General features: G+C 35.6%; 6 protein-coding genes and 1 long non-coding RNA gene across 8 annotated transcripts; 3 read left to right on the top strand and 4 right to left on the bottom strand.

Annotated features, from left to right (window-relative positions):
- The first annotated feature begins 6,174 nt into the window (after positions 1-6,174).
- Positions 6,175-13,965, top strand: LOC128244870 (uncharacterized). Its single transcript, XM_052962974.1, has 5 exons — positions 6,175-6,257; positions 8,057-8,290; positions 9,139-9,254; positions 10,107-10,264; positions 11,409-13,965. The coding sequence occupies exons 2-5, from the start codon at positions 8,069-8,071 to the stop codon at positions 13,211-13,213; spliced, it is 2,301 nt and encodes a 766-aa protein (XP_052818934.1). The 5' UTR covers positions 6,175-6,257; positions 8,057-8,068; the 3' UTR covers positions 13,214-13,965.
- A 1,183-nt stretch (positions 13,966-15,148) lies between these two features.
- On the bottom strand, positions 15,149-36,268 carry LOC128243378 (uncharacterized). The gene is made up of 12 exons (XM_052961131.1): positions 36,144-36,268; positions 32,705-34,878; positions 31,079-31,239; positions 29,032-29,207; positions 28,388-28,556; positions 27,958-28,084; positions 26,773-26,913; positions 25,174-25,285; positions 24,532-24,663; positions 24,111-24,215; positions 22,450-22,629; positions 15,149-22,103 (listed from the first exon to the last, which is right to left on the bottom strand). Exons 2-12 carry the CDS (start codon positions 34,841-34,843, stop codon positions 21,910-21,912), a joined length of 3,636 nt encoding a protein of 1,211 aa, XP_052817091.1. The 5' UTR covers positions 34,844-34,878; positions 36,144-36,268; the 3' UTR covers positions 15,149-21,909.
- Positions 36,269-43,984: 7,716 nt separating this feature from the next.
- Positions 43,985-52,677, bottom strand: LOC128242351 (cytochrome c1, heme protein, mitochondrial-like). 2 transcript variants are annotated; one of them, XM_052959467.1, is made up of 8 exons: positions 52,568-52,673; positions 52,106-52,150; positions 51,111-51,259; positions 50,597-50,723; positions 49,350-49,520; positions 48,449-48,596; positions 45,818-45,918; positions 43,985-44,574 (listed from the first exon to the last, which is right to left on the bottom strand). In XM_052959467.1, exons 1-8 carry the CDS (start codon positions 52,637-52,639, stop codon positions 44,470-44,472), a joined length of 918 nt encoding a protein of 305 aa, XP_052815427.1. In that variant the 5' UTR covers positions 52,640-52,673; the 3' UTR covers positions 43,985-44,469. The 2 variants fall into 2 exon arrangements, with proteins under 2 accessions (XP_052815427.1, XP_052815428.1); XM_052959468.1 differs by lacking the exon at positions 43,985-44,574 and adding an exon at positions 44,671-44,754 and having other exon boundaries at positions 52,568-52,677.
- A 960-nt stretch (positions 52,678-53,637) lies between these two features.
- On the top strand, positions 53,638-56,718 carry LOC128244216 (zinc finger MYM-type protein 1-like). Its single transcript, XM_052962232.1, has 2 exons — positions 53,638-53,915; positions 54,660-56,718. Exons 1-2 carry the CDS (start codon positions 53,638-53,640, stop codon positions 56,716-56,718), a joined length of 2,337 nt encoding a protein of 778 aa, XP_052818192.1.
- A 12,045-nt stretch (positions 56,719-68,763) lies between these two features.
- LOC128242075 (uncharacterized) lies at positions 68,764-71,084 on the bottom strand. The gene is made up of 3 exons (XR_008262537.1): positions 70,983-71,084; positions 70,277-70,347; positions 68,764-69,616 (listed from the first exon to the last, which is right to left on the bottom strand). It is a non-coding gene; the product is annotated as an uncharacterized LOC128242075 (long non-coding RNA).
- A 3,238-nt stretch (positions 71,085-74,322) lies between these two features.
- Positions 74,323-96,570, top strand: LOC128244215 (glycosylphosphatidylinositol anchor attachment 1 protein-like). Its single transcript, XM_052962231.1, has 13 exons — positions 74,323-74,379; positions 74,660-74,862; positions 76,669-76,753; positions 77,624-77,729; positions 82,553-82,712; positions 84,384-84,485; positions 85,345-85,541; positions 86,423-86,625; positions 87,158-87,348; positions 88,728-88,933; positions 89,977-90,173; positions 91,084-91,257; positions 91,552-96,570. The coding sequence occupies exons 2-13, from the start codon at positions 74,691-74,693 to the stop codon at positions 91,817-91,819; spliced, it is 2,061 nt and encodes a 686-aa protein (XP_052818191.1). The 5' UTR covers positions 74,323-74,379; positions 74,660-74,690; the 3' UTR covers positions 91,820-96,570.
- A 9,297-nt stretch (positions 96,571-105,867) lies between these two features.
- On the bottom strand, positions 105,868-123,405 carry LOC128244214 (protocadherin Fat 1-like). The gene is made up of 16 exons (XM_052962230.1): positions 123,372-123,405; positions 122,036-122,314; positions 121,630-121,707; positions 118,356-118,535; positions 117,887-117,968; positions 113,241-113,407; positions 112,807-112,974; positions 111,790-111,902; positions 110,912-111,089; positions 110,278-110,439; positions 109,843-109,971; positions 109,044-109,166; positions 107,570-107,749; positions 106,717-106,901; positions 106,147-106,456; positions 105,868-105,896 (listed from the first exon to the last, which is right to left on the bottom strand). Exons 1-16 carry the CDS (start codon positions 123,403-123,405, stop codon positions 105,868-105,870), a joined length of 2,397 nt encoding a protein of 798 aa, XP_052818190.1.
- Between the last annotated feature and the right edge of the window lie 20,774 nt (positions 123,406-144,179).

Here is a 144,179-nt window from a genome sequence, read left to right as displayed (position 1 = left end):
CTCTTGTTAATAAGCTCTCTTACTCTCAAATAAGATGTACCACAATTAATACATTTTTTATATATACTGTAAAGGACAAATACATGTCAAAAACAATAGTTTTTATGAAGGATACACAGTTGTAATTGTAAGGAAAAGTGCTGAGAACTTGATTATACATTTAAGTGGATAGTAGATTACAATCTTTTAGCACTCACCAGTAATTCAATATTTTTGCTTTTTAAGCTATTAATACATTGTACATGGTTATAATCATGCTATCAGTAGTTTAAAGTTTCCATAAATGTAATTGTGTAGTATATAGTAGTTAATCACTCAAAGTTTACATATGTTATTCATGTGTATGAATTGAATTTGAATAAGAGTGTCACTTTAAAGTAATTTCTGTTTACTTTTAATGTCTGCCTGAATCATCAATTTGAAATCCAATGTTTGACCAGGTTTATAAGAAGGCTGAACTGCAATGTCAAAACAAAACATGTAATATATATTTGAATGTGTATTTAGTTTTGTCATGGTAACATTTCAGTTGTAAAATCTTTGTAAAATAGGTACATAACAAAAGAACACAGTTTATTATAAGCTTTCCTATAGTTGATAGAGATTTATCAGTGAAATTAAATTACCATCTTTATCATATAATTAATTTGATTTTCTATATTTGTCTTTAAAATGGTTGAAATTTGAGAAGTGACTAATTGGGAAAGGTGTTAAGTGTATTGTTATTTAACTAAGTTTGTTAAGTTTTTAGCTTGACTATTCGAACAATAAGGAGGGCTATATTACTCGCCCCAGCATCGGCGTCGACGTCTGGTTAAAGTTTTAGGGCAAGTTGGGATTTTCACTTATAAGTCCAATACCCTTCATTCAATTGACTTAATACTTCACACAGTTGTTCATGGCCATCACATGATGAGGTTCAATAACTCCATATTATCTTTTTTACAAATTATGGCCCCTGATTGACTATGGAACTTAAGTTTAAGTTTTAGGGCAGCTTTGGATATTTATTAATAACTTCTATACCCTTCATTCAATTGACTTAATATTTCACTAATTGTACAGGACCATCACCCAATGAGGTTACATAACTCCATATTATCCTTAATACAAGTTATGGCCCCTGATTGACTTAGGTTAAAGTTTTAGAAAATTCAAAATTATTTAAGACCATCTTACAACAAGAAACATAACTCCATTTAAACCCTAAATACAAATTATGGCCCTTGATTTTTTTATTTTTTTATTTTAATTTCTTTAGAAAGGCACATTTTTATATTCTTAACCACATTTTCATAAAGGGAAAACACGTTACTTGAACGACTTGCATCAATGTTCGGGTGGGCTGGTTTTTAGGGCATTATCAAAGTCAACTTATGTTTCAAATGATTTAAGTTAGGTTTGACATAAAGAGCCCAAACTTAGTAATATTACATCGTTATTGTATTCACTTCTAAGTCAAAGTGGCGTAGTCGATCGCACTGTCTTACAACAGCTCTTGTTTTATTTATATTGTGTATAATGAGTATACCTACAAAATGCATAAATACCAGAATAAACTTGTTAATTGTATTACTATTTCTGAATCTTTTGAATGTAGTTTTTTTGTACAACAAAATTCACTCAGGACAAAATTGAACACATGTCTAAACATAACGTTTATCACAAAAATAAAGTTTGTGCGTGTTATTGAAGTTTATGTCACATGATGTATGGTCAGTCGAGGAGAATGGCGGGAATATGCACAGGCTTTAATTGTATCGGTCATTTCTACGCTAGACCGAAGTGGTTTACTAGATTTTATTCAAATTTGAGTCGTTTAATGTTGGCACAAAGATGTTTTATGCATTTTTAGCTGGATTTTTATTAAAAATTACGGGTTATAGAATGGCGGAAATCGGGCGGGCAGGCGGGTGTTAACATTTCTGTATTAAAGTTTTCATTTTATGTAATAAAATCAAGAGTTTTTATCCAATAGTTATCAAACTTGGTCAGACTATTTGTTGGCATGTTATCTTGTATATATATGAATATGGGTCATCTCGGGTCAAAAACTAGGTCACTTGGTAAAATATTTAGAAGAAATAGTTTACGGTAATAAATTCAACAATTTTTATCAAATCTTGATGAAACATGGTCAAGATGCTTGTCTGCATTATATCTTGCATATTTTTTAAAATGGGAAATCTTTTCACGTCATAAATTCAACATTTTTTGTCAAATCTTTATGAAACTGAATATTTGTCTGCATAATATCTTGAAAGTTCTTTAAAATGGGTCATCCCCAGTCAAAGTCTAGGTCACAAAGTCCAATCCTAGGAGAAAGAATTCCACGGCCATAAAAAATCATTAGGTTTTGTCAAATCTTTATGAAACATAGTAACAATATTTGTCTACATGTTGTCTTAAACAGTTGTGAATATGGGTCACCTCAGATAAAAAAAACTAGGTCACTAGGTCAAATCTTAGGAAATCTATTGCCAATGTCATAAAAAAAAAATCTCAAATTTTCTTAAAACTTTTTTACACAATTAAAAAACAATTTTTTTTTCCAGGATGTCTTAGTCACATTTAAGTATAATAGAATTTTAGCAAAAATTACAGTTTTTTTTCCTTCACCTCCATGTGAAACTACAGACTGGCACTCTGGCTTGGACCATATAAATGTCTCAGATATTCCTCACAAAACAAATGTCATGGAAATCTTTTGGACCGACCTCAAAGCTGTCTGGATTGCCTTTTACGTGTTTACCATCATTTATGGTTAACCATTTCATATAATCATGCCTACACAATGCTTACTAAACCTATCAATATCAGTCAACAACTAATTTTAATTGCTATTTTATAAACACACATCCCAATCATGAATTTCATATCTACCCAAATTTTTCAATTTTTTTAATTGTAATTAACTTTAAAAATATTTGTGTACATGAACTCTTAGATGATAAAGTGTGTCATCTAGGGTCAAAAACTAGGTCTCTAGGACAGATCTTATTGGAAAAGCTGATGTATTTATAAAATTCCTCACACAAATGGAATAGTTTCTGTTGATCAGGTTATTTGTATGAACAATATCTCCGATAAGTATAAATATGGGTCTTTTTGGTTAAAAATACTAGGTCACTAGCTCAAATCATACGTTTGCAAAATTGCATCATCAAATAAAAAAAATGCCTTAATGTGGCATTGCTGCATTGGCGTCCTGTTTATAATTATGACTTTATATAATAAGTTGAAAATGACATTTCAATGAATTAACTATTGTCATTTACACTTTTGTTGGTGAATTGTTGTTTGTAGAGCATATGTTTGTGGCAAATTTGAAAAGAAATGAGTAGATTGGCATAATCACATGTAACCATAGCAACGGAATGTTGTTTCCATATTTTTTGTACATTATAATGAACAATGTGTACTTGTTGTTTCAATGAAGTAGTTTATGTGTAAGCAATTACAGATAGTTAAGTTAGTATTTAGACATGGATGCTGCATTTAAAGCTGCACTCTCACAGATTGAACGTTTTGACAACTATTTTTATTTTTTGTCCTGGAACAAGCCAATTTTTGCGAAAATCAATCGAAACCAGTGATAAAAGACTGCTGACAAAAATAAGATCGCAGATTTTTATATTTAAGTTCAAAAATTGATGTTTTATGCATTTTTCTTAAACTGTCAGTAACAGTTTAAGCCATAAAACATTATTTTTTCTCGCTTTTTTCCATTTGTAATGTATGTAAACTAGTAAATATAAGTTAAATATTTAAATATCTGGACATGGATATTGCATTCAAAATAAAAACAGTTTTGTTCCAATTGTGTTTTTAATAGCCCTTTGTTACAAAATGTTTCTTTTTCTTTCAACTTTTGTGAAATTTGACATGAAACTTAAGATTTTATTTCTGAAAATAGTTGGTATCTTGAAAATGTCAATAACTTTAAAAAACAGTTTTATTAAGATCATTCTTTTTGATGCAGACTTTCAAAAATGATTGGAAGTAGCATTTTCATAAGTTACCATAGCAACTGAATTTTGCTTTGACCTTTGTTGTCAATTTCTATGTCATTATGGACATTAGCAAAGCGTACTTGTTATTTTCTTTTTGTAGTTTATGAGATATTAATAGTAAAAATCAGTTTTATATTTTAATATTTTGACATTTATACTTCATTCAAAATAAAAACAGATTTAGTGAACATTTAGTTCAAATTGTGTTTTTGCCCTCTGTTACAAAATGTCCTTATCAAATGGGTAATTTTATAAGAATTTGACTTGCAACTTCATATTTTATTTCTGCAATTGTTTGATATCAAAAAAATGTCAAGAAGTTAAAACACAACTTATGAATAACATTATTTTGCGAGAAACATGCATGAAATGAGTAAAAATGGCATTATCAATAGTTACCATAGCAACCAAATGCAGTTATGAGCTTTTCGTTAATGTTTTGTAATCAAACGTTGAATGCTTATATTTTTTTATTCTAAAACTGATGAATAACTTGTAAATAACTCTTGACATAGTACTAATCTTGTCATGGATATTTCTTTCTAAATAAACACATTTGACCAGACATTTTGTTCATTTTGATTTTGACTTGAAACTTTGGATTTCTGTTCTAGAAATACTTGGCATCACAAAGGTTACAATATCTCAAAATGTCATTTTTGGGCCAGAATGATCATATTCCCATTCCCATCGCTTGGCTCGAATTCCTCGTTGGCTCAAACTAATTGTAAAGACTGATTCTTTATACTGAACGTAAACAATCCCACTTGGCTTTTTCTGAGGCTCGAGGTATTTTCGCCGGTCCCTGGGAGTTTGAGCCAACGGTGTTCGACTGAACAGACCACTAGAAATGCCATAAATTATACTGATTATATCCCTAAATCTGGTCCGTAGTGTCCCTAAATCTGGTCCGTAATGTCTGGTCCGTAATGTCCATGGTTCGTAGTGTCCGTAATTCGAACGAACGACCGAACGAACGAATGAATGAGAACGAATGAACGAATGCAAAAAGAAACCCTTTCAGAAAAAAATCTTGATTTGTTTTGAAATGTTAGCAATGTTCGATTTCCTAATCAGGCCCATGTTAAGCACAACTGCAATGAAGGCCTTCATCTCAGTACATGTGGCAGGAACCCAGGCCCGAACACGCAAGAAGCTTTACCACTGCCGCCCTTATTACTGACCTAGCGTTCCTAAATTTCAAATCATCATGAAAATCAACAGCAGCAGCAGCATTTGTAATGACAACAACGGCACTCATAACATCTCAATCAACACAAATAATTAATAAAGCTGCCGTATTGATTAGATGTCTCATCATTTAATTGTATTTATTGGATTAATTTATTGTTAACATTGCCCTGGTATACTTTTCTTTGTATAATCTTTTATACGGGACTGAAATAAGTTAAGTAATAACAACATTTGGAGAAAGTACTGTTCATCTTACTGTTTCTTACAAATTTATCAACACAAACATAAAGTTATCCTAGAGTCCGTTTCAAGGGTAGAAACCATGATCTAGTGTCCATTTTCAGAAGGTACCTCTGGTAGGGATCAAACACACAGCCTCTTGGGTGAGAGGCGGACAACTATATGAAGACTTTTAATATGTTTTTGATTGATTCTTAAAGCAAAGACAAACACAATCTTTTAGTGAAATGTTCAATTGCTGTGTTAAATAATTGTGATGATATTGAAAGAAAACCAATTACTTTGAATTATTCAACACCTCTTATGCCCAAAAGAAAGCTTATAGCATTATGCTAAAAAATAGGTCACCTTTATTCTGGTCAAAATGGGATCTTTCTGTATGGTCACACACGCTATATGTTATGTATAAGTATTTTAGCATCAATTTGACAATCATTTGAAATGTTTATTTTGAAAACTCACTTAAATTTAATCAATATAAGCCCTTCAGCATTTTTTTTACAGTAATGTGACAGGTTTTATTGGATAGATATAATAAGGAAATTTGTGTATTGCTTGAGGGATTATGAGTTAAATTGTTAGATAACGTAAAATCTTACATATAATTAATATTTCATTTATTAGGGACCGTGTTTGAAAAATATATTTTAAATTAATTAAAGCTAAATAAAAAAAATCATATAACGAAAACTCAATAATAACTTAATGTTAGGAGTATTAATAAAATGTAAATATGTGGAAAACAACTTAATGAAAACTAGCTACGATATGACAGTGTTTTAAGTTTTTTGTGAAATAGAACGGAATACAGTAAGTACGGATTTATTTCACTAGTTTTGTATAGTTTAATTTGGTATGTCATTGAAGAAGAAGGAAATAAGTATAAAAGGCGCACAATTAAAAAATCAATGCATTATGTTTAACTCATTGACGTTTAAGCTGCACTCTCACAGATTGAACGTTTTGACAATTTTTATTTATTTTTTTTTATCTTGGAACGAGCCAATTTTTGCGAAAATCTATGGAAACCAGTTATATAAGACTGCTAACAAAAAAATAACTCACAGATTTTTATATTTAAATTAAAAAATGATGTTTTGGGCATTTTTCTTAAACCGTTAGTAACGATTTAAGCCATAAAACATTAATTTTATAACGGAAATATGAAAATCTGTGACCTGTTCTTTTATCAGCAATCTTTTATCATTGGTTTGCAGATATTTATGCACGAATTTGCTCTTTCCAAGACAATAAATAAAAAAAGTTGTAAAAATGGTATATCTGTAAAAGTGCAGCTTTAATGATCGAAACAAAAATATGCATATGATTTTGGAAGAGAATCTTCCTGATGTTTAGGCGCTTTTTTAACTGGGGACTTTGTGGCCATGCAACATGTCGGCTATTAATTAAAATATATATCATTTATAAAGGCTACTATTATTTTTATCTGTTCTTAAATCATAAGTCAAATATTAAAGACGAACATGGTAATGCATTAAAATTGAAAAAATTTTTTTTTGCATCCACCTTTATTGTGCACCTGTGACTTAAAAAAATAAACATTTTTCCGGGTTACTCTACCCACAATATAAGAAGTGGAAAGGATGGCATGTGTTTTTAATAAAAAAAAAATGACATTAAGGGTGGCAATGTTATTTCGGGTAGAACAGTTTTGTGAGGGTGGCCTTGCAGAAGTTATTGTAGCTACTTGTAAGTGCTACAGATAAGAATAAATGTTATGACAGGGGTGTACCTATAGGCATTCTCCAGTATAAATAACTTTGGTTCCCGAGATCAGGAATAAAAAAAGAAGTTCAAGGGTTGTATATACAAGTAGGTTGTCATAATTCCACTGCATATTGACTTTTATAATGCTTAAAACTGGTTATTTCATGTCTGTATTCTTAATTCTCTCTCTCTCTATCTCTCTCTCTCTCTCTCTCTCTCTCTCTCTCTCCCTCTCTCTCTCTCTGGTTCAATAGTATTACAAACTTTTTATGGATATATAAAACTTGACATTTAATTTCATTTAATTTGCAGTCTTTTTCTGTTTGTTTTTTTCTCAGACATATGATTTTCTGTTATAAGTTCCGCTATCCAATTGTATTAAACTAGTTCATTATGAGGTTGGGTCAAAGTTGACCGCAAAGTTTTTGATTGGTCAATATTTATTCAAAAATTAATACTAACCAATCAAATCATTGAAATATGCAAACTAGCATAATTATAACCTGTTGAAAACTTATCCAAATTAAAGTTGACATTATTTTAGTGTCACATTTTTGCTATTTTGCTACATTTTGGAGTGCATTGAACTTTTGCCAGTATTGAAAATAAACACAAGTTGAGGGAAGAAAACAAATCAGTGTGTCGCCATTGGAAATATTTATACAGATTTAAGGTTATTGAAGCTATGATTAAAATTCTTAAATAAAAGCCCCCCCCCCCCCCTCCCTGGCTATTTATGAGTTATTGCATTATTTGTTATATGAATTACAGTTTCTTCTAATTTGTAGTTATTAACTCAGATTTTTATTAAAAGCATGACATATTTTGTCATTAAACGTATGTAGTATAGTTGGCTTAAAATACAGTTTTGTTTTATTCAGCCTCATCCAGTCATGGTTACCCCACTGTTGCTATGGCTACCAATGTTGCTGGTCAACACGGTAACAGCACTGGAGGTCGGGGAGAACTATCCGATGACCACGCAGGACCAGGAATGGCTCGACTCCCTGTTCTATATTCCCACTGAACCACGGGTGCGGGTCGAATACCGCATGCTCTCTGATGAACAGAGGAAACAGTTCCATGATGCTTTCCTGGCTATGAAGAATGATACAGTAAATATTGGCTAAATTTTAACAGTGCTCCAGCCAGGATTTGGAAGGGACAGGATGCTAGGTCAGGGAGGGCACTTTCGATGCTAATTGAATGAGCCTTATTTAAATGGGGAATTTGTAATGGGCAATGTTCAATTCTTATTGTGTATGTGTTCTAAACACTTTCAATACGTATAGTTTGTTATAAATACCATAGCTGTTTCCTTTAAATTAGTGTCAAAATTACGTATATTAATTATTTTCATAATTAGTTCTGAAAAATGACTCTGTTAAACAGAAGGCACAGCAGGGTGCTGGAAAGGGGCAGCGGGTGCCCTACCCTGCTATTAGGCCTAGCTGGAGCACTGTTGGGCCTTCCTGGTAATGTTAATAAATAAAATATTTTCTTCGTAATTTAAAACAAAAATATACAACATTGACTATGAATAAAACGAAAATAGTGAAATTACTTTCCTTATCTGTATGCGTCAATTTCAAAGATTCCAGGGACCAGTTGCTCAAAACCTCTGTTAAATTTAACGACTTATCAAACTTGTAACTGTCCGTTAGATATAGACACAATGTTATAGCAGTCAAGTATGGATGATTTAATTGATGATTATGCACCAGTCAATTGTAACCACGGCCTCTCATCCCCCTCCCCAGTGCCGAATGAATGCGGTGGTTTTGTTTTCATGCTTACCTAGGTATCCCGGGCCTGGAGGGGGGGGGGGGGTTACAACTGACTGGTGCATTAATGTAACTTGCTTTTAAATTTACCTCAGACAATCCAAATTTGGTGATATATATCTTTAAAGGCAAACTTGAAATGCTGTTGAATTAAAACTATTCCATCTTTTAATTGTCAGTCGGTCACACCTAACAAGTTCCGGCTGTTGGCGTCCCTACATCACCGACGTGTCACGCGTTCTAGTGCTCACCGTGGAACAGGCTTCCTTGGCTGGCATCGTGTATTTACACTGCTGTATGTAGCATTTATATATTTAGTCACTGATCAGAACCAGGGGCGGATCCAGGATTTGCCATTAGAGGGGATGTAACTTGGGTGCGTAACCTTTTGACCTCCGCCCCTCCCTCAGAACCAGAACCCTGCAGTATGTAACATTTATATTTACAGTTATTCATAAAAAAACTACATATGCGCATAATTTAGTTAGAGGACGTAACATGCTTCATAGGCTGGCACCATGCACTAGCGAATTTGGAGGGGGATTCACCCGGCGCGCGCCCCATCTAACAGTATCCAAGTTTAATATCGATAATGGAGAAAAAATGTGCTACGCTCAGAATGCACCATTTCCGGATATGAATTGTTACAATTTTCTTGAGGGAGTAAACAAGGATCCCCAGTTTATGCCATATGCTTTCGGTTCTGAGGGAGGGGCATATGTTAGAAGGTTTCGCCCCTAATTTATGCCCCCTTTAACGTCGATTCCTCGAGACACCCCTGCCATGTCTTTTAACGGCTGTTTGGAAAATTTATATACTTCATAGGTCAGAGCATCAAGATGTCTATCTATTATCCCCTTAATAATTATTAAATTTCCTCAAAATTTGTTAAATATAGTTCTCATATTGTCTTGCTTTTTTATTCTAAAATTTTGTCACAATAGTCAAAGATTTTTGGATTCTCCTTACCAAATATCTATTCATTTAAAGGCTGTTGGTCAGAGTTGGTTTGTAAGAAGTTAGAGTCTATTAATACCATTATTGTACTCAAGTGATGAGTAAAAGTTTAAAGAAATCGAAAGAAATGATGTTAACAACTTTTGACCTTTAATGAATAAACAGGAATAAACAAGATATTTTATTCAAGGTTTGAGAATGCCTTGCGTGAGCAGCAGCCCAATTTGACGATGCCTTACTGGGACTGCAGCCTGGAGGCTGCCCTGGACATACCCAGATTTTCCAGCCTCTTCAGTGAGGATTTCCTGGGGAATGGAGACGGATATGTTGTCAATGGACCATTCAAAGGTATGGGATGGGAATTTGAGCATTCAACGAAAATGGAGTACATTAAATTAAATGAGGAAAGGAGGTATTGAAAGGTATGTGAAGGGATAGTGGTCATTTAAATGTATGTAATTGCTAGATAGGGCATTCACTGGAATAAGGAAATGGGGATTTAAAGGTATATTATTGGTAATTGAGAGAACTGAATGAGGAAGGTGGTTTAAAGGCATGATATCTGGAAATGGGGCATTGAAAGGTATATGAGGGTAAAATTGGGCATGGAACGGTATGTACATGGGAAAGGGGCATTTAAATGTATGTAATGGGGAACTGGGCATTTAAAGGTACATTGCAAAGTGGCATTGGAGGGCATGTGAAGGGGAGAGGGGAGTTGAAAGGCATGTGAAGGGGAGCGGGGCAATGGAATGTATGTCATGGGGCACTGAAAGGTACGTGATGTGGGAAAGAAACATTGAAAGGTTATCATGGGGCATTGAAAGGTATGTGAAGGGGAAAGGGGCATTGGAAAGTATGTAATGGGGAACGGGGCATTGAAAGGTATGTGAAGGGGAAAGAGGCATTGGAAAGTATGTAATGGGGAACGGGGCATTGAAATGTTTGTGGAGGGAAAAGGGCATTGAAAAGTATGTAATTGAGGCATTGAAAGGTATGTGAAGGGGAAAGGGGCATTGGAAAGTATGCAATGGGAAACAGAGCATTGAAAGGTATGTGAAGGGGAAAGGGGCATTGAAAAGTATGTAATGGGGAACAGGGCATTGAAAGGTATGTTATGGGTAAAGGGGCATTGAAAGGTACATCGTGGGGCATTGAAAGGTATGTGAAGGAGAAAGAGGCATTGAAATTAAGGTACATGTATGTGAAGGGCAAATGAGGGCACTCAACAGTATTAAAAGAGACCTAGGAACAGGTAAGTTTGACTGATCATGTGTTCTTGATGAAGTAAAAAAGTTTTGATATTTTGATTATTTTTATGTTATGATTCTATTGTCAGACAACTTCCTTAAATTAAAGTGAGGCTTAAAACAAGTTTAGGATTTGGCATATCCAACATACAAAATGTAACATCAGTATCTTTTTGACATATTTACTATACATACAAAATTATACTGTGTTAAACGGTGAAATATCTCAATGCATTTTTTAGCATGGGAGGTGCAAACTGGCACACTGTACAGAACTGTGGGTATCACTAACAGTCCATTGAACGACCGTAACATCACATATATGATGGAGCAGTCCTACATCGCTAATATCAGCTACCCTGCTGCCGGGAAGGACATGGAACTCATCTTCGAGTTTATACACAACCGAGTCCACCACTGGGTGGGTGGGGAGATGAAATCAATTGAGACTGCAGCTGACGACCCAATTTTCTATCCCTATCATTCGTTCGTGAGTCTTGTGTGGGCGGAATTTCGTGCTCTTCAGAGGGAGAAAGGTATAGACCCTGAGATTGACTGGGACGAGTTTTATGGGCAGTCGAGGCATAATATTTACGCTCCTATGGGGTTGGGGAGTCTTATGGCTGTGGACGGGAGTAGCGATATATTTGAAGAGAATATTATATTCGCTGACAGGCCACAATGTTCAAGATTGGAGCCAGATTCCTGTGGAACGCCAAACCTGTTTTGTAATGTGACAATTGAGAAGTGCTCTCCTTGGACCATTAATGAATACACTTATATCAAGATAAATGCTGAAGAAGCAGGAACATCCATTCAAGATGTAATTGGTTCGTACAAGGAAAGTAAGCTGAAGAAAGGGTATGAGGAATTAAAAGAGCAGTTTGGTACTGATGTGGAATGGGCGGTTAATGCCGCACCATATCTTAGTGACAACATTGAAGATCTTTTCGCTAACATGGTGATTACTACGACCCCTTGGCCTGAAATAAAGGAGCGAAATATTCTTGATGTATTAAATGGGCTTAACTACAAGGAAACAGCCGCATATGAGCAGATATATGGCAATGACCATGATGGCATTCACGTTCATGAGTCGGGTGAACATGATCATGATCACAATGATCATGATTATGATGATCATGATCATGATTATGATGAGCATCATCATGATCATATCATCAAAGAAGGAGCTGTTGTTCAAAGTTCACAGAGAGTGAGGCACAGGCAACTACATGTATCAGAGTTTGAAAAGTTTATGGAAAAGTACTCATTACTGATTCTTGGTGGACTAACGATAGTGCGGATTGTATTAGCGGTGTTAACAAAGTGTGTTTCTGTTCACACAACAGGCTGGGCATGCTCGTCAAAAAAGCAGAAGTATTGCATGGACGGAATTGTTAATGTGAATTTTGATGAGGATGACAATCATAGAAAAGCAAACAGCGAGAATAGGTCCGACAATATTTACACTGTGACTGTAGCTTCCACTGATACCGACTCGCCTGCTTTGTACATACGATTTGCAAAGTTTGAGAATGGAGGGACAACGGTCACAAGCAGTTCAACCTCCAACACTCAGCCCACTGTAGAAGCACAGAAACCGAGTCATGGAAATTATCTTGATATGACGTACAAGAGTCAAGTCAGCCAGGACAGTTCAAGAAATGTTTCTGATATATTCGAAGCTGATGACAATGAGGAAGTTACAGAGATTGATAAAATGAGTGAGGAGTTTGATAGGAGCTATAACTCAATTGAAAATGAAAACTTTGACTACATCCGCTCGGCCATACAGGCATCGGAAGAATTGAGGGACCAAGTGAGCAGTGAGGTCTTTGATGATTATGATAACCACCTGATGTTTGTGCGAGAGTCAGGGGGTGGACTGGAGAACCCAGGGAGCCCTGTTCCCCCTCCAAGATCAAAGGTAAAGTCCCAGAAAGTTGGGAATGGGATGACCTCTCCCTCAGGAGAGCCTGCTGTATGTTCACAGACGTCTGAAAATGGTGGATACGTAAAGCACTTTCCAGTCACTCATATGTAATAAAATAGACGCGTGTGACTGGTATAAGCAATGTGAATCTAAAATTTGGAATTTAGATGTAATCCTAGTCATAGAAAACTGAACGATACAGTTGGTTAGAATGCATTTTGAACTAGTATAGTTGTTAGATGGAACCTTTATTTTTCTTAAAAGGTTCTCGCTCATGTTTTTATGTAAAATGCATGTTTTTGTATGACGAAATAGTGTGGCATATCATTAGGAGTGTTACAACGAAGACACCACAAGCTTAAACCCTTCAGCAAATGTTGATTGTTGCTTAAAATTATTGTCTTTGAAGATTACAAATGTGCAATAGCATTAACAACGCTAATCACTTAATTACATATTTGTTGCTGCGTTATTGGTGGATTGACATTGTCACGTGATGTCATCAATGTATTGTTAAGATGACAAAATATCAACCTTTGGGTTAAGATGTGTGTTTTCTTTCTTTTTTCTTCACTTCATCGGCATGGATTTGCACCCCACTTCAACCAAAATACTTTTTAGTCCTTTTTCTGCAATTTCGATATCATAGAGTGAAATAATAAGTGTTTTCAGATGCATTTCCATGAAATTTGTATTCCAAAAACATGAGCGAGTACCTTTAACATTAACATGAAGTGACTGACTGATGCTACTTTCCTTCTTTTAATTGTATAAATTTATGTCTGCATTTGTATGGATGAATTATGAAAGATGTGTTTTATTTTGTATGTACACTCAAAATGTAGCTGCTAATAAACAATATAAATGGGCATTTTGCTTTATGTTATTACTAACTAAAGTTTTGCTCAACAGCGTCTAGAGGCCCATCCATGGTCCATAAACTTGACAATAATATTGAAAGAAATGTCGTTAATAAGACTTGATCAATATGAATTGATGACGAAATCTTCTCCATATTATTAAAATTCTACTTTACTAGAGTGGTTTACAAAGTACATATAATACAAAGAATTCATTTAAATAATTACCAACTTCATTGATTATTTTTATTTACATTCGCTGTTCTGAGTAAATAAAACTTGATGTTCATATTGCATAACACGCCAAGTCAAAAGAAAACAAAGCATGATTTGTGTACAAATAAAAAATAGCCTTTATAAATGGGGTTCAGCTATTCAAGTTATAGCTATGTGGCCGCAAATACCCCAGTTAAAAAGTGTCAAAATATCACTAATATTTTTTTCTTATCTGTACACAAATTATAATGCTCTTTTGTTATGATCATTTAAGTCAAATGAGGTAATCCATCAATGCGTTTGTAAGTTATAGCCTGAACACTAAGTGTTATGGACAGACAGACAGACCGACAGACGGATGAAGTGCATTCCTATAGTCCCCTACACACTCCGTGGGGGGGGATTAAGGTATATATTGCATCTATCATTGTGTAACTTATATTCTACTCCTAAAAGCTGCACTCTCACAGATTGAACGTTTTGACAAATTTTATTATTTTTTGTCTTGAAAGGAGCCAATTTTTTGCGAAAAAACCATGCAAACCAGTTATATAAGACTGCTGACAAACAATTAGATCACAGATTTCTATATTTAAGTTCAAAAATTGATGTTTCATGCATTTTTCTTAAGCTGTTGGTTATGGTGTAAGCCATAGAACATTAATTTTCGAACGGAAATATGAAAATCTACGATCTGATCCTTTGTCAGCAATCTTTTATCATTGGTTTGCAGATATTTACGCAAAAATTTGCTCTTTCCAAGACAAAAAAAAAAGTTGTAAAAATGGTATATCTGTGAGAGTGCAGCTTTAAAATGTACCATGAACCTTAACAAATGATACAAAGGACGTTGCCATTCTATTTTAGTTACAGGAAATTATGAGGTCATACTTCCCAATTATATGTCATATTAACTCTAAGGCATATATCTGGCTGTCATGGTACAATTGTTAATAAAAACAACAAAATGTAAGGGTTTATACTGGTTTATTCTATTAATAAAAACAATCACAGCTTAACTTAACAGATGCCTATAAGTAAATATATACATTAACAACAAATTATGCTACATGCAAAAAGAAACAATACATACAAGTGCATTGACAATTATACACAGGCGAAAATATTCATTACAAGCACTTATCTTTAATACATATTCAGAAAATGGTAACAATAACCTTTCGAAATGTTCATTGTGTTTCAGACAATTGCTTTTAACATTATACTATAAATAAACTAAAAACGAAAGCGCCAGGGAGCAACCACCAACGTTTATTAGTTGTTTTTTTTCTGTAAAATAAGGGGCATAAAATTATTAAAGCCAGAGAGAGTTGTGGCCCTTGCTATATATAAGGATTTTTTCTCTGGCAAAATGCGAACAAAGTTTCATTTGAATATCTTTAATAGTTTTAAGGTATGGTCAAGGTTATTGATATTGTACAACGCCACCAAGGCTTTGAAAAACGAACAAGCTATAAGCAAGAGACATTTTGCCTTAATGGAAATACCTAAACAATATAGTTTTCTAAGTAGCAATCTCAATCGAGCAAAGATATCATTCCTTGGTCAAACTGTTTCAAATTTAAATGCAGTTAACAACGTTGTTAACGTTGTTGTTAATGTTAACATATATGTGATCCGAAGCAATTCTTATCAACTTTGAGGCAACTGTATCGGCTGGGCTTGTTTTATTTAAACATATCAGTACATGATAAAATAATTCATAATTAAGTTAACAAAAATGTTGTTAACAAAGAAGTTAACTTTTACAAAGTTTTAAGCAATCGGCCCCTTGACAGACAAAATAATATCAAGTTTAAGTTTCATCAATAAAATAATTCATCATTAAAGGTTAACAAGAATGTTGTTAACTAAGTAGTTAACTTTAACAAAGCTTTAAACGATCGGCCCCTTGACAGACAATAATAAGTTTAAGGTACATCAATGTTCTCTTTCTAATTTAAATATAAAATGAAGTAAAAATATTGATTTGGTGTTTTTCTGAATAACTTCCGCATACATTAGATGTGACATGATGAATTGTGGTTTCTAACTGACTTGTTTACTTTCAGCTATTTCCTTATAATTTTAGTAACATTCAGTATTCATAAAAACTTTAATAAGTATACATTGTGGATTGAAATTTGTATCAAAACCATGATCAATGTTTTGATCAGTCATCGATTTCATAATATAAAATAAATCATGTACAAGAAGGATCAGTTGCCAAAATTTGTTTCTAGCCAATATCTATAAATAAATCCATCAAGAAATCTATAATGGGTTAAAAGACTGAAAATCATAACCCATTTATGATCACATTTTCGGGAGCTAACAAATGACTTTCGACAACACTTAATCATAGTTTTATCTCCTGCATTACAATAAGACAATGGTTTAGAATAATTAATATCGATATATGATTGCACAAGAAAAGATTTTCAGTTGATATAAGGATGCAAAATATAATAACTTGGTTCAAAATAAACTTCTAATAGGTATAAGATAAACTGTAGTGGAAATTGATGTATGAATATTTCAAGGTAGTTTTACAGATAGTAAATTCTATCATTATTAATATCATTATCATCATTATTATCATCATTACTATTATCATTATCATTTTCATCTTTATAATCATCATTATCATTATAATTATTATCATCATTACTATTATCATTATTATTATCGTTATCATTATTATTATCATTATTGTTATTATTAGAATTATTGTTATTTATAATAAGACATCTCTGAGCTGATATGAATGGCCCTTTAGTCCATTTTCTAGGTAAAAACCAGCATTTATTGTCCTTTTTGAGAGGCAAAGAGAATGGGCCTTACCTCATGGCTGCTAGGCCAACAACTATAACACTTGACCACTTTCACATAATCTGTTATTGTCGAAGACCCCGATACACTACTGTGCTATGCTTTGTTTTGTACCATGGGCGATTTGGCTAAAAAAATCTCGTAATCATAAATTATTAATGAGGCAGTTTCACTTGTTCCACAAAGAAAACATGCATAGATACTCATGCTAATGTTTTCCTAAAAAAAAAAGTATTCTGGCAAAATCTCAAGTTGAACTTCCTCCACTAAATCACTACAAATTTTAAAACAGGCACTTAGACCACTCGCCTATGGAGACAACAGACAATATAGCATTATTGAATAGTATTTTATTGTAGCATAAGTTTTCAGTGGAAGAACAGTTGTCTCCCCTGCCTCGTGCAAATTCATTAAAACGAGATTTTGTCGGTCAATTTTCCCATGGTATGCATTGAGTGTAATGGAAGAGAGTAAAATCAGTTACCAACAATGACTATCAGAACTTTTGAATGATGTCAAATGTCATGATAAACATTCCTTGAAGCAAAATAAAATTTAAACATTTCTAACAAAGCTACGGGTAAATGAATAACTTTGAGGTGAATAATTTTGCTCTATACAAAGCCAACATTTAAAATTATTATAAAATCATTTTATAATTTAAATAAGATGCAGGGTCTAGTTTCACAAACAAAACTTACATACATAAAAAATACTAACCAAGGACTTTTTTTGCTACCTGATTGGATTGCTAATATTACTATCCAATGGGATTAGAGGATTTTAGACATGAACAAAAAGTTGTCTTAAGATTTTTTGTGTGAAAACAGACCCAAGATTTATAATTTAAAATAAGGAAAGCCTTACATCGATATAAACTAATAATTAAGAACTTTCAATATAAGCTACATGTAAATGTACAACTACTTATAAGTAAATAATATACAGAATATACAGAATGTACAAAACACATGTTACACATTATGAAATATTGAAAGACAGGGGTATATATACAATGCATTGTATTCCAAAATTATCAAGCATATTTTGTTTCAACAAAATACCCTTTATTAATGCTTAAGCGTACAATCATACAGCTAATGTTGTCATGACTTTCTGATAGTGCTTCTGACAACAACTATTAAGAAGGGAAAATAGCATGAGTGCCAAGTAACAAACCCCAACATCTGTCTCTTGTTAGTGTTTTCTGTGAAAAAAAAGGGGCATAGCTGACAATTATTAAAGCTGCACTCTCACAGATTGACCGTTTTGACAACTTTTTTTATTTTTATGTCTTTGAATGAGTCAGTTTTTGCGTAAATGTCTGTACAATTGTGAAACAAGACTGCTGACAAAAGATCACTTCTCAGTTTTTCATCTTTACGTTCGAAAATTGATGTTTTATGGCCAAAAGCTTTACTAACGCTTTAAAAAAATAAGTTTTAAGGCAGTTTTCCAAACAATTGAGATCTAGTGTATTGCGAGTTACCTTATAAGTCTCAATTGAGGCATTGATGCCAAAATCTGCTGATTCTGAGACAAAAATAAAAGTCAAAACTGTCAATCTGTGAGAGTGCAGCTTTAAAGGTAGAGTTATGGGCCTTGTTTTTCATGTGTGTAATATCTTTGCCAACATGTGTACCAAGTTTAATTTGAATATCTTGAAACAATTTTTGAGACATGGCCATGGTTAAATATTTTGCATACCCCTGTTGAGAATGACTCGAGGCTATGACAATAACTCAAAAAAAGTTCTTTGAAAAACAGACAGCCTAAAAATCATTTTTTTTATTTTCAGTTCAAAATAAACAACCTAACTATTCAAACAATAAAAAACGAGTCATGGTTTTAAATGCTAATTCATTTACAAAACGAATATGATATTATATGATTTTTTTGAGAATGTTTTTATGTAAAAGTAAAAATTGCAGGCTTAGCGCAAGACGTTTGAAAATAGTGTAGTGTCAGCTGTATAGGGTACTAGCTGTTTAGCTAGCTTTTAAAGCGACTAAGTTGTGGTGTTGACTCGGGATGAAAGGTTCGGGGTTCAAACTCTAGTTTTGCATACACATCTTTTTTTCACGTATGATGTCAGAAATAATTAAGTAGCCCTTACTTACAGGAGCCGGTACGGAACCTGTATTGGTCAGTACATCCAGGTCGAGGGGTTTCTGGTCCCGTCCCCCAAAGGTAAAAGAGGGAGGAGTGTAGTGTCAGCCATATAGGGCACATCCAACAGTTTTGCTGTTCAGCTAGCTTTTATAGCGACACCGTAATGGTGTTGACTGCAGGTTGAAATGTATGTGGTTCAAACCCCTGTTTAGGCATACACATTTTCTGTTACTTTTATATAAATTAAAGGCGTTCCAACCGTCTAGTTCTAAGCCCTCAATATGTCTTACCAAATTACATGTGTATGTTCAACAATTAAAGACATTTTTCTTTCGATTAAACAAATGATGCTATAAGAAAACTTAAAGCTAAAATCTTCAGAAAATACAGAAAGGATCATTTCACTCGGGTCAACTTGTGAACAGTCAACAAAACATTATTCAAATGATTTCAATGATATGATGACTTTTGTTAAAGCTTAATTTACTCCATAAAAATGACAGATGAAAAATTTAATCATGTGACAATATTCAAAAAATACAGAAAGGATCATTTCACTCAGGTCAACTTGTGAAGTTAATAAAACATGATTCAAATGATTTCAATGATATGATGACTTTTGTTAAAGCTTAATTTACTCCATAAAAATGACAGATGAAAAATTTAATCATGTGACGATTTTCAAAAAATACAGAAAGGATCATTTCACTCGGGTCAACTTGTGAAGTTAATAAAACATGATTCAAATGATTTCAATCATATGATGACTTTTGTTAAAGCAAATTTACTTCATAAAAACGACAGATGACGAAATTTTAACTTGTGATATTTTTCCTACAATAGATTTATTTCAATCCTTACAGGGTTTTTTTATTTCTTTTATGGCCATATAATTCCAAATGTTGAATCAATTTATTATTTGTTTTTGTTTTATTTTATTCAATTTTAATAGTTCTGTTAAAAAAACTGTACTTCAAATAAATGGTAAAAAGAGTAATTTGAGAATATTAAACTAACTTGTGTTTTTCAAAAAATTCCAATTCTGTGTACTGGTAAATCAACATGAAATTCAGAAAGGCGAAGGTCATATTCCCAAACGAATGGGGGAAGAACATTCCTTATTACTTACATGCACAATCAAAAGCTGAATAGCGAATATACGAGGGCTGCTTAAATTTTGAAAACTCAATCGGTCCGGACCCATGGACAACACAAACTGTTAGGTTCGTCTAAAAGTGTCTGCAGATTTACCATTTCTACAACTTTTTTATTTTTTGTCTTGAGCAAATTTTTGTGTAAATATCTGCAAACCAATGATATAAGATTGCTGACAAAAAATCAGATCGTAGATTTTCATGTTTCTGTTTAAAAATTAATGTTTTAAGGCCTAAACCATTACTAAACCGTTACTAACGGTTTAAGAAAAATGCATAAAACATCAATTTTTGAACTTATATATAAAAATCTGAGGTCTAATTTTTTTTATCACCAGTCTTATTTCACTGGTTTCAATGGATTTTCCCAAAAATTGGCTCGTTCCAAGACAAAAAAAAAAAAGTTGCCAAACGTTCAATCTGTGAGAGTGCAGCTTTAAAGCCTATCTGGAAACGCTCCCTTAAAGAGACTTTTTCCTTTCTTGTTTGCAGCGAGAATGCTGAATTCAGCTTAATTTGACTAAAGGAAGTCATAGAGACTAAATGCGGCCCTAGCACACAAAAGAAATGGGGCCGTTATTTCCTTACACTGACTCTTTGATGGGTAACTCTTGAGCATCCAACAGATTTTGAAACAGATCTGAAGACACGCTAATAAAGAGAATTTGACGCAGCAGAAATGCTGATGTTATAAATTTACTAAGAAGTCTTAAACAGGTGCATCTTGAAGCATTTCAGAAGACGCGCTCATTGATAGACTTATTCCTGCTTTGTACACGACGGGAATGCTGGTGAGGCTGATGTTATATCTTTAATATATCTTAGGTAATTGAAGCTCATCTGTAAGCATTCAAAGCATATCTAAAGATGCCCTCCATGAAGACACTAGCTTTGCACACGGCAGAAATCTAGATGTTATAACTTCACTTTGACTCCTTAACAGGTACTTCAAGCACATCTGTAAGTTCTTAAAGCATTTCTAAACATGCTCTCATGAAGAGGTTAATGCCAGCTTTGTACACGGCAGATATCTAGATGTTATAACTTCATTTGGACTCCTTGACAGGTACTTCAAACACATCTGTAAGTTCCTAAAGCATTTCTAAAAATGCTCTCACGAAGAGATTAATGCCAGCTTTGTACACGGCAGGAATGCATATCATAATTCATTTGGAATCTTGCTTGGTAATTCAGGTGTTTTTAAAGCAGATCTGTATACCTTGTATGCAGCAGGAATGCAGATCAATGCATTTGGAATCATGCTTGGTAATTTAGGTGTTTCTGTAAGTTCTTAAAGCATATCTGAAGCAACCCTCCTATTGAGATTATTGTGGGCCTTGTACACAGCAGGAATGCTGATGATGGCGAATGTTATATCTTTCTTGAACTCCTTCACAAGTAATTCAAGCGCATCTTTAAGTTCTTTGAAGAAACCCTGATGAAGAAACTAATGCTGGCCTTGTTTGTGGCGGGAATATTGATGAGGCAGATGTTATATCTAAACTTGGACTCCTTAACTGTTAACTCAGGCATATCCGTAAACTCTTGAAGCTTATTTGTAGGAGCACCCATGAAGAGATTTCTACCAGCCTTTTACACGGCAGGAATGCTGATGACAGCTGATGGTATATCTTTACTTGGACTCTTTAACTGGTAATTCAGGCGTCTCCATGAGTTCTTGAAGTTTATCTGAAGAAGCCCTCATGAAGAGACTAATGCCGGCCTTGTACGCGGCAGGAATGCTGACATGGGAGGTCAGCTGACCCTTCATAGTGACCAGCTGGTCCAGGGGCAGGCACTGCTCGCGTAACATGTGCACAACCTGACCTGTAAACACAGAAAGTAGTGTTGGGAATCGGTTCCAATTTTACTATCAACAAGAGATGATTGTCAAACAGTATGCCCCCTGAGCGCCATGTTGTCAGGATTATTTTGGACAATTGAATGAAATATGCATGGACCGAAAAGACAGCAGACTTGTCATTGACATTGGATGCCTTTGAGGCAGTTTTAAGATTAAGACCATTCAAAATGTGAGGATAGTAGGTCCATCAACCAGTTAAACATGTTTCAGCACACCTAATCAACTTAGTTGAACATATGAACAATTCTGAGCTCAGCACTGTGCAACAATGAAACAGATAGCCATTATGTTAACATCAAAATGACTTACCAAGCACATTCATGGTCCTCCAACGAGGGTCCTTTTGTCGAATTATTTCGTTGAGCGGACACCAGTCTCGGAAGCGGCCCACCACATCCTGTCTCCTCACGAGTAACACAGAGTCGCTTGTCAGCTGTTCCTGTATCACACTCACTGGCACGATCTCCAGTGGGTTGGTCAGGTACACGCCTAGAATAAAACAAGAGCAGGTTGGTCAGGTACACGCCTAGAATGAAACAAGAGCAGGTTGGTCAGGTACACGCCTAGAATGAAACAAGAGCGGGTTGGTCAGGTACACTCCTAGAATGAAACAAGATTGGGTTGGTCAGGTACACGCCTAGAATGAAACAAGAGCGAGTTGGTCAGGTACACGCCTAGAATGAAACAAGAGCGGGTTTGTCAGGTACACGCCTAGAATCAAACAAAATGTGTGGGTGTTACTAATTGGTTGAAATTTTTCAGCTTTTAAATGTCATTTTGAACATTTCTGGCAGTGAATGTGGGGTATAGAACTTCTAATTACCAATGTTGGCCCTAACTAGAAAACCATAACATATATTTAAATACAACTTGCTACACCTGATAATGATGACTATACAACAAATTTATTGTGGAAACGACCCTCTGACTTGGTAGTTGTACAAACTGTGAACAACTTTCAAGTTGTAATGTTCTGATATGATGGGCATGAATATAAGAAGGTAGCTGTCTAAAAGAAAAGGCTGGAGAAAAATGGACTTATATACATGTAACACCAATATAGAAATAACAAGAGCCGTCGTAAGACAGCGCGTTCGACTACGCCGCTTTGACTTAGAAGTGAATACAATAACAATGTAATATTACCATGTTTGGTCTCTTTATGTCAAACCTAATTAAAATTATTTGATACATAAGGTGACTTTGATGCTGCCCTCCCACCAGCCCGCCCAAACAACGACGCAAGTGATTCAAATAACTTGATTTCCCATTATGAAAATGTGTTTAAGAATATACAAATGCCTTTCAAAAGAAATTAACAAAAAAAAAAAAAAAAAAAATTAAAAAATTCAAGGGCCATAATTTGTATTTAGGGTTAAAATTATTTTGAATTTTATTAAGTGCAATGAATGAACTGTATAGAAGTTTTTTTTTATTAAAATCCCAACTTGCCCTTAACTTTTACTTGCCTAAAAGTTTAACCTAAGTCAATCAGGGGCCATAACTTATATTATATTAAGAATATGGAGTTATGTAACCTCATTGTGTGATGAGCCTGAACAACTGTGTGAAGTATTAAGTCAATTGAACAAAGGGTATAGAAGTTATTAATAAATATCCCAACCTGCCCTAAAACTTTAACCTAAGTTCCATAGTCAATCAGGGGCCAAAATATGTGTAAAGAATAATATGGAGTTATCTAACCTCATCATGTGATGGCCCTAAACAACTGTGTGAAATATTAAGTCAATTGAATGAAGGGTATTGGACTTATAAGTGAAAATCCCAACTTGCCCTAGAACTTGAACCGGACGCCGACGCCGGGGCGAGTAGTAAAGCCCACCTTTTCTTCGAATAGTCGAGCTAAACTAGTTTGACTATGCCTGTGTCAATGTTATCCTGACCTTGACCCGACCCTGACCGTGGACAAATTTTACATAAATCAACTTCTTTACGAGATGACCGTTTACCTTTGTTGCTGACACCATAGACCATCTGGTGATGCCATGCGTCTGGGATTGTCCAGCCAGGTTTCACTCCACGCTGCAGGTTCAGCGTAGCCACGGGTACTGCTCCTGTGTTATTACAGGTTTGAAAAATTAAAATATGTGAAGTTGAAAATTTGAGGTGCTGCACAAAGGTAATAATTCAGTTGAATTAAATTATTAATCGACCTTGCAATACCCTCTAAACAGTAGGAAAAAGATTAATCAAAGAAATTAAGAAAAATAAACATTTCATTTGACAATCTTGAATCTTTTTTGAGATGTAGCAATGGCTCAAGATTTTGTATGACAATTCTGCTGAAACAGACACCACAGCTATGCCAAAAACTTCACTTTTCTTCTTGCAATAAAACAAGGTGCCGATAAGAATGAATATAATTTCTACCTCTTTGCATCCAGTATCCGAGCCATTTGAGCAGGTTAACGTCCCTATAGGGATGGAAATGGAAGAATCGGCCTCTTATAGCGCCCCTCGTTACCTTGGTAACACCCTCTACAAGGTCATCAGCTGTCGTTCCTACAGGAGTAACAATAGTATTGGCAGATAGATACTAACCTTAGGAAGGGAAATACAATTTAATAAAAATAGTGCCAATCATAGATTTGTAAAAGTATTGGGATTAATCAGAAAGGAAGAAATTGTCTTAGCCTTATTACCTTCTACCTGCTATTTTACAGATTGTTTCCACCGCCTTTGATCTCAGGTTCAAAATGTCTCTTTTTGCCTGTTTTCCAAATAAGTTACAAGGCTAAAAATTCCCAAGTTAAAATAGCACAAAAAAATCGCGACTTATATTATCTTAACCAAAATCATATGCATTTTTTGTATTTACCATTAAAGCCAAGCGTGTTAAACACAAAATGCATTAACATTTATCAACTTTTTTTGCTTCAACCTATACTGTGCGCTTTGACAATACCTTTAATTGTTTCTTCAAACAACAATAACTTAAGGCTTAATCAATAAATTCTCTTTTTTCTTCCAGCAAAAGTAAGGTTAACCTGCTAATGTCTGACTCCTATATACCTGCGTTGTATCTTGAGAAGAGGTAGTAGGGAATGGGGGCAGCCTCCATACGCAGATTGGAGCGGATCAAATCCACAACCTCATCCTTGTCCAATTGGAAATCAAATGCTTTCTGCAAGATGAGCAATGAACAATAACTACAAGCTTTTCTTTAAGTTGTATTTTCTGCAGTTGTGTCTGTTTAAAAGGGGCTTTACTCTATATGATGAAATAGCGAAAAAAAAAGAAAGAAAATTGTCGAAAACTGACATAAACTTGGTATCAATGTGTACAATGCATTGAAACTTACTACCTTAAGTACCACATAGTTTACAATTAATTTGTTTTCGCAATTTTTTCCCTATTTTTCAATCAAAAAAGATTACTAGGTATTTCTACCGAGTAGAATTCATTCCTTATGCGTGAATGGCTAGTCAATATTATCAAGTGATATGACCATGTTAGGTATATAGCTTAAATATTCCAACTGCTTAGGGTAAGCCTTCGTAGGCTAGTGGATACAACACTGGACTGCAAATTTGGCAACACCTGTTCGAAGCCGGTCTCCGACTCAATTTTGTTTTTACATTTTGGTATGGGTTTTTTACAATTATGATATCAAAGAGTAAAACATTTTATTGAATAATTTTCCTGAGATTCGTTACAGAAAAAAACTTTTTTTGGTGCCAGTCTGGTGTACAGTCCCTTTATTATTAAAATCCAAGTGTTTTAATTTGAATGTAAAAATAACTTAACAATTCACTTGGAATCACTAAGGTGCTCATCAGGTGATACAAACATTAAATTAAATGACATCAATGTATTTTCTTCCTGGCATTGTATCTCGTATGTGTTATGTTACTATTTTAACAATGAAACTGGTAAAATCTGAGAAAAAAGAGTAATTATATCTTGAGAAACTTATCGAGATATAACCCGCTTTATATCAATAAACAACCGGAAAGCATGAAATGAATGCTTCTAATTCTGGATTTAAACTCTTCTCTGCACATATTTTTTCTGCAGATAATTTCTCACATATATAATAATGTTACAGTGGTGGTAATACAAGTGTTATACTATATGGAGTAATAAATGCCCAAGGGTTCTCAATAAGATGTGGTTGAACTGGCCCTAATAAAAAAAAAAAAAAGGCCATCTAGGGACCCCACAACCCCCTACCCCTTTTTTATGTTGAGCTCATTTATTTCAAGCATTCTGTCAGTATTTTAAACTGCAATTTTTAAACCAGCCAAATCCTTCCATTTCAGCCGGCGGTGTGTTCTCATTGAGAACTCTGGGCCCCATTTCATAAGATATCTTAATTGTAAATCTTACACTGCTTAAGAGTGCTTGGATTCAATCGCTAAGTTATGGGCAGAATTTATGAGGTAAATATCCTTACAATATTTTTATTGAATTGCAACTTATGCCAAAAATGGAAAAATGCCTAGAAAGTAACGATCTTACATGTGTAAGCCTTAGGATCTTTATTGAAATGGGGCCCAGCTGCTCCTATCATAAATCTTAGATAAGAGGCCTTAAGTTCCATCCCAAGCTTGAACACTCCAGTATCATATTCCTACAGGAAAACCTACTAGAGTTAGTATATCTACTCACCAGGACATTGAGCACAGCGGTGGGTCCACAGGCCGAGGTGCCGATCTGCTTCACCTGAATGAGGTAAGCCTCATACTCCTTCCAGATCATCACCTTCTCTACATCATTCTCCGGACTTCGGGCTCGACGCTTCCGTCGTAACTGGGGACAGATTGAAAAATATAAGACTGGGATATTAACAACTGCTATATTTATCACTGAGAGGAATTATGCACTCTGCCGGAATTTATTTTGATGCCCTGGTGATTTGACATGGGTTGGGCAAAGTTTTCACCAAATTGGGTTGGTCTTGCAAAGTTTTCACATCATGGAATGTATCTGGCAAAGTTTTGAAAATACTGCAAAGCTTTCACAACATGGCATGGGCCTGACAAAGCTTTCACAATATGGCATGGGTCTGACAAAGTTTTCCCAATATGGCATGGGTCTGACAAATTTTTCACAATACTGCATGGGTCTGGCAAAGCTTTCACAATATGGTACGTGTCTGGCAAAAAATTTCACAATACTGCATAGGTCTGGCAAAGTTTTCACAATATGGCATTGGTCTGGCAAAGTTGTTTTTTTCAGTATGGCATGGGTCTGGCAATGCTTTCACAATATGGCATGAGTCTGGCAATGCTTTCACAATATGGCATGGGTCTGGCAATGCTTTCACAATATGGCATGGGTCTGGCCATGCTTTCACAATATGGCATGGGTCTGGCAATGCTTTCACAATATGGCATGGGTCTGGCAAAGTTTTCACCAAATGGTGTTGGTCTGGCAAAGCTTTCATTATATGGTATCAGTCTGGCAAATTTTCACAATATTGTATGGGTCTGGCAAAGTTTTTACAATATGGCATGGTTCTGGACAAGTTTTCACAATATTGTATGGGTCTTGCAAAGGTTTTACGTTTTCCCCACAGAGCATGAATCTCACATAGTTTTCAACTTACCATTTGGGTCTCATAATGTTTGCACCACATGGCATTGATCTGGTAAAGCTTTCTTCTTATGGCATCAGTTTGGCAGTTTTCACAATATTACATGGACATGGCAAATATTAAAAATGTCTTTCAAAGTATTCACAATATGGCATGGGTCTGACAAAGTTTTTACCATAGAATATGGGATGGGTCTGGCATAGTTTTCAGATAGCTCATCTTAGCACCTAAGATCACATTAGTAATGTGTAACCTACCTTTGAGATGGCATGACAGATAGGCTGTGTGGCCAGCCCTTCCCCAGGCTCCTGGTCAGTACAGGACTCCTCCAGTAATAGACCCAGCTGGTCAATGTCCTCGTAGATTGGCTCACTCTCTTCATATCTACATGGTAAACACACATGTATACAGTTATTATGGCTTTAATTGAATTCAGAAATAATTGATTTTCATCACATTCAGAGATCAGTATGACATATTATCTGTCATACTTAATTGCAATAGATATTTACATCCCAAGTATTGATATTTTAAAAGAGAAAAGAAACTAATTTTTAATAATTTCCTCATTCGCAGGTTTTTTAAAGTAGATTTTCCCAATTTAGGCATATTCGCGATGCAAATTTTCCCAAAATGTCAAGGGTCTTTTTCCTAAAATGGGCAGAAAAGGCCTGCTTCAAGCTTTACCTCATTTTGTGCTGCCTGGATTGTTTGTCAGTGCCACAATATTCATGGTAACTATCCTCTGACATGAGGTTCATGTTGGACACCCTGTCGGACACCCGGCATACCTGCCCTGCCCGACATTCGCTGTTATCCGACACAGCTATGGGCATACGCTCATTCTCCTCCTCATCTGAAATATAGATTTTAACCTCATAATAATTATGAATAATAGGTTCTCACTGAGTCGGAAATTAAGATTTCTTCTTTGTTACATCTAGATTACCAAAAAATACATTTTATCATGAGTTATTCCAAATAAAGATCTTTATTTAAGAATTTATTTATTTACTTCATCTGAACAAAGGTTTTTTTTCCAGATGAAAAAAAAACTGACTAAAAGTGAGGTCCTTTTTTAACTATGTGAAATATAGGTCTTTATTTCAAAATGAGAATTTTTTAACCACATCTGAAATGTGACATTTTGCTTCAAATGAAATACAGTTTAATTTTAGATCACATTTTTATTACTTTAATCCCCATTACATGAGATACTACATCCTCACATGGTTGGTGAAAGGGGCTGTCCCCTAAGGTTCAGGGAAGGGCGGCACTGTATGCTTCCTTTCCATACACTTACACACTAGTACTAGTCTCACCCTTCTTACCTGAGCTACTGCATCCGCGTATGGTTGGTGAAAGGGGCCGTCCCCTGTGGTTTTGGGGAGGGGTCACACTGTATGCTTCCTTCACGAACACTTTTTCACGAGTGTTACTCTCATCCTCCTGAAAGTTGGAGCTCGCTACGGCGCCAGCAATATTGGGTACCTCACTTTCTCCTGACCTATTATGCATGAAATAGAAATAAAGTCATATACTGGTCAATAGCATAAAGTAATATACTGGTTAATAGCATAAAGTCTTATACTGGTTAATAGAATAAAGTCATATACTGGTTAATAGCATAAAGTCATATACTGGTTAATATCATAAAGTCATATACTGGTTAATATCATAAAGTCATATACTAGTTAATAGCATTAAGTCATATACTGGTTAATAGCATAAAGTTATACTGGTTAATAGCATAAACTCATATACTTGTTAATAGCATAAAGTTATATATACTGGTTAATAGCATAAAGTCATACACTGGTTGATAGCATAAAATCATATACTCTTTTATAGAATAAAGTCATATACTGGATAATAGCATGAAGTCATATACTAGTTAAGAGCATGAATTAATATACTGGTAAATTGCATACAGACATATACTAGTTAATAGCATAAAGTTATATACAAGTTAATATCATAAAGTCATATACTAGTTAATAGCATTAAGTCATATACTGGTTAATAGCATAAAGTTATACTGGTTAATAGCATAAACTCATATACTTGTTAATAGCATAAAGTTATATATACTGGTTAATAGCATAAAGTCATACACTGGTTGATAGCATAAAATCATATACTCTTTTATAGAATAAAGTCATATACTGGATAATAGCATGAAGTCATATACTAGTTAAGAGCATGAATTAATATACTGGTAAATTGCATACAGACATATACTAGTTAATAGCATAAAGTCATATACTAGTTAATAGCATAAAGTCATATACTGGTTAATAATATAAAGTCATATACTGGTAAATAGCATAAAGTCATATACTAGTTAATAGCATTAAGTCATATATACTAGTTAATAGCATAAAGTTATATATACTGGTTAATAGCATAAAGTCATATACTGGTTAAATAGCATGAAGTCATATACTGGTTTATAGCATAAAGTCATATACTGGTTAATAGCATGAAGTCATATACTAGTAAATAGCATAAAGTTATATACTGGTAAATAGCATAAAGTCATATACTGGTTAATAGCATGAAGTCATATACTAGTAAATAGCATAAAGTTATATACTAGTTAATAGCATAAAGTCATATACAGATTAAGAGCATGGTCATATACTGGTAAATGACATAAAGTCTAATGTCTGTGTGATAGTAAATCAGAAACCCTGGATTTGTTACATTAGACCTTAAGGGAATAAGGCTATTACTGTATGTACATTGGTACAGTATGGATTTAACTCAGAGACGTTCATGTTACATTTCGCAGACATTATAATAGCCAATCAAGAGCACCTTATGTGGATGTCACACTATTCTGTTGTTGTTCTGTTGTTGAAAGGGACACATATCTCCAGTATTTTTATAGTACTTTGAAACACATGTCAGAGCAAAATTTCTGCACCTTTCTATCATATTAAACATGGTATCCTTCATAAGAACCATTGTTTTCGATATTTATTCATCCTGAATAAATAAAAACAATTGTACTAATTGTGGTACTGCTTATTTGGGATTAAGAGTGCATCTTTAATAATGTTAAATACAATTCTTTACAAATTCCGGTAATAAATAGTATTAAAGCATACATGTATACCTGTTAAACTTGATTCTTGTTAGAGAATAGTTATCCCTTCTAGTTTCACTATTAAAAGTAAAAAGAAAAAAATCGGAAGTTAAGACCAGTGATATTTCATCATCATTACCAGAAACAAGCCCAAATTCTTAAGCTTTTTTGGAAACAATTTTTTTAAACAAGCCTTGGTATATAAAATCCAAAATATGAGTAAGCCAGGAAAGCCTTTTACCAGTGCAGGGCTTGTGGGCTTTTTGTGATTTCGACCACCGCATTACCTGTTGTCTGATGCATTATCCCCGAGGCCAAACTCCTGGTCGAGGCTGCGGGAGCGACGTGTGTAGTAAGGGCATTGTGAGACGTCTTCTGGGCTCGTAAAGTCCAGTGATACAGACATACGATTGAGACGCTGGCCATCTGACTGATTCTCTGAACCACTCTGTAGTTAAACAAGGCCACAAAAATTGTTACATTGTTTTTTCCATCTATTTGTGAATGGGGGCAGGGCTGTTAGAAATGTGAAAATAGTGACAAAATGCCTTGAAACTGCACTGCCACTCTCACAGATTGACAGTTAAGACAGCTTTTTTTAGTTTTTTTTCTTGGAATGAGCCAAAATTGGGTAGTTGTCTGGAAACCAGTACCGTACATGACTGGGTATTAGACGCAGTTTTTCCCTCAGAATACGATGTAAAAAATGCCTGCATATAATACCCAGTAACAATTTTTTGAACTTTTTTTCTGAGGTCGATTTCAAGCCGAGAGTTTGCTTAGATTTATGTAGAAAGGGATGTAACTCGCGTCATATTGATCGAGTATATACGGGTTAAAACGGCAGTTGAAGATCGGGATACGGTATATCGTTAGACGTTAATAATTTAAACAAAAATATTTTTCGATTAAAGTTATTCAATATTATTTTGAATAATAAATTGAATTCAACAACAATTAAACATGCATATAAAAAGCAAAGTTTCACACTGTCAAAATATATCAGTTGTACGATAAGGTGTGAAAAACTCGCACTGCCTTTAGTTCTGTTTAACATAACAATACTACAAATTGATGCGATAATGGTCTTATTTTTTGGCACATTTACGCGAAGTTTATTCTTTTCTGTAGGTGTTGACATTTTGAGAACAAACCCGTACAATATAAGGTTGATGCATAACTTAACTTTTACGTTTACGATACTATCAAAAAGAAATCTTACAATATAATAATATATACTGCGGACCAAATATGAGATTGCAGTTTTTCATACTTACATTCGAAAAACGGCGTTTTATTACTAAAAACATTACTAACGTTTTAAGAAAATCTAGTTTTATTGGTAGATTTTCAAATAACTGAGATCTGTTTTATTGTGAGTTATCTTTTGACTCAATTGAAGAAATTGATGCCAAAATCAGCTGATTCTGAGACAAACATTCAAAGAGCAGAGAAAACTGTCAATCTGTGATAGTGCAGCTTTAAAGTGTGAATTTACTATACATGTACTACATTTTAATTTTATATAAGTCTATTTCAAACAAAGTATAAATGTACCCCCTTTGAGATCAAGGATTTAAAGAATTTTATGTGAACAAGACAGCATTTCAACATAAATCAGTACTTGTTTTACATGTTAAGTTTAGAGAACATTTATTTTTAATTGTAAATTTTGAGTCTATTATTGTGAAAAGACTTAACTTTTTAAGATTTTGAGAAAAACACATCTAAGAATAATAATGAAAAAAATACTAACTATTAAGTGAATGCTACATGTTATGTTAGTGTTTTAGAAATCCTTTGTTTCATATTTTGAAATTATTAGACTCTGTCAGACAAACTAAATTATCATCAGGAGTCTTACGGGCTTCAGCCTTAAACACAAATTGAAAGCTCAAACTAAAGAGACGTACATTTCTATATTGCACATTGCCATCTGAAGTAGGTATGTTCGAGGGTTGGAACACTGGGTCCAGCCTGCTATCCGCATCTGGGGACTGAACGTCCGAAGAGTCTGACACAAATACCCGATCATATGGGTCACTGTCGCTACTGCTAAACCGGGCATAACATGAAGAAGAATTGTTGCTGACCTTGTCAGAATTGTTATTTAGAGGGGCAAGTAAATTGCCACCATTTCTAAGTAAGAAATTAGAAGCACTAGAGGGATGTGACCTTCTACGGTTTCCATACAAGTTTTCAGTCCATCTTTTTTGCTCTATGTTGTGTTCTCTAAAACATTTATCACAGACATCAACTCCCATTTCTTTCTGTCTTTCAGAGTCCACTTCCATTGGCCGATCACAACAAGCACATAAGTGATCTCCCTTTAGTCCAGCACTATTTCTATCTCCATATGAAGAGTTTCTGCTATGACCTTGAACAGAACAACTGGAACACTCTATCGCCCTATTATCCTGTGAATCGACAGAATCCATGAAAAAGTCATCATCAAAGTCTACATCATTTTCTTCAGTGCTTTTATCACAAGAAATATTGCATGCATAAGCTTCACCTAGCTCTCCTCTTGAATCACCTTCTCTACTTGACAGAAAATTACTTAAATGACCATGAGAACCAGCACAAGCATCTTTTTCATCACAAGTCACATTTAATCCACTTGCTCTTCCCATATAATGTTCAGACCTATCAGTTGGATCAATAGTTTCATTGTCTGACACAATGTCTTCGTCATTAGCTACCACAACTTCGTCTCCACAGCCCTCATCTTCATCTGAGGTTGAATCTCGCGAGAAAAATGCCAGTCTTTCAACATTTGGAGGTAGATCTGCTTCAATAAAATCTCCAATGTCGTCAATGTCATCATTGTTATCATTATCATCCTCTGTTTGCTCTTCAACAATCACATTTTCTTGCAACCCTTCCTCCACATTTTCTTCGACATTATTTTCGACACTATTCTCATCATTCATATCGGAGATTTCAGAGAAGACACTATGTTCACTTTCGTTTCCTTCATCTATTTCACTTTGGTCAGATACAGGGTTGTTTCTGATGTTTAAATTTTCTATCCCATCCGGATTACTTTCTAAATCATTACCTTCTGCTAAAATATCTTCATGACACTGATTTGTATGGTTCAAATGTAAGCTTCCTTCACGTTCATCTTTAACATTATCTGAACTGTGTTCTTCATCTGATGAAAATGCATCTCCATTACTGTCACAAGGTTTTTGGGTGTCTGAATTATTCCCCATTCCATTGACACATGAATAACAAACAACATCATTATTAGCTTTCCTTAACCTACTTAAAATTCCACGTCCAACATCGGCATCATCGTCAGAAAGACTTTCCGGTTCGGCAAGAGGGGCATGTAGTCCTTCATCATTGACGGTTCCATCAGAAATATTGCTGTTGCCACTAAAAGCATTATCTTCACACAAACTTACTCTTGGTGCATTGTTCTGAACAATATCTCCATTGTTTAATCCAGTCAGATCATTTGTTCCATTCCGAGCAGAACTTTGTCTCTCTGCCTCAACACCAGAAATGCCAATACTGTGCTCTGAAGTCGATGACGACACAACAACAAGATCATTTTCATGGTGTGTTCCACCTCTAGTTCTACCAAAAATTAAATCATTCTCATGTCTATATGTATTACAAACATTTCTAGAATGGCCAGAGTGATTTACATTTAAGCCATTAACATTTGGCGTACCATTTAGTTTTTTTCCAGCCTCACCAAGACTATTAGAATGCTTAGTACCATTCTTACAAAAATGTTTATGCTTTCTTTTAATGGCATGCTGTACAGAATAATTATTCAGTTCTGCTTCATCACTTAAGTTTCCATTTAAACAACCAAACTCGTCACAATTAATATCATCATCTCCTTCCAAGTCTGTGCCAGAGGCATTTGGTGTAAGTGTTCTGGCATCTTCAGTTGCAACAGCTTCAGAAACAGGTCTGTCATGGACATGCCCATTGCAATTCTCTACTGTCAACTTTGGACAAGTTTCATCTGACCTTTGTGCAGGGTTGCCTATGTATGATGCATTAGCTAGAGCTGGAGTCTGACCTTCCATTGTTCATGGCATTCTTATTTGTCCAGAGGTGAAGTCTGAAAAAAGAACACACATAATTTTATAAATTAAACTAAAAAACAACCGAAATATTTTTTTAATTGCACATGTTTCTTCCATAATCCACAGCACAGTGACATAATCATACTAATTTTGGAAAGAACAGCTTAAAAACTGAACTTGCACAAAACCTTTTTAACTAGTTCCAATAAAAAAATAAAATAAAAAGGCGTTTTTCTTCCTTTATTTATGCGGTAACCTTTTCTTTTCCAGCTTCACCTCTTCTACAAAGACCGACCTTCATATTTTAATTATGCATGTTTGTGTACATCTTCAATTGTAAAGTCAAAAAGTTGCTTAGATAGCGAAATAAATCAAATGAATATGTTAGTAGGACCAAAATGTAATGTCTATACGAATAACTGACATCAATTGTAAACAACTATGTCAACAATTTTAGTGACAGCTTCATGAATAATATAGTCGAACGAAAGAAATCGACAAACATTTTGTTTATTTCCAACATTTTTTTACTTGCACGATCAGCAGGCAGGCTAATAAAATTTTAATTTGTCCACCAGTCTTTTTAATTTGTCCTGGGCTTCGGGCTTTATGCAAGAGGGTTATTTCGAAGACTGTAAAATACAATAAAAATCAATACTATTATTTATTATATACAGTACTCACATTTGTTGAGCACTTTCATTTATTCCAGTATGAGTAGGTAAATCATTAAATTGTTAACTTTTTTGTATTCTGCAGCTATGATTAACGGGAAATTCTGTCTTTATAGAAAGTGTGCACACAATGTCAGACTCAAACCTACAACCACCATATCAGGCAGCATGTAGATTAATCAACTTATCAAACTGGGTTACAGAACTCACCGTGGCTTGCACCCTGGCCCTGTGTCACAGAACCACTCTCTTACACTAATATACCTTTGTCAGCTGATTCAGCTACTCCTCCCTTTTACTAATGAAACAAGGGAATTAAACCTTGGAAGAAAAAAATGCTTCCATGTCAAGATACCAGTTGGTGCCCTAAGTCAGCAAAGAGTTATTGACAGAATAGCCCCTGGAACACATGGATGGTCTCTTTAACAACAGAGCCAATCAGACAGCTGGTCTAACCCACGCACACTACAACCATACGAGCGTATGTTAGTTTATCTTGCCTTTAGAATGCTATAAACCAATGTCAGAAATGAAAACAAAAAGTTGACATTTTCTATTTGATGACTTCATTGAAAAAAATGTAATGACAAGTTTCGGAATCGAAGTAACAACAAACAAAAACATACGTTTTAAATCATGAACATTGAGTGTTTTCTCTATCGCTGTGTACAGTTTGTAATTACAAAGATTACAGCTGGTTAAGTCATTACTATTTCCATCACTTGCCAGAATTGACATTATCCTCCATTTTGTTCGTTGCATACATTTTTCCCGAATTGAAAAATCGTTATCAGAACATTTGAAAACGAATCTTTGCAGCGTATACAGCATAATTATTAATTATAGTTCTTTCCGATTTTGATGATAATGATGATCATATCAGAGGATGATTATATTGATGATGATGATGATGATGATGATGATGATGATGATGATGATGATGATGATGATGATGATCGACATTTTTCTCAAGGATATACCACCTGTGCAAGATTACCGCATAGTATTCTTGTTTCTAAATATGTTCATACGATTTTTTTATGAGCTATGATGATCTTTATGAACTAGGATCCACGCGACTGAACTGCTATGATCACGACCATAGATAAAAAAATCTCTGTTCTATACTATGTCATGATTCTGTTTGCTATATATAAAAAACCGCATGCAATTGTCATTGATGAAGCCACGAGCATATAAAGGCCATAGGTCCGTGGTGACGCTTAAAAACGTAATTTATAACGCAGCGCAAACTTGTTGACGTGCACCTACACATGTACCAGATTTTGCCAAGTAACGCTGGCCGCAAGTTGTATCATCACTAGGAACGCCGAATCTTCATAAACTCTATGAACTGTGTGATGCATCTTCTATGAATTGAATTCTTTATAGCTGCAGAGTGCAATGTGGACCCGGCCAATTGTTGACAATAATTAATGTCTCTGATACGGGCGGCGTGATGGCCATATCAATTTAAATTACTAGAGACCCGTCGGCGAGTTTAAGGAGACTCTCTCACGGACATGCATTGGCCTAGCTAGACTAAATAAGATATGTGTGTCCGTCCTGATAGGAGGTCTAGGTGTATGCTTCCGTCCTGAAAATATGAATTCTCTAATGTGCATCGTTGAAATGAAATCATCAACATGTTTTTACAAAAGTAAACTGTCAGCAACTCGTAATCTTGTCGTATAGCCTTCAATTAAGTCGTGAATTTCCATGAGTTCCCTTTTAATGTACCTACCGAGAAAGGGATGCATGCATGCCATATTCCCATGCGGAAGCGGGGAAATCCTCCGGTATTCCGACCTATCTCTTGGTCCCCCGCCGGGGGATCCATATCCACTGAAATTTTTAAAAAATATATATAAACTAGCATGACAGTGAAAAGCATCTATAATATTATGAGTGTGAAATTCTATGAAGGACCATGATGAAAAAGTCCAAAAATTATTGTGTTTCTGTATTTATTCTTATATCATAAATGTAGATATCGCGCTAAATTTCGCTGCGTAATAATTCCATGGTGTAATATCAAAATCCCCTGGAATTCAAAGCAAAATCCCCTGGGATAAGCCTCTCAGAAATATGGCATGCATAGGGATGTCATATAGGGGACTTAAGACAAAAGTTGAAGACGGACGTTATACAGACCCGGTGAGACTGCAACTCGGGGGAAAAACTTGGCCGGACTTAATGAGGCAAACATGTGCATACGTGGGATGCATGAACGATTTGGAATGCGCGTGTCACGGATCTGAGAATCTTAATAGACGTTAGTACATTATTTCAATTAACCAAATTACATACTTAAATTTAATTTTGAAAACGGTTTATTGTGGTTATCAAGAGGACAATTCCTATTTAAAGCCTAAAAGCTCTAAAGGAAGTAAATATTACGCAAATTATAGAAAAACAAAATAACAATGTTAGCTTAAAGTGGCCAGACACCAGATTATCCCAAAATCGGCAAATACATTATTTCCACAAAACACGCTTATAATTGTTAATACGAGCTAGTATGGGACCGACAATACATCATGTTACATGATAAAAATAATATTTTGTTGCTGTCTCAGCTGAGTTTCCCCGTTTAAGATATCGCGTAATAATTTCCCCGTTTATAATATGTATATTTAGCATCATCCTCGGCGCCCCAGCGTATCATAAGGTTATGATACGCTGGGGGCCGAGGATAATTAAGCATATGAAAGTCACGAGATTAGTACAGATACATATTCCGACATATTTTTAAATTTACAGGGAAGTCGGTTTCGCGGTATTTTGGGTACAAAATACTCATTTCCATCAACCGATGGGGGTGAAACTCCCCCTTTGGTTTCAAAATTTTGTTTAAGTCACACTTGGGGATGTGACGGGGTCAAGCCATAATGCAGCCATTATAGAATTTTCGAGAAAGTTAACGATTGATATTGTTGTGCTTAACGTTGTATTCACGAAAGTATTGTTCATATGTTATGCACGACCCATTTTAAAGACACCATAATGAAGTTCTAACAGCTTGACACTCAACGAGATTCACACAACGTCAAAACAGGGTGGAGTGGGTCCACGTCCTGGGTTACCCTCTGCCTACCCCATTACGTGAAATCCTGGACCCGCTCCTGACTGTGGACGTATGTGACACCGTGTCTAGGTCGTTACACTCGCTACTTGTCCTGACGCCGGATTGATGCACGTGAACGTCGATTGGAGCGACGGAATGAGACGTAATTATCTACATGTGTAGTTTCCTATCTGACAGCATCCGGACACTAAATTCTATCCACATTATATGCCAAGAAATACCAGTCAAATTTTCCACTTTTCATTTCTACACGAGAGTCAATTTCAGCTACACATAAACCCCTAATTGACCGGTGATGATGGTGGTGGTGGTGGTGGTGGTGATGATGATGATGATGATGATGATGATGATGCCCTAAAACCACTGTCGCTCCTGCTTGAATTGTTGTTTTTGCCACTTCTACAACAACAGCTACTACTCCTTCGCCTAACTATCATATAACTACTACTGATGCTGCTATTCTCGCAATAATTAACTATATGTAAGATATAATACTTAGCTTAGTTAATTAATAATTACGGTTGGATTGTAATTTCAATTGTAATTGGGATACTGCTGGCAATTATAAACTTTTTTCCATTTGTCTGGTAGATGGCAGTGGACGAAAAAACAGGATATTCTTCGAATTGCCTTTAAACAATACATGTCCTATACATGATTGCATGCAATATTAAGGTCCAGGTGACAGTCTAGTCTCTTTCCGTTCAGCAAGTATGCTTTGGTATTTTAAAATTATTCCTTGGGTGACAAAGTTTCGTTCCGGGCCAGACAAAAATACGCACCGGATACTGGTAGGTATTATAACATTAAATTTTCAAAGATCAGGCTACTGTGGTAGTACTCGGTGTTTTTTTTCCGACTTTTAAGGGAATGGTGGCAGGACCCTTTAATAGGGGAAAATAGCATCGTTTTGGCAAAAGGTGGGAAAATACTATAAGTATCTATCATGTGTTTCCGGTAAGGATAGAAAAATCCGACCCGAAGGCAGGTGCGTAAGCCGGTAACGAGGCTTGCCGAGTTACCGGTCACGCAGCGTGCCCGAGGGTCGGATTTTTCGATCCGGAACGGAAAAACATGATTGATATTTTTACTTGCATACCTAAAATTATAAATTTGTGGAAAAATGACGTAGAAAAAACGAACTTTTGTATAATTACACCAAAAAGCGCGTGCGACGTTGTTTACTGACGTCATAGAGCGCAGTAATTTTAAATAATTAAAAATAGCGTTTTTTACGATGAATTATTTTTTATTTTAATTAAGTCTTTCAAACATATATATTTGATTGCGCTTTATTGAAATGGCATACTATATCTTTAAAAAACCATACTGAAATAAATGAAATAAGAAGTGGCGCGTTGTTGCGCGTGACTCATCTTACATGGGGTATGTAAGATGGGATTTTTCCAGCACTGGTCACATGACCGGAATAATAATATCTGTCATGTGTTCCCGTTCCGGATAGAAAAATCCTACCCGAGGGCACCTGCGCTGCCAGGTAACGAGGCTTGCCGAGTTACCGGCTACGCAGCGTTCCCGAGGGTCGGATTTTTCTATCCGGAACGGACACACATGATAGATATTTTTTCTAGCATACCTTAAATTACATAATTTGTGAAGAAAATACATAAAAAAGCGCATTTTTGTACATTTCACCAAAAAGCGCGTGCGATGACGTTTACTGACCTCATGACGCGCAGTAATTTGTATTCACTGCATACGTAAATAAGTTCCTTCGATATCACGTCTTTTAAGGGTAATTGTGTTTTGTTATGAAGATATATTTTTGCAAAGTTAATGTTTATGGAACTCATCTATTGAAATCTCATAATTATGGTTACATAAAGTATATAATAAAATAAATAAAAAGTATTACGTCACAGCGCGTGACTCATCTGGCATGGGGGGTGCCAGATGGAATTTTTCCAGCACGGCTGACGTCACCGGAAATGCCTATCCGGTGTGCTAGAATAATAATATCTGTCATGTGTTCCCGTTCCGGATAGAAAAATCCGATCCGAGGGCACCTGCGTTGCCTGGTAACGAGGCTTGCCGAGTTACCGGCTACGCAGCGTGCCCGAGGGTCGGATTTTTTTATCCGGAACGGATACACATGATGGATATTTTTTCTAGCATACCTTAAATTACATAATTTGTGAAGAAAATACATAAAAAATCGCATTTTTGTACATTTCACCAAAAAGCGCGTGCGATGACGTTTACTGACCTCATGACGCGCAGTAATTTGTATTCACTGCATACGTAAATAAGTTCCTTCGATATCACGTCTTTTAAGGGTAATTTTGTTTTGTTATGAAGATATATTTTTGCAAAGTTAATGTTTATGGAACTCATCTATTGAAATCTCATAATTATGGTTACATAAAGTATATAATAAAATAAATAAAAAGTATTACGTCACAGCGCGTGACTCATCTGGCATGGGGGGTGCCAGATGGAATTTTCCAGCACGGCTGACGTCACCGGAAATGCCTATCCGGTGTGCTAGAATATAATATCTGTCATGTGTTTCCGTTCCGGATCGAAAAATCCGACCCGAGGGCACCTGCGTTGCCTGGTAACGAGGCTTGCCGAGTTACCGGCTACGCAGCGTGCCCGAGGGTCGGATTTTTCTATCCGGAACGGACACACATGATAGATATTTTTTTCTAGCATACCTTAAATTACATAATTTGTGAAGAAAATACATAAAAAAATCGCATTTTAGTACATTTCACCAAAAAGCGCGTGCGATGACGTTTACTGACCTCATGACGCGCAGTAATTTGTATTCACTGCATACGTAAATAAGTTCCTTCGATATCACGTCTTTTAAGGGTAATTTTGTTTTGTTATGAAGATATATTTTCCAAAGTTAATGTTTATGGAACTCATCTATTGAGATCTCATAGTAATGGTTACATAAAGTATATAATAAAATAAATAAAAAGTATTACGTCACAGCGCGTGACTCATCTGGCATGGGGGGTGCCAGATGGAATTTTCCAGCACGGCTGACGTCACCGGAAATGCCTATCCGGTGTGCTAGAATATAATATCTGTCATGTGTTTCCGTTCCGGATCGAAAAATCCGACCCGAGGGCACCTGCGTTGCCTGGTAACGAGGCTTGCCGAGTTACCGGCTACGCAGCGTGCCCGAGGGTCGGATTTTTCTATCCGGAACGGACACACATGATAGATATTTTTTCTAGCATACCTTAAATTACATAATTTGTGAAGAAAATACATAAAAAAATCGCATTTTAGTACATTTCACCAAAAAGCGCGTGCGATGACGTTTACTGACCTCATGACGCGCAGTAATTTGTATTCACTGCATACGTAAATAAGTTCCTTCGATATCACGTCTTTTAAGGGTAATTTTGTTTTGTTATGAAGATATATTTTTGCAAAGTTAATGTTTATGGAACTCATCTATTGAAATCTCATAATTATGGTTACATAAAGTATATAATAAAATAAATAAAAAGTATTACGTCACAGCGCGTGACTCATCTGGCATGGGGGGTGCCAGATGGAATTTTCCAGCACGGCTGACGTCACCGGAAATGCCTATCCGGTGTGCTAGAATATAATATCTGTCATGTGTTTCCGTTCCGGATCGAAAAATCCGACCCGAGGGCACCTGCGTTGCCAGGTAACGAGGCTTGCCGAGTTACCGGCTACGCAGCGTGCCCGAGGGTCGGATTTTTCGATCCGGAACGGACACACATGATAGATATTTTTTCTAGCATACCTTGAATTACACTTTTTTGTGAAAAATGCATAGAAAAGCGCAGTTTTGTAAATTTCACCAAATAGCACGTGCGATGATGTAAGCTGACGTCATGACGCGCATTAATATTTATTCGCTGCATACGTCAAGAAGTTCCTTTAGTATCACGTCTTTTAAGGGTTATTTTGTTTTGTTTTGAAAGTGTTTTTTTGTAATGTTAATAGTTATGGAACTCATCTATTGATATCTCATAATTATGGTTACATTAAATGTAAAATAAAAGAAATGAAAAGTATTACGTCACAGCGCGTGACTCATCTGGCATGGGGGGATGCCAGATGGGATTTTCCAGCACGGCTGACGTCACCGGAAATGCCTATCCGGTGTGCTAGAAACACACGTCCGGTATGCAAGAAATGTACGTACATGATTCATATAATGCTGAACTTGTATTCAAACCATTCAACAAACCAATCGACATTCACGAATGGGTCTATATTACTACATTTGCTAGATGTTTAGAGGTCAATGCTCCTAAAACGATTCTATTTTAAGAGGGGATTTTTTTACCTGGGTAGGGGGGTAAATCTATTCTTTTTAAGCAGGGGAATGGGGCCCAATTTTGGCCCCCATAAGACCAGCACTGGCACAGCACTGTATATAATATTTCCATGTTATGAAATTGCAGATTTTATGAAATAGGCACTGAATCTCGTGTAGGATACAAGTCTCTAATGGTGATATTTTTCTAAAATTAGCCTGTGCATGTTACAGCCCGAACACACAAACTGGACATTTGTGAAAAACTACATGAGCACGTAGAGATCGCTGCCAGGGGCGCCAAAACACAAAAGAAGAACGTTACAATGCTCGTCCGTCTTTATCAGTCGATACAACAGAACTACTCACGAATATTAAAGGGACTTGCTCACGTTTGGAACAAACTATATCATGGTAATGCAGCTGAAAACACTAATTTTATAATTATTTAACTCTTTCATACTGAAATTGAGGGGGAAAAAACAATGAAAGTATAAAGAAAACTTGGTTGTAGTGGGGAGTGAAACCCTACAGTTAATAAATATTAGAAAGATAACACCAAAACCTCATAATAGTAGACTCATATAATAACCGTAAAGCCTTTAAATTGTGTTACTAACGCTCAAAATCGTGGCTTTATTCCAGCATTTATCAACAGTAGTTGAAAGATTCCAGCCGTATCTTAATTTCACACTCTGATTTGACTTTATTCTGTCTTTAAAAGAGTGCAATTTACCACACATGGGCGAATCCCTCTTAAGACTTTTGACCCTGATGCATATCTACGTACTTCTAGGGATCACGGCACTAGGTAAGCCAACATTTTGTGGTAATTAAACAATAGAAGAACTGTAGATAAATTTAAGAAATTTATCCTTAGGATAACTTCAATTTCTCCTTTTGCCATGTGTTATGTGATGTGACAAGTGCTGGGTCAAACCATAATGCAGTTAATGGCCATTAACACACTCTTAATAAGCTCTAAATTCTGAGTTATGGCGAAATTTCAGGGTTTTGCAAAACAATTGCAAACCAAAGCCATTTCAACACTATGTTTTTAAATGCTGTTCTTGTATGAAATTTACACTAAAAGAGAAACAAAGTCACCATAAAATTTTATTATCACATACAGAACTTGTCAACTAAAATACATTGTATATGTGACCATCACTATAAAAGAGTTCTTCCAAAGAAGAAAATACACAGTTAAATACACAAACCAGTGACCAAATATTTTAAATTAATAACAAAATCTTTTTTTTTTAAATCAACAACTTTTGCTATTTTTTCGTGTTTCACATCAAAGCAATTTAAAACTTTCTCTCAATTTTTCTCTTTCTTTTCACATTCATTTGTATCAATAAACTTTCAATATACTTTTAAATAATAATGACTTTAATGATTTTTTTATAATCAATTTTTTTTCTTTCACTGTTTCACATCTTAGTTACAAAAATGAGTTAAAATCATTCACATATTCTTTTTTCTTTGATCTTGCATTCATTTTCCAACAATTAAACTTGTTAAAATAATAAATAACATCGTCAAGATGCCTAATTCCCAGCACAAAACCTAATATTCCGAGGTATTACTTCTTTATCTTGATGGCAGCTTTTCTGTTCTTTAGATAGTTGAACTTGAACTTGGTGAAATAGTACAGACCTCCCACGAAGAAAGAGCTGATTATCATGTACTGAAAAAGAATGATTCAAATTTAATGTCAACGTAAAAACTTGGTGACATAGTACAGACCTCCCAAGAAGAAAAAGCTGATTATCATATACTGAAAAAGAATGATTCAAGTTTAATGTCGACGGAAAAACTTGGTGACATAGTACAGACCTCTGACGAAGAAAGAGCTGATTATCATGTACTGAAAAAGAATTATTCAAATTTAATGTCAATGGGAAAAACTTGTGACATAGTACAAAAACATCCCACCAAGCTAGAGCTGATAACAGTGTACTGAAAAAAAAAGTGATTCAAATTTAATGTCAACGGAAAAACTTGGTGATTTAGTACATAAACCCAAGGAAGAAATCGCTGATTACTAGATAAATGAGGCAGGTTACTCAATACATTTTGACTGAACCGTCTCAAAGAGTAAAGTAACCGTCCAGCTACTACTTATTTTTAACGTTCACTTATGTTTCCCAAATTTGAACAGGCCAAATTGGTTCTTATTGAGAACACTCGGAACACCTATACTGGTCTGTTTTTGTTGTTCTTTTTTTATTTTCGGAAAGGAGGTATTACTGTTTTTCCCCCCACTTTTAAGGGAAAAGTGGCGGGGCCCTTTGATAGGGGAGAATTTGTATTGGCTAAAAGGGCAAAATTCTTACACAGTGTGTGTATACCAAGTGATAAATTGCATCACAAATGCTACATCAGAAAGCAACATTCTGCTTGAAAAGAAGACCTTATTCAACTTTTTTTTTACTATAACATTTTAAATGAAACAAAGGGCAGTCTGTACTGCTTAAAGAACCGCACCTTTGTTTTATTACCAGAATTTGATTTGAAAGGTGATTAGTTTCATCAAACACTTCGACAAACCTGTTTCCAAAATAATGTTTTGACAGTGCTCTGTCAGACGGCAGTATTGTGAAAAGGTTTGTCGAAGTGTTTTAAGATACTACACTTTCAATCAAACTCAGGTAGAAGACTGAAGGCGGGGCTCCGTGAGAGGCGTAGACTACGCTATGTTTCATTTAAAATTGTGAAAAAAATAGTCAAGTTATCTTTGTTTAAAGTCTTCATTGGAAGCCAAATGTTGCCTCCAGACGAAGCACCTGTGATGCAATTAATCACATGGTATACACATGATTTATATAATGTTCAACTTGTTTTCAAACCTTTTATTCAACAAACCTCACGACATATTCATGAATAGCACTTGTACTCTTTATTAAATTAGTTAAATTTTGATGACTTGCCTTGATCCAGTATCTCTTGCGGGTGTCAGCCTCGGGTTCGGCACACCACTGCAGGAACGTGACCACATCCTTAGCTAGCTGGCTCTGGGATGCCGGGGTACCTGCAAGAAGAAATGGCCAAATAGAATCTTCTTTTTTCCACATCTAGTTTATACAAATTCTTTTTTTAGGTGGATTGTGCAGAAAGCCAATGAACAGCTTAAAGAATAATGCTCAATTCCAGTAAAAAGTTAAAAACCAGTACTGGCGTCCACTTTGAGAGGCCATGAAATTTTTTCCTTGGTGGGGATCCACCCTACAACCGCTAGAATGAGAGGTGGACACAAAATGTATATATTTTTTAGCTTGAGTGTGACGAAAGCCAACAGCTTATAGAATAATGCTCAATTCCATTTTCTGATTACCGGTAGAAAACAGTCTTGATGACCACTTTGAGATGGGAACTCACCCTTCAACCTCTTGAATGAGAGGTGGACACATTAAATGTCTACCACTAGCCACTAGGCCAATTTCTCTTATCAAACTAGACAATATAAAATCAAGAGCGACTGTGATATTCAAAACAGCATATTAGTCCGCATTAAATTCCATGTGAACTTATAAACCACATGAGTTAAAAGTTTTGATGCTTATCCCCATTTTTATTTTAATGTCTGAGTCTGTTGCAATGAGTTTATAACAAAATTGTATATTTAAAATAAAAAATAAAAATTATAAATAAAAACTTGTTTGCAAGTAAGAACCAGCTGCCTGGTTAGCTCAGTTTGTTAGAGCACTATATATATGTAAGTGTTATGGCAGTTATCAGTTCAAGCCCCAAATCGGGTGCACTTTTCTTCCTAGGATAACTTTATGCACCAGTCAATTGTAACCACCCCCCCCCCCCCAGGTCCGGGGGTAAACCGCGATTAGCCGGGGAAATGGGCTGCATTTTTACTTTCTAGGTGCAGTGGTTTTGCCTTCGCCCCAAAAATAGTGGGGAATGGGCCTTACCTAGTGTCCCTGGGGTGCGGGTGCATTGGGCAGAGATTTTTCCAACAGTTCGTCCCCGCTGGGTGGGGATTTTACCCGGGCTTGGCTGGACCAAAAGTCAAAGTCCCCGCTATTCCCCAGACCTGTGGGGGCCGTGGTTACAATTGACTGGTGCATTAATGGTGTCCAATGTAAAATGCATGAGTGCCTGGATCTGCCTTAAAGATTAATAGGGAGGGGAGTGTAGTGTACCAGCTGCTCGATTAGCTCAGTTAGTTAGAGCGCCATGCTAGTGTTCTGACGGTAGTGAGATAAGAGCCCACACCGGGCTCATTTTTCCTCCCAGGATTACTTTAAAACAACTAGAAGCGCCACGATGCGACGAAACCAGGTTTTTGTCATGGGCAATCAGAAATTATAGCCAATTAATTTGTTGAATGAGCAAGTTCAATCTGCAGCTTCATATAAGCTATATTAACACACAGATTCATCACTATCCATCAATTCTAAGTACGTTGTTGGGCAGAAAAACATTTTTCTATTTTTATGAACAGTGACCTTGACCCCACCTCCCAAGCTAGCTCTTCACATAAGCTACCTTCGCTCTAAGTTTCATCAATATCTATCAATGCTAACTAAAGTTATTGGGCAGAAACCATTTTTCTATTTTTAGTAACAGTGCCCTTGACCCCGTCCCCCTCAAAAGAAATTCCAAGCTTGCTCTTCACATAAGCTACTAGTACCTACACACAAAATTTCGTCAATATCTATCAATCCTAACTAAAGTTATTGGGCAGAAACCATTTTTCTATTTTTAGTAACAGTGACCTTGACCATAGCTCCACCCCCCTCAAAAGCAATCCCAAGCTAGCTCTGTACATAAGCTACCTACACACCAAGTTTTATCAGTATCTATCAATGCTAACTAAAGTTATTGGGTGGACACCATTTTTAAATTTTTAGTAACAGTGACCTTGACCTTAGCTCCACCCCCCTCAAAAGCAATCCCAAGCTAGCTCTTTACATAAGCTACCCACACACCAAGTTTAATCAATATCTATCAATGCTATCAAAAGTTATTTGCAAAAAACATTTTTCTATTTCAAGTAACAGTGACATTGACCGTAGCCCCTCCCCACTCAAAAGCAATCCCAAGCTAGCTGTTCACATGCTACCTACACACCAAGTTTCATCAATATCTGTCAATCCTAACTAAAGTTATTGGGCGGAAACCATTTTTCTATTTTAGTAATAGTGACCTTGACTTTAGCCCCTCCCCACTCAAAAGCAATCCCAAGCTAGCTCTTCACATAAGCAACTTACACACCAAGTTTCGTCAATATCTATCAATGCTAACTAAAGTTATTGGGCAGAAACCATTTTTCTAATTTTAGTAACAGTGACCTTGACCTTAGCCCCACCCCCCTCAAAAGCAATCCCAAGCTAGCTCTTCCCATAAGCTACCTGCACACCAAGTTTCATAAATATCTATCAATGCTAACTAAAGTTATTGAACAGAAACCAATGTTTGACGCCCGCCCGCCCGCCCGCCCAACGACAACCTCATTCTAATAACCCGGTTTTCATTGAAAACCTGGTTAACAAAAGAGAGATCTCAAGGTTAAGTCTATACAGCAATGTAATAAGATATGGACTTACCATCCTGGTACTCAATGATTTCATTATAAAGGGCCTCCGCCATGCTGATTTTGCCGCCTGGGAAGTAGGGGTTGTAATGCTGGCCGTCCGCCAACTCAACACCAGCCGGAGCTTCCTTGTAGCCAGTCAGTAACGAATAAATGTAGTCCTGAAATAACAAAGTCATCATCATCATCATAATCATCAATCATCATCATGTTGGAAAAAAGCAAAAGCTGCAAGTTTGAAACCTGGATTTTATAAAGCAGATCTTGTTGAAGATTTATTTAGCTCTATTTGAAGAATTTGGGTTGTTCATACAAAGGTCCAATATCAATGACTGCAAAATGGAACTATAGTTGAGAATACGACAAAATTTTACCAATGAAAAAAAAAGTTTGATCAATTAATGATCATTTATTATATGCTAATCACTAAATCAGTCACTGAAAGCAGAATTCTTATACTATTGCTTGGCATTAAAAAAATTCACAAACCATGCTATAATTAATTCAATATAAGAACTTGCAGGCTAGTGTTAATCTCTACCACTGCAATTGTAGTGAAGTGCTTCATATCTTTATAATTGATTTTCCTACCTTGTGTGTTGTGAATATTTCATATATTTAGCATTGATGAAGAAGCTTACTGATGAATTTAGAGGTAAAGTTAATTTTTGTGAAAACTTGTGAGGAACTTTCTATTTTACAAGAAAAAAGGCTAAAAATATGTTGTTATTTTAATTATCTATAATGACAAATCACACTATTGTCAGTCCAACTTCAGAAGCCAATCCCCTTATAGGAAAAATGTTGTTGAGAAGTTTTCGGGAACATTAACAGAAAAAAGTTGTAAAATAAATGAACAAAAATTCAATAATCTATTTTGACAAACCACTATTGATAGCCAATCAGTAACTCACCGCCCCGCCATGCCTGGCCCTGGTGATGAAGGTCAGGTCTGGGGGTTTGGCACCATTGTTGGCAGCTGCCGCTGCCTCAGGGTTGGGGTATGGGCTGGGAAGGACGTCTGTCAGTTTTCCAGGCCGCTCAAACATCTCACCTTCGCCGTTGGGTCCGTCAACAACCGTGGACTGAAAATGCACATAAATATTACATGACAGTTAAATATTGAAGGTCATATTACATCTCCTTGGACTTTTCGATTGTCATATTTTTTCATATGCTGATGAACGAAACAGGTCTTGTCTGATTCAACAGAAGTTTCACCTGTAATTATTAAAAACAGCTGATTTTATACTAGTGTTTTTTTTCTCTCTCACTATTTTGCAAATTGAGCTAGGGCCCTTTGAGGATTAGTGAAAATAGAAATGTTTACTTTATTGTGAAAAATAGTTCTCGTTTAAAAACTTCTCAGAATGGGGATTATACCATTGCTGACTGTGATTTTTATACTAAATTACACCTAGAAGCAGGAGTTTCTATAGGTCAAAAAACAAACTGATGGAAAACAAAAAGTGGTTCTTAATTGCAGATTTGTGAATTAGGCTAAAAACTTTATACAAAGAGATCTTAATGGGGACCAATTTTTACCGCATTCAAAGTGGGGAAAAACACATTATTATTCCTGTTTATTTTTCATTCCATGCAGCATGATTTTTTCAGCATTGTAGCTAGTTTGGTTTAAGCACTATTTATTTCATGATCATGCACTGAACAAAACATACATTTATATCTGGGATAATAATAAATGTAAGGATTGAAGAGATGGCTAAGAATTATTATTATAACCTTTCTCCTATTTTTAAAAGGCTACAAAATAGAAGAGTTGTAGTTGAATAAACCCAAGAAAAGAAGAAAAAAGAACTAAATGCAAGTTCTTTTTTCTGTACTAAAATTATTTGAAAAGGCCTTGTGCCTAAATAAATAGGTTTGTTTCCGGTAATGATCTGAAGAAAAGTGGTTTTGTAGGTGGTGATTTTTATGCATGAAAAGGCACATAAAACCCCTTGTATTATAATAAAAGTTCACATTTCAGGTCAGATAAGAGTTCATATTTTGGTTGATAGAAGATGATATTTTGGTTGATAGACTGCAAAAATTTTTCATCAAAAACAATATGTCCACTTGTAAAAAAAAAACAGGCTCATATGTTAATCCAAAACCTCTTTATTTATTAGGCCGAATTCAATTTTACTGATAAGCTTACCTCTGCAGCCTCAGCCTTTGCTTCATCTTTGGAGAAGATGACCCCCACCAACTCTCTGTAGCGGATATACTGGAGACTGTGGCAGGCAGCACAAACCTGCTTATATACCTCGTAACCACGTCGTAAACTGAAACATTGGAAAGAAGATAATGTCTTAGCTGCTGTGCTAGCTCTGATTGTTTCATTTCAATAAGTATTGAAAACCTAAAAACATCATTGTACACCAGAATGATGATGCTCATTGCTATGTGTTAGAACTATCACTGTCAAACCTCTGATGAGTGAGAATGCCTTAACAAAAAGTACTACAAGAAACGAAATTATTAAATAGAATCACAAAAACGAAGCACTGCTAAAATATATATTCATGCAAACTTCCAATTTATTTCTAAATATTTATGCAATCAACATGTCATCTTACCATTTTTTAATCCCTACGCTATCATAGGAAAAATGAAGTAAATCAAAATGAATTACAACAAAATGTTATCTATTTTTTATCATAAATCCTTACGAGTGATGGTCATATCCTGACAATATTCCAAATGACCAGGGTTGTTTGGGAGGGTGGACCACAAATTCATCATCTGCTAAAACAGCAGTGTTCAGGGCCACAGCAAAACCAACTCCTCCAGTAGCCAGGACCCCTGCTGTCCCTAGGGCCTGAGTGCAATAATAATTTAACTTTATATTACAATTTATTGGTTTAAATTATATAAATTCAACAGATGAGAAATAAGTTCTTACAGAATTTAACTTTAACGAATGTGATAAAGTTTGTTTCTATAAGAGAATACATTTCTTCATACAAAACTGGAAAAGGGTCTAGTGTTTTACTGTTGTAATGAAAAAATAATATTTTTTATTTTTTTATTGCAAGTCAGGAACATTTGATTTTTAACAAAAACAGTTTCTAATGTGGGTGAAATATTACCACAGTACACAATCATTGCAGTGGATTTTTATTATGAGTTGTCTGACACATGAATTCACATTTAGGCATACATTATAAATCTTATCATACTGATTTTTATATCTTTTCCCTGTAAACTTTTATTAAAAAAACATCCATTTCCAAGCAAAAAAGTTGTTATTAACCTGTATGTTTATTTATATGCAATAAGAATTGGTCCAAGAAAAACAACACTTCAAATAAACATTTTTTTCTAAAAAAATAAAATATAAACTGATAATATGATTATACAGCTTACATAACAGATAGTTGAAACCTTAATCCACTTTATTAAAGCACATTATAGTATACCCAGCATCTTGATTCATATCCATACAATTGAAGATCTTTAAAGGCTGTCCTTGACTTCCTTAGCAACATGATGTCCCTTTACTGCAGAACTCTGCTTTTTTTTCAAACTTTGCTAAAATGCTATAACAGGTTGGTTGATATATTGTTGTTTGGTTATTATATGATGATGTCACCTTCTTATGTAAACAGGCCCTCAAAATATAAAATAACAATTACATGCAAATATTATGTAAAAAGATACTCACAGCTTTCTTTGCTTTGGAAAGTTTTTGAAAGGAAAACTGTCTAACCTGAAATAATAAAAAACATTTTTTTGTCAAAATATTTGTTGATTTTTTACAATGTTGGTTCATTAACTCCAATTTCATTGACATTAATGAATGTTACGTAAAGGCGTTTCGGATAGGGGTTATCCGAATTCATGATCATCGAGTTCTTTTTAAAGTTGAGTTATCGTCGAGATCCATGCATTGAAGTGTTGTAATTAACAACAATGAGTGACGATGTATGACCTCTGTGTTGATATTTACGATTGAATATCCATATGAATGTTAACATTTATGAAAAATCAGTTTTCAAGGACTTCGAAGGACCCCGATGACAACAATCGCAATTTTTTAATCAGGTGTTCAACTGCACCAAAATCTATCAATGGGAATATGTCAATAAAATATATAGACTCATTTTTAATAACAATTTATACATACATTTTGGGACTGTGCGGTGCTGGAAACTTTTAGAAGTGCCTCCCGCGACGCACGTCCAACAATCGCGGCCATTTTGTTACCTTCTGTTTATTAATGTTTACTATTCGGTCATTTGCGGTACTAGCTATCACCGTAATGATTCGACAGTTTTGCTTTACAGTATACACAGCCTGGGAACAATCATTCTCCAAGTATCAATGTATCGTACTTTGTATTTGAAGTGGGATGTTCTTTGCTTTTCATTTATTGGAGGAAAATAAATATCTATCTATCTCTCTAGCTGCTTGTTATGAAAAAACACAAAACTAAATTATACTTGTAAATGAATTTGCATATATTTCATTGGTCGCATAATTAGTTGTGTACAGTAACTAAAATTATATATATATACATATATAAAAATGGCTGAATTTGTTGAAGTAACATTTTTTTATAATCAGGCTAAACTCTGAAGAAAAAAATGATATCATGGACCTCTATGATATTTAAACCATTTATATGATGTATAGGACCATGAATATATTAAAGATATTTCTGAAACATTTAAGAATAAACTTTTATGAGCCTGAGTCTCAAACTCAGACTCAAAACGTTAGTGAATACGGACCCTGGATCCGTGTTCATAGTGTTCGTGCACAAGTGAAGAGCTTAAATAACCTTAAACTAGAGTGCTGGGTATATCACTTGTTTATTATATATATATGTGGCACATGGCCAACCAGAGTAATTCACGCCATACAGGCGCGTAGCTGCCTTTACGCCAAGACGCCCGGGCGTGCACATTATTTTCACGAGTTTACTTTTATTGAATAAATAAAAGTATTTTTTTTTTAATAATTTAAACGAAAAAAGTGTGTAATACTTAAAGTAAAACGGCACATCAGGTCAATTACACGCCACTCTGGGTGACCCGGTCGATAACTGTGTCATACTATGACGTCACAACTAGTATGTCATCCACTACATATGAAAGTGACGTCAATATATTTTTAATATTTTATTAATTCATGGCGGTCGTCCTCGGGCTGTTGTAAAAAATGAAAAAAACAAAACCTATGACACTGGACAAAATGTTCAAGCGGATGTTTGAAACCGCGACAGCGACTGCGTGCCCAGAAGCAACCGGCACGGCACCTTCGGAGCATGCAAACAGCATGGACCTAGATCTATCTGCCACAGAATCTGACAGCACCAAACCTGGACAGGCTCAGCCAGTTAAGTCTACCCACAGTGGTCCTTCATATCCTGATATAGCTACTGCGGCAAGTGGAGAACTTGAAGCAAAGTGGAAATGGTCGATATTGAAAGACACATGGACTGACTGCCATATGTTCAACTTTCCCTCAAGGTAGGTTGTGTTGTCTTTTGAATGCAAAAAAATACAATTAAGTGACACGCAGATTTAAAAATCCCCAACTCAAGTAAAAATTTAAAATGCAAATTTCCAGTTTATTTTCAATTATACTTCATTGCAACATGGCATGCTTGTGTAAAACGTTGTTTAACATTTGAGCATACACAATTTCATTGAAGTGTTGTGGGTAAAAACCGAGAAATCTGCCTTTGAATTTATCACTCTAATTTGAGATTTTCCTAAGAAGCTTTATGAATACGCCCCCAGTCTGACAGACCTTTAAATCTCGATCACGTCGTCGATATTAGTTAAGTATGTAACATATATGTTTAGTCATGCTTTTTACCCTTAGCCGGGCGGCTACGAAAATTGTCGTCTGCTAAAAATATCGTCTACTTCAATTTTAAATATCGTCCGATTTTCTTCAAATTTGGTATACCCTTTTTCTAGTATTAAAAAAAACTTGGATCCAGATGAGATACTCGGCGTCTGGTCTGGATTCAAGCTGTTTGAGTAAGCATGAATAGTCGCGAATAGCAGGTACAGGGTTAGGTAAACAAAATAGTGTAGACCCTAGTTGCATTATATTTTAAACATTTATAGGTTATGGTAGTTGCATCAAAAAAGAGCTTTGGTAAATTTATAATACAATTTACCGGACACTTCTTGGTGAAAACTGTTCCTTGATAGAAGTCAGAACTAGGTCAACTAATACATCTTTTGTTTTCTCTTTTGTAGAAGCATCCATGGGAAAATGAGAAAGCTGTCATCAAGCTGGTTGACAGACCACCCCTGGCTCAGATACTCGATTTCTACAGATGCCTTATTCTGCGCCCCCTGTTTCGTATTTGGACGGAAAGATGCGAAGGAGAAAACTTTCATCAGTACACCAGTGAAGGATTGGTCCAACCTAGCCAAGTACGTCAAGAGGCACGAATTAGCAGAGTCAAACCATCACAATGTTACAGCTATGGCGGAACATTTTCTTGATATACAATCAGGTAAGATGGAACCCATCACAAGTTCTGTATCGGACAGTCACAGACGCCTAGTGGAGCAGAACCGCCATATTCTCAGGAAAATTATAGAAGTAATCGTCCTTTGTGGTAAGCAAAATATCGCTATCAGAGGTAATACAGAAGAACGAAGCAATTTTTTAGCCATACTGCATTCAAAGGCAGCAGATGACCCTATCCCAGCACAGCATCTAAATGTTACAGAAAATCGTAGGGCAACATACACATCGCCCGACATACAGAATGAACTGATCTGTTTGTGTGCTGAGCAGATACAGATCGAAATTGTGCAGGCATGCAATGATGCAGTCTGTTTCGCTCTTATAGCCGATGAGTCGACCGACAAGTCAACAAAAGAACAGGTGTCCGTGTGTCTGCGATTTGTCCAACGTGGAAGCGGTTCCCAGCAATTTAGAGTCCGTGAAGATTTTCTTGGATTTGTTCAAGCAAGTAGAACAACTGGCGAGGTACTTGCAGAACTACTCTTGACCTCTGTTGAAAATCATGGAATCGAAGTAGATAAGATGCGGTCTCAGGCTTATGATGGTGCCGCAAATATGTCTGGAAAGCACAGGGGCGTACAGGCACGAATTCGTCAACGGGTGCCGTCTGCGCTGTATGTACACTGTAGAGCCCACTGCCTCAACCTAGCAGTTATGCATAGCAGCAAGGACCCATGCATAAGGTCAGTGATGACAACTGTGCAAGAGGTAGGGTTTGCATTTGATTATTCGGCCAAAAGACTAAACTTCTTTGTTGATGAACTTGCTGCTGACCAAGACGCACAGGAAAAGCTGAAGAAACGCACCAAACTGAGAACTCTGTGTGAAACTAGGTGGACTAGCCGAGCCGATGCCCTCTCAACGTTCAAGTCAGCATACAGCGTTGTTGTTCATGCCCTTGAACAGCTACAGGAGGATGGCGATGACAAGGCAGGCCAACACTTGGCGTCGATCATGAAGTTTGACTTCATAATCGGACTGGTCGTTGCTGAGCACGTTATGCAAAGTACAGTTCCGTTGTCTTATCTTCTTCAGGCAGTCGACTGCGATTTGCTTGAGGCAACGCGAGAAAGTCAAACCCTCATCCGCCAGTTTCAAAACGAAAGGGCAGACCCTAATGTCTGGGAAGCATTGTTTCAGAGCGCTAAAGATATTGCAGCAGAATTTGAGATTGAACCTTCAATGCCCCGTCTTGCTCAACGCCAACGAAACCGGGCAAACCCACCGGCCAATGATCCACAACAGTATTGGCAGCGAGCTCTCTACTTCCCTTTCTTGGACCATTTGTGTCAAGAACTTAGCGACAGATTGATTGTGGCCGAGGAAAGATTCCGTGCACAGTACTTGATTCCATCCAAGTTGAACCTTTGCACAGACGGAATGGTGGATCTCATTTTTGCGGGGTATTCGGTGGACCTACCTCAGGGAAACCAGTCATTCCATAACGAGGTTAGGCGGTGGAAGGCTAGATGGCAATTGATGGATGAAAATGACAAACCAAGCACATTGGGTGAAACTGTAGCATCAACCAATCCGGATCTTTACAAGGGAGTTTATACAGTACTCACCATTCTTCTGACCATGCCGGCATCATCTGCTACTGCTGAACGGAGCTTTAGCGTTATGCGCAGGGTGAAAACCTACCTGAGGTCGACGATGCGGACAGAGCGCATGACAGGACTTGCCCTGATGCACGTATATCGGGATGTTAACATTGACATTGACCAGGTAGTGTCTAAATTCGCTGGAAGCAAAAGCCGAAGGCTTGACTTTGTTTAATGAATGTGTTCACAAATAAATAAATCAGATGTGAAAAGAGAAATTTGTTTCAGTATTTTAAGGCAATAATACGTTTCCAAAATGCGTCAGATGTCACCATTTACATTCAACAGTTTCAAAAAATTCCGGGGGGGCATGCCCCCAGACCCCCCTAGCACTTCGGCGGCTTCGCCGCCTCAATGGGCGTCCACATTGATTTTGATCCAGCTACGCGCCTGCCATATATAATGAAAGGTCGGCAGCAAAGGAAAAGCGTAGCGCCAAACTGACCATAATCACCATGGGCATGGAGATACTTTAAATCGGGTAGCCTGGTCCGATTCTTACTTAACTTCACGATCTTCGTTTAATACTTGAGGGAAGCAGGCCCTAATTTCTTGAATGTTCAAAAGTAGCTTATTTCATAGTGGCTGATTCCTTACTTAATCTCGATTTGACTAAATAAAACTTAATTTTATCTTAACTTAGATTTATCAAAATAACAGGTTACTGTCCGAGCTATAGTTTTTCAACTTTTTTGTTCTTATTCTTAATTTACTTGTACGTTTTTCAGACATTGTAAAGCAGTTGAAAGGCACAATAGCAACAGTTCTGAAAGAATCAAATATAAAACATATGAACTTAATTAATTTACATCTTCGAAGTTCAGAAAGTTTAGTGCGTTTGTCTGGTACCCAACGTACTCTGATATGGTAACGATAGGTAACCAGGGCTAGGAAATGCGTTAACAAGGGTTGGGTATAAAAGACTGGCCGAATCGGACCTATTCCGGAAAATCACTGAAAAACTTGTGGCAGAGTCCAATTTAAAAACACTTAAGATCACTCAGATAAATGTGGAAAAGAAAAAGCATTCCCCATCGCAAACCGCAAATAAAACTTATGTACAGACGAACTCTGTCAAATCAAGAAAGAGTGGTCACTATATTAAACAGTCCACAAAACAAGTTCCCTCACAAGCTAGGCCACCAATATTCAGGCCTTTCCCGCCCAATTTTAGGCCCCAAATGGCGTCGCCACCTAATTATTGGCAAAAGACCGGTCCACCATTCCGAAGACGCCCCCAATTTCACATGGCGGGCTCCTTCGGAATGTGTGCACCTCCTCCCTTTTTATGGTATGGCCCTCCCAGAGCTTTCAATGGAGGCCCTGTGCCCCGCCCCTTCCGACATGTTTAGGTTTATGTAACGGGATAAAAACAATCATTAGGATAAAATAAAAACTTCAATATGGCGGCGACATTAAATAATACTAAAAACATTGATACAAACAATGGTCTCGCCGTCTTGTCATGGAATGTTCGGGGAATGAAAACCGACAACTCACATAAAATTATTGAACTCCAAAATTACCTAAACAATTCAACAAACCAAATAGATGTTATTTGTTTACAGGAAACACATTATACAGAAAAGGACAAAACCTTCAAATTGAGGGGTTACCAACAACCTATCAACAAAATTAGGAAGTCTGATAAAAGTAGTAAAGGAGGTGGAGTATGCATCTATGTAAGAGTGGGTCTTCCCTTTGCAGAGAACATGATAACTCACAAATCAGACATAGAAGTCTGCTCTGTGCAGATATATGGTAAAAAAGACCCCATCACAATATATAAAGTATATGTTCCTAAAACTAAATATAATAACATAAATACATATCAACACATATTCGAAAACTTAGGACGAAACACCCTAATTGTAGGAGACTTTAACTTAAAACACATCTGCTGGAACCCCGCAGGAGACTTCCGGTATGACGGCGAGGCCGATGACTTGCTTACATTCCTAAATGACAATAATCTAAATTTCTTAAATGATGGACAAATAACGAGAGTATCCGAAAAACAAAACGAATCAGACAGTGCTATTGACTTATCACTCATCTCATCACATCTCCACTCCTCTAGTGAATTCTATGTAATAAACAACACTTTTGGTAGTGACCATCTACCATTACTAACGTCAATTGAATATTCCACAAATAAAACAACAATCAATATTACAAAAAAATGGAAAACAGAAAAAGCCTCAACTGAATCATGGAACAAATTCCAACAACTCTGTCATACCGAACTAAACTATGATATAACTGAAAATGATTTTCAATATAATTTCAATCATTATTATGAGAAACTTACGAAAATTCTCGATAGAACCTTACCAAAATCTAAACCAAAAATTAAAAGAGTAAAGAAAATTGTCCCATGGTGGGACACTAAATGCGACAATGCTATAAAATTAAGAGAAAAATGTAGGAAAATTTATAAAAAAGACCCAACTTCTATTAAACATGAAAACTGGCTAATGGCTAGGCTAAAAGCTAAGGACACAATACAAAATGCAAAAAAGCAAGGATGGCAAAATTTCTGCTCGAAAATAACTCACAAAACAAACTCTAAGGAACTTTGGGACTTTGTCAGAAAAGTAAAAGGAATTCCATTGCCCGATGAACCACCATTTAAAATAGGCGACAAGGTAATACACAATCCCAAAGATAAGGCAGATATATTAGTAAAACATTATGAAAAGATCAGTAGCGATAATGAATATACACAAGACTTCATTGAATTAAAAACAGGACCAATACAATTATAAGTGATGTAATTAACACAGAAACTCGTAGGGAAGATATTGAGTATAATGCAGATTTCAGTATGGTTGAACTCAACAGGGCACTAGCTAATTGTAAAAGTGGCGCACCTGGTGAAGATGGCATACACTATGAAATTCTTAAAAAATTACCAACATCTGCAAAGCAAACACTTCTAAGCCTCTTCAACCAATCTTGGAAATCTGGTTCAACACCAGACTCATGGAGTGAAGCTGTAATAATCCCTCTCCTGAAACCAAATAAACCTAAATATGATCCCGCATCATACCGGCCAATCTCACTTACATCAACTTTCACTAAATTAATGCAAAAAATGATAAAACCTAGATTATGTAACTTCCTTGAAACAAACAAACTGATATCAAAATTCCAATCAGGTTGCAGAGCCAATCATTCATGTGAGGACAATCTAGTTAGACTGGAACATGATTGTAAAAGGGCACAACTTGACAACAAATACCTAGTGGCAGTATTTTTGGACCTCAGCTCAGCATTTGACAAACTATGGGGTCAAGGAGCTCTAACATACCTACATAAAATAGGAATAAGAGGTAAAATGCTCGATTGGATTAATGCATTTATCAAATCCAGGAAAATAAAAATATTACTAAAAGGAGAATACTCAGAAACCCTAGAAACAGCCAATGGCTGCCCACAGGGTAGTGTCTTATCACCAATCATATTCTCACTTTTCATGAATACACTAAGAGACTCAATCGAAAAAAGTAACTCAGAAATCCAAAACCCTGCCTACCATAGTGACCTATCTCAGTTTGTAGATGATGCAGCGATATGGACAGTTTCTAAAAACCCTGAAATAGCAGTTAAAAACATCCAACATACTCTAAATAACATAGAGACATGGAGTGAAAACTTCGGATTCAAAATAAACCCAAATAAAACTCAAGTACTCATAGTACACAAACAAAGAGTGAAACCACCGGAAAGCTCTCCAAACTTCCCAAAGCTAAAACTATGTAATCAAAAATTAACATACAACGAAAAAGATATATTCTTAGGATTAACATTCGATAAATACCTAAAATGGGACTTACACATAAACTCACTCATTGCCCGATGCGAAAAGGACCTTAACCTCCTTAGAACTATCAAAGGAAAGGAATGGGGTACAGACAAAAAATGTTTATATACAATATATCAATCACTTATCAAATCAAAACTAGACTATGGAAGTATAGTTTATAACTCTGCTTCAAATGACAAACTAAAGAAACTACAAATTATACAAAATAAGGCATTAAGGATATTAACAGGTGCTTATCGAAGTACACGTACAATAGCACTACAAGCAGAATGTGGTGAACTTCCACTGAACTACCAAAGAGAAATAAATATGTTAAAATATTGGGTTAGATCCTCACGTCAAGATGCTCTACCAATCAACAACAAATGTAACAGAGACCCAATCTTTGAACACAAAGCCAACAAATTAAAACTCTTTAAAGTGCCATACAGCCAGACAGTACTACCATTAGTGGAAGCATGTTCTCTCACAAAAAATAAAATAGCACAACCCCATTTCTTAAACCTAATCAATAAACAAGAACTCAATATAGACTTATGCTTAACAAAAGTTATAGACAAGAAAAGGGACCCTAACATTAACCGCCAAATAGTAAATGAACACATCAATAGCAAATATTACAACTCATGGCAGGTCTTCACGGATGGAAGCAAAGACCCGCACCTCCATTTGGCTGGGGCCGGGATAGTAGGCTTATCTCAAAATATGACACCCCTTTTTGAATGTGGGTTAAAATTTGACTTCAGGCTTTCTATTTATTCTTGTGAACTGGCGGCAATTGACCTCGCACTAAAAATGCTGCTCCAGCAAGCAGAAGCAAACGATATACACAACAAAGTAACAATACTATCAGACTCTTTAAGTGCACTCATGTCAATGAAAACAAGCTTTTCTAGGTCACGACCAGAAATTTTACAGCAAATACTTAATAATACTACACTGCTTCATGATCTAGGAGTGTCAATAACATTTGTCTGGATTCCTAGTCACATAGGTATCTTAGGAAATGAAATGGCTGATCAAATTGCAAAACAAGCATCAAGGCAAGGTTCACGAACAAACATCAAATTAAGCGTCCCTGAAGCATACAGCTGGATAAAGAAACTAACAAAAAACAAATTTGTAAGAGACTTTGAAGTATATAAACTTGATCACAATTTTGAGTATGGGGAAATTAACACTACAATAAAAACATATAGTACTAATACACTAAAAGATAAAGTATACACACGACTTCGTTTAGGAACCAGTATGCTAGCTGCTGAGAATTATACAAATACTGACTGCTGTATCCAATGCGGAGACAAAGAAACATTCCATCACATTTTCTTTAAATGCCCAACTTATATGGAACAACGAGAAAGCCTGAAAATAGAACTTCTGAAACTAAATATGTCAGTCATCGACAGGTATCATCTGCTGTTTCCCGAACCTGATATAACAGAGAAGGTAAGGGAAGCAGTGTTTGCATACCTGTCGGGAATAAACTACCTAAACAAAATTTAATACCACACAAAACAAAAGGTTCTATAAGAAATAGGGTCTAAATAGCACAGCAATTATTAAACAACATATGCAAAACATGTTCCTTGTATACGCCGTGTACCTGTTGTTGGGACCCTTTTTAAAAGGGGTGGTAATACAATGACTGTTTTAACATCAATAATAAGCACAAAGCATAAATAATAATCTTCAAAAAAAAAAAAAAAAAGCATGTTCATTGTATACGCCGTGTACCTGTTGTTGGGGCCCTTATCAAAAGGGTGGTAATACAATGACTGCTTTAACATCCCAAGGAAGCGAAAAACATACATTAATAATAACTTAAGAAATAAAACAAAATAAAATAAAAGGCATGTTCATTGTATACGCCGTGTACCTGTTGTTGGGGCCCTTTTTTAAAAGGGTGGTAATACAATGACTGCTTTAACATCCAAAGAAAGCAAAAAAACATACATTAATAATAACTTGAGAAATAAAACAAAATAAAATAAAAAGCACGTTCAATGTATACGCCGTGTACCTGTTGTTGGGGCCCTTATCAAAAGGGTGGTAATACAATGACTGCTTTAACATCCCAAGGAAGCAAAAAACATACATTAATAATAACTTAAGAAATAAAACAAAATAAAATAAAAAGCACGTTCATTGTATACGCCGTGTACCTGTTGTTGGGGCCCTTATCAAAAGGGTGGTAATACAATGACTGCTTTAACATCCCAAGGAAGCAAAAAACATACATTAATAATAACTTGAGAAATAAAACAAAATAAAATAAAAAGCACGTTCATTGTATACGCCGTGTACCTGTTGTTGGGGCCCTTATCAAAAGGGTGGTAATACAATGACTGCTTTAACATCCCAAGGAAGCAAAAAACATACATTAATAATAACTTGAGAAATAAAACAAAATAAAATAAAAAGCACGTTCATTGTATACGCCGTGTACCTGTTGTTGGGGCCCTTTTTTAAAAGGGTGGTAATACAATGACTGCTTTAACATCCAAAGAAAGCAAAAAAACATACATTAATAATAACTTGAGAAATAAAACAAAATAAAATAAAAAGCACGTTCATTGTATACGCCGTGTACCTGTTGTTGGGGCCCTTTTTTAAAAGGGTGGTAATACAACGACTGTTTTATCATCCAAAAGAAACAGAAAGCATAAATAATTTCTTTTTTTTTCTAAGTAAAATATAAAGCACGTTCATTGTATACGCCGTGTACCTGTTGTTGGGGCCCTTTTCAAAAGGGTGGTAATACAATGACTGCTCAAACATCCTAATGAAGCTTAGAAAATAATTCCCTATAAGTAAAACTTTATCTTAGTGAGGGGCATCACGATCCCCTCCGGAGCCTTGCTTAGAGATACGTTCATTACAAACAACAAATATGGCAGGTTTACCTGACAACTACAAACACATTATATTATATTGAACAAGAATGAGCATAGAGGGAACGAAACGATAACCGGCACGGCACCTTAAGCGACACACACGATAGTGATTCACACGATGAACGAAATACTAAGCTAACAGCCAAATGTATATAGAATATTTATTGTTTTACATATTTTACCTTTTGGAATTACCGAAACATACGAATGGAACTCATGGATTTAAGCAGGTTATTTGGAACGATGAATACCAAATCGACTATCCATTATTATCAAGTCCGGTAAACAAACATTTCATTCCTGGAGTTATGAGATGAACGCGTATAAATTGGATCTCTACTACTTTTAGTAGCTATAAATTACTGATTTTCAATCTACATTATGGTGACAAAACATTTCTTTTCTTTTCTTCTTTCGTTTTCACATGAAAGGATGAGGTATTAAGGAGTATGATGATATACATCGATTTAACCATAAATTATTAAATGCAAGTCACCATAACCTAAAACGAAACCAAATTATTTTTCGGGCGAAGTTGTCAAGAAAGAAAACCAATATCGGTATAAACTGTATAAAGACATTTTGAGTTAACAATTCTACCGATTTAAACCGTTACATCCATAGTGCTATTAGAAGTCCATGATGATTTTACATGCTATGGTGATGGTGTTGTAATATAACGCTTCTGCTCCAGGTTTATTGTTAGGAAAAACAGTTTTTGATCCTAGCCCTAATTCATTCATTCACTTAAAGATATTGAAATTTTGAAAATATACATGGTTACGACCTATTGATAAAAAAGAGAAGGCACTGGACCAGGGGCTACATACCTGTATATAGAAAGTATACTATGTATTTTTTTATCCCGCACATACATATTAAAATGGAAAAAATCGGGCGCAGGCAAAAAACAACAACAAAAAAAACCTATATTATTAATCATTATAATTTTTATAAACAACCATAATAACCCTCTCTATATATGTACATGTACATTTAAAAAACATGTAGGCAAAGTAATGTCAACGCACTCTCTGGTCTTGAAGAATTTCCAATAAGTAAATAGTGAGGCAATAGTCGGGCATCGACAACAAAGTGGTCAGTTCATATATATATTAGAAATATTAATACATATAGTGGGCAAAAAGTCCTGTTCTCACAACACTTTCTTGTCAATGAACTGACCGTGAGTCTTGCCCATCCTTCAAAAGAAATACCATTCTTACACGTAAATGTTTTTTAAGATACAAGACTGGAGAAATGAAACCATATCCAATATTCAGAGCTGTGGGACCTCCCTAGATGTCATTCATCGCAGGTTTCGCGGCATTTTGGGTAAAAAATTACTCCTTTGACGAATATCCCATCAACCGATGGGGGTAAAACTCCCCTTTTGGCTTCAAAATTCTGTTTAAGTCACACTTGGGGATGTGACGGGGTCAAGCCATAATGCAGCCATTATAGGGCGCGGGCAGACCTTTATAAACTCAACAACAACAACAACAACAACCTATTCCGGACCAACGGAAATCTCTGACAGAGACATTTAGGCCACTTTATTGGGCGATACTATTTCCCGGTCCCGGTCTCATCCGGTCCCGGTCTCCTCCGGTCTCTGTTTTCCAAATTTTATGGTAGCTATCGGGCGTGATCAAAAAGGTGTTAATGACCGCGGGGGGTAATAGGATTACAAAAGATTACAGTTGATTAAAACATTAGATATTTGATGATAATTATGTCACCATTTATTTCATATTTTATATCAATAAAGCATTATAAATTAAGGCAAAAATAAAAACATGAAATATGCACATGTACTAAAATTAATGTCATGAATAACAAACACATTGTGTGTGTGTGTTTCTTTTTCATATTAAATTCAGTTATAAGTATACTATTGATAATAGTAATACAAAAAGAAACAATGCTTGACTACATGTTAACTCAGTAGTTCTGGAATTTCACATGAACAGAATGTTTTTAATTTGAAAGTCATAGGGATCGCGACTTTTCATTTTCTTTATGAAACAGATTTTTTTTTATTTTCTGGACAGCTGACTAGATGTTCCTTCATTTCACTTACAACGAAATTGACATTTGTATTTACATAGCCATTCTTAAAACAAATAGCCACAGCATTAGCAGTTGCAAAGACACCACAGGCATGTACATTTGGTTGTTACAGAAGTCGTGGAACTTTTATAAGCTGAGATTTGTTACTTTTTATAAATTAGGAGCATCGTAGTTCCACCGATCATGACGACTTTAAATAAAGATTCTTGTATCTTGTAAGTTATATTTCATTTGTAAAATAGCCTTCCGAATATTTCAGAAGTTTATTTATTATCATTTTATTTTGTCAAGGAACTCTTCATAACAGGTTTATGACAATACACAATAATGTCATACCATGAAAGGTGTAAATGCGTTATACAACGCGTGTCAGAAATTAACGAATGTCCCTCGTTAAGGGCATGATAAACGGATTAGCCAGTTTTTTTATTACACACGCACGGCTACTGTTCGGTTCATACCCTAAAAATAGTGTTGTTTATTATAAAGGCAATTTTATAGAATAAATTATTGTTATGCAAAGGCTCTAATAATCTTGATTAGAAATAATACGATGATAACATATAACCAAATTCAAACATAAATAAAATAATCAGCATTAGATTTCTTAAACAGCTAGAGTGTTTAAAGCTACTAGATGAAATGTGTTTATTTGAAGTTGCGCCATACTTAAGTAATCAACATATTATGTCTCCATTTTACGCTAATATTGAATACACTTGAATACCTCCGTCATTATTACACAACTTTATGTCTAAGCACACGCATACTTAATAGGATGTTATAACATTGCAACTATTAGCTCCAGAAAATGTGTTTGTGTACTTTTTCTCCATTCATTGATTTACTTGTTTACATGCCATGAACATTGTATAATGTTTTACGCAATAATCATATCGTATCGTATCGATATGAGTCGGATATGCAAACATGGAATTTTTCAATTGTAATCATTAATGCTGAAATACATAAAAAAATATAATGTCCGGGGAGGGGGGGGGGGGGGGGGGGGTAAACAAAAAAGGAAGAACAGTTAACAACTTTGACATTACATAATTTAAAAGGTGCAATCCTTAGTTACTTCATACTCTAGCCGTCATCAATCTTTTATGCAAAAAACATGAGCATTTGTACTGCCATCGCATCTTTCTCTACACCTTTAACACGAATTACATAAATAGTGTAGACCTATAACAAATTGCATAAATTAAGACATAATGTTTATATATTTTATACCATTTTGTTACATATAAAATCAAATAAGATTGTCAAAATCGTGTTATAAACATCAGCAACACAATCCGTTGCCTTGGGCCATAAGTTATGAACCGGGAATTATGAGACCGGATTTTACAAGGAGAGACCGGGAAATAGTATCGCCCCACTTGTATTTGATCAATCGTAACAACTCGGCCATCTCCGGCAAGCTTCGAGATAGACAATCGTAACAACTCGGCCATCTCCGGCAAGCTTCGAGATAGACCTCGTAAATAGTAGTAAGGATATACGAAAGTGCGATGCGGCTGCCGGCGATTAACACCGTTTTCAATCCGCGTAAAGAAGGCCCATTGTAACAACAAGGAAATGGATTGTGTTAAATTAAATGTGCTTGTTTAAGAGAAAATATTTATTGTAACCTCAAAGAATGTTCGTTTTAAAAATATTTAGATGTTTCCTTATAGTTGAAGCACTCTATTTCCTCTAGAAAAATCGTGAGCACACAGAAAATGTACTTGACAGTCATTGAAATGATCATACGGTTCATGGCATGCATGAATCATTACATCGGATTAAATGCATGCATGGACTAAATGTCAACATTTTCTCAACAGTTATAGGAATACCCTATGAAATGTAAGTTTTAAGTCATACTTTGCCGTGTTATTTTTCACACCATGCCTTGCCATTAAAACAACATTACTATTCTGTAAAATCATTAATTTGCCTTGTGCAGAGTTTTGTGTGGTAGGATGGGTGTGAGCTTGGCACCCAGTCAGCTTTACCAGCTGAAATCTATGCATGCCTTTACTTCAGCATTGTTGGGTTTGGGCTGCAGATTTTTTTTGTGTAAACAGTTCTGTGGGGTTGGGATGGGGCGGTGACTATCCACGCAGTAAGCTCAATTGTTAGAGTACCAGTACAACGTTCATGTGGATATGCACCAGACAATTGTAACCACGCCCCCCCCCCCCCCCCCCCCCCCCAGGTCTGGGGAATAGTGGGGACTTTGACTTTCAGTACAGCCAACCCCGGCTAAAATCCCCACCCTGCGCGGACGATCCAATGGCAAAATCCCTGCCAAATGCCCCCACACCCCAGGGACTCTAGGTAAGGTCCATTCCCCTCTATATTTTAAGCGAAGATAAAACCACCGCATTCACCCAGCACTGCAGGGCCACCTGATAGGTAAAAACACGGCCCATTTCCCCAATTAACCCCAGTATTCCCCCGGACCTGGGGTGGGGGGGGGGTTACAATTGACTGGTGCACTAAGTTGACAGAACTTGTCTTAAAATTGTATTTGTTCAAGGCAGATCATGCTTCACTTTACCTCCTAAGCTGTGGATAAAACCCACTCATTAGAAGTTTCCTTACACATTATATTTGTCTTATTCTATAATTATTAGTCTCAATTGAGTAAATTGTCATTTTTTATTAAAAACAACAACACCAAAAGAGTAACTGATAAGATACTCAGCTGATTTAATTTTTTGTAAATAAAAGCCTTAAACAAATATTTAGCCAGGTTACTAAGCTTTTCAGCAATGTATACCAGACTTTTTTCAATAATACTTAATCTATTTTGAATAATTAGCCTTTAGATCACTCTTCACCAAATGACTCTTTTATAACTCCATAAAATGCAAACAAGAATAATTACAGTTTGGATCAACACGTCTCTTAATTTTATTTTTAATATTAGTCCAGTAATAACAGAGCCATCTGTATGCAATCCAATGTAAAATTAATGATAAATTAGGTTTTGCTCAAATCTTTACTTTCATTTCTGTGCCAAGCCCTTTTAAGTGCATTGAGTCTTTTGGGAGACTTCACAATATTTCTGGCGTTTAATCCCCATATATGGCTTTAAGTTGCCATACAAATTTAAGTCTTCATTATAAAAAATACTGTATGTCTCCACTTTAACCATAAACACACAATGAGAGGACTATTTAAAGCATTACCATGTGTCAGAATTATAGATCTTTCTTTGCATTTTATTTGTCTAAATGTATTACCGGTCTCTTTAGCAATATCCTTGTGCCTCTTTGAGTACTTGGCTTGACAGTTTGGTTTTTATTACATTGTTTTAAATGTTTTATTTGTACACAACAATGATGATGATGATGATGATGATGACACTATGCTATGCCAAAACCTCAACACATTTTCTTCAAACAAAAAAGGACAGTCATTTAGAATAACTTTTATTACATCATTTGAGAAAATAAACTCATACAATCAACGAAATAAACATGCATCTGTAAAATCACAAGTCATGTTATGTGTTCGTTAAATTTAACTTAATAAAGAAAATAAATATTGGTTGCAGTAAGCAATGCGCATCACTTCTAATAAACATTCCAACAGACTGAAAAATAAATCAACACAAATGGAAAAACTGTTTGCAAGTCAGCTAGTATCTTATTTTATGCCTTATCAGATTGCTATGCAAGCTGGAAGCTTACAAAATCACTCTTAAGTCTGTTGCCTAAGTAGAAACAAGAATGGACATCCTTTTCTGAGGTCAAGAGAAAGTATCTTGAACTCACAACCTTGAATTTGAGGCTTATCCTCTAGACCACTTTCACCTTTTCACATTTTAATTTAAAGAGCCCAGTTTACAATATGGCATTTACAAGGATGTGCCCTATTAACGGATTTTCTGAAGTCTTAAAAATTGAACTGAACAAAATAGTTCTCCTTTATTTGGTCTGCCAATGCCATCTGTTTCTGTTTTTGTAGTTATCTCCCCTCCATAATATAGGAAAACCACTTTAAGCGTAGATAAATCCTTTACCATATTACCCTTTTAAAATATATGTTCGGATTTATTTAATAATCACGGACCAACAGATGACTTTTATCTTCAACTTCACATCAGTATGTAAGTCATCAAATATTTGAGATGACAAGATGTTCCACTGAACACTTTGTTTCCATCTTGCACTCATTTTTCCAAGGTAGGCGTTGCAGTTGTGTTAGATGATTTCCATGCATTGCAGGTCAATCCTCATTCAATGGCATTTTTGATTACATTCGGATTCCAGCGCCTGAAATAGAAAACAGAAAATACAACAATAATAGAAATTATATTTTCAGATCAATTATTTTAAAAGCCTGTACAACAACAGAAAAGTATTCACAAAACATTAAGTGCAACACCAATTTAAAGCTGCATCCTCATGGTTTTACTGTTCTGACACCTTTTTTATTTTTATCTTTAAACGAGCCAATTGGCAATTATTGTGCAAATGTATGGAAACCAGTGATATTAGACTGCTGACATAATATCAGATCACAGTCTTTCATATAAAAGTTTGAAAATTTGGTAAAAAATCCTCCAACTAGTCATATAAGGTCACACATAATAGAACAGATTTTAATTGTTTGGAAAATATTTTTTTGCTATTGCTTTAAGCCATTTAATTAATAATATGTGTAAATTTAATTTAATTACTCCTTTGGGCTTTTGAAGAACGACCAAGAAGAACTGTCAATCTGTGAGAGAGCAGCTTTTAGCTCTGGACTACTGGTAAATTAAAAAATATGAAATGAAATTCATGTTTAAATTCATCTACAATGTTGATATTTTAATACTGTCCATCCTTGTTGGTTAATTGTACAAACATGCAGGTACTTTTGGGCTTAAACCAATAGGATACTTGACTGTTAAATAATTGTCCGAATTTCGAAAATAGTACAACCATTACCTCATCTGACTTTTTTCATTAGAAGAAGCCGGGAATCAGAGTCAGCTGCACCCCTGGTACCATACTCTTCTCTGAAAATGACAATAAGATTAAAATCTAAATGTCTGCATTTCATTGGCACAGTAAAAATGTCAGCAATTTTCAATGTTTCTGCATCACCACCACTGGTGGATATCATAGAATTTAGTCTTGAAAGAAATGTGTGCTGGTTTATGCGTTCAAACTCATTTTGTTAAACCGATAGAATGAAGATCTAATTTATTTAGAGAACTATATTAGTGAACAGGGCCGAGGCATTCAATTGTGCCATTACATTAAATTGTTCGATACCAACACTCACGGATATATAAACCATACATCCTTGGTTAAAAGAATGTAAATTTAAAATTATAAAAATTAAAGTTAATGATATGAAATGTATGAGATAAATACACTGAGAAAGAAAGTCTAACCTATTATCGATCTAAGTAAAGTAAGATTCAGACTTATTTGTTATTACAAATAGATTATTTGTTTTCTTAATTTTTGCCACTGATCACTGGAGCTTCAAAATTGTTATTTACTATATTATAATCTGTCAAATGAAAGAAGACTTTACCCCACCCACTAAGAATTAATGACATTTCCAATTAGTTTCTCATTAGGGCTCTTTTAAAACTATTTATATATTTTATTAAAATACAATAAGTATAAAAATAACACTTACACACAAATAAGTGGTAAAAGTTCGCTCCTCATTCTGTCTTTGGACTAACATATCTCTTGGTTGTTTGAACATCTTCTTGGTCGGCCATGATGGACTATTTTCTGGCGCAGTATGAAATGCATACAACAAAGAAATAGAGTAATGCATACAACATAGGCAAAGAAGGGTTTTCACATTTGCATACAACATACACAAAGAAGGATGTTGAGAAACGCATACAATATAGAATAAGAACAAAAATATTGACATTGAAATATTATTGTTTAAATCAATAAGTTATTATGTTTATGAGGTTAGTCAAGTGAGAAATAGTTTATTAACTTTATATTTGAATTTTGCTTTTAAAACTAAAACATAATTGATTTGTTTTTCAAACTTTTTGTTTTGTTTGAATAGGGAAAAGATCCTTATATGAAATCATTAAAATTGGTTTAATAGCTTGAAGGAAACAAAAAGTTTATGAAAACTTTGCAATTCGATAAAATAAAGATTGTATTCATTGTGTATACTACAAGTATATAAGTACATTTAGGAAACAGAAACATATCATGTCACACTGATTACAATACATCAGAAACTTGTAAAATAAATCTATATAAATAATTTCTCATAAGTTTAGTAAAGCACCTGTAACTTGATAAAAGACATACATGTATTTTTAAAAATTATTGTAAATTATATGTAACAATTATAAACTGTATCCGAAATGAACAACACATTTGCATAAATATATTATATAAAAAATAATGAATACAACAGAGAAGCATGTGGGATGTAAAGAGTTTACACATGATAAATGTGCATTCATTTGTTTACTTTAATGAGTAATTTTTTACTTAAATATTGCATGAAAAACACAGAAATTCCTCAGTGGTTGTTGAATTATCTGAAGGTGTGTTAACACAATATTTGTTGGTCTTTACGGGTGTGGTGAATTTGACATGCAGGCGAAATTGTTGGGTCCATTTTAAAATTATATTTCCACCGTTCTTCATCCTCATCGAAAAGTGGGAGACATTATATAGTATTACGTACTAAGTAAATGTGTTCTATACAAAATATGCTTCCATATGTTTCAAAGAAAGCCTTTTGTTATGTTTTTGTCATTAACAGTCAAATTAAGGTTGACCAGTAAGAAACATTTCTGAAACTGGTTCATTATAATTTCTTATGTTTTCAAGATATACAAAGCTTTCACATTTTTCTTTTTCTGGTAATGGTTCTATTTTAGGGATTTTATGAATTCAATTTGCCTCAAACTTTAATTTAAAAAAATCTTTTTTTTCCTGCTTTGGAGTCCTTGATGTTTAATTAGTAATTTTGGCGTTAATGCAGAGTAAAAAAGTGTTTTTTTTGTTTTCCCGGGATTTTGTGTTTTCTTTGGCGTTAAACTTAATGTGTTGTCTAGATTTACAAAATCATCAAATTCAATAAAGATTAAGATCAATACACAGAAACTGTGTACTATATACAGATTGGTAGGGGTCACTTATCCAATAAAATTAAGGGTCACTTGTCCAGTAAAATACCTATTATTGGAGATTACTTATGTGTATTGTCTGCCATAAGGTGTCCAAATGACATAATTATGATTCATTAATGACATAATCATGATTCATTATATATTTTTCATTTGTCACCTAACACCTATCTTTATGGCATCCCTTAAATTAACGATGTGTGAATAAAGAACAAACAAACGATTGCATAGCACCTGCTATCATGGATAATTGGAGTATTGTCTCAGAATTTTGGGGAGTTTATAATATGGAAGTCAATAAATGAAATCAAAGGATTGTTATTTCTCAACTCATTTTATTGGAAAGAAAACACTATAACACGATTTATCCAAGCACTCTGACAAATATTTTGTCTGACTATGTCCTATCACTAAAGCCATTGTTTATAAAAAAAAATGATAAATTTATTCCAATCACAAATATTGCAATCAATATAATATGCACATGTAATAACTACAAACAGAATAACCAAATTTACTACACGAAATATATATACCTACCCTTTTTACTCATTTTTCCTTTCAATTTATAATTTCAAAAGGATCATTTTATATATTTGGGATTGTTTGTTCTGATGAATGTATTGGATACGGAAAGATCAAATGTTGTTTTTTTGCATTAAAAGTTAAACTATTAAACAAATTTAACATCTGAGGTTTATCCCTTTACAAATTATATTAATAATTATCTATATTTCTCATTTTGCAATAATGGTAAGAACTTATAAATCCTATTTTCACCTATTACAATACAAATCATCAATTCAGATATTTTTACAACTACCAAAAAATTGTTTAGTTTTTCATCTTATGATGAAATGAAAGTTATTAAAAGTAATTCTGTGTTTGGTTTTATAATCCTCATTCTTCTTAAGGTAATCTTAAAATTTATATTTTGTTATTGTTGTTCCGTGTCATTGCTTTCCCCGATTTCAAAGTTTTCATAAAAGAAATAATAAATTGTTTCTTTATAAATCTAGATATTAAACCATTAAACCAATTTTAATGATTTGAAATAAGGTTCTTTTCCCTATTCAAACAAAACAAAAAGTTTACAAACAATCAATTAGGTTTTAATTCTAAAAGCAAAATTCAAAAATAAAGTGAATTAACTATTTTTCACTTGACTAAACTTCATAAACATAATAATTTATTGATTTTAACAATAAAATTTCACTGTCAATATTTTTGTTCTTATTCTATATTGTATGCGTTTCTCAACATCCTTCTTTGTGTATGTTATATGCAAATGTGAAAACCCTTCTTTGCCTATGTTGTATGCGTTACACTATTTCTTTGTTGTATGCATTTCATACCGACCCATTTTCACCCCTATTTTCTTACGACCCGTATTATATCCGAGGCCATATCTTGATACTAGCCGAGGAGTTCCGATTGGTATTTGATAAGGGGCCGATTCGTCTGGTAGCCTTTGGAAACTTGATTTCCGTACCAAATCACAAATACGAATAATAACAAGTAGGGTAAGAGCGATGTTATGCCAAAAAGCGCGGGATAACATATGTCCATGTACACCCATTTTTTTTTTCTGTTTGTTAAATAGCCCACGTCATGATTTTTAAACTCGTTTGTATGATTTTTAATTTATGATATTTTTTTTATACGCGTTGAACAAAGCTCGTTAACATTGCTGAAAATATAAATTATAGTAAAAAAATCTGACCTTTAGGTTATTGTTTAAGTAAGAGGAGGATTTCTGTTAAAGATGTTAATAAATACTTTTTGGAAGAGAGGAAACCCATACATTACCGCTTTTTCTTTCATTATACGTGAGCCGAGATTTAACCGTTCCGCGCACTCGCCGGGTAGGGGAGCTAACTGTTAATACAACGTAAACAAAACGCATTTTATTCAGAGGTATTTTGGTATTTCTGCATGACTTTTTATTGTTTTAGTTATTAATTAGATTGATACGTGTGTATTGCTTTTTTCTAGCAGGATTTTTTAAAGCTGATAAGCATGAAATTTTCTTTTATTTTTTTCTTAGAATTTCACATTCGGACACACTAATATTTCGGGCTATTTGTTATTTTTCTGACAATTTATCAAACAATCTTCACATAATGTCTTTTGCCTTATACAGTATGTCTATATATCCATCTTTTTAGTCAAATTGTGCTGTTTTATTTTGTTTCAGAATAGATAGAGTGAAATAAAGAACTGACACCATGGGAATTCTCTCGAACCCGAAGTCTCGGCAGAAGTTGGTGGATATTGTGTCAAAATACAACAACCCACTTTGCCTGCTTTGTTACTTTGGCGGCCTTGTGTGGTTTATGGCTCTTGCATACTCACCATTTAATGCAAAGACTTACTTTTCGGAGAATGCACTTTTACCTGGTTTGTATACCTAAATAGTCCAAATAATTGTACGTTGACAGATTTTTGATGTGGCAAATCTAACTTTACGTACAAATAGTTTTGTACCAAAAGTGGGTAGTTATTCAAATTGTGATTCCGGTTAAAGCATATTGCGTCAATAAAATATAAACAATAAATATTACCAAATAATTTTACTTTGTATTTGTTCCATATAAAATAAATATCCAACGAATAATTATGAGTTTGATGTATTTTTTTCATTTCATACTGTCAAAACATAATGATATATATATATATATACAAGAAGGGCACCTGCCAGGCTGCCGTTCACAGTTTTACAACAATCTGAACACCTCGGAGATGGCCGAGTTGTTACGATTGTATTTACTAGATCTATCTCGAAGCGTGCCAGAGATGGCCGAGTTGATACGATTGGCATAATTGTTGTCTGTGTCAGTCAAGTTTCGTTTTATTGGAAAGGTAAATCCTGTGTTTTAATGCATTTAATGTTTTTTTGTGCAAAATATCTTTGCACTTACATCATATATTGGTAAAATATGTAAATAAACCTTTATTATTTATTTCAAACTTAAAATTCTTCTCTAAATACAATTTCATTTTTTTTTTAAAACCCCCGTTTTTGCACAAACCCGTATAGACGTTAGGGATTAGAAAAATCCCGTAATAACACGTCTATTATTTAAGACTATATACCTAAACTGCTAAAATATCTATGTGATATGACTGTATATAATTTATATTTTTCAACCAACACCCTTATTGTTCCATTTTTTGGCAAAAATAATGATTTACCATAGGTGATAAAAAAGTTACATTTGTAACAATAGATGGCGAAACCAACAATTAGATATCATTTATTCTTATTGATTAATATGTATGAAAAACAACATAATTTATAGGTAAATAAACAGCGATGAAGAAACCACCTGTTACCTGTACAAGTTCTACTGGACGTTGTATAATTATGAAATGTTGGCACATCTGCTGGTGCACTGTTTATTTGTTAATCAGACTTTATCATTGCACCTGTTATAACGGTAGAGCAATCATGCCCATATTGCTTATTGTTCAATATTAATATGTTACTATATCAAAGCTGCCCTCTCTCAGATTGAACTTTTTGATAACTTTCTTATTTTTTGTCTTGGAACAAGCCAATTTATTCGAAAATGCATGGAAATGCTTTTAGCCATAAAACATTAATTTTCGAATGGAAATATGAAAATCTGTGATCTGATCTTTTGTCAGCAGTCTTTTATCACTGGTTTGCATATATTTACACAAAAATTTGCTCATTCCAAGACAAAAAATAAAAAAGTTGTAAAAACGGTAAATCTGTGAGAGTGCAGCTATAAGATAACAAATACAAAATCTGATATAATTAAACTGTGCAAAGTTTTAGCAGAAGAGTTATGGAAGGGTGCTGTCACCTGTCCTTATTTGGTAGCACCCTTCTGCCTTCATGAAGACTAGTATGTACACCCTCCTGCCTTTATAGAATTAAATGCTTCAGTAATAAGATTATATTCAAATATTTCTTTTGTTTTGTTTAAAATTAAAAAAAAAAATTGTAAATTTAAACTTTACATGTTTGGTAATGAAACTGGATATTAATTTAATTAAGCACAATTCCTAGTTTTTTTTATAAAATTTGTAATGTTCAAAATCTTGATACCTGATAGCCTGATACAAAATATGTGCCCAATGTGACATGAACTAGGTGATATGCCATCAAATGTATGTTACGGTATTTATTGCTTGCAGACTTAAGTTATTTGTGTGTAATAAATTATTTTATTTCAGGGGTTGTTGAGAATGGATTTTACTTTGACTTTGACTACAACAGTTACATTTCTGAATTGAAAGAAGAGTTAAAAAAGGATAAAAAGTATGTTTATTTTATTTTTATCTTAGGTTTTTATATATTATTATGTTATCATATACACAACTTTAAATGAAGTTGTTTTTATCTTGTGTCTTACTCATTTATTGAAATAAGACTTTTTGTTGATGGTTTGCTATGTGAATTTCATAATTTGAGAAAGACTTTACAGCATTTTACCATGGCAGGGCTTGATCACAGGGGCAGGGTGCGTTTGTTTTGACACACCCCTTTGACCACATCCCTCCCCCATTTTAAAATAAACATTCCAGACTTATTTATAATGATGGGGAAACTGTTACTAATGAGAACTTACAAAAAAAATTATTTTTTTTAAAAATACAAAGATAATAAATACATTTAAGAAATAAATAAATATTTTTTGTAATTTATCATTAGTAACAGTTCCCTTAAAAAAATGGGGGGGGGGAGGCGTGGTCAAAGGGGTCTTGTCAAAACAATGCACCCTGCTCCTGTGGGCTTGATGGCTTGATTCGACCACTGCATAGCAATCAAATTGAGAATAATTTTTAATTTTTTGGGAAAAATGGACATTTTTTTGCAAGGGGAAACAGTCTTTAAAAGGCAGTTAATTGCACCAAAAAAATAACTGAGAGTGCAAATTCATTACATAAAAAATATACATAAAACATAAATATAGTAAATACATTAAACTTAACAGCAATTTTAAATCATGAAATATATCAAAAATGCTTACAATGATAAAGGAAATGTCGAATAAGTATTCGTTCTGGTAAATATTTCCATTTTACCATGAAATCTGCATTTGTATTATGATTATTTATATTTTGATAAATCTGGTGCCTTATTATAATGCATGACTATGAATTTATGTCAAATATACTTTTTTCTTAGATTTATTCCAAGAGATTGGCTGTACAATAAGTTCAGAGAGGCCGGATTGGAGACGTACACACATAACTACACTGTAAAATACCCGCTCCACATAGTCAGAGGACAGGTACATTGAAATAGAAAAGTTGTTAGTACTTGACATGTTGAAGCTTATGATTTTGTTGAATTTGTGTTGTATCAAGAGTCATTGAAGAAATACTTTTTAATGAACAAGACCACATTCTTACACAAGAACTCAAGTATAATTAAAAAAAAGCTTTATAAAATCCAGAATTTTATCAAGAAAAGCATTTTTCCAGTGCCAGACTTGTGCTAATTTCGACCACTGTATGAATATGTGTAATAGCATTCGGAGCTCCTCGGCCATTTTTATCGAAAACAACCTCGGATGTATTTGGACGGTTTACATACTCAAAAAGAGGTACGTTTAAGTCCGCTGCAAGTAGATGGCTAGTAATTTTCTTTAGCAGTTAAACTTCATGACTTAACTCTTGGGAATCTTAATTATATTTGCAATAATAAACTTAACTGGCAATCAATTTTAACTTAGATCAATAAATACAACTCTAAAACACTACATTTAATGAATGATACTATTCAAAAAATTACGAACTACTTCAACTGATGTACCAGCATACATCCAAGGTTGTTTTCGATAAAAATGGCCGAGGAGTTCTGAATGGTGTAAAAGTTGCTGCACTAACTACAACGTAGCATGCTTTGTATAATTTCAGTCATGAGTTTGTGGTTAAAGAAACTATTTTGTACCACATTGTTATGTTGTTCATTAACAAATGACAATGCGAATATGAATCCTTTATGTTTGTCGCAAATCAAGGGACAATATTGCCTATTAAGCATTAGATCTATTGCTAAACAAACACCTATTCATGCACTGCCTCGGCTTTTCGCAGTTATGTTATTGAAGCCATTTATTTTCATGGTGTTATTTGCGGTTTATTGATCACAACAAAATGGTCAATCTTTTGATTTTAATTGGGTCAAATTAAAAACATAAACATAATTCTTTAATAATATTTATTGATGCCGAAGAACTTCAGTGGTGTCTTCACTAAAAATAATAGACAAAAACAAACATAAGTTGTTATTGATTAATTATTACAATTCCGATAAGTAAGGACCTGTCCTGCAAACTTAAACGCGTAACCATTTACTAATTTTTAACCTACCTCCAAATAGAGAGCTCACAATTGACCGCCATTTTCTTTGAGTAAAACAAAAACAGTTACCGCGAAAGTCGATAATTGTCCGTTGAGCTTTACATTTTTACAGGAGGAATTTAAGCATTTAGATTTGCTTATAAATTGACCCCGTCTTATTAGCGAGTCGAAACAAAAAGCACCAGATTTAATGGGCAAAGTTAGGGGGTCGTCTTAGAAGCGAATCGTCTTATAGTCGGGAAAATATGGTACTCTAGGTGCCTGCCTCTCACCCAAGAGGTTGAGGGATTATCCCATCTAGAGATAACTTCTCATGCCCTCTCAAAATGGACGCCAGTACTGGAAATGGACTTGAGCATGGGCTGTCATCTTTCTTCTGAATAAATCATATATTTTTAGCTCACCTGTCACATAGTGACAAGGTGAGCTTTTGTGATCACAATTTGTCCGGCGTCCGTCCGTCGTCCGTCCGTAAACTTTTACTTTAAACGACATCTCCTCATAAACTGCTTAGCCAATTTCATCCAAACTTCACAAGAATGTTCCTTGGGTGGTCCCCTTTGAAAATTGTTCAAAGAATTGAATTCCATGCAGAACTCTGGTTGCCATGGCAATGGAAAGCAAAAACTTTAAAAATCTTCTTCTCCCAAACCACAAGGCTTAGGCCGTTGATATATGGTAGGTAGAATCACCAAATGGTCCTCTACCAAGATTGTTCAAATTATGGTCCTTGGGTCAAAATTGGCCCCGCCCCGGGGGGTCATGGGTTTTCTCTATATGTTTATAGTGAAAACTTAAAAAATCTTCTCCTCTGAACTTACTTGGCCTAGAGCTTAGATATTTGTCATGATTCATCGTCTAGTGGACCTCTACAAAGTTTGTTCAAATTATGGCCCTGGGGTCAAAATTGGCCCCGCCCCGGGGGGGTCTTGGGTATGCTCTATATGTTTATAGTTAAAACTTCAAAAATCTTCTCCTCTGAACTTACTTGGACTAGAGCTTAGATATTTGGCATGATTCATCGTCTAGTGGAGCTTCACAAAGATTGTTCAAATTATGGCCTTGGAGTCAAAATTGGCTCCGCCCCGGGGGGTCATGGGTTTTCTCTATATGTTTGTAGTGAAAACTTCAAAAATCTTCTCCTTTGAACTTACTTGGACTAGAGCTTAGATATTTGGCATGATTCATTGTCTAGTGGACCTCTACAAAGGTTGTTCAAATTATGGCCTTGGGGTCAAAATTGGCCCTGCCCCGGGGGGTCATGGGTATACTTGATATGTTTATAGTTAAAACTTCAAAAATCTTCTCCTCTTAACTTACTTGGACTAGAGCTTAGATATTTGGCGTGATTATCGTCTAGTGGACCTCTACAAAGATTGTTCAAATTATGGCCTTGGGGTCAAAATTGGCCCCGCCCCGGGGGGTTAGGGTATTCTCTATATGTTTGTAGTGAAAACTTCAAAAAGCTTCTCCTTTGAACTTACTTGGACTAGAGCTTAGATATTTGGCATGATTCATCGTCTAGTGGACCTCTACAAAGATTGTTCAAATTATGGCCTTGGGGTCAAAATTGGCCCCGCCCCGGGGGGTCATGGGTATACTTGATATGTTTATAGTTAAAACTTCAAAAATCTTCTCCTCTTAACTTACTTGGACTAGAGCTTAGATATTTGGCATGATTCATCGTCTAGTGGACCTCTACAAAGATTGTTCAAATTATGGCCCTGCGGTCAAAATTGGCCCCGCCCCTGGGTGGTCATGGGTTTTCTCTATATGTTTATATTAAAAAAAATCAAAAATCTCCTCTGAACTTACGTTGCTTAGAGCTTAGATATTTGGCTTGATTCATCGTCTAGTGGACCTCTACAAAGATTGTTCAAATTATGGCCTTGGGGTCAAAATTGGCCCCGCCCAGGGGGGTTAGGGTATTCTCTATATGTTTATAGTTAAAACTTCAAAAATCTTCTCCTGTGAACTTACTCGGACTAGAGCTTAGATATTTGGCATGATTCATCGTCTAGTGGACCTCTACAAAGATTGTTCAAATTATGGCCTTGGGGTCAAAATTGGCCCCACCCCCTTCGGAGGTCATGGGTTTTCTCTATATGTGTATAGTGAAAACTTCAAAAATCATCTCCTCTGAACTTACCTGGCTTAGAGCTTAGATATTTGGCATGATTCATCGTCTAGTGGACCTCTACAAAGTTTATTCAAATTATGGCCCTGGGGTCAAAATTGGCCACACCCCGGGGCTGATGGGTTTTCTCTATATGTGTTATAGTGAAAACTTAAAAAATCTTCTCCGAACTCACAAAGACAAGTAACGTCTTAATTTAAACTGGATAACATATTTAGTACACATACCAATTTTCAATATGGGCCACATACAACAATTAATAACAAATATACATATATAGATACACAAGTAGTGACAAGAGCTTAGATATTTGGCATGATATATCATCTAGTTGACTTGTACCAATATTGTTCAATCTTTGGCCCTGGGGTCAAAAAATGGCCCCATCCGGGCGGTCATGGGTTTCCTTATATATGTATATGATGTAACTTATAAAATCTTCTTCTCCGAAACCAAAAGGCTAAGGCCTTAGATATTTGGTATGAAGCATTGTTTATCGGACCACTATTAAGATTGTTCAAACTTTAGCCCTGGGGTCAAAATTGGCCACGCCCCGTGTTCATAGACTTAGGTTTTCAATATTTTTATATAGTCTTATATAATAAAACTTTAAAAATCCTCTTCTCCAAAATATAAGACCTAGAGCTTTCATATTTGGTATATAGTGTTACCTAGTGGACCTACACCAAAGGTATTCAAATTATTGTCCCGGGGTCAAATTGGCCTTGCTCAGGGGTCATTTGTTGTTACATTGTCTTGTCACTTAAACATCTTTTCCTCTGAAAGTAAAGGTCAGAATGACTCCATACTTGATATGTAGCATCCTTACATGGTCCTTTCTCAACTTTGTTCAAATGGTTTTGTTTGGCCCCTTTTAGGGGTCACCAGAGCAAAAAATAGAAAAACCTTTAAACAACTTGATCTTATTAACTGCTTGATGGATCTTCAAGTCTGAAGCATCCTAGCATGGGCCTCTGTCAGGTCTTTTCAAATAATTTTGTTTGGCCCCTTGTAAGGGCCACCAGAGCTAAAATTAGTAAAAAAAACTTAACATTTTCTTCGCATGAACGCCTTGATAGATCTTCAGCAAATTTGGTTTGAAGTGTCCTTGCATGGACCTCTCTTAAATTTGTTCTCATAATTTTGTTTGGCCCCTTTTAGCTAAAAATAGAGTAAAAAACGATTATTCTTGTGAACCTCTTGATGGATATTTACCAAATTTGGTCTGAAGCACCCTTGCATAGACTTCTCTCAAATGTATTAAAATAATTTTGTTTGGTCTCTTTTATTTTCATATTTGCATATTGATGGAACCGTACAGAGATATTGAATGGCGTACTAATTAGTGCAACATCCATTTAACTTAATGAAAAGTGACCAGCCGATATTCTTTGAGAACAAATATTAAGCTATATTGATTACAAAGGTTAAACTCTTTTACTCAGGTGAGCGATTTAGGGCCATCATGGCCCTCTTGTTTAGTTTAAACTGAACCTATATACAGGAAAAGCTTATGTTTAGGATTATAACAATGCCTGAGATATAGATTCATGCCCATCTTGAAAACCATTAAAAGTTTATGTTACATGTGTATTGTATTTTACCCTACAGTTGGTACCTGGCCAGAATGTGTATGGCATACTCCGCGCCCGCAGAGCCCCACGTGTGGAAGCTGTGGTTATGTCCGTCCCACTGCGGGGGAAGTCCTCCGAGCTCCAGCAGACATACGGTAGCCTCGTTCTGATGCTTGGACTGGCTAAATACTTTATTCGTAAGTGATTAACAGATGTTGGTCTTTTGAATTTTCCTAAAGAAATCTTCTGTGAAAAATTAATTTTAATATTACAAACTGTGATGTTGTAAGTAAAAGCGGTTCAAAGAGCCCGTTTATTTGGATTCCTGTTAACAATTTTTAATGGACAAGTGTCTATGGATAAATTTATAGACAGTTGTCAATGGATAAATTTATAGACAGTAAGAAAAGTGAATACTTATTAATTCCACATTTCTATCAACTTTCACTAATCTTTGTTGTAAAGGAACAGTTTTGATGTTAGTGAATAGTTAAACAAGCAATATATTTAACATGTTTTTATAAAGAAATTTTAGCCAGACAGCTACAAAGATAATTTACAAATTATACACCTCCTTTTCAATTACACTGGTCACTGGCCAGATGCAGTGGTTATTTCCCTTTGTCAAGGGGAAGCGATGTCCTTGAAAAATTGCTTCATATTAACAGGTCTGCATACCTGATGGAAATTTTAATGATAAAAAACACTAAGTACAAGTCCATGGTCTTTTACTGAAATTTAGCTGATTCATTCCAGGCTGTTCCGCACATTCAGCCATAATACCACCATTACAGGGTGAGGGTACATGTCGCCTAAAATTGTGTCGCCGACATTTTTAGTTGCAAAATGACTTATTGGCTGCCTTTGGGTGGTGGGGGCATGCTTCAATCACGTCTCTGCTTATTTCAATCACTCATTCAAATTATGATAAAAAAATATATATTCACACTTTACCTATTAAACTGCATTTTTAATGTTTTGCATCAAAATTCGTCTCGTATGATTTTAAATGCACAGTTTGATATTAATCATATGAAAGTAAAATTCTGAACTTGATTAAGACTGATTTTTGACTGCAAACAACGCCAACACCTCTAGCACCATCTTGTGTGGTGTTCTATTTTCAAGAATTATTATGGATATTGTTTCAGTGAGATATGAATTCTATTTCATCGAATTAGCACCGAAAGGCATCTTTTTTAAGAGTGGTGGTCAAAAGATGAAATATAATCTATATATCACAGAAACAAAGAACTTATCTCTTTATTATATGCTAAAAACTCATTGACATCAAATAGTAATTAATGTAAAAAGATGCCAAATCTATTGTTAATGTATTTTGGAATTGACATAATTGATTTCTTATCCCATACGTGTGTGCCCTGACAAAGATGGTCAAATTTTCAAAACATTATCTGATATCAAAATGTTATTTCACTGTTTTAAAATTTCTGTAAACTATTGAAAAGCATTTATTAATTAAATATTATATTTAATTATTCAAAGTTTATTTTTATGCATTTTCACACACTAGCACAAGGGCTGTATTAATAAAATATCTTAAGTCAATTCCTAACTTAAGTTGATTTCTTAAAATTTTCATTGTCAAATAAAAAGAACTGTATTAGTGTTTTTAACATTAATGTATGTTTTTTCAATAAGGTCAATGAAAATAATGTGTGTTGGATTTTTTAAAAAGTTTTTATTATGTATTATTAAAGAGATACACAAATTAAGAAAGTGGCTTAGGTTAGGAAATGACATGAGTTTTATGAATACCGCCCGAGGCTTACCAGTACGCAATATTCTGTTGTCATTTATCATCATATAATGTAAATGGTTCAGTGTTTACTTTTGTGTATTTCAAGGTCAGCCATATTGGAGTAAAGACATAATATTCCTGGCCACGGATCATGAGCAGATCGGGATGCAGGCATGGCTGGATGGCTATCATGATGTACACACTGAATGTAAGTCGAGTAGTGCCTTCTTAGTTCTTCTCTTATTGTTATGAGTGATAAGGTGTCTTTAAAGACATTATATTCCTGGCCACAGATCATGAGCAGATAAGGATGCAGGCTTGGCTAGATGGATATCAGGAAGTACACTTGGAATGTACAATGTAAGTTAAAGTGGTCTTGTGCGATTTTTGGTGGAGGGAAAAATTGTGGAACATGAAACTCTGAATCTTAGAGGAAGTGTGATGTTTTAAAGGTACTCATTCATATGATTTTACCTTGAATTAGTTTTCTCAATAATTCATCTGAAAGCACTTATTTTATCATTACTTTACTCGATGATATCGAAATTGCAGAAATAAATACAGTAATAGTATAAAAAGGTAGCTTGTTTTAGGAGTGTGCAAGCGCATGCCATTGAAGTAAAGAAAAAAACACTAGAAATCTGACTCCAAAACCACAAGACCACCAGGACTTTAACAAAAGTGGTGGATAATTTGACCTCTTAACAATACATTGATAACATCACATGATAATGTCTTTAAATGTGAATTATGAATTTTGGAAAATGAAGTCACCTTCGCCCTTTTGCATCTTAGTTTTGGTGATACAAAATAAACTTGAATGTTGGTCATAGTTTAGACACAATTGAATATAATGGTATTCAAATGAAACTTTTGTATTAAGTGCAACTTGAATAAGAAGTCAAACAGTTGGAAACATATACCCAGAAGTTACAGTCCAATGATCGTTATTTGTTAATGTAAGGCCTGAAGCGTTGGAGGCGAGAAGGGGACAGATTCAGGTGGGGTTAAATCTTGAGATACCTGCTAGCTTCATTTATTGATATGAACATTTTCTAATTTAACAGATATTCTGCCAGGGGATTTGCCCGCCCGTAGTGGTCAGATCCAGGCTGCCATCAACCTTGAAATCCCTGATGGGAACATCCGTTACATGAACGTTAAGATGGAGGGCCTGAACGGGCAGCTGCCGAACCTTGACCTCATCAACCTGGTGGTCAGACTGTGTCACCGACAGGGCGTAACGGTCATGATACATGACACGGTAGGGATCTTTTACAAGGGAATTAGTTCATTTTGAGTAAAGAACCAACAACACAATCAGTAAATGTTTCCTTATATTACATGTACATGGTTGAAAATTTCAGTATTCATTTGGGGAAATATTTATCTTTATAATGTACAGTAAAAATGTTGGTTCAGTAACAAAATATATTTTCAGTTTAGCTTCTGAAATTTTAAATGTTCACCATGCTAATGTACATAATGTAGATCTCAATACATGTATTTGAAACGGTGTTATTTTTTCACATTAATATATTATCAAATGTTTTCTTACAAACATAGGTTGTGCAATTATTTAAATGTCTTATACTTATGATGATATGAAACAGGGCTGTCTTTCTTCATTTGGGGTATATATGGAATAGCCCTGAGAAAGGGGAATTAGGTTAAAAATGCCAAAAAGGGGAACGTTGCAGATTGACAGAAACAAAACTGTTCAATTTTGTGGATTAAAGATGGGAATTTTGACCAAAATTTAGGATAACAAATATACCTTGGCTAAGGATATGGGGCCTTTTGCTGGCCCCAAAATTTGTGAAAGGACTGCCCTGTATGAAATATTGTAACAGCTTCTTTTAAAGTCAAACACATTATCAAGGTTAATTTTAAAACAAGAGTTGCCAAACCCTGACAGTTAAAGCGATATCATCATATGGAATATTTTAACTAAAAAAAAGATAATTTTACCTTGGTAAATGAAGTACAAATGTTTGCTGTTGTATGACATTAACTTTAATCTGTTAAATTTAATTGACTATGAGTGACATGAATTGTTGCAAATACCCAAGGGCACATACCTAAGACAGCTGTTGTTGATACATGTATATAAACACAATTCACTGCAAACCATGTGATTTCCAGCCTGATGTAGCGGACACCGAGGCGGAGACACCAGCCGGTTTCTTGCAGTCAATGACCACCATGGGGCGCATGATGTGGGCCCAGTCCACAGGGATCCCATCAGGCAATCACGGGCTCTTTCACCGATACCATATAGAGGCTGTCACTCTTGAGGCAATCCGGAAGAAGAAAACTGGCCGGGTGTCGCTGGACTCCGCAGGAAGGTAATATGTAATATTGACTTGTTAATAAGTGCTGAAAAATGTTGCATTGAAATGAAAATTGATAAAATTTGACAATCTTTTTAATAGGAATTAATTCAATTGATGCGTCATCCATTTGTTCCCTGATGAAAATACAATTATTTTCATAATCCTGAGAAGGGCATGGTGCTAGGTCAGAAAGGGCCCTTTTGATACGCATTAAATGAGCCTTAATGGGGCACTTGCAAGGGCCAATGTTCAATTCTTATTGTGAATGTGTTGTAACTTTAATACGGTAGCTGTTATCTTTTACTTAAGTGTCAAAATTATATATTTATTATTTCTAAACTATTTCTAAAAATTAACTCTGTCAAACGAAAGGGAGCAGCAGGGTGGAGTAAAAAGGCAGTAAGGTGCTGGCAAAGGGCAGCGGGGTGCCGCACCCTGCTCTTTAGGCCTAGATAGAGCACTTAATCATATTAAGATTAGTTTATGATTTTTCTCCGAAGACCCCAAATCTCATGTCTTTGTCCATTTCCCTTCTTTCTGCCAGGGTTATAGAAGGAATATTCCGGAGCCTGAACAACCTGCTGGAGAGGTTCCACCAGTCGTTCTTCTTCTACCTGTTACCCGGCACCCAGCGATACGTCTCCATTGGCCTCTACATGATACCCTTCGCCATCATGTGCTCCGCCGCTCTCATCAAAATATCCTTGATACTTGGGTTGACTTTAATAGTTTTGAGTACATACCAGTATGTGATGTCATATGCAAAAATGAGTCCTGTGATGGTTTTGATAACAGAAAAATAAATTTAATGAAGATATATCCTCACAAAACAATTTTATAACAATTGGTATGACTGAATTAAGAAACTTCAATAATGTTAAAGCTGCACTCACACAGACTGAACATTTTGACAACTTTTTTATTTTTTGTCTTTGAGCGAGCCATTTTTGCAAAAATCCATGGAAACTATTGAAGTTCTAAAGTTAAGGTTTTATGCATTTTCTTAAACCGTTACTAACGGTTTAAGCCATTCAATATAAATTTTCGAATGGAAATATGCAAATCTGCGATCTGATCTTTTGTCAGCAAGCTTTTATCATTGGTTTGCAGATATTTACGCAAAAAATTTGCTCTTTCCAAGAACAAAATTAAAAAGTTGTAAAAAAAGTAAATCTGTGAGAGTGCAGCTTTAAAAACTAACTATGATTGCTTGTGTCTGAGGCATAATACATGAATGTCATCTTTTCTTCAGCAGATATTACATAATACATGAATGTCATCTTTTCTTCAGCAGATATTACATAATACATGAATGTCATCTTTTCTTCAGCAGATATTACATAATACATGAATGTCGTCTTTTCTTCAGCAGATATTACATAATACATGAATGTCATCTTTTCTTCAGCAGATATTACATAATACATGAATGTCATCTTTTCTTCTGCAGATATTACATAATACATGAATGTCATCTTTTCTTCAGCAGATATTACATAATACATGAATGTCATCTTTTCTTCAGCAGATATTACATAATACATGAATGTCATCTTTTCTTCAGCAGATATTACATAATACATGAATGTCATCTTTTCTTCAGCAGATATTACATAATACATGAATGTCATCTTTTCTTCAGCAGATATTAGTTTTGCTGACTTTGTTACCTTTATACAATATGGGATTTTTTTCTGTATTTCAAGGATGTGCCATGCAGTACAAAATTTTCCATGCACTTGTTTGTTTCATTGTACAGTAGCCGTTGAACCAGCCTAAAAGGGGTTTTAGTCAAAATATCCATGTTGCTTTACAGCTTTGGCTTTAAATGAACTATTTTCATTATTATTTGAGTCCATCTTCCAATTGCTTGCCCAGGCAATTATAATATTTTTTTGGTTTATCTAATATGAAAAATTTGCATAAAATATACATATTCATAACCTTTGTGCTTTTAATTGCATTGAATGAAATATGTTCAGTTCCAAATATACCAGAACATTTTGCATAAAATATACTTTTTTCATAACCTTTTTGCGTTAAATTGCATTGAATGAAATAAGCTTAGTTACTAATTCACCAGTATTCTAAAAACTTCCTTAACCATATTTAAGCCATAGCTTTATGGGTGAACATTAGTGCAGATGAAGCTAAGAAGGAAGGAGGGGAGCCGAAAGAATCTCCAGTTCCGAAGGAAACGGACGATACAGAGAAAGAGGAAATTAAAGAAATATCAGATGAAATTAAAGAAAAGAAAAAGCTGAATAAAGAGACCTTAAATGAATTAGTTGAGGAAGAACCTGACATTGATTTTGAAAGTGTAAGTAATTTCTAAACCACTTGTCGTATATAATACTATTTAAAATATTGATTTAAGCTAAACTTTTTTTTAAGAAAAAATGTCTAGGTATTTTCATAGCCTCAGTGTCTTTCGGGCAGGCATTGTTTGTGTCATTGTGCCAATAACTCGAAAATATTCAAATGAAAAATGGGAGTCGCTACATGTAAATCATTCTTATTCATCAGAGCTTTGATAATGAAAAATCTAACAGTACGCATAGTATCATCACTCTGGTGAACGAGAATGCATGTAAAGATATTCAAATTAAACTTGGTACAACATGTTGCCAGAGACAAACACACAAATATAGCAAGGCCCATAATTATGGCTGTAATTATTGTCAAGTTATGTTCCTTGTTTGTCAGAAAAACAAACAAGAGATGGCTTTCGCTCCACATTGCTCTGGTTTTATGTTTTTTTTCAACATACTATTTGAAATATTTGTACCTCTATTTGATTAAACATGGCTATATCTAAAAAAGCGTTCAAGATATTTGCTTTATGACCTAGAACTTGATACACAATGTAATTTGAACAATAAAACAATAATAAACTCAATTTAAATTCACGCACAAAATATACATAATCAAGGGCACAGACAATAGGTCTTCTTACGTACCTTTTCTGACAACATTCACATCAGTGCAATTACTTTGGTTTTCAAATGCAAAAATATCCTGATTTGGTTGAAATTAACCAATAAGCTAATTTGTCATAGAATGGCATGGTCAGAAAGATTTAAACAATCAGCAGATTCTAGTCGTGTTTAAAATTGCTCTGAGAGATGTAAATATTCAGGAGGTGGTGTTTAAAACTGCTCCGAGGGAGATGCAATTATGTAAATGCCCCTAGAGATGTAAACAATTGGCTGGTCATATTTTAAAAATGATCTTTAGAGAAGTGACAGCCAATAAAAGTGTCCCTAGAAAGATGGCCAATTTCTTATCTGGTGTTTTATTCCATGTGTGTATACATAGCATGTCATATCTCTTTACATGATATTTGTGTTTTTCCCACCCTAGGAAGAGAAAGTTACTGGAGTTTTATCCATCCTGCCTCTGGTGTTGAGCAGCACGATAATGGCCGTCCTCAGTTACACGGGGCCGGATGTTCTCGCAAGTATGGCTGTGCCGTTTAAGATGAACATCGAGGATGGCATCTTCTACGGCTTCTTGGCCCTGTTTACGGCATCACTGTTCTTTCCGAGAATGGTGGCAAGGTAAATATTAATTAAAATTGATAATTTTTTATGCTGTAGAATTTTTATTATTTTTTTGTGAATTTTTTTCATGAATATTTGGGTTTTGGTCTTTTTGCTGGGTGTGATATAGTTGACACTACCATGATAAGCGTCTCTTCCATATATACACAAAATGTGTTTTTCTTTCACCAAAGAAGCGTAGGGTTTAACCCCAATTAAGGGTTGTCTGGTTAGAGAAGTGGTTAGAACACTCTTCTCGATTCCTGAACTTGGTGCGTGTGAGTTTGGTTTTTGGTCACCAAGTCGGACAAGTGGGTTTACGCCGGGTACTCCGGTTTTCCCCATAACACAAGATTCTCGCCTAACATTATGCCAACAATAGATATTAATATAATGTTGCCATACACTGTCACATTTGTTGTAAAATAGATAAGTTTAATCTATCAAGGGCATTGATTCTTGGTCGCTCAAAATTAATACTCGTACCAATTTTTACTATTGAATCAGACTGATATGAAATAAAATTCATAATGACCATGAGGCCACAGTTTAGAAATAGTTTGTTTGGCCATCGCCACCCCACATTTTGAGGGGTGGTGAAGGCAGGTCATTTTTGTGTGTGTTTTTTTTTTAACCATTTTAAAAAGACGGAAAAACACACACAAAAACAGAGAGGCCAAAAAGCTTTCTTGTCATGGGAATTGATATGAGTTGGTCATCTTTCATCAAACTTACAGCTCATTTTGTCTTAAAATAAAACAAATCTTGACCCTGGTTCTGTACTTTTCCCACAAGAGGACTTCAGATGACAAGCAACTATATTTTGACTGGAAGCTTCTGAAGGCAGTCATGCGGATAGTTCAATATTGCGTATTGTTAACCATAATCTCCAGCTTTCTTTATCTCTGACTGTTTACTCTTTTCACAGGAGGACGTCAGATGACAAGCAACTTCGTTTTGACTGGCAGTTACTGAAGGCGGTCACGCTGATATTCCAGTCTCTCGTATTGTTCGGCCTCGCTCTGATGAACATCTCGCTGGCATATTTCCTGGCCGTAGTGTTTGTGCCAGTCTCTATTATTGTACATCCATCGAAATCCAGGTAACATATTGATCGTTGATTAAGTGGTGTGAACAGTTGGTCATTTTTGTTCTTTATTTCAGTAAAAACTGAAATCAAACATGGAACAGCCCATTTTTCAAACTTTAGAGGCCCCAAAAAAGCTTGATCGGAATTATATATTTCGTATAAAATAAACATAATTACTTTTATTCTACAAATTTAATCCTTTTAAATGATGCCAATGTAATATTGGGTCACAAAGCATAAAAAATTCACACAATAATATATTTGATTCCTAAAATAATAAAACCCCGATTCCTTTTGATATTCCAGGTTTTCTCGCTGGGGCCAGAAGTTAATGCTACTACTGGTCTCGCCACTGAGCCTCTCGTTCATCGCGGCTCTTGTCTCTAGTCTTGACACAAAACACACGGGCATATTGGACCTCCTCATCACCTCATGGGGCACACTCAGTCACGGTCTGCTGCTTACCCTCGTTGACAAGTATTTCTTCGGCAGCTGGATGTTTTCCCTCTTTAGTTTCGCCATCTTTCCAAACTGGCTTACCCTCTGGGGAATCTCATACTGTGATGCTGTTTGATTTTGCATGTAGTTCATGTGCTTGTATGACTATATACGCAGATTTTGTTTTTTGTGGAATCTTTTAACATATTGTCTATTGCTGAAGTATTTGAGTATTTCCATTACAAGTTACTCTTGAGTGAACAAATTAGATGATGAGCTTGTCAGCTGACATCAAAGTAATATTTAAAATGACAACACTATACACATAAGGTATAATCTAAAGTAATTTTTAGCTGGTCTGGTTTTGAAAGAAACATTTGAGATATTGACCAGGCCTTAGTTTCTGTCATTGGTAAGCAAAATGTATATGTAAGTACAGTAGACCCCGGTTGGCTAGAACTCTTGTGGCTTAAAATTCCTCATTGGCTCAAACTGGATGTAAAGCACTGATTTCTTTATACTGAAGATAAGCATTCCGACTTGGCTTGAGTTTTTCTAGGCTCAAGGTATTTTTGCCAATCACTGGGAGTTTGAGCGAACAAGGTTTGACGGTATAGGACTTTAGAAGCATATACCATAAAACTTTGTATACATGTTGTTTTTTTATCAACAGAAGTGCGAGAGTGCGAGAATGTTCTCATGGTCTCTCTTAAAGACACAGTACTGGTTTATACCTAGGAAACAGTCCCGAGAGTGATGAATATCGGGTTTCAGCTATCTTCACAATTGAGCTAAAACAAATTGGTATACAAACCAGCTTTGACAACATGCACATGATGTGTAGCAAGTCCTTATCACTCTGGTTAAAACATTTATAAGTTTATGCCCATTGGCTGACTGAGAAAAATATAAGAATGTTCACACCCACTTGCTCTTTTTGAGTTACAGGGAAGCCCTTTGAACAAATTGACAAAAAAAAGGACAAGTATTGATGTCTCTTTGTGATTCTCTTACACATTATATGTATATTCTTGTGAATGCTTTGTGAAATCTTGTTATTGTCTGGATTTATTTATGTTAAGAGAGTGTTGATGTTGTTACAGTAAAGAGGTTGCGAAACACCAAGTGTATTTGTATGTGTAGCTTGATGTACATGTAACAGTTAACATTGGAGGTTCTAAGTTGTTTGCAAATGTTGTCTTTGAAACTGCACTTTCACAGATTGACTGTTTTGACAACTTTTTTTTTTATTTTTTGTATTGGAATGAGCTGATTTTGTGATATTAGAATGCTGACTAAAGATTTAAAAAGTTTAAAAAGTTTTGATCACACTTTTCATATTTATGGTTGAAAATTGATATATTATGGCTAAAAGCATTACGATCGTTTAAGAAAAATGAAATTTTGGGCAGTTATTCAAACAGTTGAGATATGTTCTACAGTGAATTATCTAATATGACTGAATTGCAGACGCTTGTGCCATAAAAAGCGGATTCTAAGACAAAAGATTAAAGATTAAAAACTGTTAATTTGTGAGAGTGCAGCTTTAAGCTTGTACCTGTTGGCTGTCTGATTTTCCACATAGATCTCTCTCCATACTATTGTACATGTCATTCATGTGAAACTGGTACAGAGTCCAAGTATTCTAGCACACTAGATGGGCATTTCCGCTTTGCTGGGAATTTTTCTGGCCCCCTATACTTGACGAGTCACATGCTGTGACACAATTCTTTTTATTTCTTTTATTATGCACTTTGTGTAAGCATTGTTATGATATTTCAATAGATGATATAAATAGAAGTTAATTTTACAAATAATCCTGAGTGTCATGACGTCAGTAAACATCATCGCATATGCTTTTTGGTGATATATACAAAAATGCATCAATTTTCTTCACAAAATAGTAATTTCATGGATGCTAGAAAAAATATTGATCATGTGTTTCCGGTCAGAATAGATAAATCCTACCCTTTGGCACGCTGTGTAGCCAGTAACTTGGCAAGCCTTGTTACCCAGCAATGCAGGTGCCCTGTGGTCACATTTTTCTTTCCGAACCAGACATTATTAGTCTTTTATAACCTCTGTATTATTTTAATACATACTTACTGGTATATGTTTTTATCAGAAAGTAGTTTCATATTAAAGTAGTATTTAAGTTAAGACGTCAATCATTTGTATGCAAAGATTTGTTATTGTATTTTAGATATTAACATCAAAATTGTTTCTACATTTAATTTATATGGATTAACCATTTTTAACCATGATTTTTGAATAACACCATAATGATATTAAAAGGGATGTAAAATAACAAAATTTGACTATTTTTATATACCCATTATTTATTTGTTTTTCAAATAACTTAATGCCTGTATAAAAAAAAGCTCTTGGTGAAAACTTTAAAAAAAATATTCAAACTTTAAAATTTTGTAACTTTAAAATGGAACTATAACAGTAGCAATTTTTGGTATAAATAAGGGATGAATTACCTTAACTGCCAGAATAGTCCTGGCAGCGACAATGTTACCACCTACATGTATACTTATTAGTAAACATTAGAAACAGCATTATATTTTTTTTAGAAAACTAATGTTTAACTGTATGTTTGTTTTAAAAGATAAACCTTTTCAGAACTGATGTTATATTTGAGATCAATATGTACTTGTCACCAAAATAAATCATTAGAAATATATGTAATAGTTCAACATAATGTGCCGATTGTTCAGAACTTTATTATTAACGTCATGATTGTTAACTTTAAACCGTATATATGTTGCACGAGAGTGTGGTCTTGTGTTGTGGGGGAAACCGGAGTGCCTAGAGAAAACCCACTTGTCGAGCTTGGTGACCACAAACCAAACTCACATGCACCCAGGCCAGGAATCAAACCCAGGTCGCCTTCGTGAGAAGCGAGTGCACTGACCGTACAACCCGGTTAACTTTTAACCTTGAGCTATTTGAGGTTGTGCTCATATCTTGTAATAAATCAAGTGCAATTGAAACAGTGGTCCCAAATCTTGTTAGAAATACAGTAGATTATAACTGTATTTTTTTGAATTCCAGGGCAATAACGATTTGAATGTTAACAATAATGACATTTACAATGTTGTTAACTTTTACAAGATTCTGAACAATCGGCAATGTTACAGTTTGATGTTAGATATATAATATATGTATTTAATGAAATATGTTTAAACATATAAAAACATTCCCTGTTAAAATGATCAAAATGGTTTGATAGTAGTTATTAAAAATAGCAGTATTGCTTAGCTTACTGTATTATGAGTTTTGTAGCTACATGTGTAAGGATATGATTCCTCAGGCGTGATTCCTTTATTGAATGAGATATTTATTGAATGTTGTAGATCATTATATTGAATTTAGGTGTTGCATTGGGTCGATTGTTTGGAACTTTGTTGAAGTTAACAACATTGTTAACGTCATCATTGTTAACATTTGAATGTTTACTACTCTAGAAGTTCCATAGACAATTTATGGTCTGCAGTATTTCTTATAAAATTTCAGAGAACTGTTTGAGCTGTTTTTGTTTTATTTAGATATATCCTTACATCAAAGAATTATTACATCTTTAAAAGGTAAAAATAATTTTATAAACAACATTGTAAACTTAAACAAAGTTGTGAACAATCAGCCCATTGTTACTGAAATATTTCAGTAGCATGCCTTTTTGCATGAATTTTGTCACTGGAAACTTATTTTCATTTATGTCAACAAGAAAGCTAGATTTTGGTCAGAATTCTAGCAGTATTTTAATATGATACCAGTAATTTACTTATATATGGTCATCAACAAGCTAGATTTGTTTAAACAATTTTAAGGTTGACTAATAGTTTGAAGAAAACATGTTTAGTTATTGGCATAAAGCCATGGTAATAGCCTGGCCATCGGCTTTGTTACATAAAAAACTTTAACCTTGGCCAAAAATAAAAAAGATTCAATATATTTAAATGAAACTTGGTACACCTGTTGCAGCAGACAATACACACGTCTAGCAAGGTTCAAAACTCTGGCTCAAATAACTGAAGAGTTATGCCCCTTTTTAGACTTTTAAAAAGCAGACGAGCGTTCACGTTCCCTCCATGGTTCTCTTGTTAATTATGTACACCAATGTCACTTGATGCATTTACATCAACGAATGTCAGGAATATTGCTCACATAATGTAGTATATTCTGAACTATTGATATACACAAAGGAGTCATGTGTCGTTTTTTGTACATTTCATATTTCTATTCCTATTCTTTTGATACTGTCATTTACTTTTGTAAACTATAGTTGTTCACTGTGTAATAAAAAAGAAGCACACAAATCGTGTAATTATTAACTAGAAATATCTGCAGCCAACTGTATACAACTGGATAAGTAATACCACTAGAGGGTCCGGGGGCGCTCGTCCCCCCCACCCCCCATGAAATCGTCCAAGTTCACTTTTTATGTATATATCAGATATTTTTTATAAAACATGCTCAAAAAGCACCATTTCGGACTTAAATTGTTGGGGAGTACATCCAAAATCCCTGCCGACACTTCAATCCATACATGTTTTATTCAGAGGGAGGGACGCATGTCAAAAGGTCGCACCCTAAGTTTCGCCCACTAGAACAACAAATCTGGAACCGCCCCTGAATACACTGGTTATGCGTTTGCTAGTTTAAACAGCGATTTCATTGGACAACAGTATTTTTTAAATAATTATTGACCCATTAATGAACATTTTGGATAACTTTGAACACACCAAAGGATTAATCAGGTTTATTCAATTTTCAGCAGACTTTAATTAACGACTGATATTCGATAATACATTGCTTTTCATTCCCTTCTGTTATCATTTATCGTATTAATGAAGGGCTGCAATACTTATTTTGCTTTTTTTTTTTAAAACACAAATTAAAAAAAAGTTTTCGTCCATTCAACTGACATATTAAACCATTAATTGTTCATAACATTCGAAGCTATCTGAACGACAATTAGTAACCTATCATTGCATATATGTATTATATGATATATGAATTGTCACATCTATAACGTTTCACTGAGATGGAGTTGCCGAAAAGGAATGCATCCGAATGGGTTCATTTCTGTTTTTGTTCTTAATGAAATTTAAATTAAACATCGTTATGATAAACATTTTGATGTTGTTATTATATACATGTATGAAATGACAGTCGTGAGAAAATATATCAGGATACAGTGATAGTAATATCAATCAATGCTAAATAAATACTGATAAAAAGAACTGGCACGTGAACTGTATTGAGATATCCCTGAAAAAAAACATATTCAATACAGAAAGTCATAAGAATTTGAAATTTGAAAAGAATCACTCAATGTGGCTCAAAGTTATATTCCTTGGCGATCTGGGCGTATCAAGTCCTTCACTCAACCAATTCGTTCGTCTGACAGACTGAAGTGCTGATTTGTTAGGCCCTTCAGCAGACGACACACTTATTCCGCTCTCGGATGACTCTGGACGCTTGTTTACGTCCTGGTTCTTTTTCTGCGCATGCGCGGGAGAATTCGTCTCAACACGAGGCTGAATTTGTTTTGACGTCATTTCCGGCACCATTAAATAAGGAACGGGATGAATGGCTGACTTGAACATTGGGTCCGTATATCTTCTATTGTAGTTGTATTCTGTGTATTACACACAACATATTGTATGACAATACATTTTCAAAACAAAACAAAAACACAGAAATAGGAAAACATCTTTAAATGACTAAAAACAAATAGTCTTGAAAATGCCTGGACAATGTATTATTTTGTTTCAAGCGAAGACTCCGTATGCTAAATATAATTTACTGGAAACATCAAAACAATGAACAAGCTGGGTCCAAAGGCGAACATAGTTAATGTCTAAGTAAACGATTTAAACTGTTAAAGCAGAATGTTACAGTCAAGTTTCCATATAACAAAAACAATTATTTATAAAAACAATGAACAAGCTAGGTCCAATGGCGAACAGAATTAATCTCTGAGTAAACGATTTAAACTGGTAAAGCAGAATGTTTCAAGCAAAAAGTGATGTGATGTTAGTGACAAACAAAACAAAATAGTACAGCATGCATGGTGAGTGCTAGTTTAAGAAAAAAAAACATTGAGAGGAAACAAAAGAGAAATCACTTGACGCCGACCCAGTAATGTAACCTTTTAAATGTTTCAAAATATCTATTAATATAACTATTTTTTCGAACAATATGTGTGTCTATTTGTAGAACAAACTATTTGTAAGATGAGAGAATTCGAGAAAAAAGCAATCGTTTAATGATATAGCATCGATCTATACACTCATTTGCCGCCGGCCCCGTGCTTGTCACGAAATGAGTGATCTGTCCACGAAAAAAGAGGAATGTCAAATTTTATGCCAGCGCGGCGACATGGAATAGAAATCGCCCCTGTACGGTGAGCTTTCAACCATTGCGATTTTACTGTGGTCTGCAGATCCAAGATGGTGTGTTTGAATCGGAGAGCCTTTGTTTTCACCCTGTCGAAACTGCGATGCCGGGGAGTCATTTCTTACTGGTTCCTTCTTTGGAGTATCCGCTTTTCTGACTTTAACAGCGGATTAAGATATAAAAAAAGAAAATAAGAAGTTTTCTAATTACCGTACCCTTTAACAATAATTAAACCAGTTTTAATGTGTAGGGGGCATGCCTAGAATAACTGAGCTGAGTTTCCTCACGATCGAACTTGGCCGAGACATTATGCCTTTAAACACTGTCACCAAGTTTAATAAAGATTTGAGTCATCGTCTGCACAAGACATACCCTTACTACATGACAATGTAACAGGGGCATCAGGGGCGGATCCGTGATTTGATATAAGAGAGGGTGTAACTTAGGGGCGTAACCTTTTGACTTGCACCCCGCGCTCATAAACCAAACTAGTTTGGTTAAAAGTGTTAATAGGGGGTTGGGGGAAATTTGGAAAATTTAAACAATATCTAGTCTGAAATGGCGCATTTTGGGCGCATTTACTCTTTTTCTCTTATATTGAAATAAAAATAATAAACTTGGGTGATTTTAGCGGGGAGGCGCAGGATGCCCTTGGTGCGCTAGTGCGCATGACACCGGTGTCACTGAGGTCATATACGCCAAAATCGAACTCGACCGATACATTAGGTCCCAAAATATTACCGCCATGTTTCATCATGTTTTATGATACATTCTACGTTGTCGTCTGCACAAGGTGCTTAACTGTGGAGTTTCTGTGGCAATTTACACCACGATCAAACTTGACCAGATAATATTTCAATAAACACTGTCACCAAGTTTCATCAGGATTCCTTTGGATAATAATTACTAAATTGTCTCCATAAGACTTTGCTGACACCGCCGACAATTCAATGCAAAAAGTACTACGTTTATGTCGCCATTTTAGACGATACAGAAAGTAAAAACGGAAACATGTATGGATTAGAAATAAAAGACGTGTACTCGGTGAACTATGGTGGAAAAATGTGCTCAAATAAAATCCAGAGAATAAGCGAAAAATAAATTTTGTATTGACATTTTAATTTTAACGTAAGTGAGGAAATCGTAAAACGTGCAAGAAGGGTAAAACAAATAAAATCGTGTAAAAAGGGGAAATGTAAAAATAGCGTTGCTAGGCAAGAATATACCGTACCTGGTGTTTCTTCTTGATTGGGGCTGACTTTTCTAGTGCTGAAAAGCAATAAAAACATAAAAAGTATTGATCTATGATATATCACAAAAATATATTACCAGATACTTAACATAATATTAATAATGAATAGATAAAACAGAGCCCAATTTTTCGAAGTAAATCTTAAACGTAACATGTTTAAGTATCTTATTTATTAGTTATTTCATTTAGGTAAGTTTCATTCTGAAAATTGATTTGTTTAAAACAAAATAGTTGGTCGAGATAATCTAAAATGCTAGTTCCTTTCATAGTCTCAAAACACTTTTGAAAACGGGGAAATATTGAACAAATTTATACCTTAATGAAAACAAATGCGCTTATAGCTTGATCCATTCGGAACACCTCGGCCATTTCCCATCGTAAACAACCTCGGATGCATGTCGGTTTATCAGTAGAAGTAGTTCGTAATATTTTAAAATTACCGTATTGAATACATGGAGTGTTTTAAGGTGTATTTTAGTTCTAAGTTCAAATTGATTGCAAGTGAAGTAGGTGTTTTATTGCTTAATAATTTATAATTCTCAGGAGTAAAGTCCTTAGGACTTCAAATCACCACGCGATCTTCTTGCAGCGTAGTTAAATGTAAAAAATATGTAACTGATATTGTAAACCGTCTATATCCATCCGAGGTTGTTTTCGATGGAAAATGACCGAGGTGTTCCGAATGAGCTTGATCCTGTTATAAGGGACTTACGATGGATCGAGAAATTGGGGCTAGTTTACTCACGAGCAAGAATTCTTAACGCAACTCATGTCGTCATATTACATGAGCTTTTACATACGCAACTGGGCTGATTGTTCATAATTTTGTTAAAGTTAACAACGTTGTTAACGTCATCGTTGTTAACTTTTAAATCTTCACTGCGTTGGAAGCCAGTTTCATGGTTCTACTTGTGATCTGTGGTATTTCTTACACAAATTGTATTGACAACTGTTTAAGCTGTGCTTGAATGGTTTAGATATATGAGCTCTTTATGAAATACGAGGTAACCTTAAAAAAGTTACAATTATGCTGTTAACAACGTTGTTAACTTAATAAAATTCTGAACAAACGACCTTATGTTGTGTATTACTTAAATTGATTCATTGTACATTTTGATATAACATATGGACATAAAGATACATAAATGAGCGTTATAACAAAAACGTACTCATATGAAATAATATAACATGATTTTAAAATAGTTAAATACCTATGTGATGGCTGTTTTCGACAGCAAAATCTCCAGATGAGAAATCCAAGCAGGGCCGCCAACAATGCAATGATGGCGCCAACTAACGCCAATAAAATAATGTTCCCAGTATCAGAAAAGAAACTTGACGAGGTGGTGGTGGTGGCGGAAGCTGCTGTAGTTGTTGCTGCTGTTGTTGTTGTAGTGGTGGTAGTGGTGGTTGTTGGGACGGAGATGATGGTCACGACAACGGAGGCGGTGGCGGAGAGAGGCGGGGTACCGCCGTCAGTGGCCGTCACCGTCAGCGTGTATGTAGTCCCCGCTGCAGCACCGGACAAGTCCGCCTGGCGAAAACAGCGGAAGTGATAAATAAAAAAATGAAATGTAAATGTTCATGCCATTTATCTTTTTTATTATTTTCAGGGCCATTTGTTAACGTTATTGACATTAGCATCTTTCATACTCAATATTTTTAGTTACACATACAAAGAAGTAGGCCGGTCACAGCATTCTTTCTTCCTTTCTTTTTTCGACTTAACGTTTTTAGAGTTTGAAAATTCTAGCAAATGTTATACCAATTTGACTATTTAAAGATGGTTTGCAACAACTTCACAAAACATAATCATACCGAGTTATAGATAGACCCGTCCCCAGGGGTGTTGAAATTAGTGGTCGGCGTCAACGCGTAGCTGATAACGTTGTTCGGTGACGTCCTATCGCCGTCAGTGGCTACGACGCTCCCAATAACTGACGTTCCGGTTACACCTGAAAAAGATTTTTTGTCGGAAAAGGTTTAGAATTTTCTACAAAAGAAGTACAAATTGCATGGTTTTACAGTTTGTTCCAGTGCCACAAAGACCGTACTCCTCAATGCCACACAGTCCATACACTCAGTGCCATAAAGTCCATACTCTACAATACCATAAAGTCCAAACTGTACAATGCCACAAAGTCCATACTGTACAATGCCACACAGTCAATACTGTACAATACCACAAAGTCCAAACTGTACAATGTCACACAGTCAATACTGTACAATACCACAAAGTCCATACTGTACAATGTCACACAGTCAATACTGTACAATACCACAAAGTCCATACTGTACAATGCCACACAGTCAATACTGTACAATACCACAAAGTCCATACTGTACAATGTCACACAGTCCATACTGTACAATACCACAAAGTCCATACTGTACAATGCCACAAAGTCCATACTCTACAATGCCACACAGTCCATACTGTACAATACCACAAAGTCCATACTGTACAATGCCACAAAGTCCATACTGTACAATGCCACAAAGTCCATACTTCACAAAGTCCATACTCTAAAATGCCACAAAGTCCATACTCCACAAAGCCCATACTGTACAATACCACAAAGTCCAAACTGTACAATGCCACAAAGTCCATACTCTACAATGCCACACAGTCCATACTGTACAATACCACAAAGTCCATACTCCACACAGTCCATACTGTACAATGCCACACAGTCCAAACTGTACAATGCCACAAAGTCCATACTCTACAATGCCACGCATTCCAAACTGTACAATGCCACAAAGTCCATTCTCTACAATGCCACACAGTCCATACTGTACAATGCCACACAGTCCATACTGTACAATGCCACAAAGTCCATACTCTACAATGCCACACAGTCCATACTCTACAATGCCACACAGTCCATACTCTACAATGCCACACAGTCCATACTCTACAATGCCACACAGTCCATACTCCACAAAGTCCATACTGTACAATGCCACAAAGTCCACACTCTACAATGCCACACAGTCCATACTGTACAATGCCACACAGTCCACACTGTACAATGCCACACAGTCCATACTCCACGACGTCCATACTGTACAATGCCACACAGTCCAAACTGTACAATGCCACAAAGTCCATACTGTACAATGCCACACAGTCAATACGGTACAATACCACAAAGTCCAAACTGTACAATGTCACACAGTCCATACTGTACAATACCACAAAGTCCATACTGTACAATGTCACACAGTCAATACTGTACAATACCACAAAGTCCATACTGTACAATGCCACACAGTCAATACTGTACAATACCACAAAGTCCATACTGTACAATGTCACACAGTCCATACTGTACAATACCACAAAGTCCATACTGTACAATGCCACAAAGTCCATACTTTACAATGTCACACAGTCCATACTGTACAATACCACAAAGTCCATACTGTACAATGCCACAAAGTCCATACTCTACAATGCCACAAAGTCCATACTTCACAAAGTCCATACTCTAAAATGCCACAAAGTCCATACTCCACAAAGCCCATACTGTACAATACCACAAAGTCCAAACTGTACAATGCCACAAAGTCCATACTCTACAATGCCACACAGTCCATACTGTACAATACCACAAAGTCCATACTCCACACAGTCCATACTGTACAATGCCACACAGTCCAAACTGTACAATGCCACAAATTCCATACTCTACAATGCCACGCATTCCAAACTGTACAATGCCACAAAGTCCATTCTCTACAATGCCACACAGTCCATACTGTACAATGCCACACAGTCCATACTGTACAATGCCACAAAGTCCATACTCTACAATGCCACACAGTCCATACTCTACAATGCCACACAGTCCATACTCCACAAAGTCCATACTGTACAATACCACAAAGTCCACACTCTACAATGCCACACAGTCCATACTGTACAATGCCACACAGTCCACACTGTACAATGCCACACAGTCCATACTCCACGACGTCCATACTGTACAATGCCACACAGTCCATACTGTACAATGCCACACAGTCCATACTGTTCAATACCACACAATCCATATTGTACAATGCCACACGGTCCATATTGTACAATGCCACACAGTCCATACTGTACAATGCCACAAAGTCCATACTGCACAAAGTCCATACTGTACAATGCCACACAGTCCTTCCATACTGTACAATGCCACACAGTCCATACTGTACAATGCCACACAGTCCATACTGTACAATACCACACAGTCCATACTGTACAATGCCACACAGTCCATACTGTACAATGCCACACATTCATTACTGTACAATGCCACACAGTCCATACTGTACAATACCACACAGTCCATACTCTATAGCTCCACTAAGTCCATACTGTACAATGCCACACAGTCCATATTGTACAATGCCACACAGTCCATACTGTACAATGCCACACAGTCCATACTCTATAGCTCCACAAAGTCCATACTGTACAATGCCACACAGTCCATATTGTACAATGCCACACAGTCCATACTGTACAATGTTACAAAGTTCATACTCTATAGCTCCACACAGTTCATACTGTACAATGCCACACAGTCCATACTGTACAATGCCACAAAGTCCATACTCCACAAAGTCCATACTGTACAATGCCACAAAGTCCATACTGTACAATGCCACACAGTCCATACTGTACAATGCCACACAGTCCATACTGTACAATGCCACACAGTCCATACTGTTCAATGCTACAAAGTTCTAACTCTATAGCTCCACAAAGTCCATTATGTATAATACCACAAAGTCCATACTGTACAATGCCACACAGTCCATATTGTACAATGCCACACAGTCCATACTGTACAATGCCACAAAGTTCATACTCTATAGCTCCACAAAGTCCATAATGTACAATGCCACACAGTCCATACTGTACAATGCCACACAGTTCATGCTCTTTAGCTCCACAAAGTCCATTATGTACAATATCACAAAGTCCATACTGTACAGCGCCACAACGTCCATACTCTATAGCTCCACAAAGTCCATACTGTAAAATATCACAAAGTCCATACTGTACAATATCACAAAGTCCCAACTCCACAAAGTCCATAGTGTACAATACCACAAAGCCCAAACTCCACAAAGTCCATACTGTACAGCGCAACAAAGTCCATACTCTACAGCGCCACAAAGTCCATACTGTAAAATATCACAAAGTCCATACTGTACAATATCACAAAGTCCATACTGTACATCATACTGTACAGCGCCACAAAGTCCATACTATACAGCGCCGCAAAGTCCATACTGTACAGCGCTACAAAGTCCATACTATACAGCGCCACAAAGTCCATACTCTAAAGCGCCACAAAGTCCATATTCGACATCGCCACCAAGTCCATACTCTAAAGCGCCACCAAGTCTCTACTCTACAGCGCCACCAAGTCCATACTCTAAAGCCTCACCAAGTCTCTACTCTATAGCGCCACCAAGTCCATACTCTATAGCGCCACCAAGTCCATACTCTATAGCGCAACAAAGTCCATACTCTAATGCGCCACAATGTTCATACTCTATAGCGCCACAAAGTCCATACACTATAGCGCAAAAAAGTCCCTACTCTATAGCGCCACAAAGTCAATACTCTATAGCGCAACAAAGTCCATACTCTAAAGCGCCACAAAGTCCATACTCTATAGCGCTACGAAGCCTCAAAGTTCATACTTTACAGCGCCACAAAGTCCTTACTCTACACTGCCACAAAGTCCTTACTCTACACTGCCACAAAGTCCATACTCTACAATGCCACAAAGTCCATACTCCACACTGCCACAAAGTCCTTACTCTACACTGCCACAAAGTCCATACTCTACAGCGGCACAATGTCCTTACTCTACCGCGCCATAAAGTCCATACTCTACAATACCATTAAGTCCTTACTCTACAGTGCCACAAAGTCCATACTCTACAGCGCCACAATGTCCTTACTATAAAGCGCCATAAATTCCATACTCTACAGTACCACGAAGTCCATACTCTACAGCGCCACAACGTCCTTACTCTACAGTGCCACAAAGTCCATACTCTACAGCGTCACAATGTCCTTACTATAAAGCGCCATAAATTCCATACTCTACAGTACCACGAAGTCCTTACTTTACATTTCTACAAAGTCCATACTCTACAGTGCCACAATGTTCTTACTCTATAGTGCCACAAAGTCCATACTCTACAGCGCCACATTGTCCTTACTATAAAGCGCCATAAATTCCATACTCTACAGTACCACGAAGTCCTTACTTTACATTTCTACAAAGTCCATACTCTACAGTGCCACAATGTTCTTACTCTATAGTGCCACAAAGTCCATACTCTACAGCGCCACAATGTCCTTACTATAAAGCGCCATAAATTCCATACTCTACAGTACCACGAAGTCCTTACTTTACATTTCTTCAAAGTCCATACTCTACAGTGCCACAATGTTCTTACTCTATAGTGCCACAAAGTCCATACTCTACAGTGCCACAATGTCCTTACTCTACAGCGCCAACAAGTCCATACTCTACAATACCATAAAGTACTTACTCTACAGTGCCACAAAATCCATACTCTACAGTGCCACAATGTTCTTACTCTACAATACCACAAAGTCCATACTGTACAGTGCCACACAGTTCATACTCTATATTGCCACGAGGTCAATAATCTACAATGCCACTATGTCAATACTCTACAATGCCACAAAGTCCACACTGTAGAACGTCACAAAGTCCACACTCTACAGGCCACAAAGTCCATACTCTACAACAAACCTTCGTTGATGTAGATAGGATACACTGCGCTTGAAAACACGGGCGCAACGTCGTTTGCGTCTGTCACGGTGACGCTAAGCGGAGAAGTCGATGTCTGCGCAGTAGCGTCAGTTCCAGTCACCGTGCAGGAAATGGTATACGTGTCCACACTCGCAGCCTCCAAGTCGAAGGCCGCTGCCATAGTGACGGCACCGGAAGTCGGATTGATGGAAAGGTACCCGGAGTCCGCCCCACAGTTGAGGGAGTAGGTGACGGCCGTCGCTTCCGGGTCTGTGGCGATGATTGTGGGACCTCCCAGAACTGTTCCGCTCTGAGGAATACAAACATCGATGTTTTCTGATAAACTCACTAGTTGGTTTAAATGATATTTATCCATACATTTTGAGCCAAAATGAGAATATTTCTCAATCATATATCTTGTAGGAAGAAATAAATGACTTATCGTAATGTTTCAATATTTTAATAAAGCAGCTATTAAAATTGTTCAAATGAATTATGCCTTGAATGTTGTGCTATTTTTTTTCATTTCAAAAGAATAAGTTTAAGCTCGATTTCGGCTTCAAAACATACCGCAACTTCCTGTGTCGTAATGATGTACCCAGCACTGGACCAGACGGGCGGCTCATCTACGTCGGTGACGTCAATTGTTAACGTTCCCGGAAGTGATGTCACGTGACCGTCAAACACTTTGACGACGGCGATGCATGATGGATCTGTCTCAAAATCGAGAGTGACAAGTGTAGTCACACTGCCATCTGAAAAATAATATAATATGCGTTACGTATTGAATCGTTTCCGATAAAAACAATATAACTTACGCTCGTACAAGCCTCAATTTAACACTTCACTATTAAATGCATTTGTAGACTGAAAGAAACTTGTCGGATTGCATCCATCAGGGCCCGTATTTACTTAAGTTTTGAGTTTAAGTTTGAGACTCAGACCCAGAAAAGCAATATCTTAAATTTGTAGTAAAAAAATCTTACAAGGGCAAAGTTGTTAGACATTGCTGTAAATGTCACAACTTATCTGTTCTGCAAGCCGACAAGCATATTAAATTTAATAATGAACATATCTGAGATTTCTGGGCCTGATTCTGAAAACCCAGACTCATGAGGTTTAATAGTAAATATGGGTCCAGATTTCTGAGATATATAGTAAATAACAGCTTCAACCTCTTGATTTTCTTCGATTCGACATGCCGCGATGATAAGAATATAAACAAACACTTAACGAAGCTTATTTCCGTATTAAGGGCATCCTGCAGTGTTCCAATCATCCAAAGCAATATGTCGGTAGAGCATGCATATTGTTTGAAAGATTGATGTTTATTTTTAGTTTACCGAGGGGTCAAACGTAGAGGTACGAATAGTAAAACCGTCTAGCCACCGCAAACTAACACTTGTTAAAGTTGTATTGTTACCCGTTGGGCTGATGGTGTACATGGCTCCGCAAGCGGGGACGGCGAATGAGGCGGAGAAAGTGGGCGTGTCTCCGTTGACGTCACTGGAGCTCACATGGAACACGGAGGCGCCCGCGGGCTGGTTCTCAAGTATTGACACCGCGTCGTCCAGGTTGGTTATTGTAGGCGCGACGTTAAGACCTGGAGGGAAGGAACAAGAATATTAAAGAAATAAAATAGAAAAAAAATAGTTCAAAGACAACGTTTGTAAGAACAGTTGCTATTGACGAATGTCATTTTCTTTTTACCACCAATTAGTCTTCTCGCAAGTGTTGTCTTTCGGAACTCCTCGGCCATTTTTATCGAAAACAACCTCGGATGTATTTGGACGGTTTACATACTCAAAAAGTGGTACGTTTAAGTCCGCTGCAAGTAGATCGCGTAGTAATTTTATTTAGCAGTTAAAAATTATAACTTCACTGGCAATCAATTTAAACTTAGATCAATAAAAACAACTCTAAAACACTACATTCAATTAATGATATAATTAAAAAAATACGAACTACTTCAACTGATGTACCGGCATACATCCGAGGTTGTTTTCGACAAAAATGGCCGAGGAGTTCCGAATGAAGTTTTGTAAGCTCTCGTCAATTAGGCCCGATACCTCACAATCTCATACGCATTGATCTCACCTACCAAGCAAGAATATATCTCTGCCAACATGAGCGAGTATATCTGGCGGGTTTTCTTCTCTATTGTTTTGATAGTTTTAACAATTTCCTAATTTTCAATTAAGTTAAAATGCATTTAAAAAGAGAGGGAAGATTTACAGTCTTAACCGATGTGTATCTATGGTCACGTGATTTGCATGGTGGCAGTGACTACTGTACTCATTCGGAACTCCTCGGCCATTTTTATCTAAAACAACCTCGGATGTATATGGACGGTGTACAATTGTAAGAAATCGGTACACTTTAACTACGCTGCAAATAGATCGCGTAGAAATGTCAATTTAGCAGTTAAACTTAGTGACTTAACTCTTGGAAATCTTAATTGTGTTTGCAATAATACACTTCACTGGCAATCAATTTAAACTTAGGTCTACAAATATAAGCTAAAACACTACATTTGATTAATAATATTATTCAAAATTTTACGAACTACGTCTACTGATGTACCAACATACATCCGAGGTTGCTTTCGATAAAAATGGCCATGGAGCTCCTAGAGTACTGGGAAGTAACAGTGCGTGGAGTTTGGATACCCCAATCCTCAGCACCCTACCGTATTCATCATATATATTATTAATACGCTGGGTTGTCGAGAACGGGATACCCCAAACCGACCTTCGTTTCAAAGGACATTCAGTTGGACTGGTTTATAGCAATAGTTCATTAACTGCTCAAACGGAACTATCATTTTGAAAAAAAAAAATCATCATAATTATTCAAATTAATTAACAAATGTGTGAAAAGTGTCCTTGCCAACGCACCCGTGATGGTCATAGAGATGTTTGATGACGTCACAGTGGTGAAGGAGTCGTCTGCTGTAAGAAAACACGTGTAAGCAGCTACGTTATTTGCCTCCAGGTCTGACGTCACGTAAACCTCACCATCTGAAATATGTGGAATATATCAGCATTTTTTTATTCTTTATATAACTTTCCATCGGAATTCCAAAAATAGCAGTTTGTCTAATTATATGTAGAGAGTGGGCAGAAAACGTTGAAACGTTTATTATAGATATGTTTAGTTGTAGTTGCGGCACACAGGTCAGCGACTGCTTTCTATGTTTTCCCACAACGGATAGAAAACAAATTAGCTGAGCTTAACCAACATATAACTTACGAATTAAACAAGAATTCAAATTACTGCTATTTATTCTTACGCACGGTAGTTATTGAACGTTGCACTGGACAACATGGTATAACAGTTATTTCAATCCACAGCCTTCGTGATCGAAATTATACTCTCGCGCTCAAGGGCTCGTCTATGTATCCGATCATGCGACTGGATAATTGTAAAGATGCCAGGGTTGCAAAGGGGAAATGATTCTGGAAATTCCAAAACGACATAAAATCCATATTTGTAACAACATGTTCCGCTAAAAGTTACGACGAGGGAGGGGCATGATGGGGATGACGGGTCAAGGTCACGGCTATGGGGTCAGAATCAGGGATCTTCGGTTGTGTATACCTACCGTTATAGACGGCGATTGGGCACACGGCAGGTCAAAGGTCAATGTCAGGTCTATAGGGTCGGTATCAGCGATGATGAGACGTGTAAACCTACCGTTATTGACGGCGAATGGACTTCCTGCGGGGTCACATGCCAAGGTCACGGATACGGGGTCAGTGTCGGTGATTGTTGCGGTGTACACGACAGTATTTACAGGCGTGGTGGCGCTGAATGTTGTCGAAGCTGAAATGTGTCGAGAAAAGTAATTGCGCCACATCTTTATTTTCCCATTTATACCCCGTCCTTTGGCGTATCTTCGGATATTTATATATTTACTGCAAGGCGAAAATGCGCCGCATTAAAATTTTGCAGTTCGCATTTTCGCACCGCCATAAGACGGACTTTCGCATTCACCGCGAACATGCGAAGACATAAAATGGCCGAAATAAGCCACCATAGATTCGCGATTTGTATAGAAATTGAATAATATTTTTTAAATGAGGTGGCAAATCTTAATCACTTTTGTGACTAGATTATTTAAAGCATTACCTTGGAAATTTGAGAATACTGGAGCGGTGTTCGGGTCCACGGAGACGATGAGGTAGCTGGTTGCGGTGGCTGTACTGGCCTCTGTGCACGTAACCGTCACGTTGTAACTGGGAGAGACGGCGTACCTGATATTGGCACCCGCCAACAGGTACACACCCACGCCTGTAGAAATTGTAAGTAGACACATTTATTTCATTTTTTTGGCAATTATGACTAAAAAAACAAGCATTTTTTATCTCTATTTAACGCCTGGTTTTAACGCCTGACACAAACATTATTTAAAAAGCGTTTGACAGTATGTTAAGTTAATATATAATTATAAGATTATCATATTCGTAAGAAATGTACTAAATAATATTGTCATTTTATGCTTAAGTCCCATCATACAGAAACATATGATGATATAATTATAATAATAATAATAATAATAAAGCCGGCGCCCGCCGCTCTTACTGCTGCTGTTGCTGCTGCTGCTGCTGATGATGATGATGATTGAATTATAATAATAATAATAATAATGATAATAATAATAATAATAAGAAAAATAATAATAATAATAATAATAATAATAATAATATAAATATTAATAATAATAATAATAATATTATATAAGAGTGCCCTTATTTTACTGCACCTGGCGTGGGCGTGTCTTGCACGACGAAGGGGTTCCCTTCGGTCCTTGTCGGGCTATAAGCGTCTAGAGTGCACGTGTAACTTCCGGCGGGGCTGAACACCAGCTCGTGCACGAGCGTTTCTGACGTCACTGACTCACTGACGCTCTCTGTTGTCGGCAGACTTGATATTGTGACAGCCTGAAAGGGTTCATGTTCTTAAGTATGGCATTGATGATGATGATTTAAATATAAATATGTTCAGAGGTATGTACACGGTATACATGTGTACATGTACAAGCATGAACTTGAAGAACTGTAACCATTTACACAGTCGTTGGAGGTTAGGCAAGCGATTTAAGACCTTAATGTTACCACTTACGGATCCCCCCACCAAAAAAACCCGTCTAAGTTTACTTTTTATGTCAGTATCGGAGAAGAATAATAAATAAAATATGCTTAAAATGCACCAAATCGGACAAGACACTTTAGAAACATTTTTAGGGAGTATCCCTGGGTCAACATTTTGAACTTTTTAAATTTAAGCTCTGAGGATGGAGCGAATGTCAAAAGGTTGTGCGCCCCAACTAACATAAATTCCTGGATACGCCCTGGTTACTCTAATGGAAAAATAATTAAAAATACCTTGACATATAAAAAATAGAACCATTGACATAAAATACAATTTTATTTGTACAAAATACAATTTACTTCTAACTTATGTGTCATGGTATATAAAATAAAATGTCCAAGAGTACCATCAAGGCACTAAATCGCTCACCTATCCTCACACCACTGGGATAATTTACGGTTACAGTGAATGTCAGCACGATTAACGTGACACGCGTAGTGATAGGACTATTAACGGTTGGCAGAAGCATTAGTTTAAGTAAATACCTACCTCAGGTAGGACGTTCACGGCAACAATCAGTGCCCCCGTGGCGTCACAGCGGTCCGTCACCGTGAACCTCAGGGTGTACGTTCCTGCTACAAGTGTCGTCTTCACAGTCACGTCTGAACGAGTGTTAAGTGTGACATTTAATCCCAAAATAACAGTCAAACATCAATTCATAGGCATATTTTCTTTTAAAACCGGTACAGTATCGAAGAACACGTCTTCAATTAACGCTATCACCAGTATAACTTAAATGTTCACGTTTATTTGTAAATATTTTAATATACAATTGCTGTTCATTACTCAGTGACAATCTTATTTAGTCCGATACCAGATAGACTATTTCGTAAAAACAGTTATAGACTGCATGCAAACACGTTCTACAAAGTCAACATGGAGAATGAACGTACATAATCATCATTTTGTGTTTGCATTTCTGTATGGGCCAATGACCACCGAGAATTTCCAAATTTTCTTTTCATTAATTTCACTTAGATTGATACTGACAAATGCACAAGTATATTTGTGTCAGTCTATTTTCCCATCGAGGATTACTTGTTAACCTGTGTCACTAGTAAAAGCCACAGGGGCAGGGTTGTTTTGACACACCCTTTGACATGAAATTTACGTAAATCGATTCTGACAAATGCACCAAAAATATCAAATAAGTAAGAGTCCAAATGTAGATCGTCTAAATTTAACTACACAGAGGTGGATACAGGAATTGACGTTAGATGGGGCGCAACTTAAGGGGGCAAGCTTTTAACATGAGCCCCTCCCTCAGAACCAAAAGTGTTTGCATGGGGATTCAGAGTTACTCCCGCAAGAAATTTGAACAAGGCGGAAATGGCGCGTTATGAGCGTATTTTTTTAACATTTTTTCTCCCATATTGATTTAAAAAGTAATCATGTACGATTTAAGGGTGGGTGCGCGCCGAATGCCCCGCCCTCTAAAAATACCGCTAGTGTGTCATAATATAGCATAAAAAGTTATCGTGCAAACGATAACATGCATTATTTTACCTGGAGCCGTAAAATCAAAGTACGTATTGGTATCCATAGTAACAGCTAACGAGCTGACGTCACCAACATCGTCATCAGTATACGTGACGGTATAGACGGTGTTACCAACAGCCTCGTTCACAGAGAGGGTTAGGGTGGTGAGGGTATTCGTGAATCTTGGAGACAAGCCTAGAACATACACAAGGACATCCTAAGAATTTTCCAATTTATAAGACATGCTCGAAAACTGTCGGTCACACTGATAGTTTTGCTCCTAAGAATCTTCAGTTTACCTCAGGAAAACAGAAAACAAACAAATTAAACCGCAAACTTTAGGCCATTAATGTTGTTATATTTTGTTATGCTTTATAAAAACAAACATTGTGGACATGCCCCGATATTTATAAGTAAGTTTCCTTAAGATCCCACATATATGTATACGTAATTTCACTCACTGGCGGCGAGAACGGCACCAATGGCGTAGTCCCGGCCCTGATGCGCAAAGCCGACCGAGAAGTCAAGGGTGGCGCCAACGGCCGTAGCAGCACCAGGCTGCAGCCACAAAATGTTGTTGGCCGTCCCCGGACTCTGATAAGCGACCATGTCATAGCTCTCCGTGTACCTACTCCGGGAACGCAATTTAAGAGAATCAAAGTACTGATAGTATTGTTGGTTGGTGACATTGAGTGAAACGTTCGTACTTTTATCCTAATATGCATACCAATTATTATTAGTGAAAATTTATCACTTCGAGTTGCTTGCTTCAAGTCCATATTGCACGAGAGCACACGTGATCGCAGGGTTTATCTTTACACATGTAACGAGAAATGATACGATCCCACAGATAAACCGGTTAACACAATTTTTCTCAAATCGATATACATGTAGTACTTTTCAACAGAAACATATTTCCTAATGTTTCTTATTTAATAGCTACAAACCACGCTCCAATATTAAGAATACTTAATAAAGTCGATACACCTGTTTTACATTATCTATAGCGTCACCATTTTTAGAATAGACTGACCCAATTGAAATGAAAACGAGACTCTACGTAACAAAATAAATGAGGCACTATTAAAAGCGTCCATTCAACTATGGAAAACTACCTACAAATTGATTTAGATACACTACAGCAACTTAAATCCAAATCTTACTCCCAGATAAGATTACCAAAATTAATGATATTGTTTAATATTCCAAAAAGAATGAACGATGTCAAAAACAATGGTTCTTATGAAGGACACCGAGTTAAATTTGGAAGAAATTAGCACAAAACACCGTATTCTACCTTATGTGACTATAATATACCACAGTAAATATTTTAGCATTCACCAATCATTTAATATTTTTTTAGCTTTCTGCTGTTAAATACACGGTTACAATATTGTTATCAGTAATTAATATTTAAATGCATTATTCAGTAAGAAGTTAAAGGTTTATCAAGCAAAATTGATGTTTGTTATACATTTGTTTGTATTGCTTTTGAATAAGAGTGTCACTTTAAGGAACTGCGGAGGTATCACAATGAGAGTGTAAGGGTTCAAAAAACATCATTAGTTGTCGAATGTTTGCTGAAATCAAAACGGAAAAAACGAAACCCGAAAATTCTCATTAAATTTTACTATAGAACCGCATAGCATGATTAAACAGTTTATATGTATTACTTTTTTGAAGTAAATAGTCTCATGTTGATACAAACATTTGGTCAATATTATGTACAAAAAAGATTCTACAGAAGAGATGCACTTGAGTCCAATTTAATATTTTTGTGTTAAGAACTTTTTGTGCACTAGAAATAATATTGTTTACACTTTTGGTGTTTATTAACATGGTGCACATGGTTTTCCCCACACGACAAGACCAAACTCTCGCGGAACATCGTGCCAACGAGAATGACGTAGTATAAGTTATCATAACTGTTGTAAAATATATATTGTTTAAATTAACATTGTGCACAAGAGAATGCGCTTACAAAAAGTAAATCAGTAGTATTAAAAAATGTCATACTGCATTTAAAGCAACTGTAACTAGATGATCAATTTGCAAGAAAAAAAGAAAATTGTCGAAAACTGTCATAAACTTGGCATTAATGTATACACTGCATTGAAACTTACTAACTGAAGTACCACATAGTTTACAATTTATTTAAGTTTAGCAGTTATTTCGTGTTTTTTTTACATTTTGGTACTTTTTTTACAATTATGATATCAAAGCGTAACACATTCTATTAAAGGTTTGTCCTGAGATTCGTTACAGAAAAGAACTTTTTTTGGTGCCAATCTGGTGAACAGTCCCTTTAATGTGACAAATCATGTTGAGATTGATAATTGACTTTTATGACATAGGGGCTTGTACTATTATTTTAATTTGACTATGAAGATTTTAAGAATTTGACTGAAGTTAAGAAATGACTTAAGATGGGGTATCAAATTCTTAAAATCTTCATAGTTATATTAAAATAATAGTACAAGTGATTTTATAGTAACATGTTTATTCAATAACATTAATAAAAATAGTATAAAGTTACTATATCAAATGACCAGTGGGATAATTAACTTAGGTAAAATGACTAAGTAGATGTTTGATTAAGTTTCCAGCTAATATAAAATAACAAGATGAAATTCATTCTATTTATTTATTTTTTTATTTTTATTTATTTATTTATTCATTGATTGATTTTTTTTTTTTTTTTTTTATTTATTTATTTTTATTTTTTTTTTTTTTTTGGGGGGGGGGGGGGTTAATGATGGTGGTGTGTAAGCTCGTTTATACTCGGGACTTGCCCATTCAGCAAGAGCTCCGATAAGATTGTAAGTCATTATAGGTATTTGGAGAATGTAAGAATGTAACCCTGGTTAGAGTTACCCTGATTCTTTAACATTCACCAGTGTATAGCACTACCAAACGGGACCCCAGTAAATGTCCCTCCCGGAAGACGATTAGTATTTTTTCAGCTGTACGGGGCGGGGGGGGGGGGCTGGAATCGAACCGGCGATCCATGGATTAATAGTCAAGTGTGTTACCACTAGACTACGGATCCGCCACAATGTATGATGATATACGACGGACTTATAAAGGGCAAATTACACCAATTCGGAAGTTACTACTCAGTGTTGTATGCCTTTTTTATACCTTTAATATATTCCTAGATATTAAGTTTAATCTCGATGTAAGATAAAATAATATATTATTTTTTTAATTCAGATGATAAACCTCTGTTAATAAAAATAGCTGTGTTCTGTATCAAGGATTTTAAGTAAGAAATTTGATTGAATAAAATCATCTTTAAAGACATCCTCACATACATTACCGATGAAATTATCTTAAGTTTTCACGATTTTTTATTACATGTTTGTTTTTAATATATTGGAAATTATCTATGTTTTTCTTTCGTGCATGAACTATTTGTATTTGTTTTTATTTGTTAATGTCAATGAACTACATATGCTTAAGTATTACCATGCTAATCTCATATAGAGTATTACCCAGTGGAACTCGTGAATACGCTGTGTATAATATTAGCTAAATATTTTCAGTCTACTTAACAGATGGGTTTTAGACAGTTTCAAACTGAATGCAAATGAAAACGAAGGTCATCGTTTCTTCAATGTATCGAAACATAAAGAGCTAATTACTCATTTCAGCATTTTAATTTATTTTTTTCAAAAACCGTATAGTATGTATTCATTTATTCAATGTATAATGAATAACAGTCTATTTGAAAGATTGCTTTATTTTTGTATATCAACATTCTGAAATCATTTTTGAACGAATCGGATAGCAATTTTGATTGAACCGTTCATATTACCTTTAAAACAGATATTTTATGACGTAAGCGTATAACATGTATGAAAGTGCTGTAAAAAGACCGCAGGTATTTTCTATAATGTGCGGTTCTGCCACTGGCACCGTATACATATAATATACTAACATGGTATTGAACGTTTCTCTACCCGGGTCGCGTAATCATCTAGTATATTATACAGTACAAAGTGCATATTTTTAAAAAAAATATTTTCAATATTTTTTACATATTCGGTATTATAATTTTTAGTAAGGAATAATAAGATTTTTTTTTGATTTTTAAAAAAAAAATGATTGAGTTTGAAAATCCGGTGGCAGTGGGTTCTGCTAATATATTACACACTATTTCATACTGCAATATTGCGTTATTTTTGAAACAGAATTTTAATACTATGGACGATTGTGTAATATATAAATACCAAAAAACAAGAGTTTTTAATTTAGCCGACAACGCTCGTCTGTTAGTCAAGGAGTACATTCAGTCAAAATCTATGTCTGGCCTGTTTACTAATTATAATACATGGCGGGCAATCACTGGAGCCATAACATTTTGTTATGTGTTGAAAATGCTCCAATGCGTCTTCCGTTATAGTGCCAATGAGTGGAATATGGATGTAAACGGTCAGTATGGTTTCTAAAAATGAAAAATAAGAAACCATAAACAATGTCTACATCCATATTACACTCATTAAAATAATAAAAAATGATTGACCCCGTACCATTTATTTTAAAAAATGATTGACCCCGTACCAAAGTGAAACCAAATGCCTACCTTAACATTTTAAGTAACAACGGTTTCTGAAACCCCGTACCAATTTGAAAGTGAAACCAACTGCTTACTCGAGCGTTTTAAGTAACAAAGGTTTCTGTAAAGCCCGTACCAAAGTGAAACCAACTGCCTACCTGAGCATTTTAAGTAACAACGGTTTCTGTAAAGCCCGTACCAAAGTAAAACCAACTGCCTACCTGAGCATTTTAAGTAACAACTGTTTCTGTAAAGCCCGTACCAAAGTGAAACCAACTGCCTACCTGAGCATTTTAAGTAACAACGGTTTCTGTAAAGCCCGTACCAAAGTGAAACCAACTGCCTACCTGAGCATTTTAAGCAACAACGGTTTCTGTAAAGCCCGTACCAAAGTAAAACCAACTGCCTACCTGAGCATTTTAAGTAACAACGGTTTCTGTAAAGCCCGTACCAAAGTGAAACCAAAAGTCTGCTTTAGCATTTTTGTAACAACTGTTTCTGTAAAGCCGGTACCAAAGTGAAACTAAATAATTTTATGAAGCCACATACCACCAGCCAATGTAATCTCCATCCTGTACGTTTATTTGATCAGCCTGGTCCACACTGGTATAGTGGGTCATGTCTATCTGAGCTGTTTGGAAACAGTATGGTACATTAAAAATAGTACAGTCGAACCCCGTTGGCTCGAACTCGGTGACTCGAATTCCTCGTTGGCTCGAACTAGATGTAAAGGACCGATTTCTTCATACTGAAGGTAAGCATTCCTGCTTCGTTTAAGTTTTTTTTCGAGGCTCGAGGTATTTTCACCGGTCCCTGGGAGTTCGAGCCGACGAGGTTTAACTGTAAAATAGACCGCAATCGGAATTCCAGACCGGATTAAAAATGATAATCTTACATTTCTTTTTTTCTAACCCAATGACGATTTATTACGCTACTTCTAAATTTGTAACTATTAAAATTGCAAATTATATTTCAAACAAAAACAGTTAATCAAAAACATAGACGCTGTCCCTCTTACTATAGACGTATGAGAATGCGTTCTCCCCAATCAGGCGGTAGTGGCCCGGGTTGCTTGTATCGGCCCTCCACACCTGGAAGCGGATGATCCCGTACCATGAGCGCTGGTGAAACCGCCACTCCTGAACCGTCCCGCAGCATGCGACAGTGTAGCTTGGGTCCGTCTGCATGTACTGGTTACCTGGGAAATACATTGAAGTTATATTGTGGTAAACCTGGGAAATACATTGGAGTTATATTGTGGTAAACCTGGGAAATACATTGGAGTTATATTGTGGTAAACCTGGGAAATACATTGGAGTTATATTGTGGTAAACCTGGGAAATAGATTAGACTTATATTGTGGTAAACCTGGGAAATACATTGGAGTTATATTGTGGTAAACCTGGGAAATAGATTAGACTTATATTGTGGTAAACCTGGAAATAGATTAGACTTATATTGTGGTAAACCTGGGAAATACATTGGAGTTATATTGTGGTAAACCTGGGAAATAGATTAGACTTATATTGTGGTAAACCTGGGAAATAGATTAGACTTATATTGTGGTAAACCTGGGAAATAGATTAGACTTATATTGTGGTAAACCTGGGAAATACATTGGAGTTATATTGTGGTAAACCTGGGAAAGACATTGGAGTTATATTGTGGTAAACCTGGGAAATACATTGGAGTTATATTGTGGTAAACCTGGGAAATACATTGGAGTTATATTGTGGTAAACCTGGGAAATACATTGGAGTTATATTGTGGTAAACCTGGGAAATACATTGGAGTTATATTGTGGTAAACCTGGGAAATACAGTATGTTATGTGACAAGACACGACTTATCGACAAAGTATGTGACATGGCACAACTGACTCGACATGGTATGTGACATGGCACAACTTTCTCTACAAGAAACGTGACACGACATGACTGACCGTACATGGTACGTGATACGTCACGATTGACGCGACATGACACGACTGACTCGACACGACACGATTGACTCGACATGAAACGATCAGACACGATTGACTCGACATGACACGATTGACTCGAATTTGTACGATTGACGCGACATGACATGACCGATGCAACATGACACGACTAACGCGACATGAAAAGACTGACGCGACATGACACGATTGGCGCGACATGACATGACAGGCGCGACATGACAAGATTGGCGTGACATGACACGAATGACGCAACATGACTCGACATGACACGATCTACGCAAGATGACACCACTGACTGCATATGTCACGAATGACTGTCAGGTTGTTCTAATACTGCAGATCTACTAAAAAGAAATATAATCCCTCGTCACACCTTTTTAAAAAAAATGCCGTTGTCAATGAGAAAATCAAAGGCAATGTGAAATCGTCACGTCCATACTATGTCCGCGCTACGTCCTTGCTACGGTCATGGTGCGATAATAGAGTATGAGTTATATTTGCATGTACGCTACGTGGTTGCGGCCCCGGAAGGGTTCCAATTACGTTCTCTTTCCGTCCGTGCAGATTGAGTTGCGTTGTAGCAACATCTATACTGCTTTCGCCACATCACTATTTCATGAAATTAAAGAATGACTGCTGACCCTCCTTTCTCAGCTCAGCCAGCAGTCGATCATAATGTAGAAATATTCCTTCGGGATACAGACAAGGACGCATCTAGCAAGATCTTCGTTATCTTCTATTCCTCCATCTTCTCGTTATCACAGGCAGTGTTAATTGCTCATCATGAGTCTGCTGATTAACAACCATTTGTTGGAGAATAAGCACATCATGCGTGTGTGACCTGACAAGAACTGGTGCAAGTGGGAAGATGTGCCGAGTATTAATACTATTTTGCATAGATGTGGCGTGAACGAAGGTATGACGGTGTTTGGACGCACTGCAGGCGTAATTTAACCTTCATGGTCGTACCGTGGACGCGCCACGAACGTCATGGAGTCTTATGTAACTTAGTATGGACGTACCGACAACATTTGCGTAGTGGATGCACAGAAGACAAACATGGTGTTGTTACTGCGTTATGGCTACATTCTGATACACCTGTCTAACTGTATCTTTCCCTTGACATATTTGGTTGTTAGTTTTTTGTTTATTTTATTAACAATTTCAGGATAATATCTGTAGGAGTAAGCACGATTTATGGCCCTTCAAACCCACTGTCCAGGAGTAAATCTATAATATCTGTAGGAGTAAGCATGATTTATGGCCCTTCAAGCCCACTATCCAGGAGTAAGTCTATAATATCTGTAGGAGTAAGAATGATTTATGGCCCTTCAAACCCACTATCCAGGAGTAAGTGTATAATATCTGTAGGAGTAAGCATGATTTATGGCCCTTCAAACCCACTATCCAGGAGTAAGTCTATAATATCTGTAGGAGTAAGCACGATTTATGGCCCTTCAAACCCACTATCCAGGAGTAAGTGTATAATATCTGTAGGAGTAAGCACGATTTATGGCCCTTCAAACCCACTATCCAGGAGTAAGTCTATAATATCTGTAGGAGTAAGCACGATTTATGGCCCTTCAAACCCACTATCCAGGAGTAAGTCTATAATATCTGTAGGAGTAAGAATGATTTATGGCCCTTCAAACTCCCTGTCCAGGAATAAGTGTATACTATCTGTAGGAGTAAGCATGATTTATGGCCCTTCAAACCCACTATCCAGGAGTAAGTCTATAATATCTGTAGGAGTAAGCACGATTTATGGCCCTTCAAACCCACTATCCAGGAGTAAGTGTATAATATCTGTAGGAGTAAGCACGATTTATGGCCCTTCAAACCCACTATCCAGGAGTAAGTCTATAATATCTGTAGGAGTAAGCACGATTTATGGCCCTTCAAACCCACTATCCAGGAGTAAGTGTATAATATCTGTAGGAGTAAGCACGATTTATGGCCCTTCAAACCCACTATCCAGGAGTAAGTCTATAATATCTGTAGGAGTAAGAATGATTTATGGCCCTTCAAACCCACTATCCAGGAGTAAGTCTATAATATCTGTAGGAGTAAGCATGATTTATTCACGTCACCGTTACGTCTGCGCTACGTTAATGGCCCTGTTAGCACGACCTTACTGTGTCCTGTTTTGGTCAGGTCCGCGCAACGTAGGTTTTGAACACGTCCTCAGGACGTTCTACGAGACCGCACTGCGTTCCGGCCTTTTTTCATAGACACAGCGAGGTTGTGATGGGGTATTATATCAATTTTGGAATTGCTTTGTCAGCTCCTAACAAAAAGTCTTGAGGTAAAAAACACTACATATAACTCACCGACATATGTCTCTACCGAGTTGATGACGGTGGATGGATCACTTTGACCGACTACGCTGTCCGTCACACACACTGGATCTAATACGGAACACAAATATATTCATTATCTATAAAACATTACCACGGTATACGGATGCAAACCCTCGTCCGTTTTTGTTTTTATCGTGGTCAATATTCAAGAGTTTGCGGTAAGACAAAAACAACACCTACACCAAATATTATACCATTACATCGACCCTTTTATCGAAAATATAATAGACATGATTTAGTAGAGAAATAATATAATGCCAATTAAACGTGCATTTGACAGATTTGTGGATTTTAACTATTTCTTAACATTCATGTTTTTGCTCATCTATAAACATACATAAAAGCGAAGATTCGTCGAACGGAAAAAAAAACTTACTTGGACAGAGCGGGATGCTGCAGTATTCCGCCTCTGTTCCGGGATCCATCGTGTAGCACCACGGACCGCCGGTGCCGGCGGCACCATCCGGGTCCCGGCAGTAGTTGGACGCCGTGACGTCACTGTAGCCGTCGTTCGGGAAGTTGGGTGCACCTGCGTGGTACGCGTGCGGGTGTGGGCTGTCCTGTGCCCATGGCTGACAGGTGAGCCCTGATGACGTCACGGAGATAGTTCCGGTGTAGTCCACGGCATTTGTCCCGTCCCAGCAGGAGTCATCAGCTTGAAAAATAAAAAAAGCTCGGTGAATATTTCTGCATTCAATAAAAAGTGTTGTGTGCTCCATTTGCAATATATTGTGTTGACTGCTACCATTGCCTGCTGAAATTTGATGTTGTTATGAGAATAACAATCTGCTTTGCAAGGCAAAAAATTACGTCATCTCGGAAGTGACATCTCAGTGTTTCGTGTCTATTTTTTTTATATATATATACACATGCCAGTGAATCAGAGCATGGTTATACCTTGTCAGATCATGGGCTACTTTTCATCTTTATAGGCTTTGAAATTGAATGTTTTGTGATTTAAAAACAAACTTGCTGAACTTGCTGGATCAACATGATCTACCATTTATTGTTTACATTGTCACCGCATTGTTTTTACTACTATAGTAGTTGCATCCAACCAATTTTATTTTTCTTATAGAATCGTGCATTTTTTATCAGGCGCGTATCTGACTACGCAAATATGCAGTTGCGTTATGAAATTTTGACAGGTCGAAGTTTTTTCATACCTTAACACCTGAATTATAAATTTAAACCGAAGGGGGGTAGGTGGTGAGGGATTGATATGCTGTCCGGCATCGATCTGCGTTATCCCAAATTGGCCCTAGCTACGCGTCTGCTTATGTGGTTATTTTAGTACAGAAGTTGAGCTTTTACCCCATTTAAAGTGTAGGGGTCGTGAAACACTAGAAATCAGTGTTATATCGTGAACAAATCGGTCAGCTCCCTTTAGAGTATCTAGAAAAAAATATTTGTTGGTTTATAACCTGCAGAGGTTCGGCGCATTTAGAGTTTTATCATTTTGGCTTATTCCTGGAAGTATGCTTGGTGTGCATGAATGTAGTGTAATTATTTTAATTGCAATCTAATGATTGGTTGTGCATTCAGTAATTTTGGAAGGTGTGGTAAATTATGTTTGTCCACAGTTTTTTTTAGATGGCAGCTTTTTTTTAAATTTGCGCTTTGGGTGAAAGTTGAGAGACTACCAGTGGGAACATAAACTTGTCGTTGTAGCTGCAGATTCCATGTATGTTTGGTTGCTATTACTATATTACCTTTGTATGGAATGCCATTTATCTCATAAGCCATTTGTTAATACGGGCCACTTTAAAGCACTTTTCTTTACCTGAAGTGGGAGAAAAGGCATCTTCCATGGTCGCTCGTGTAAGATAGGTTCGTCCAAACCAGAGCGTAGGATGTTTTGCGGAAACAAGGTTTACCGAGTTTAATTTGAAGCGAGAAATGAATTATTTGGATTTTAATTATTACCACAAAACAAGGTTTCCATGGTGCTACAGACGACGGTCTGCAACAAGGGAGGTAATTGCCTGATGACAATAAGAGTAGTTCCATACGAGTATTTTTTATCTTTACCCCTGGGCAAGATAAGGTTTCCAGCATGGCCAAATTTTTGGATCTACTGATCTGTGGTGGGAGAAAAACACAATCTTAAACATATTATATAATTACTAAATGTGATGCTGCGTTTTACTAAATGCTGTTTAAATTGTATTTCAGTGTATTGATTCAAATAGAGTAGGAGCAGATATTATTCTTAGTATTGGTCCAAGCTAGAATCTCTTGAGAATATGTTTCGCGGATTATCTGAACCGTTAAGTATGGAAAATGGCTTGTTAATAATCACACTATACCTAGAACGCAGTTCGGACTTCGAATGACTTGGCCTTACCTCACATTATAACAGGGCTTTTACTCGACCTTCCTAAAGAGACTAGACACCAGATACAATTGCAAGAAAAAAAAGAAAATTGTCAAAAACTTGCCTAAAATTGATATCGTTGTGTACAACACATTGAATCTTACTAACTGATTTATCACATCACTTATGACACATGCATCTTTCGCAGTTGTTGCGTACTTTTCCAATTTAAAATTTGCTGGGGGTGTCTACCACATAATTCCCAGTTATTTTGTAAGTAAGCTTATTTATAGTTAAAAGTTGATTTAAAAAAGCGTCAGTATGTTTTTGTTTTCATCACGAAACTTTCAAATGCTTTATATAAAAACTATAAAGTGGGAAACCATTATGCGCAAATTTTAAACGGGTTAACTCAGCTGAGACGGAGACAAAATATGCATGTAAAATGATGTATTATCGGCCCTATACTAGCTCGTATTGACAATACCAGGCTTGTCTTGTGGAAAAAATGTATTTTCCGATTTTCGGACCATCTGGTGTCTAGCCTTTTAAAGATACGGCCCCAATATCACAAAAATGCTAAAGTCAAACCTCAATCTCAATCTCTTTTCATCAAGTGAAATCATAGTATAAATATTGTATGTTTTATTCAAAGAATGTATTAATAAAAGTATTTTGCCAATGTGTCAAAGACAATTAATCATAAAGTAAAATCTTAACTTGAAAGTCTTGAATGAGTTGTTCACTAGAACAGATTTGCTGTAGAATAATTTTTCTTTCAAATTGTTTTAAGTTTTAACTAACATATTCTATGAGGGAATGCGATTTCAAGAATGTAAAATGATTAATGCTTTTAAATAACTTGTAATACGTTATTTGATAAAATGAGTTAAGAGTGATAATGAGAGTTGAAGTATTTTTGTGATATTTTGACTAGGGCTCAAGATCATACAAATATATATACAGCATAGGAACAATAAAAAAAAAATAAAGTGAACAATAACTTATTATTCGATTTCAGCCTCGTTTCGTTGCTCTATTTCACAATTCATTGCTAAAGATCTGTGTACTCTAGATTATATTTAAATTCGTTTAGTTGAAATCATAAAACAATAATTGTGATGAATTTATACAACTGAAGTGGTGAATTCTTGGCAATAAGTCTTCTACCTCTTTCACTACGTACAAAAGAGTTCCAGCGAGAATATTGTGTTTTTTTATCTATATTTTGATTATCAGGAGATAAAACCTACGCCCGGGATGGGATGAACTTACAGTCTCGACCAAGGGAGATTATTATAATTTAAATTACATATTATAGTTTGTTCTCGTTTGCTATAATCGTACCGTGTAGTAGATTGTGACAATAATTTCCAATGTTTCACACTTGCGATAACCTTGAAAAACTTGTTCGCCGAATAGGTATTACCCGATGGCGATCGCAGATATGCCCCCCCCCCCCTCCCCCCTGTGCCATCTGCCATATACACTTCAAATTATTCAAGGTATACGGCTCATTACGATCTATTTTTTTATAATATTTTTTATAAATATCATTATGTTATGCGCATTTACATTTTTTTTCTCTTATTTAAATTTACCTTTTTAGGTACCGTATGTCACACGCCGTGGGTGGTTTTACTTCTAAATAAGTATGAATCTCTGCTTAAATTTGAATATTAAATCAAATAATGCACTTTGAATGTAGAAATGCCTATGTTTTACCTTTCTGCTAGTCGATCTTACGATTTATTTACACTTTAATTTGGAATGTTGATTAAAATCCGTTTGTAACAAAAAAAATTCGGCTCTCATTATTTGAGAAAACGCCGGTATCATTTTAGACATTAAGTCATTTCATATTGTATGATGGGATTTTGTCAGTTCTGTTCTCAAATAATGATAAAAAACTTGTCAAACTATACCCAAAATGATATTAAAAATACGCCTTTTTAGCCTTGAAAAATGACAACAACACGAAAATATTTATTTTTAAGAAAATCATCAAACAAAAATTTGATATGTTTAGTCGTAATAATAGCTGCGTAACGAACACAATGTCTGTGTATGCGATTAATGATATGTAGTTATCTGCAGCCAATTAAGGAATGAATTGCGTGATTGATATCATAATCGGTTGTAAACGCAGTTGGGCTGGTTAAGGTGTGTGGAGTCCGAAAGAATCCACGTTTAATTTAACCAGCCCAACTGCGTTCATATCCCCGACAATGACATCAATCACGCAATCCATTACTTATATTAACACCAAAAGTTTATTACTTTATTTAAAAAAAACTTTTAGTAATTCTTTCTTATCCATGCGAACATGTTCGGAATTGCCGAAAAGCTGTTCATTGAAGGAATGGAAGTTGTAAATATTTACTATTATCCTTAGGTTATTCTTTGGATGATTTGTGCAAAAAAGCAATTTGATTTAACGGTAACTATTGGATAAATGTTTACTCATCAATAAATATTTCGGCTTACTTTGACCAAATTGGCTGCAACCTTTTAACTTCTTGTTAACAAACAACGTTTAATCATCCATTATTTTCGCTGCAATATTCATGGAGACTATAATTTATGTTTCGTCAAATATGGTCAACAGACAGACACACACACAGACATGTACATCGTCAACAACACATGTGTTTACAAAATGTTACGCCAACGTGTTTATGCTTTGTATCAACCACAGCTAGCTTGAGCTTTATGATATATTGAAATGTTTTTATTGCTTTGTTATTTTCCAGAAGATGTTAGGGAATGCTAAAAGCCTATTCTTGGAAATATCCTTTTAATCAATACAAAATTTATAAGAATATGGCCGTTATTGGGAATGGCACGCTTAGCTTATTTGTTCTTTGGCGAAACTTAAAATTAATTACTTTAATAATATTTCATTTCGTATAATTGATGAAAATTTTATACAGATATAAGCACAAACATATGCATAGAAAAATAATTTTCTTATATGATCGACATTCGGATTTGAATAAAACATGTTATTAAATATGCTAAAGGGTTGGGCAATAAGCTAGGCGTAAGTTTTTTGGTTGTTTTTGCTACTGCCAGTCCGACTCTATCTTTTCATCCTGGTCCTCTTTTTTGTCGTAGTGTTTTGTTTTATTTCCTAAAAAAACATGTGCTGTTTTTGAGTGAACATGCTCTAAATCGGAACATTTTATATTCAAAGTTTTCTAAAATAGTATACCCCTATATTGGTCGGCTTGGTACAGAATCCCCGTTCTAAAAAAGAAGTCAATGGTAAAAAACTGTTATCCTGAGGGTATTACTGTATAAAAATACTATATATTTTTTACCGTCTGTGAAGAGTAATCCGCAAGCGAAAAACAACAAATAAACGTTATTACAAGCATCCATCAACAAGTAAAATTAATAAAAGCTATAATTAAAAACTGAAACTGAAATCGTTCATGAACTATTTGATTCCTTTTCTTATATGAGATTATTTTTTATTTACGCGTGGGTTTCGTGTTGATATTTATGGATGATATATTTTGTTTACGTACGTAACCCCGACTTAATAAAATAATACAAAGGTCTAACATACATTAAGTATTCAAATATGAAGCAAGATGCCATGCAGGATTAAAGAAATTGAACTTTACATTTTTATCAAATATGTTGTATTTATGATCTTGAAACTGATTGAAAATCAATTAATTTGAATAAGAAATGCTAAATAGTGTAATGAAGGGTAGGTTTAAATCCCTTTCAGACTCGTTTAGTTCCGTATACAGGTTCACTGACTCTGTTAGGTTCTTTTTGCCTTATCGAAATATTGCGACATTTCAATGAATTCGCGTGGAAAAAGGAATAGAAAAGAGGTATAATTCGTAAAATTATTTGACGTATTTAATGAATCCGTCCCACAAATATGTGACTTTTGGATTCTTGTTGGTCCCATATTATTTGTTAGTATTTATTATCATCACTATTTTCGTATGATTTTATAAAGGAATGTGTGATGGTAAATAAATATATAATAACAAAGAAGGGGTTTTGGTCCTCACATAATGCAAAATACATCTTTTCGTCCGAGTTCAGTTAAAAATAAAAAGTATACGCATGTAATAACTTTGTGAATGCTGTACTTTCGGACATTTAATTAAAGTGTTTTCTTTTATTATTTAGCAAAAACATTTCAAAGGATTCCAAAACTTGCTTATCCCTTTGGTCAGATTCCCTAAATCAGCATTATTATAAAAATGATATTAATATGTCTGACTAGAAGGCGAATCATCTTAAAAAATACCATGCAATTCAGAAATCCTGAAGAGAAATTATCTACGAATCCTATCACAGCCCAAACTGTACGTAAATAAGAAAAAGTCCTTCAGTGACAGAAGTTTTAGAACAATTGGCCCTAAGCTTTGGAATGAACTGCCTCTGAGCCTTAGACAAAGTGATTCAGTAAACATATTCAAGAAACATTTAAAAACCCATCTTTTCAGAGATTATTATGCATTGTTTTAAAATGTATACCCATGAACTATTTACCAATATATTGCCGAGCTGTTGTCTGTTTATACGATGGTGAACACCTATCATGTTGTAAATAATTTATATACTATTCATTGAACTATGTATGTTGTTTACAGTGTGCTAATATTTGTTATTTTTTTTCCATTGATTACTGGTTATTTAATTCTTGTGTCTGTATTGCTGTATTGCTTTTATTATCTTATAATTCATTATTGTACAACGCCATTGAATATGTATTCATATGTAGAAATAGGCGTTTAAGCAAATAAACAAGTTTCAAGTTTACGTAAATACCAACATCATGGTCATGAGTTACGAGAGACTGCAATTCCCAGTCAAATTGAGAATGCCCTAAGGTATATATTATTCCAAATGGAGTTAATTAAAAGATCTTGTCCTATCAATAAACTTAAAATAAATATAATTCTTATTTCTCTGACCATGAATAAACTGATATCACAAAATCTTTTATATTATATTTCAAGTTTAGCATGTAGTAAAAACTAGAAGGTGTGAATATAAGTGGGCTGACTAAATAAAATTCATTCGTCTATAACGGCAATAAACGCCCGTACTCGGCGCGCACCACAAACCATGGTTCTAAAGACAGTTAAATTTGCATTTGTATCAGCGTGTTCAGATAAAGGTGAAGTTTTGTAAAATATGTAATGGAATTCTAGACAGAAAATGCACTTTTACGAAAGTACTCTCAAATCCAATATATATGGCGTAATATAGTGCGTTTGGATGAATAGTCCATTTTCAAACCGTTTTCTATGTGTTTTTGTGCTGAATATTTTGTTTTTTGGTACATCGGAAATTTCAGCAAATACATGCTTTCAGCAAAACAAAAATATAAAAATATATACACAAATGGTCTGTAATGCTACGGAAGCGACACACAAATCTGATAAAACAATATATTGATTATGATTGTTAGGTTAAGCAAAAGAAATACAAGTAAAGTCAACTAATAATTTAGAGAATTTGGGAAAAAAGTTTAGAGTTTAAGAACATAAAAAAGAGTTTAATGACTATAATAAAAACATACATTGCAAACAAATACAGGAATTGTGCTGGTGGGAAAAATACTTAACCAAACATATTTAATGTTAATGGTATTAATGAACATACTACTTGGTTAAAAGAATATATCACAGTGAAAACAATGCTATAAATAAACTCACATCCCAGGACAATGTATTAAATGAGTGTATCAGAAGACATGTAGTTCTAAACACGAATGACTTCGGTTATATTTTATCGCTTATTAAGTTGTTTAGGGAAAGTGTTCATAGCGGTGCTTGATGTTTTAACCAATGCCTTTCTAATTCAAACTTACTATTTGGGTAAGATGAAGGTTTTTGTTGCGAGTTTGGTACTGTTTTATACTCTCTATTTACGAAGAAATGAAAGACCATTATTGTTCATTTACAGATCACCGTAAGTCGTTCGATAGTATTTATATTATAACTGTTTTATACACGAAGTTATTAAATAATAATATTGACTGGACATTTTTGAATTAATATTCAATATTATTCAAAAGGCAAAGATATATAATGGGGGAATTAAAGAATATATTTAGTGAAACCTTAGCGGGGGGTGCGTGAGGGAGAAATCATTCGCCAAACTTTCCTTCACAGACGGATGGGAAATACCTAGCTTATGAATTACTTTAGTTTGTTGCCAAAGCTGATATAAAATATGCTGTGTTATATAAACTTTTCTCAAATGATATGAAATACCATTTTTCATTGGACGTCTGGTAAGCCAATATGTATTGTCAAATTTTAGGGTGTTTCCCGCAATATAGTTCATTTATAAATCTGTTCATTTACTCTTGAGTTTTTAGCCTTTTTAGAAAGTTTTCATACCATTTTTAAATAGTCATTACAGTTGAACGTGTCCATTTTTTAAAGTAAGTTTATTTTATGTGGCAAAATGTTATAGCTGAGCATATATTTACATATTTTAGGATTGGACGAACACACTAATTTAAAGTCGTGTTGAAGATATTGATAGAAATTTGCGATGTTGTACGTCATGTTATGCACATGACCTTGGTGATGAGCTGAGATGTTTTTACTGAGGAAGGAAAAACTATTTAGGATAAATATTATTTTAAATACCAAACACATTACACTTCTAGGAAAGTAACATGTAACAATAAGTATTCGATTTGAAAAATTAATCAAAACTGTTTTATCCAAATTTTAGATATAAGTTTCCATTTGCTTTTTATATTAAACTTTCCTGTTCGGTAATTCGCTTTTTTATATCCTGGCAATTTTCTTTTCTGTCATTTTCCCAAATAAGTGGACTAGTAAAGACATAATTACAAGTTTGTGTACATGTAATGCATTTTGTTCAAACAAAATATTGTGTATTTTTTTTATAGAGAACGTAAGTGTTTCCTACTGGCCTTCTTATACGTATATCAGCATATTCGGCATTTCTTTCCGTTTTGTTATATGTTATAGGACATTCGAGTTTCAATAAAAGATCAAAGTTCAGGTTTAATCAGCTGTAATTTTCACCAGTCGAGAAAAGTATAACATGTGCAATTGTTTCTTAACTTATTTCTGCCCCTTGCACTTATTCTTTCAGACCTATCAATTTAGTCGCTAATATACATGGATATCAATTTATCTAATACCTGGTTAACAACAGTGGCTTAGGGTACATTTAGATGATATTCCGATTGCTATATATATATAAGTCAAAGCTCAACTCATTTACATAATAAAACCATGACGAATACTTGAGAGTACCCATGCCATTTCTTCACATCCTCATTAGGTGTGTATTAGGTATGTACTTACCGACCGAGTTCAATAACAGATCAAAGTTCAGGTTTAATCAGCTGTTATGTAGTATGTCGATGTAAATTATACAACTGTATTTCTATTTTCAAATTGATTCCTAGTGAAGTGATTTAATGCACAAATAATTAAGATTCCTATGATCAAAGTTCTCAGGCTATACAGCTGAATTGAAATTATCCAGGATGTATACGTTGGTAAATGTTCCGAGGTGTTTCGATTGCAACAAATTATGTAAATGTATGTTGGTTATAACACATGTTGTAAAAACTAAACGAACCCTTATTTCTGAGGTCGCTGTCTCCCTGGTTCGAATATATTAATTTTCTATATATGAAGTATATCATATTCATAAGTCCATAATTAGTTACATACTACTCGTAGTTGCAAAGTAAATCATCTTAGGAGAAGGACCGGTTTGTATTCACCAAAAGTGTATGCACCTTTATTATTCAAACAGTCCATATCTTTTGTATAACTCTATATGCGTCCAAGTTAAATCTCATTAATTTCTCATTGAGCAGAATTTGGTTTCCAGTAGATTACTTCCGAAACTTTCATATGATTAGCACAATATTATAAGATCAAATATCTGAGTGCGGATCTGTTATGCTTTCTGTACGTAACTCATTTTCGGCGTTTAGATTTAATCATGTACGTGAATAAGGGTACTGGAAAAACATCCCTTTAAAATCAGCTATGAAGTGTGAATTTCAACATTCGCTATTTTAAATTATATCATATCATATTATATTATATTATATTATATTAAAAATTGTCAAAGTGTCCGTTGCGTGATCCCAAACTGCATAATGTTCCTCAATTTCATTGAAAAAACCCCCACACATATCACTTAAATCGTAATGTAGCGGAACTAGGTCTCCCAAACGTTGATTCTAGCGTAAAAATAGTAAATGTTTGGATTATAGGCAGGTAAAAAAATAGCGAATTTCAAATCTGGAATAGAATTAACAATTATCCTTGTTTTTTATACTTCATTAAAGTATCATCAGTTAACGGTAAATTGTATTGTATTTGGTTATATGAAACTAGTGATGACACAAAACTGTTAAACCGTATTACATGTTTACACAATACGAAACCAGAAGCGAATGCTAATTTTTGTATTAAAATAAATTAAAGCAAGGTAATTAATAGACCGCAAATAACACTCACTACAATGCATAGAAGAGAAATAATAGTACACGAACGATAATCACCGTGAAGATACCGAATATGAACTAATTAACACTCATCTATAGCTTTACTTAAACTATAAAAATATTAAAAGCTAAAATGATTTACTTACATTAATATAACATACTTTTTTAAGAACAGTGATACAGGTGTTGGCACACAGTCATATTATGTGTTTGTATTACATATACCTTATCTATATCAGACATGTTTAAAATAATGGATCGATGATGTTCGCCTTTTGTAACAATGGAGTTCAGTCTACACTATCACAACACGTGCATTTCTGAGTCAATATCATCACAAGAAGGGCTTAAATGATTAATCAAGAAATGATTTTACTCAGTTCCAAAGCGAATTGGAGCAACTTAACATGTGAACTTACTAAACGCTGGCCTTCTTTGAGGCAAAGATCAGCAAATTCTCATTCACATAATAAAACCATGATGAATACTTGGGAGTACCCATGCCATTTCTTCACATCCTCATCAGGTGTGTATTAAGTGGGTATTTCCCAACCCAAGGAAAGAAACGCTTGACTCTGTTTTCAACAGCCAGCGTTAATGCATGAACACGAATTTACGTCTATAGGTATACGCACCGTAACGTATGAGCTGAGCTACATGTTTATCTTAGTACAAGTAATATCATTTATATTACATGAATGGCTTCCATCCATTTTTTTTAATACTTACCTAACCTAAGTAAACTAAACTTTCATGAAATAAGATTTGGGACATGATGCAAACTTGTGTGCCACTAGAGTGTACAAACAGAGTTAATCCGAACACAAGAACGTCCGTAGGAGTAGAGCATATCCAAATGACCGACTTCTATGTTCCGTCGTAGTATTGACTTATATACTTTATCACTATTAATAAATTCGTAGGCTTTCTTAACATCAAATAACGCTGCAAATGTATTTATTATGATATTAAGACTAAAAATTTGGTCAGTTGTGATTTCCATAGGAATACGTTTCTGCCTCTACAGATTAGTACCTCACCAATATATTTACATAAACGGTCATTATTTGTACTATCCTCGTTTAAATTTTCATTTCCATATTGTAATAAACAAAAATCTTTTGCTCTAATTATACTAATACAATGAAAACTACAGGGACAAGCCCAATAGTTGAAAATAAGAAATTAAACCCTGCTGAGAGACAATGACTCCAACGACAATGAGCCAGAGACACAAACGTATAAACAACACAAATACAAATACTACGGACAGACCACATACTCATCAACATAAATTCGATTTATAGTATAAACAATTTTACCCCCAAATTCAATTGAACAAATACATATTTCTTTATATAATTGTTATTTAAAATAGTCTCCTAATAAGACTTACACATCAGTGAAAGTTATTGCATATTGCATTGAAACAAAAAACATCCTCCTTATGATTTCTATTTATTACAGTGTATCCGTGTCTTGTTTGTTTAATCTAAATATTTTCATAAACAAAACACTAAAAATTGGAATTGTACCTATTTTAAAAACCAATTTGAGCCGTTGTCTTAAGATGAAAGTGACGCCACAAGACAAGAACACCTGCTTTATCACCTTCCTCGTCCTGCTTTCTCCTGGTCTCTTCCTCCTGACTGAATGTTATAACAAATGTGCTAAACTGGTGGACGTCACCACCCGCAGCGTCACGTCCCGCTGCCAGCTCAGCCCTGGGACGTGTGTGTGCTCCCTGATGACCATGCCGCAGTCACTCTCCCTTGTATGGCCATAATCCAGCTACTGTCTACGAATGTAGGGCAGTTGTTGTGTGGAAAGGAAATTAAAGTATTATCTGAAAGCCGTGTTATTGCGTATTACAACAATAGATTATACGTTTGTTACGTATCTAACCCGCGTATTGAAGTGATGACATTGGATGGTCATATCATAAGTCCATTCCAAACAGTTGACGGAAGACAAATTTTCACAAACCCACAATACCTGACTGTGTCAACTTTCACACCACCGACCCTGTACGTATCGGACGTCAGGGGCAGTGATTACGAACAGTCTCAAGTCTGAGTTCAGACTCAAGACTCATTATTGCAAAACTTCATTCCATTGTAATCTTCCATTTACCAGAGCATTGATGTTAAAATTTACTGAAACATATTGCTATTTGAATATTTAACTAATATTTACCAATTTTTTTTTGGTAAAAGAAATGAAATAAATATGACTTTTCTTCCTTTATCAAAATGCTTTTCTGAGTCTGAGTCTAGACTTGGACTTGAGACTGTCCGTAATCACAGCCCCAGAGCTCACACCGTTCTCCAGTTGGCTCACGACAGGAAGGTCCTGCGAGAGTACAGGAACAAGAAACTGGAATATCCCGAGTTTGTGGTGCAGGTAGGTCCAGATTAGCTCCTCGTGTGCGTTTATGGCAGTAACAACGTGATGCAGCTAACAGAGCGGGATGGCAAGATGTTAGAGATACTGGACAGAAGGATGGACTGACTAATACCTACTCAGTGTCCTTCTGTCCTTACGAACGCGTCTTAGTTGTTGGGAAGTTGGACAGTGATTCACTAAAGGTAATTCAAGCAAACTGACAGTTTTCTTTATCAGCTGTGATTGTTCATTCTTGGGTAGAAATTACCAAACAATCAATAATGTTTTAACAACTGAATGGTAAATGCAATACCATTAATTTACAATATGAGCTTGCATTTTTTTTTTGTAACCTTGTTTTATATTCAAAACAATGACTGCATTTAAGTTAATGTAAATTCTTTTTGATGTAACAATGGAGTTCAGTCTACACTATCACAACACGTGCATTTCTGAGTCAATATCATCACAAGAAGGGCTTAAATGATTAATCAAGAAATGATTTTACTCAGTTCCAAAGCGAATTGGAGCAACTTAACATGTGAACTTACTAAACGCTGGCCTTCTTTGAGGCAAAGATCAGCAATTTCTCATTTACATAATAAAACCATGATGAATACTTGGGAGTACCCATGCCATTTCTTCACATCCTCATCAGGTGTGTATTAAGTGGGTATTTCCCAACCCAAGGAAAGAAACGCTTGACTCTGTTTTCAACGGCCAGCGTTAATGCATGAACACGAATTTACGTCTATAGGTATACGCACCGTAACTTATGAGCTGAGCTACATGTTTATCTTAGTACAAGTAATATCATTTATATTACATGAATGGCTTCCATCCATTTTTTTAATACTTACCTAACCTAAGTAAACTAAACTTTCATGAAATAAGATTTGGGACATGATGCAAACTTGTGTGCCACTAGAGTGTACAAACAGAGTTAATCCGAACACAAGAACGTCCGTAGGAGTAGAGCATATCCAAATGACCGACTTCTATGTTCCGTCGTAGTATTGACTTATATACTTTATCACTATTAATAAATTCGTAGGCTTTCTTAACATCAAATAACGCTGCAAATGTATTTATTATGATATTAAGACTAAAAATTTGGTCAGTTGTGATTTCCATAGGAATACGTTTCTGCCTCTACAGATTAGTACCTCACCAATATATTTACATAAACGGTCATTATTTGTACTAACCTCGTTTAAATTTTCATTTCCATATTGTAATAAACAAAAATCTTTTGCTCTAATTATACTAATACAATGAAAACTACAGGGACAAGCCCAATAGTTGAAAATAAGAAATTAAACCCTGCTGAGAGACAATGACTCCAACGACAATGAGCCAGAGACACAAACGTATAAACAACACAAATACAAATACTACGGACAGACCACATACTCATCAACATAAATTCGATTTATAGTATAAACAATTTTACCCCCAAATTCAATTGAACAAATACATATTTCTTTATATAATTGTTATTTAACATAGTCTCCTAATAAGACTTACACATCAGTGAAAGTTATTGCATATTGCATTGAAACAAAAAACATCCTCCTTATGATTTCTATTTATTACAGTGTATCCGTGTCTTGTTTGTTTAATCTAAATATTTTCATAAACAAAACACTAAAAATTGGAATTGTACCTATTTTAAAAACCAATTTGAGCCGTTGTCTTAAGATGAAAGTGACGCCACAAGACAAGAACACCTGCTTTATCACCTTCCTCGTCCTGCTTTCTCCTGGTCTCTTCCTCCTGACTGACTGTTATAACAATTGTGCTAAACTGGTGGACGTCACCACCCGCAGCGTCACGTCCCGCTGCCAGCTCAGCCCTGGGACGTGTGTGTGCTCCCTGATGACCATGCCGCAGTCACTCTCCCTTGTATGGCCATAATCCAGCTACTGTCTACGAATGTAGGGCAGTTGTTGTGTGGAAAGGAAATTAAAGTATTATCTGAAAGCCGTGTTATTGCGTATTACAACAATAGATTATACGTTTGTTACGTATCTAACCCGCGTATTGAAGTGATGACATTGGATGGTCATATCATAAGTCCATTCCAAACAGTTGACGGAAGACAAATTTTCACAAACCCACAATACCTGACTGTGTCAACTTTCACACCACCGACCCTGTACGTATCGGACGTCAGGGGCAGTGATTACGAACAGTCTCAAGTCTGAGTTCAGACTCAAGACTCATTATTGCAAAACTTCATTCCATTGTAATCTTCCATTTACCAGAGCATTGATGTTAAAATTTACTGAAACATATTGCTATTTGAATATTTAACTAATATTTACCAATTTTTTTTTGGTAAAAGAAATGAAATAAATATGACTTTTCTTCCTTTATCAAAATGCTTTTCTGAGTCTGAGTCTAGACTTGGACTTGAGACTGTCCGTAATCACAGCCCCAGAGCTCACACCGTTCTCCAGTTGGCTCACGACAGGAAGGTCCTGCGAGAGTACAGGAACAAGAAACTGGAATATCCCGAGTTTGTGGTGCAGGTAGGTCCAGATTAGCTCCTCGTGTGCGTTTATGGCAGTAACAACGTGATGCAGCTAACAGAGCGGGATGGCAAGATGTTAGAGATACTGGACAGAAGGATGGACTGACTAATACCTACTCAGTGTCCTTCTGTCCTTACGAACGCGTCTTAGTTGTTGGGAAGTTGGACAGTGATTCACTGAAGGTAATTCAAGCAAACTGACAGTTTTCTTTATCAGCTGTGATTGTTCATTCTTGGGTAGAAATTACCAAACAATCAATAATGTTTTAACAACTGAATGGTAAATGCAATACCATTAATTTACAATATGAGCTTGCATTTTTTTTTGTAACCTTGTTTTATATTCAAAACAATGACTGCATTTAAGTTAATGTAAATTCTTTTTGATGTAACAATGGAGTTCAGTCTACACTATCACAACACGTGCATTTCTGAGTCAATATCATCACAAGAAGGGCTTAAATGATTAATCAAGAAATGATTTTACTCAGTTCCAAAGCGAATTGGAGCAACTTAACATGTGAACTTACTAAACGCTGGCCTTCTTTGAGGCAAAGATCAGCAATTTCTCATTTACATAATAAAACCATGATGAATACTTGGGAGTACCCATGCCATTTCTTCACATCCTCATCAGGTGTGTATTAAGTGGGTATTTCCCAACCCAAGGAAAGAAACGCTTGACTCTGTTTTCAACGGCCAGCGTTAATGCATGAACACGAATTTACGTCTATAGGTATACGCACCGTAACTTATGAGCTGAGCTACATGTTTATCTTAGTACAAGTAATATCATTTATATTACATGAATGGCTTCCATCCATTTTTTTAATACTTACCTAACCTAAGTAAACTAAACTTTCATGAAATAAGATTTGGGACATGATGCAAACTTGTGTGCCACTAGAGTGTACAAACAGAGTTAATCCGAACACAAGAACGTCCGTAGGAGTAGAGCATATCCAAATGACCGACTTCTATGTTCCGTCGTAGTATTGACTTATATACTTTATCACTATTAATAAATTCGTAGGCTTTCTTAACATCAAATAACGCTGCAAATGTATTTATTATGATATTAAGACTAAAAATTTGGTCAGTTGTGATTTCCATAGGAATACGTTTCTGCCTCTACAGATTAGTACCTCACCAATATATTTACATAAACGGTCATTATTTGTACTAACCTCGTTTAAATTTTCATTTCCATATTGTAATAAACAAAAATCTTTTGCTCTAATTATACTAATACAATGAAAACTACAGGGACAAGCCCAATAGTTGAAAATAAGAAATTAAACCCTGCTGAGAGACAATGACTCCAACGACAATGAGCCAGAGACACAAACGTATAAACAACACAAATACAAATACTACGGACAGACCACATACTCATCAACATAAATTCGATTTATAGTATAAACAATTTTACCCCCAAATTCAATTGAACAAATACATATTTCTTTATATAATTGTTATTTAACATAGTCTCCTAATAAGACTTACACATCAGTGAAAGTTATTGCATATTGCATTGAAACAAAAAACATCCTCCTTATGATTTCTATTTATTACAGTGTATCCGTGTCTTGTTTGTTTAATCTAAATATTTTCATAAACAAAACACTAAAAATTGGAATTGTACCTATTTTAAAAACCAATTTGAGCCGTTGTCTTAAGATGAAAGTGACGCCACAAGACAAGAACACCTGCTTTATCACCTTCCTCGTCCTGCTTTCTCCTGGTCTCTTCCTCCTGACTGACTGTTATAACAATTGTGCTAAACTGGTGGACGTCACCACCCGCAGCGTCACGTCCCGCTGCCAGCTCAGCCCTGGGACGTGTGTGTGCTCCCTGATGACCATGCCGCAGTCACTCTCCCTTGTATGGCCATAATCCAGCTACTGTCTACGAATGTAGGGCAGTTGTTGTGTGGAAAGGAAATTAAAGTATTATCTGAAAGCCGTGTTATTGCGTATTACAACAATAGATTATACGTTTGTTACGTATCTAACCCGCGTATTGAAGTGATGACATTGGATGGTCATATCATAAGTCCATTCCAAACAGTTGACGGAAGACAAATTTTCACAAACCCACAATACCTGACTGTGTCAACTTTCACACCACCGACCCTGTACGTATCGGACGTCAGGGGCAGTGATTACGAACAGTCTCAAGTCTGAGTTCAGACTCAAGACTCATTATTGCAAAACTTCATTCCATTGTAATCTTCCATTTACCAGAGCATTGATGTTAAAATTTACTGAAACATATTGCTATTTGAATATTTAACTAATATTTACCAATTTTTTTTTGGTAAAAGAAATGAAATAAATATGACTTTTCTTCCTTTATCAAAATGCTTTTCTGAGTCTGAGTCTAGACTTGGACTTGAGACTGTCCGTAATCACAGCCCCAGAGCTCACACCGTTCTCCAGTTGGCTCACGACAGGAAGGTCCTGCGAGAGTACAGGAACAAGAAACTGGAATATCCCGAGTTTGTGGTGCAGGTAGGTCCAGATTAGCTCCTCGTGTGCGTTTATGGCAGTAACAACGTGATGCAGCTAACAGAGCGGGATGGCAAGATGTTAGAGATACTGGACAGAAGGATGGACTGACTAATACCTACTCAGTGTCCTTCTGTCCTTACGAACGCGTCTTAGTTGTTGGGAAGTTGGACAGTGATTCACTGAAGGTAATTCAAGCAAACTGACAGTTTTCTTTATCAGCTGTGATTGTTCATTCTTGGGTAGAAATTACCAAACAATCAATAATGTTTTAACAACTGAATGGTAAATGCAATACCATTAATTTACAATATGAGCTTGCATTTTTTTTTGTAACCTTGTTTTATATTCAAAACAATGACTGCATTTAAGTTAATGTAAATTCTTTTTGATGTTACTAAGTTTCTATAAAGGATGGTGTTAATGGAAATGTAAATCCAGCCTCCATTTGAATAGTTAACTTGAAAAATATTATATTTCTTCAAAATTAAACAATGAAATGTCTTAACCCTTTATATTCATTTACTTTACAGTAGACGTTTGAATATATTTGAGCTGATTGTTAATTTGAAGAATTACTCTGAAAGTATCACATGATGTCATTAAATTATTAATGGAAATTATAAAAAACTTTCTGAATGGTCAACTGTAAATTGAGCTCAGTTTGGAAGAATGAAACCCTTATCATGGGCTTGATCGTCCGTTTTCACTGCCCCGAAAACTCAGTGGTAGACGTCGGGGTTTCAATTCCAGGCCACGTTAAACGGAAAGACGTTAAAGCATAAGCCCAATGTGACGAAAATATCACATTCAATCTCAACTTAATTTATCACAAAGCATCAAATGTTATTAAAGGTCATTATATGCTTTTACACTATTCAAAAGCACATTCGACTTTGCGACTCTGATATAAGAGCGATTAGAACAGCCCTGAGTTCGGTTACAGTTAAATAGTTGTGTTTATGGCTATCTAAGTCCCCGCTTTAAGTATATGCGCTGCGATAACGATAACAATAAATGATACAATAAAGTCTGACTTTTTATAAATTCACAAAGACCAATAGGCAACAGACAATAGAGCTATTGCGCACCACGACATGTACGTGTATTTGGACATATGCATGTAGCTACAAGTACGTGTTAAAGCTGTAGTTTATTTCATTTATATCGCTTTAAATTAGAGGTATTCATAAGTATGCCCAATACCAATATTGACTATGAAATAAATCATGCGTAGTGTAAACATTTTATTTTATTTTCAATTCAGTGAAATACAAAAACGGACGGGCAAAGAAATCATTATGAGAAAACAAAATATATTTCAAACCAATGAAATTGCAGATAGGCAATCATTAAGTATTAGATCAAATCATAAAGAAGATTACCTTTCGTGGGTGTTTAAAGGTCCGTCTACTGTCACTCACCCGATACACACTTCCTGTGTCAAATTTTGCGTTATCAATGCATCAGACAATGAGGTCGTATTCCAAGTCAGTAAGATGACCTAAAGTAATTTCTAATTGCTTAAGAAAGGCTCGCTCGCCTCGCTCAGTCTTATTCATTGAATACTTAATGTCATCTAACTATTGCATAGAATGATTCTGAATGGATCGGAAGACAATCATTTCAAACGCTTATATAAATATATTAAGTTCTTATCCGTGTTGGAGTAACTTGTCCTGGAATTCAAAAGAAATCGCTAATATAGCTATTAAGGAAAGGGATTAGATTTCGTTAAGAAATAAGTAGTGAATACTTCGTCTAGATGAAAAGGTGTTTATATGGTGAAATAAAGTTGTAGTCGAAGTTATGCATTCTTATTTAGTTTCTTCATTATGCTAAGATAAACACGCTAACAAGAGAAGTTATGTAGCACATATTTCCAGCAGCCTGTAAACAAAGATGCATCCGTCCTCAAAACCAAGCTCCAGAGCTTTGAGTTGTAGCACTTAAGTTCTCGACTCAAATGCACAGAAGAATGATTGCTTCGAAACAGAGATGTGCGATGTCGTGCAACATAGTGTTGCTTATTTTCGCACTAAACAGGTCATACTTGAAAGTAAAGATGACGATATGATAATATCACGGAAATTGGACAAGGTGCTGAGTCTGAGGTTGTGTTGCCCAACAAATAGAAAGAGTTATCATTCTGAAATATTACGGCGATTTGAGTACCAGACCCAGCCGGAAAACGATTTTTGTGTCGATTATTGTGGGATTTTAGCAAACTTTGCAACTGGTTTAAACGAATTAAAGAATGACCATTTGAATATGGTTACCTTTATGGGGTGGTTGCATATATATTGAAAATGGTTTAATAAAATTATCCGACTGATACATTCTCCGACTGGAAAACTTGATTCTCCAGCCGGAAAAATGTTCCAGCCGGAAAACTCTTTCCGTTTTTCAATCTGTACCTTAGCGCTGCACTATCACAGAGTGGCAGTTTTGTCAACTTTTTATTTATATTTATCTTGGAATGAGCTATTTTGCGTACATTTGTCAAAACCAGTGAGATAAGAATGCTGTCAGATCGCAGTTTATCAAATTCACGTTTGAAAATTTATCATTATTAACGCTTTAAGATTTTTTTGTCAGTGCTCGAAATAATTGAGATCTGTTCTATTGTGAGTTATCTACAATGACTAAATCGAAGGCATTGATGCCAAGACAAGTCTAAGACATTATTTGTTTTTACAAGTCAAAAAATGTCAAATTTTGAGAGTGCAACATTAAACACCTTTAGATAATATTCCGCAACATCTCCCTACTTTGCCCATTAAATAAAACAATAACGCATGCTACAGTTATTTATGGTAAATAACAAGACTCAATCACTTAAGGTATGTTATACACGCTTATATTTATTCTTCTTAGTCTTAAATGGATTATAGTCTTTTTAAGTTCAAAGATTATCAAGGGATCAAATTGAATGTGCATCAATGTATTCCGCTTTGTAACAGCACTTAACAATGTCCTTGCAATTAGAAAGCACTGTGTTGAATGCTACCCACAGTGTCTTCTTACACTTACAAATACTTTCAACTTGCAATGTGACTAAGCCGTCCGTCTTTGATCTATCCCTCTCATTTGCTCAGCAATCATAACATCGATTTTGAAACAAACAAGGCGACATATCCCTCCGTCCTGGCTATATCCCTCTCATTTGCCCATCAGCCATGACATTGCTTTTGAAACAAACAGGGCAACAGATCGCTCCGTCATGGCTATATCCCTCTCATTTGCCTATCAACCATGCCATTGCTTTTGGTAACAAACAAGGCGACCAATCCCTCCGTCCTGGCTCTATCCCTCTCATTTTCCCAGCAACCATTGCATTGCTTTGGTAACAAACAAGGCGACCAATCTCTCCGTCCTGGCTCTTTCCCTCTCATTTTCCCAGCAACCATTGCATTGCTTTGGTAACATACACGGTGACCAATCTCTCCGTCCTGGCTCTATCCCTCTCATTTTCCCAGCAACCATTGCATTGCTTTGGTAACATACAAGGTGACCAATCTCTCCGTCCTGGCTCTATACCTCTCATTTTCCCAGCAACCATTGCATTGCTTTGGTAACATACAAGGTGACCAATCCCTCCGTCCTGGCTCTATCCCTCTCATTTTCCCAGCAACCATTGCATTGCTTTGGTAACATACAAGGTGACCAATCCCTCCGTCCTGGCTCTATCCCTCTCATTTTCCCAGCAACCATTGCATTGCTTTGGTAACATACAAGGCATTCTTTGTTGTAACTTTTTCTTGAAAGACGGGACTGTCTTGTGTTTCCATCGAGTTTATTCCACAAGGGTATAGCGGAAGGAATTGTTGAACGACTATATATTTCCCATCTCTAAATATTTAGTGTTCCTATAAATTTTCTGTTTCGTAGATTATATTTTTTCTTGACTTGTTGATGGGTTGAAATTGAACAGGCCATTGTTTTGATTAGTCAGAAATGGTTTGCATGTCAGCATTTATAGTGATCTCCATATGATCTGTGCTAGCTGTCGAGACAGCAAAAGGGAACTATTATTCGCAAAAAGTAAACTCATTTGAGGCTTCGTCAATACATTCTTCGTTTAATAAATGCAGATCAGAACTTGGAATAATAGCGTTTCATCTACAGGTACATTTTTAACGAAAGAACTTGATACTTGTAATGACTGCGTATGTCGGAAAACGATCTCTGTGTGAACTAGTGTCAGAAATTTCAGCATTTAGAACACGTATATGTTCTGATACCACGAGAATATGTAGATTAAAATGTAGCATG

This window comes from Mya arenaria, chromosome 8 (assembly GCF_026914265.1).
Source record: "Mya arenaria isolate MELC-2E11 chromosome 8, ASM2691426v1".
Taxonomy (NCBI): domain Eukaryota; kingdom Metazoa; phylum Mollusca; class Bivalvia; order Myida; family Myidae; genus Mya; species Mya arenaria.
The sequence above is the reverse complement of the archived record's forward strand: the minus strand, read 5'-3'. Positions and strand labels throughout refer to the sequence as shown.

Excerpts from the sequence above, each read along its gene's own strand:
- LOC128244870 (XM_052962974.1), top strand. The coding sequence starts at position 8,069 with ATGGTTACCCCACTGTTGCTATGGCTACCAATGTTGCTGGTCAACACG. Across the intron at positions 9,255-10,106 it reads CATCGTGTATTTACACTGCT|GTTTGAGAATGCCTTGCGTG; the intron begins GTATGTAGCATT and ends ATTTTATTCAAG. Across the intron at positions 10,265-11,408 it reads TGTCAATGGACCATTCAAAG|CATGGGAGGTGCAAACTGGC; the intron begins GTATGGGATGGG and ends TGCATTTTTTAG.
- LOC128244216 (XM_052962232.1), top strand. The coding sequence starts at position 53,638 with ATGTTCAAGCGGATGTTTGAAACCGCGACAGCGACTGCGTGCCCAGAA. Across the intron at positions 53,916-54,659 it reads ATGTTCAACTTTCCCTCAAG|AAGCATCCATGGGAAAATGA; the intron begins GTAGGTTGTGTT and ends TCTCTTTTGTAG.
- LOC128244215 (XM_052962231.1), top strand. The coding sequence starts at position 74,691 with ATGGGAATTCTCTCGAACCCGAAGTCTCGGCAGAAGTTGGTGGATATT. Across the intron at positions 77,730-82,552 it reads TCCACATAGTCAGAGGACAG|TTGGTACCTGGCCAGAATGT; the intron begins GTACATTGAAAT and ends TTTACCCTACAG. Across the intron at positions 85,542-86,422 it reads CGGTCATGATACATGACACG|CCTGATGTAGCGGACACCGA; the intron begins GTAGGGATCTTT and ends TGTGATTTCCAG.
- LOC128243378 (XM_052961131.1), bottom strand. The coding sequence starts at position 34,843 with ATGGAAGGTCAGACTCCAGCTCTAGCTAATGCATCATACATAGGCAAC. Across the intron at positions 31,240-32,704 it reads GCAATGTGCAATATAGAAAT|AGTGGTTCAGAGAATCAGTC; the intron begins GTACGTCTCTTT and ends GTTTAACTACAG. Across the intron at positions 29,208-31,078 it reads GATAATGCATCAGACAACAG|GTCAGGAGAAAGTGAGGTAC; the intron begins GTAATGCGGTGG and ends CATGCATAATAG.
- LOC128244214 (XM_052962230.1), bottom strand. The coding sequence starts at position 123,405 with ATGGCTTATGAGATAAATGGCATTCCATACAAAG. Across the intron at positions 107,750-109,043 it reads CATCTCTATGACCATCACGG|GTCTTAACGTCGCGCCTACA; the intron begins GTGCGTTGGCAA and ends CCTTCCCTCCAG. Across the intron at positions 105,897-106,146 it reads TCCTATCTACATCAACGAAG|AGTATGGACTTGTTGGCGCT; the intron begins GTTTGTTGTAGA and ends ATGGTATTGTAG.
- LOC128242351 (XM_052959467.1), bottom strand. The coding sequence starts at position 52,639 with ATGGCCGCGATTGTTGGACGTGCGTCGCGGGAGGCACTTCTAAAAGTT. Across the intron at positions 50,724-51,110 it reads TCAGGATATGACCATCACTC|TTTACGACGTGGTTACGAGG; the intron begins GTAAGGATTTAT and ends CCAATGTTTCAG. Across the intron at positions 45,919-48,448 it reads AATCATTGAGTACCAGGATG|GTACCCCGGCATCCCAGAGC; the intron begins GTAAGTCCATAT and ends TTCTTCTTGCAG.